Source organism: Psittacula echo, assembly GCF_963264785.1.
Source record: "Psittacula echo genome assembly, chromosome: 2".
Classification (NCBI taxonomy): domain Eukaryota; kingdom Metazoa; phylum Chordata; class Aves; order Psittaciformes; family Psittacidae; genus Psittacula; species Psittacula echo.
The window spans coordinates 70,580,972-70,683,667 of record NC_137737.1 but is presented as its reverse complement, the minus strand read 5'-3'; the positions used below and the strand labels follow the sequence as shown (position 1 = coordinate 70,683,667).

The 102,696-nt window shown below is 44.4% G+C and overlaps 1 protein-coding gene and 1 long non-coding RNA gene across 2 annotated transcripts; one reads left to right on the top strand and one right to left on the bottom strand.

Annotated features, from left to right (window-relative positions):
- Positions 1-3,625: 3,625 nt before the first annotated feature.
- On the bottom strand, positions 3,626-6,329 carry LOC308217565. The gene is made up of 3 exons (XR_013956265.1): positions 6,195-6,329; positions 4,751-4,897; positions 3,626-3,741 (listed from the first exon to the last, which is right to left on the bottom strand). It is a non-coding gene; the product is annotated as an uncharacterized lncRNA (long non-coding RNA).
- A 30,339-nt stretch (positions 6,330-36,668) lies between these two features.
- Positions 36,669-62,823, top strand: LY86 (lymphocyte antigen 86). The gene is made up of 5 exons (XM_080609585.1): positions 36,669-36,888; positions 50,744-50,830; positions 52,280-52,408; positions 59,125-59,177; positions 62,100-62,823. Exons 1-5 carry the CDS (start codon positions 36,768-36,770, stop codon positions 62,193-62,195), a joined length of 486 nt encoding a protein of 161 aa, XP_080465711.1. The 5' UTR covers positions 36,669-36,767; the 3' UTR covers positions 62,196-62,823.
- The last annotated feature ends 39,873 nt before the right edge of the window (positions 62,824-102,696 follow it).

Below are 102,696 nucleotides of genomic sequence, written 5' to 3'. Positions count from 1 at the left end.
AAAAATAGCAAGCACTGATAATGAAAATGGTGGTTTGTGCAGAGTGTTAGTTTGACCAGTGGGGTAAAATTGCAAACTGTGGATGATGGAGTTTTCTGCTTCATGATCTATTTTTTCTGAAGATGGCAAACAGCTAGCAAAGTGCTCATTAATGGATAGTGACAAGTAGTTTCCTGTGGTCTTAAAACAAACCATCAATTACATAGAGTGTTTTCAGTTCTAGAGGCTAAAAAGCATTCAATACTGTTCAGCTGGTTGCATGTTTTTCATGCAATCAGGTGATGAGAAAACCAAGAAGTGAAAAAAAACCCCACTAAAGAAAAAAAGAAAAAAAAAAAAAAAAAAAGAAGATATTGTGCTTTCCCCAGGCCATCATGCTTCAAAATAGCCTTCAGCTGAGGCCTAGGTACTCAAGGTGCCTGTGAAACAAATGGCTTTTTGCAGAGATATAAGCCAGATCTTCATTTGACCTGATCATCTTTGTTCAGCAGGTCAGTAAAGGGCTGGGTCCCATAAAGCAAAGCACAGAGTTGCAAGAAGGCCTTGTAGCTTTACTGGGTACTGCCAAGAAAGTTCATTCCCCTTTTTTTTAAATTTTAATCCTTATGTACTGACATAGAATCATAGAATCACAGAATAGTTAGGGTTGGAAAGGACATTAAGATCATCTAGTTCCAGCCCCCCTGCCACGGGCAGGGACACCCCACACTAAACTATGTCACCCAAGGCCTCATCCAACCTGGCCTTGAACACCACCAAGGATGGAGCATTCACAACCTCCCTGGGCAACCCATTCCAGTGCCTCACCACCCTCTCAGTAAAGAATTTCTTCCTTAGATCCAATCTAAACTTCCCCTGTTTAAGTTTTAACCCGTTACCCCTTGTCCTGTCACTACAGTCCCTAATGAATAGTCCATCCCCAGCATCCTTGTAGGCCCCTTTCAGATACTGGAAGGCTGCTATGAGGTCCCCATGCAGCCTTCTCTTCTCCAGGCTGAACAGCCCCAACTTTCCCAGCCTATCTTCATACGGGAGGTGCTCCAGTCCCCTGATCATCCTCGTGGCCCTCCTCTGGACTTGTTCCAACAGTTCCATGTCCTTTTTATGTTGAGGACACCAGAACTGCACACAATACTGCAAGTGAGGTCTCACGAGAGCAGAGTAGAGGGGCAGGATCACCTCCTTTGACCTGATGGTCACACTCCTCTTGATGCAGCTCAGGATACATGTCAAGAGAAGACTTCAAACTGGTTACAAAAAAACCCTGCACTTATGAAAGGTAGGAACTTTTCTGCCTCAAGAGTGGCAGAGAACACCCCATCCTCCTAAACCAGCCCATTTTTCCTTCACTTGAAATGGTCTTAGTGAGAAAACAAAAACTGTGTTGGCAAACATTACAAGACCTGTTCTTCACTGTAATGCTCAGAAAGGGGAACCAGTTGCATCATTGGAAATATATGAAATAACAGCACCCTAAAGCTATATCACAAAACAGAGTATTGTACATTATGGTGCTTTTTATACCATCTAATGTAAACCAAGAAATCTCCCTACATGTCTTTGAAGGAAATTTACCGGATCTCAGGAAAATCACAGCTACTGTGTTTAAGGTGGTGACAGAAATGTGCTTCTGAGCTGTAGGCACAGAGTAAACTATCTGAGTGTTCAAGTACACCTTTTACGCAACAGATGGGAGATTTGGAAAATATGGCTCTAAAAAGCACAAGGTCATACCCAAGCAAGGTCTGGTACTACAAGCTCTAGAGAATCTTTCTAATACAAGAACTAGTTCTGAGTTCCCTTTCATAAGCAGATTGCAGCACACTATAGAGATGGTCTGAGAGGCCTCTCCGTTAGGCATTAGCTAGCACTGTACATTTAGAAACAAACTTCGACAGCACAACTAGTTTTGTGTATTTATTCTGTAGCCCAGGAAACTTACAGAAAACATGGAAACTTATGAAACACAGCAAAAGGTGGCTTTCTGCAAGGGGAGCTCTCTCTCCAGAAACCTGTCTTCTTTTGACAGAGGTGCTTGTTTGCTTGCACTGTTGTGCTCCCATTGCATGCTCAGATGAATCCTCCATCCCAGCTGTGTGTTCATGCCATGACCAATAAAAGTAGGCTCGTCAAGCCATTTCAGATTCAGACCAACCTTATTATTCACCGCAGTGGATATTGTGTCAGTAAGATAGTGGCTTCACAGTAACTGTATGGGTTATCTTGCTAAAGTATAACCATAGTACCAACCACAAAGAAAATATTTCTGCCCATAGAAATGTTTAATATAAGCATTGTCTTCACGTAGAAGAAAGGATAGTGAGATTATCCTGAAACACTCTGACTACAACACTATCAACTCACTTCAGTAGAGATTGTCCATACCTGCTGTCTTTCAGAGCCAAGACTATAAGTTTTATGACCTTATTCAGGGTGAGTTTACTGAAGTCAAGAAAGAGATGTAAGGACTCCTATTAGCATGACCTATCTACATTTTGGGTCAGATCCCAGGAAAAAAATAAAACAAACCAAAACCGCACTCCCTTTTCAGCCATAAGTTATGTGTGTAATTATCCAGATGTCAAAATGTGCTTGCAAATAACTAGGAAGGTCAGATCAGAGTGACTTAGACCTTTAAAAGCCAGTTTCAGGAGGCAGTCCTTTCTATGGCAGACATGTAAGAACATTATACTTAGAACTCACTGTCACTTTTTGCAAGTTGCTTCACAAGGGCCATGAACAAGGAGTGAACCCTTCTTCACACTTAGAGCAGTTAAGGAGCCTGTGATGCCAGGGTCTGTGCTATGTGCTTGCAAGATGACAGAATTTCAGTTTCAGGGCTTCACCACATAAACATCTAACCATATGAAGTAGGAGGTAACCAACTCTCTCTCATATTGTTCAGACTCCTCATGACTAACTACCATTTCCACTCAGGATAATCTCAACCTGGAATAAACCCAACAGAGAATGGATTAAGGCTTAGGGTGTTTTCTTTGAACTAGTAGCCACAGGAAGAAATTACTAAGTCAGTATTATATTGCAAAGGGCTTCAGGCAGGGACCATAGGCCATATTATCGTGGCTGTGAACAGAGACACACTGAATTTAACTCATAATGGGAATAAGCATTAAAGTGCAAGGGAGATGCACCCTGAATTTGTCTCTTTGGTTTTTCATAGCATGTGGCTACAAACCGACTTAGTCCAGCTCCCGAGATGCAAAAGAGTCCTGTTGACAGCACCATCTATCCTCCCCATGCACCCAGAAAAATTAAACCAGGTCTCAGTGAACCCAAATCAAACATCCCATTTCCCAGGTGTTTTAAGGGGCCATACGACTGACTGAAAAGATTTCATTTTGACTCAAAGTGAGAATAACATGCCTTCACCAAGGAAAAGGCACTGTCTTCTGCCATTTCATGTGTAAATAGTTGCTGCCTCTGCTTCCACCAAACCTCAAAGCTCATTATAGCTGAAGTGCTAACCCATGAGAAAAGCCCAGAACACAGAAGCATGGCATGGAGACATTACAGCTTTTATCCTTCATAGAATTAGTTTGTTTAATTTTGATGAGATAGAAGGGAAAATAAAGGATACACATGAAAAGACACCTTGTTACATCACCTCAGCAGTTCCATGAGTGTCTTTTCTTGTACTTTTTCCTTCCCTTTCTTTTTTTAGCATTTCGAGGGATCTCAAGTGAGTCAAAGTGTCCTTTACTCTCTCACGCACAAGAGGAGCTGCAAAACATGTCACAGAAGTTACATCTTTGAAGAGCCAGATACAAAAAACAGATTCTGCAGCAGCATTAAACATAAATTACACAGCACAAACCCTGAGCTTTCTCTTAGAGCTGGCATCTTGCTTTTGTTGTCTCCAAACATGCAAGCAACACTTGGATGTGCTTTGTGCACTCCTGTTATCCTTTCTTCTGGGGTGGGGGGAAGACAAAAAAATAACTTGGCAGAGAAACCGTTAATTTAACAAATGAAGAACAGAGAAGGAACCTGTGAGAAATGCCAGCATCAGATACAGGAAAATGAGAAACCAAAAGGGAAATGTTGTGCAAAGTGCTTAAAGTGTCCAGGAGCAGTGCAGAAAAGCTGTGCAAAACCAAAAAGCAGGAAGAAACATGTAGTCTCTATGCATGCATGCATCGGGAGAGGAAACAGATGATCGCAAGGCACACATGCAAACTTTTGTTAAGAACAAAGAGACCTGAACTCCTCTTTTTTGCTTTTGTAATTTTCCGTTCCCCCTCCCCACCATGAATTTCTGCATGTGTTTGACTGGATCACTGAATACAAAACCACAAAACCTGAGTGCTTACTCACAAATACATAGGCATATGTGACCCTTCTCATAGATGCAGGACATACAACTTTCTGTAATAATAGGCAGAGGATGCAGATGTTCACTATTTGTAAAACCATTGCTTTTCCAATTAAATTGAATGTAGGTGCTCCTCTCTGAAAATTTAACCTAGGGACTTTCATTCCACTACACCAGTAAAATGTACACAGTGAAGAGGTTCTTCAAGGAAGAGTGAGGGAAAAAAACAGCGGAATTTATCACATCCTTCTTCAATTTTAATGAGGGAAAAAATGGAGGAAAGACACTGGAAGCAAAATCAATCTGCTGCTCTTGATTTAGTTCTTTGTTTAGTGACAATTTGACTCATAAGACCAAATTATCTGTGGGGAAATAATTTCAGTTCAAGGCAATTTCGCCGGTAGACAAGTTGCTTACCTTTCTTTCTCAGGTCTGTGTGCTTCCCCCCTTTGTTCTCTGAACCTGAGAATATCTTTAATTTCAGGGCATTTCTTTATCAGCCTTTCAAATGAGATCTTCAAAGTGAGAAGCATTTTCTCCATACAACTAAACTTCTTTTCATACCTATAACAAGTTTTAAAGCAAATTAGAAATTCCTTTAGCTGCAAAACACCAGGGAAAAGAGATTTTGGAATACACAGCATTTTCATTACAAGAAAGAGTAAGTGAGACACACTGACTGATTTGAAGTCTATGTGATAGGGAAAAAAAATAACCTTTCATCAGACCCATAATTCATTAATACTGTTCCCCACCTCCCATCTGGAAGCCAGTCATATCGCTGGATATATTGTGCATCAGCACAACAATTTCAGCCCTATTAACCCAAATCACGATAGAAAAATTGACATTTATTTCTGCTATTTTTTTACTTTCCCAGGGATTTAACTTTATTTGCGACTTAGGTAAAAATAAATTTTGAGGATCCTAACTGTGGGTTTGAATCTAGCTGTTTGGAATTTATGTTCTACTTCTCATTTTCAGCCCTGGTATTTCTTTGCAAGATATCTCACTGGGAAGCAACCAGAAAAACATTTCCTTATTTCCTTTTTTTTTTCTTTTTTTTTTTTTTTTTTAGGATTTTAAATGTCATGTAAGAAAGATAAAATGACCATCAATAGCTCCCAGGGGGAAGACTGGAAATATAGGAGATTCATGAGCAGTTCTAATGCATTAGCTTCTCCCACACATTCAAAACCCACATGAAAATTGGAACCCACACAGTAAAAGCCCTCATGAATATGTGCACCACTTAGAAATTTAAACAGTCTTCTAATAGAAGAAGATAACCTATTAAAGGCAAGAGTGCCCATCTACCAACATAACGTTCATGCTCCTCAGACTGCTGGGGCTCTCTATTTTGCTATTAAAGCCCTTCCTGCTTTTTTCTTTTGTGTGTCACTGAGATGGAAGCCTAAAAAAGGTGTTGTTTCCCAGGAGGAATCTCTGCTTCCTTGCTTGCCTGTATTGAGGGAACAGGGATGTAACGGCTAAGCAATGGGGATGAAAGGCTGACAGCATGGCAAGATTATTGGGAGCTGACCCACTGGCATTGTCTTTCATATCTCCACAGTCCTTTCCAATTTGTATTTGCTAATCCAATTTCCACTGCCAATGTCGGTAGGCCCTCTTCTTCATTTTTTCCTCTGACTAGCATCACCTCAAGGCTAACCATGACCAATTGCTATCTAAAACCTCTGCAAGGACCAAATCCACATCTCTCTATACCCTGACAAATCCCCTAAAGAAATACTCCCATCCATACCAAGGAGATACACTGCTACTAGAGAGCAGCTGCTGTAAGAGCAGTCCTCATCCTGGTGAAATGTGTCTTGAGAGACAGCAGAAACACTCATCTCACCTGAACGTTCAGGACAGTATTTCTATGTCCATCCACTTTTCAGTCCTGAGACAGGCTGAGAGTTCACATATCGTGAGTTACGATGGCTTAAGTGATGAGTGACTGTCTCAGTGGAGAAGCAGCACAGGACACCTGAACCCACCCAACATTTTGCTGCCACGGTTGAAAAGGGGAAGTCCTACACTCCCCATATCGCTCTTAGACATGCTGTCTTGCTTATCTTCCACCAGCTCTGGTGCTTGCTGGGAGCAGCTGAGAATTGATACAACCCAGTAATCCAGCGGCAAATTATCTCAGAAAAAGCAATTTATTTTCTGCCAGTATAGGAGTGACATCGGTTCAGTAAAAAGTTTTACGAGCTGCAAAGTCAGCACAAGACTGAGAGCAAGAGCAGGGGTAGAGAGGACAAGGAGGAAGAGGATCTTTTCCCCTCAGCAGATGTAAGTTGTTTGTAAGACTCAGCCATAACTTGCAACTTCACCTTTGGGATCACACAGATGTTGCCTCCCATCACTATGAAGGCATCCAAGCAGAGTGGTGAGAAAGGAAGGGTAAAAATTCTTTGGAGTGCACTTTGACAGAAAAAAGAAAAACATGTGAATAGAGTTGTCCAAACATATATTTTTTTGTGGGAGAAAATTGCAGGATGTGTATTTTAGGAGAGGTGATATTTTTAATCCTTTTTTATTTTTTATTTTTATTCATTAAGTCTACTTAACATTAATCACAAACAAACATTTGGCACAAAGGATAGCCTTATTAATGATTCAGTGCCTTGGTTCTTCCAGTGAGGGGAAGCACTGAAATCCAGCATTTTACAGGCTGGATAACAAGCTGTTAAAAAATAACTGAGAAAACTCCTAACCTTTTCAGGGAGGCGTAGAAAAGGGAAAGGGAAAGGGAAAGGGAAGAGAAAGGAATAGGTCATTATACATCACAAAACCAGATCACAAATTTCTTTTTTTGTTTTAGTTCTTTGCAGGTTTCTTTTCAAGTAAAGGACACGACTTTTAAAAAGCCTTTAACAGCACTACTTTGCACTTTTAATAAAGACTTCCTAAAGACATTAACTTCCACATGGCCCATAGCCTTTTCCTCTGGGGCAGACATGAAATGGCTGTTCTGGCAGCAACTAATGCTCTCACAGCCAAACATCTACATCCCTGTAATCAAGCATAGCTGGGTTCTTACCCAAGAGTAGTGCCCTCAGGGCTCCTCTTCTCAGTGCAACTACTGAAGCATTGGCTATTACCACCATACCAATGAAGTCCTCAAAAGTCATCCCCAACCTGGGAATCAGGCCTGTGTGGGTAGAAACTGCATCATCCAACAGTATGAACTTATCCATACTTAGGGAAAATATCATCACAGTAACAGCTCAGAGAGACAGGCAGCCAAAATTTTCTCCCTGCATACCTGTTTCATGGGTTTATATCATTAATGATCTCTTCCTCTTATGGACCAAACACTGCACAAAGAGCCCACAGTGGCCTTCAGGTATATATTATTTACTGTGATCTCAGGAGGTCCATGCTAAAAGCAGCCTGGGAAAGCAGGCTATATTTTATCCACCACATGACCTAGTTTCAGCAGCTCTATGGAGCACTTCTGTCACCAGCAACAGGGCTGAATAATGTTCAGTGAAGTAGGTGATGAGTTACGTGAAACTAGCTTCCAGAGGAAATTAATTTCCACAGAGAGGCTCTGGCTACTTGAACTTTGTTTTAAAAAGCTGTGTTTTTTTGCTGTCAAAGTTAATGAAGAAAGGTAGCTGACAGACTGCTGCATAGTCTGTGTTATCTCACAGCCACCTTCATTCCAGCAGCAGAAGCAGCAGCGGAATAGGAACATCCACTGAAAAGAGCTTCCATGCGCACCGATTTTACTGTTTTTCTTGCAACTGCCACATCTACTGCCCTAATATTGCCATAAGAGATAATCAAACCGACTTTTAATACAATGCTGCGCATATGACATCTCTGCCAAGACCATTCTCAAGCAGAAGAACAGATTGCAATAAAGTACTGCATGCTCAGCCTTCTGCCTGGGAATGTAGGTAGGAGATAACATCTATAAAACTCCCACCACTCCTTACAAGCACACGATCTCCAAAAGAAGTTATTTTTCTGCTTTTATTTTGCCAGACTTACCACAGTGGATCTCCCTTCAGGGTTTCCAACTCTCTGCCCTGCGCTTGACCTAGGCTTTGCATGCTGCAAGATTCTGGAGGCCCTTGACTGAGATTTTAGTCCATACATTAGTATAAAGGTAGTATTAAGCCCATCAGTCTGAAGAAAGCATCCTCCATATTACATCCAAACTGCAAGATTTATCCTAAAATTTAGGACAAACTACTTTGTGGAACCTGAGTACAGTTCATTCACACCCAGGTAAGTTGCTGCTTCTAATAGTGCTTACCTCAAACATCTCACAACATCTGTTGTCTCTCATCATGTTCAAAAGTATGACTGTCTACATTTCAAAGATACATGGGAATATGTGGGAAAAATGCAAAAGAATCTTCTACTGTGGAGCGGCTGCTTTTCCACACTGTTAATCTTAGCACAGAAAATCAGGCAACTCAGGATCCTTTGCATGAATATTGCTGGAAAACACACTTTGATGTGATCAGATGCTTCATAGTAGTTCCTCACTGAGTATATCAGGAAACAGCAAATGGGCTGAAGCAAAGATTTCACAAGATGGTATTTCCTTGTGGTGCTCTCTATCGAGATTTAGAAGAAAAATGATTAAAAACTTGAAGGGTTTTTACTTCACTGTCTTTGAGGCCCCATGTGCTTGCCAAGAATCAGGTAAAAGCATGTGCAAACTGAAAAAAAAATTTTAGAAAGCAATGCTCAAAAATATCAGGAACAGCTGTTTAGGCATATATCTTACCTGAGACACAGCCACAGGCAAGAACAAAAGGGATCTCCCACCTACCTTTCAGCTGCCCAGGGAATGTAGATACAAGACTAACAACTTCTTGGTCTTTACCTATCTTTACCTTACTCTTTCATACAGTATTTTATATGTTTGGCTAGACGCCATGGAAATGTCCCACACACTTCGTTAGCTGAAAAGCTTCTCAATAGCATAGTCGTGGGGTTTCCTACAATGAAACTCAAATGTGCATCTGCTTTTCTTAACATTTCTAGATCTTCTGATCAGTATTAAATTCAGCCACATCTGATTCATAGGAGTATATACCCAGCCTTCTCACCAGTACTCACCAGCCATTAGCATACAAAATTAATGACTCAGTTCCTCATCAGACTGCTTTAGAAATAGAACAGTTTTTTAAACAATTATGACTTCGGAGGAGATTTGTCTTCAGATTTTTTATGTTGATCAAACTCTTCTTTGTAGCCACCAACATCAGAATCTTTTTAAAAATAGAAACATGAAAGTCATAAGAAATAGCATGGCTCTAGAAGTCCATGCTACACAGTCAAAATAAATGCATGAAGCTTGATAGCTTTTTTCCACTTGTTAACTTCACAAGCTTTGTAGACAATCTAGAACAACCTGTCAGCACCAGGTATATAGGCAGCCCTTGGATTTTTGGAGGGAAAGGAGGCAGCAGGAAGGTCAGAGATCCCTGCCCTTGAGGGTAGGGAAAGCAGCAGGTAAGAGTGGAAATGCAGCTCTTCACATGAGCACCCTGTGGAGGTGTACCTCCTCTTCTCTGTAGAGAAGGAGCTGTACTATTTGCAGCTATAGCATGAGGTCAGTAAGCAATGCCCTTGGTCCCTAAGCTTCAACTGCAATGAAATCAGAAGCAATAGCTGGAAGTCTCTAAGTTAAAGACAAATTTTTGATTGTTGTCTTTGAGTCTAGGAAGTGGAAATATGCACGCAGACCTAAGTCTTGATGTCCCACAAAACACACCAGATGCACAGGTAGTAAAACGCTACCACATGAAAACTAACTTCAGATCTTGGAAGACCTCTTGTACTATTCTTCCAAGAATATATTCACGCCAATTAATTTATTCCTGCTCTAAGCCATATTAGCTGCTAAAAAAGCCAGAGGGTGGGGGATACCAAAGCTTGTTTTATATAAGAAAAAAGAATTCTTCTTTTCCATTCCCCTTCTAACTAGAAACATCTGACCAGTGTTGTCAAACTAGACTATATTTACTTCCAAGAAAAAGATCAAGTTGGATCTTCACTGGCAGCATAAATGGTCTCAGAAAAATGTGTGAGTGACAAAATCAAAGTAAAACCTGAAAAGACACAGAGGGCTAAAATCAAAATGTTTGTCACTTCAGCCTTCAAAGTTTTTCCTTTCTTTCTTCAGGTGCCTCTCCATTCTCTCAGCATTTCACTACAATTGCTATTAAATGGGGATCTGTCCTATTTCATCTGATGTGAGAAGAGGTGATATTCTCCAGGTCTAAGGAGGACCACGCTGTAGTCCTGCTGCCTGCCTTTTTCACTACAGAACTGTGGTAGCAAAACAGCTCACAAGAGACAACGCAGTTCCAGCTGGGCACTGTAATTGGGTGGGGTGCTAAGATAAAAATGCTAAAATAGCAGCCCAAAGTGGAGGAGTGAATGAAAACCCTGCTGCTATGCCAGATACATCAGGGGGTCAGGAAGTGAAAGCCCTGTGCATGCAGGCATGTGCATAGGCACCAGAAATGAACATATGTCCTAAAAATAAATCACCTTTCATCATTAAACTCATCAAAAGTGCTCGTGTGTGTTGAATGATTATTTGCATAATCTTACCTGCATTTCTGTGCTATGCATCAACTCTGGTCTGCACAGCAGGGGCAGGTCACTCGGATAAAAACCCTGATATTTTCCAACTCCTTTTAAGAGTCTGCATCCACATAGGGACCGTGACAGCTGCTGGACTGACAACCCCGAAGCAGCATGTTACTGCAGCATGTTACTGCAGCTTGGAGCAGCTGCGGCACAGTGGTCAGTGCTGTGTGTCCCCCTCAGCATCAGCCTGATGCAAAGGGACCACAGCAGGGGGGAGCTGGACTTAGAGCTGATGCCTTTTTAGCTTCTCTGCTGAAAGGTGCCAAGTTTTCAGTGTTGATTAATTGTATGCAGGGTCTTTCCCCAGGGCAGGGGCAGGAGCCACCACCTCATGTCACCAGCTGGTGAGCAGGCACCACAGATTTGTACCAGCAGTCAAGAAGTGCAAAGGCAGATCCTGCTGTTTGCTGCATGGATAGAGAAGAGATCTGATCCGGAGAGCAGCCTCAGCCTGTCCCTTCGATCCAGGCAGTTCAGAGCCTCTTCTGACAAGACAAATGTTGCATTTGCATTTCCCTTTCCCACGTCGGGTACTGGGAACATATCGCTGACAGCAATCATACAGGCTGTACATCACGCAGCGCTTCTGAGGTCTCCTTTTGTGTGTTCACAATAAAAATACCATGAAAATCCATTGGCACAGGTCATCTTTCAAGTCACAGTGTTTGCTAAGTGAAGAGAAACATATGCAAGGCCTAATGTTGTCTCATTCAGGGCAGCTCTGACTGCATGCTGGAAGCTTCCTCAGCACAGTAATTGCTAACACCCCAGGTTTTTTTACAAAGTGTTGAAACTGCAGTTTAAGTGAAACACATCTGCTAGTCAAGATATAAGCCATTTTTGAAAACACAGTATATGTTACAGAGCCAGAATATACTGCCATTGTACCACTGCCCTTCTTTGAAAGGTGAGGAAAGGAAAGGGTCAGCCTCCTTGATCTAGCAAGCCAGACATACAGCAAAATCTCCATGTACCATGTACCAGCCTCCTACTGCTCACTCAGCCTCCCCCAGCCAGGACCTCATCCTCAAACACCTCCACGTCTGAGAGTCTGCATCCATCCCCAAACCTCTCTGCATCTGAGGGCCTGGAGGATGGCAGCCCTGCCACAGCTCCTGCCAGAGATGCTGCCTGTCCCCCTAAAAGCAGGCAGAGGAGCCACACTTTGCTCCCTCACACAGAAGAAAGCTCCTGTGCTGTGCAGAAGAGCCGCCCTTCAATAATTTGCAATCCCCAGGAAGCCCAGAAGCAGCTTTCTGCTCACCTTTGCATTGGATGCTATTAAAAATAGGCATGGACCATAATTTCTTTACAAATGCAAAGTCTTGATTCTCCCTATCTTTTAATTTGCCTGCAACTCAGAAACCATCCCATCACCTTGAAAGCTAAGAGAGAAACTGTGAAACAGTACAAATATCATACATCTCCAAATACACCTGTGAGCAGGTAGTTGGAAAGGAATAGAGCAAATGAGATCTTCTGGGCCTGGGAACTTGTATCTGGAGAGCAAACCAAACAAGCTGCTTCCCAAAGGGCCCTTTGCATGCAAGTTTGAAAGGAAGAGGCTGAAAATCAGCATAGGCAAAGGAATCTTCTTTTTTCAGATTAGTCCTTCAATAGTGGAAGAGTAAAGATACATTTTCGGAAGTACTGTTGTGGCTTAATCTTCCTAAATACCATTTCACAGGAGGCCAAGCACCCTGCATTTTTAAGAAGACTTCATAGACTGTTTATCTAAATATAATCTCCCACAAACATTTATAGGGAGAGTTTTATTTAATTCAGCCTCTGATCTATATACACATCATTGGTATTAGGATAACCAGGCCCTGAACCAGATTGGAAGCCGTGTGGGAGCTTTATTTGGGATATTAAAGTAGCACAGTTCAGTATATTATTTCATTTGTAGTAGACTGCTGGGAATTAGAGGTTAGTCATATGGGGATTTTAACTGTTGTGTAGTTACGAGAGGCTGACTCAATGGCTTTCCTGTTGTAAAATGTCATCCAACTGTCTTGTTACTTCTAATTACAAGATTAAGAAGTTAAAATACTTAAATCCCCAAAGAAAGGCTTGAAGTTTTGTGGGACGGCAAGAGAAAAGCACAGAAGGAGAGTAGAAAGGTATCTGCAATCACAGTTCAACACTTTTCTCACAAGTAACTAGAAAAATGGCATTAATGCTTCCAAATTTAATTTTCTCTCCATGACCCTCTGTCAGATTCAGTTTACAAGTCGATTTCCTATTATTAATTGTCAACCTTGAAAATTCCACCTGGGATCCACAAATCAAGTTGTGTCTCTTTATGTCCCCTAAATCACCATAATGAAGATTCTGCCCTTAGTAATTTACCTATTGGTGCTTTGGAGATGCAGACCAGCATCCATCTTACTCACCCCTGCAATGCCTGTGCATGCTGGATCTTTTCTGAAGAAGCGCTGTATTTTCCATGTTGAAGAGACTAAGACAGACATTTCCCAAGCAGCCTCACTTTTCTTCTCCACTCTCTGCAAACAGCCTCTATATGTTGCATGCATATTGCTGGGATGCTCAGAGAATCATGAAAGATAGGTCTTAAAATATTGGAAAAGATACACACAGTGAAGGATCAGATGTGATTACCTACTGCTTTGCCCTGATCTAAATGTTGACTGTCATAGTAAGTGGAACAGGCAGAGGATGGAAACAAAAGAATGGGGAAAACTTCACCACCACAGAAACGTTTCAGTATACCCTGCATTCACTAGGTTTTATTTCCTGTGCACACAGGAATCCAGGTTTCTGTGACATCCAAATTCTTTTTCCACCAGTATGAGTAACTACTATTTGTTATTAGCAGACAGCACTTGTCATATTAGAAGTCCATCTTTCTTAATATTCTAGACTTCGTATTGATTTCATTTACACAAACATACTGCCTATTTAAGCTTGTACTTTTAGGAAAGTGATAGTGCTTTACTTTAGGAAGTGTCACTTGCTAGATTCACATATGGCAATTGCATGGTGAGTTGAAAAAGAAGCAATCAAGGGCTGTGTGTAGGAGTTCCTGATTTGTGCCTCAGAGTTACTGCTTCTCTGCCAGGTATAAAGGCAGAGACAGAACAAACTCTTCCAGCAAAAATAACACTATTTTTGACTGCTCGCACATAACCAAGATCATGGATCAGATTTCTCATGTCAGTCATGCTATTCTATTAGCCAGCTCTAGAGTCTGTATTGAAAATCTGTGTTTTACTGCCTGTGGTCCAGTTTCCGCTAATCATTTAGGTAGGCCAAAATTATCTGACTCCAGAACCTTTGTTATTTACTGCCCCAAACACGAAATCAAGTCAAAAATCCATATATCAATCATAAACCTAAAATTTTCTCATATCAATTCACAGGATGGAAAATTGCCAAGAAGTTTGTGATTTTCATTCCATTTGTTCATGAAATTCTTGGGATGGTGAAGCCAGGAAGAAGATCACTATGTAGCCATTAAACAAATGCCAAGGAAAACTACAACCTGTTAAGAAAAATTAGCTATATAACACTTCAACAAATACTGAATGTGGTCCATTCTCTATGAAACCAAGACTCTCCTTGCAAAATCACATTTTTCCTCAGCAGTTGCTTGAAAGACAGCCTTTTACAGGTTGTTTAAACAGTTGCAGAACTGAAGCCTCATATATGTAATGATCTTGGCCGTATCTCATTTTTCCCTTGCCTTTGTTTACAGGGGTCCAAAATAGCCACTGTTAATTGAATAAGCAGAGCAATCCTGATGTAACTTTAATCTCAGGAATTCCCTAAGCACCTGAATGTGGGATGCAGGGGAGGTATGTCAAGATAGGCATCTGTCTCTGACACACCACAGCATTTTCTTACAGTCTTTTCAAACAAGTACGGTTGTGATGCTATTCTCCCTCTGGGAGACTGAGTGAGCAAATACACCTCACAGCCAGTAGCATTTTGTGTATTTCTCCCTTGCTCTTCAAAGCTTTAGCTTAAGAACATACACTGTGTAAAATGGTAGTTTTACTGTCACAGGTAGAGACAGCTTAGTACCTTGAATAATCTAGTGGGTTACCCAGTGATGCCAGTGACTACTCCTAGAAGGACAAAGGATAATAATCTCTTATTTTCCTTTTGAGAGGAATAACCCATCCTTACTTTCTTGATTTCCAAATGCTAAAACCCTAAATCATTGCTGAACTACTGTCAAGGTGATTACCTTCATCCATGTCATCATTTTAACTCCTTTTAAACATTCAGTCTTCCTCACACTTTGTGGCAATGAGTTCCACTGCTTATCAAGCAGTGTGGGGAGAGTTCTTCCTCGAAGATCTTTAAACCTGTTTCCTCAGTGAATTTCACCAGGTTTTATTGCATTATGGCAGCCCAGAGCAGTTCATTACCCACTTTCTCCATGCTGTTCACAACTGACCTCTATGGCACCCCCCAACTGCCTCCCCACAGTCACGTTTTTTTTTCCTTGACTGAAGAATGTGACTTAGTCTCATGACATATAAGCTACAGCATCTATCCTCCTCCTTGCCCTTTTCTGAACATTTTCAAGTCCTACTGAATCCTATTTGAGATGATCAGAACTGCATAGATTTATACAGGGACATAATGATATTAGATCACCATTCCCTTTCTGATCATGTCTAGCCTTCCATCATGAGGTCACGAGAGAACTGAAATAGCTGTCATAATGCAGAAGTAGTATCTTCAGTGCCCCAGCTGAAACAGCTTTGGTTACAGTGGATCCAGGCTCAGATGAATGAGAGGATGTCACCAATAAAAGCGAAAAAATAAAATGAAATAAAATGAGGCAGTCAGGTTAGAATTTATTTGAAAAGAGGAGATAGTGAGATAATGAAAAATGTACGCAGGCTTTCCCAGCACAGTGTTTTGGAGGGGTGGAAAAAAAATCAGATTTTATTTTCAAGCTGTGATTTGAAAAAGTGTCACTGAGGAAACCATACCAGAAATTTAGGATATGTCTATGCTGCACAATGCTAATTTGCCCAGCTGAGTTCTGTGCTAATGCAGCTATATTGCTTACAGTACTTACTGCTAACTAGTTTAGAGCTGTCTCTGAAATCTCTTCACCAAATTGCACTGTGCAATGGAGAGATACTTTTTTCAGTCTTCAACACTGCAGGACACCTTGAAAAGGCAGGTATCACACTATCTCCTCTATATGAGCAGAACAGTGGCTATGGTACCCTTGCAGACATGGAACGTTAAATATACCTCGCAAAAAGACCCTAGCCAGGACAACCTTATGCAGCTTAAGTGAGCATAGATGAATATGCCTAGAGATTTCAACAGAAGTGCTCTCAGGCACAAAATCATATCCAGGCATATGGGTGTTCTGAAGCAGTAGGGTCTAGAATCTGTAAACCCCTCATGCTAGAGAACTACCTCTTCAGACCCTGTGTGTGATATTATGCTATTGGGTGACAATGCCAAACAAATGGGTGTTGTACCTTGAGCACAGCACTTAAAACACACTTGAATGCATCTTACTGTACACAGGCTCAAAACATAAAAGCTGGACTGTGTCTTGCTAACTGTGTTAGCTCTGCTCCGAAGAGAAAAGTTATTTCTGGCCATAACAACAGGGCAACATCAGCCTGTGGACAGAGGGTTGGTGCTCATTGAGGGCCAAGGTCTTCCTCTGGAGAAGGGTCACACATTGTTACAGCCTTGTTCCTGCGTTTACCTAAACCCTTTCACCACAAGAAAGCCTGTGGGACATCTCCATCTGCCTTGTGCTGTCTGGTATGACCCCAAATCCACAAGGAATGGAAAACCTCAGGCTGCTGAGCCCCATCCGAGAGCATGCAATGACACAGCACTGAGCAGTGCCTGGAGGGGACGTACTCAAACATTTCTGAGTAGCTCTTCACTGAAACAGGCGCAAAATAATCACACTTCCTGGACATGGGGGTAGCTATCTTCACAAGCTGGTCTGGGAGAAACGAGTATTAAATTAACAGCTACCCATGACACACAAAACTGACATGATGGCTGGTCTATTTTTGGCCTGATTCCTGTCTGTCAACTCCCTTTAGTGAATTTTCTCCTTAGCTAATTTTAACCAAATTTGAAAGAAGGGCTGGAGTCTCACAGATAATTATGTTTTTATAAGTTTCACGGATCTGGCAGCTGGAGAGGGAAGAAAGACCAAAATTAGTGCTTTCCATTAAGGGAAAGTAGGCAAAACTCAGCCACTATATATTTCAGCCAGCCTGAGACAGCCAAACCCATATGTATTCAGTAGCAGACTAGAATCACTAGTGTTTGCTCTTGCCAGAGCTGGTAGTTTTGCACTGGTGTACAGTTTAGGACACAAACTCACAGACATCCAGTTTCATTAGTTCTGCTATTGTCATAACAGTTTCTATTATTTTGTTAAGTTATTGGTAATAGCAGAGCATCCACTGAAATAAGGATGATCTGTGAAAGAGCGGTCAAAAATATCTATTTTATTGTAGAAAAAAAAGAGTAATGACAACATCTCAGCTGTGACTTTTACTCTCCTTGAGCAGTGTGGTTTTCAACTTTTAATCCTAATGTTATTAGAAAGTAAGATTGGGCAGTGAATTTTGTCATTATTAGAAACAGAATTCAAAGCATCTCAAGCCAATCTTCAGTTATGCATCAAATTAAGGAAAATTGTGTTTTGCCTTGAAATTAAAAAGAAAAACAATTCTTAAGAAATAAAAATGTCACTGTTCAAGGAAGAGTAATAAAGTATGAATGCTTCTCCTTCAGCTGACTGTCTTTGTAAATGAGCAAAAACACTGAAGTCAATAAATTGCCATTACCCAAGCTTCATAAATCCTCAGTGGCTGGATCTTACCACATAGTTTAAGTTACAAGAGCTGAGGAGAGGCTAAGAAAGATTCATTTAGTGTATTTATAGGCAGAGGCCTAGTCCAAACTTTATCAATTGTTACTTGCAGTGTCAACATGGAAAAACTTACTTATTGTAGAAATTGCTGCTTCTAAAACACAGCTCTCCGCATGTGAAACCATAAATAAAGGCCTGTCACTGCTCAGTAGAATGAAGGTTTTACATGGTCATTATCAAGTGCAACTTTGCTAGCAGATTATCCGCAAAAGGTAATAAAAAAGGCAATACAAAACTGAGTTAAAAGTCGGGCCAGCATGGATACAAATAGCAAATATCCCTGAAACTTGGAGCTCAGGGTAAAAAGTGGGAATGTTGTCAGAACAGGAGGAAAATATGACCATGTATGTACTAAGTTGCATGAATCTTACAGGCAGCTATCTAGGGATCAGTGACCGCAGATTGATCTCTCTCATAAGGATTTGGCCCCTACGTGGAACAACGTGCAGAACTGCGAAGGATATGTAACAACACAGTTTGAAATGGAAAGATCAGAAAATCAGAAAAAATAGTCTACATTACAAAATTAAAAGAATGCTGAAAAGTACTTTGTGCCTTGTGGAAAACAAGTCTAAGCTTGTCTGCAGTGTCCTGTGACTAGAGTGTGGGGGGAACATCTACATTTGAGTACAGCATCCTGGAAAAAATCTGGTAGTCTAGATCTTGTTAACTATCAATGGAATTTGGTACCTAAATTTGGATCTTGTGTCATTTACACACTTCTGATAATTTTTACTCCCGCTGAGTGAAGTAAACTCAGCAGGCTAGGGACTGTATTACATATTTATCTCATTAGCTGATTCCAAAACACAAACAATAACTCTCCATCCATTTCTAGAACACAAAGAGACCTCTATGGCAAGGGACAGATGAAAGAGAGCCACCATGCCTGAGCTCAGATACAGACCAGAAAGGGACAAGGGCTGTAGGAAAGCTGTTAATTAAACTTTGCTTCTACTATTAATAGGCTGGTGGAGGGCATCATTATCAAAAGGAAACGTGCATCAGTTCCAACAAGCTGTTTCTTGTACTTGCCCAGTTAACAAGGAAGCTATTTGAGTATGTCAGATTAAGATTACTATTATTTGCTGTCACGGGGAGTCCTTGAAAGCAACCTATGAGCTTAACAAAACATGCTATATGAAAGCATTCATAGCACAGCTTTTACTGTTCCCATGCCTTTGAACAGCACTTGGTGACCTTGACTATTCTGAGCAGGGACACAGGAGGGCTGTATTAAGAAGGAATTATTAAATTCTTTCTTTTTTTTTTTTTTTTTTTTGGTGGCATTGGGTATCAAGATAGACACCAGAAATCCATCTGTCGAGCAGAAGCTGACCCAGAAAGGGTGCTTCATCAAGTTCAGGTCCATAGAAAAGGACACAGGAAAAAGTTTCTCGCTTCTTTGTCCATCATATAAAAAAAACCTAGGTGGTCTTTATCAGTGTTTGGAGCAGATGCCTCAAAAAACCTTCAGTAACTGCTGTTAGCTCAGACAGAGCTGGACACACTGTTCTTCTACACTCCAGTCACACATCCATTCACTCATGAAAACTCATGAAAACAGCCCTAACACTGAGACCACAAAAAGTTTGCCAAGGAGAACTTTGAAAGTGCTTACACAGTGCTCAGGAGCTTTGCTGATGCGAAACCTGGTAGTTGTGTGGCTTCCTACAGAGCACAGGCCATAATCTTTCAACCAGAAACTCCTGGGTCAAACTCAGTAACTTGTGGTGGCTTTCTGCTAAACTGGCATATGCTGCCATGTTCCAGCTCACAGCAGCTTCTGAAAGAAGGTGCAAAATTAACACTATCACTGGATGAGATCTCAAACAGAAATCTTGCAGTTTGGTACTTTACTGACTGCTAACAAAAGAGTGCCCTTCAGCAACTGCTTCTCTCATTCACACCAAATTAACAAAACCCCCTCCATGTTCAGCTTTGGATTTTAAGGCCAGCGTGACTTTGCCCAGAACTGTATGATTCCCAGCGCTGAAGGCAAGGAGAGTGCCAGCAGTTGGGATTGCATTGAAGCTCAGCTGTAACTAGGGTACAGTCTTTCTGGCACCTCCAGTGCTACCGGATCCACTTTACAAAGAGAAAGCTGAAGGACATTTTAATGACTTCCTCAAGCTGTAGTCAGGTTGCTCACAGTTCTCTGCTGACAAGGCAACATACTCCTTGGAACTAGGGCTTCAGCTTACCAATGGCTTTTTCCAGGAAATTTGCAAGAACTGACCTCTTTGAAAAAGTCTTAGCCCAAAGAGGTTGTGCAGTTTTTGCCCTTGGAGGTTTAAGGATCTAAGTAAGTAATCATGAGTAACCTGGTCTAACCTCATTGCCTATCCTACTTTGAACAAGAGATGGGACTACAGATTTCACAAGATTAATTCCAACCTGAATTATCCTATGATCCTGTGAAAATGTGGAAGACTTGCGGATAAACAGTCTTCTATTTTTTTTTCTCCTATGGAATAAGAGATGAGACTTTTTCCAAAACTTAAAGAAAAATTTCTATTTCCCCTGTGTCCTGTTCAGATGCATTGGTACAGACTAAACAGTATTTAGCCGACCCAAAGCATGGATCTGCATTTCAACCTTGAGACTGCAGCCAAGTTCTCTATTTCATTTTAAATGTTGACATAGTGGTTTTGCACAGTCTGTTAAAGCCTGGTGGCCTGAAGCTTTGTGGGGGAGGGGGAAGAAGGGGAGAAAGAGGAGAGAGTTCAATGACATCTGTTGGTGAAAAGAGAGAAGAACCTTCACCTCACAGGTCCCTGAGTAAGACTTGCCAGAGGAAACAGCTTTCCATGAGAATCTGTTAAGGAGCAGAGGAAATACCTGGAAAGCACTGGGCTGAAGTAGGCTTAATTCTCATGTGTATTTTCTACCATTTCAGGCTCTTTATTAAAGCAGATATTTTCAGCTGGAGATGAGTCTAATAGCCATTTTCACATACAGGAGAATGCAAATTTCAGTGTAGAGTGGCAGCCTACAAAGTTGTGGCAAAGCTGCACATGGAGCACAGAGATGCATACTTGGAAGCCTTTCTAGTGCATTGCAAAGGCAGCACAGATTGTGTAAGACACTTGCTCAAATTCTTGCACAAAATCATGGAACCACAGAATAATTTAGGTACAAAAGGGCCTCTAGAGGCCATCTAGTTCTATTTGCAAAGTTGAATACCTCCAAAGATGAGATCTCACAGTGTTTCTGGACAGCTTCCTCCAATGTTTGACTACCTTGTTTATAAAGATTTTCTTCCTTATATCTAGCTGAAATTTCTCATGCTGTGACTTGTATTTGTTGGCTTTTGTCCTTCCTCTGCTTCTCCTTGTATGTCATATGATCCACCCCCCTAATATGTCTTAGTAGACTCACTCCAACTTGCCAATATCCTTCCCATGCTAGGGACTCAGAACTAGGCAAGAACACCATGCATGGCCACACAAAAAGTGCCACAAAAAGGAAGATAGCCACCTCTCTTGACCTGATGGACAAGATCCTGCTAACACAGCTCAGTTTGCAGTTGGTCTTCAGTACCACCAAATGCAGGGCTGCCAGAGATGAAAGTAGCCAAGCAGTCTATATGAGTTAGTAACAGGAAGAGAATCAGAGGGACTCCCCCCACCATGTTACTTTGGAATTCTTACTGGCACTCCTGCCTGCCCAACCACTGCCCTGGAAACAGCCAAGAACAGTGGAAGGACTCAAGGCAGTTTACAGTAAGGTTCGAAACATGTTTTATAGCACTGGCTATTTTATTCTCTCCAGGCTTTCTTAAAAGATGGACAAGCAAAGACATTAGGTGGCAGATGGACTGACAGAGCACACAGCATCCACGTCTGGTGAGAAAACTGAATAATGGAGGACACGAACAGATGCAGCATCTACTTTTTAAGTAAAAAAGTAAAATCTACTATATTTACTTTTTTGTGCAATATCTGGACTGACTTAGCTCATGGCTGAAGTACTGTAAAATCATAGTGTGAAAACTGGGAAATGTCAGCTGTGTTGCTGAGAAAACCTACCCTGAATCAAAATTTAGACACTCTGCCTCAAATAGCAATTCCTATTGTAATTGCCCTCCCTACACCAAGTTTCTCTAGCGTGATATTACTTCTTTCTTCTCCTAGAGCATAATACAAGTTCATTCCCTCGCTTTCCACTTTGGAAACCAGTGAAGTGCTATTAAAAATGACCATATTTGTTCCTTCTTCAGGTAGAGTTTCTGTCACTTGTATTTGTAGTAAGTCATGTTTTGCCCTATGACTAGTCCTGTTTATTTCTGGGATGAGAGAAGTGGCAAATTTTGGCCCATAATATCTGTGTGTATCAGAAAGAGAGAGTAGAAGAGAGACAGCGAGAAGACATTAGAGTACCATGTATTCTCAGTAACCACCCACATACGCCTGCACCCCCACAGAAAAGAAGTATCACTCTACAAAAAGTTATTAATTATATTTTAAAGATCTACAGGTTTTGGAAGATCTGGCTACAGAATCGGCCTCATTATAAGCAGTCAAATCCAGTTATATTTTTTAAAAAATCTACTAAAAAGCCCAATAAAGGCTATGATGGAGTCTAGGATGCCCTCACATTTTTTTCCATACTGCCTGCTTTCATTGCATTTCATGAATATTGGCATCAAGTTCCCATACACTAACTTCCAAACTGTATCCTCCTTTTACAAGCTGGCCAGCCCTTCAGCAGTTTACAGTGAGCACTCTGTATTACAGAGTACCAGCCCAAAAAAACCATGATGACCTGAGTAAGGTTTAAAGAAGAAAAAAACAAAGGACAAACAAAAAACCTTCAAAACCTACTCAGAAGTAGAGATGAAGCACAGAGGAGTTTAAAGCAGTTGGATATTAGTGAAGCAGACATATTAGTGGAGATTCTGACAGACAAAGATTTTTCCAGTCACAAAAAGTCCATGCCAGCCTAACCCTCCTTCTACAGCAATGTTCACTGTCCTCACTGAGTTTGACCCTTTCTGGGGGGAGTCAACCCCAGACACCAAAGGACAGCTATGACATTGCACTTAGGATAACCAGACCTCTAACAGTTGCTTTCCAAAACTACATCAAAACAAGCAATAAGAGAAAACATAACATATACATATACATACACACACACACACACACACCCCCCAAGGCACAGACAGGCTTGAATATCACAGTGGTGGACTGTCCATACTATAGAGACTCAGCAGAAACTTACAAACAAAACAAAAAATACTCCAGAGTAAAAACTCTATGGATCATTAAGATTAAAACTCATTCCAGGTAGTTTGGTGCTGAGGGCCAGCTCAGGTACCATGAGTTCACATCAGACTCCCTTGAATAGCATGAGTAGATTGTCATCAGCACAAAACTCCTGCTTGGTCCTCAAAATCCTGCAGACTCGGAATCACTATGCAGAGTCCACATCTGCCCAGTTTCCAGATCCTGTCTCTGTTCTGCATGGTGTATGGCAAGAGTTTCACTCAAAGCAGGGCACCCAACCAAGTTTGCAGGACCTTACCTACAGCACAGCATGGGATGGCCTGTTGCATGAGCACATGCTGTGCCAGACAAACTGCAGTATCAAGAGCCGTGTGAACCATGAAATACAGACCAAGCTGAGATGGAAAAGTGAAAAGAAGAGGAGCCTATCTCATCTTCTCCTTCAGAAGAGTTGTGGAGCCTACTTCCAAACTGCCAACTTTTCTCCTCTGCATATCAAGATGACCCTCTACTTCCTACACAGCTACACAACTTGATACATTCACAGCTTCTCCCCTTTGCTCTTGTTCTGAAGCACCAGATTACCTGCCAGCAGTGAATGAAGAACAGTCACATTTTGCAGCCCATCACTCTGGTCCGGGCAGCAGACAGAAGCTTCTGAGTATGCAAGGAAACAGATAACTTCCAGGTATGTGACTTTCCTTCCCTTTTCTCTGTCTGACACAGTTACAATAACATTTGCTACTGGCAAACCCCTAGAGCTTGACTCCAGCACTACCAAGGGAGAAGGCTGAAGAAGCTTGGATGATTACAGGACCTCTTCGATTGGGTATTTTCTCACTAGTGAAACGCAGTGTGCCCTAACGCTCTCAATAGCACTAGTTATCAGAGTGAGATGACATTCACCATGAAAGCTGCGCAGCCCAGAAAATCCAATGCAAACTGGTTTACAGGGACACAAGCAACACCCTAACAGAAGAACACTTTCCCACTGGCTTTTCCCCTCTCAGCAGGTGAAGTAGGAGCCACTGCCACAAACACATCTGTGCCATCCAGCTGGAACTTTCTGCTGCCACACCATTGCCATTGTACAGCAACATCCTCCCTTTCAGCTGGTGGCTGCTGGTTAAACTTCCTTTATAGATCCAGGCTGCCCACCGTGGTACTCTATCCCAGCCTCTGTCTCGAATAATAAAATACCTAATGATGCTGATGCCTGAAATATCATAGGAATACAAGACAAATGGCTTGGGTCTCCCTCTTGCAGAACTATTGCTCCAGGCCCTTTGGAGTCTCAAGGAGGCATTAACACCAGCACACATCCCCTGCACACTGTGCCCTGCTTACACCAGGATGTTCTGCATCAAGATAAATCGGTCTCACCACCTACTCCGTTGCAAGTACTCACTCTCCCTGGCACTTAAGAGGGAGTCGCTGAGTCCAGCAGAGCCTCCCTCCAGGAGGTGTGGCACTGCAGGAAGGAAAGCCAGCCTGGTTATTGCTGTTAGGATGAATGAGGAAAGATGGCTGCCCTTGCTATTTATTTCATCGAAAGAGCCTCTCCCCCAAGCAGCACTCATTCCAGGGATATCTAAGTGGAATCAAGATGAGTTATATAGTATTACTGAATCAACACATATATGCATTCCTCTTCCTTTCACCAACTTAACCTCCTCAATATCAGCAATTAGCACGTCTAATGAGAGATACAGCACGGAAACAATTTCAAGTTGAGTGCATCCATGTACTGACTCACTGCCATGAAGCTCTACACTTGAACAGAATTCCTGGTGAACGATGATGAAATATTCATCAGCTCATATTTGTAAATGGCCCAGCAACATACTGAGTAAATGACCTCTGACGAAGTGCCTTGCATTAAAATGGAACAGCAGCCAGCAGAAGTGAGGGAGCTAGAAACTGCACATGTTTTGTCAGCACAGACAAGCAGCAAACATAAACAGAAAGAAATCTAGCTGGACTCATTGTCCTGACAGTGAGAAGCAAATGAGGAGCCAGCCTGTTCACTTCAGAGGTACCCACTGGCTGTGCTGCCTGTGGTGGGAGCGAGTGGGGCAACCTGGGCTGTTTTACTCACTGCCTTCTGTCACAATCAGAAAATGACCCAGGTAAGGCAGGAGGGTGAGCTGTTTTGTTCTCCCCACATGTTGGCTCTGGTTGTTCTCACTAGTAACCCCCATCCCCTGCACCTATGCTGCAAAGCACCACACCACTTGCCCTTAACTGAGGGGCTTGGTCCCTGAGGTGGCAAACACAAGTCTGTGCCTTCCAGAGCAAATGGGGAGCCCTGCCCTCCCAGCAGGCATCTGATGCTGGGTGGGAGCATCCCCACAGTGTGCATCTCTTGCCTTGCCTGCATGTTCTGATGTGAGCCCCTGCAGAGAGGGAGCCAGGTTTGCAAGGGGGACAGGCTGTGGGGATGGATATAACCAAGCGCTGCTCTATTTGGGGTGGTGTTACCCAGTGCTGCTGGAGGGAGCAGAAGGGTGGATTTTCTGTCCTGCTTTCAGCTCTCATCATTATTCAGGATGCGTGATTTCCAGGGAGGTTGCCAGCGCTGCACTGCACCGCTTGTGATGGTTAATCCTCGTACGGGAAAGCTCCACAATGGAAATTGTGAGGAGAATACAAAATAAATGAGGAAAACCTAGCAAGCTGTCGTCAGCCTCCAAAAGCGCAGAGGAACCCAGGCCTGGCCTCCCCCAGACCCTTTCCAAGGCGCTTCCTTGAAATCGAACTTAACACACCCATCTCTTGCTGCTCCGGGGCCTCACAGAGAGGTGAGCTCCCACCGCCAGCGCCAGGTGGGCGATGCAGACCTTCTTTTATCGTTTATTTATTAATAAAACGCCCTGCGATAAGGCAGATCTACGTGCAGGTCCACAGCTCTGCAGGCTAGGAGGGCCCATCGCGGCCGGGAACTTGAACAAACAGCACCATCAGGTGGCTCGCCTGGAAATGAATGTGCGGAGCTATCCAGGACACCTCCAGCCGGACCCGGCCATCCCTCTGCTCTCGTCTTCCAACCTTACAAGCAGGGTGGGCCCACAGCCCCTCCTGGGAAAGTCCGAGTCCAAAACTGTAAAAGAAATCTTCAGTGGCAGCGAGGCATATCCAGGAAAAGCCTAAAGGGAAGACTTCCAATGCGCTTCTCCCCCGCCCCCCCCCCCCCCCCCCCATGCAAGTCTTCAATGTCTTGTCCATGTATATATCAGCTTTAAGCAGGTAGTTTAACTGACTTATTAACAGGCTACCTGCTCTGGCATCCAGAGAGCCTGTCTAAGCAGAGTACAAGTCTTCATTCCCTCCCTCAGCACCTTCAAATTTCGGGGGCACTGCCAAATTGATATTTTCACCTTGAAAGCTATTCCCCGTGTACAAACCCCCTTTCAGCCATTGCTGGCATCCATCTCTTCCTGCCTGTATAGGGAAGAGGAGGGTACCTTGTTCAGCCTCAAGCAGGTGATATTTCACCAATGACTGCCTTTGAAATGACTAGGCTCCTTCAGCTTCTTTGCTGCCTTCTTTTGCTGCTCGCATATTTGGTTAGTGCAAACTAGGAGCAGAAGTATTTCCATTAATGAGCCAGAGCCCCTTCCATCCCCTGAGAGTCACATAGCAGATACAGTCCCAACACACAAAGATAACAGATGAGAACTCAGCTCCCAGACTCCAGACCTCAGGCATGTCACAACCTCTACACTCAGACTCCTGCCTGTCACCCTTACCTATCCTCCTAAAGACAGGAAAGCACTGGATGAGACAATCAGAAGGAAAATAAAATACGGTTTCACCCACAGTGCTGCAGTGCCTACTATACCCATACTATTGGCATGACTGCCAAGGGAGGGACCCATGGCAGTAGTCTCAGTTGCTTTTCTCTCATTATAAAATCCTCATACCTGGATTTTAGAAAATTTCCCTTTAGGGTGTTCTCCACTCCAGTGAATAATTAGATATGTCTAACAGTCTCCTAGCAGACCATTTAAATAGAAATGCATACAAATAATTATGTTTAGCTGTGTGTTTATGTATATTTATTTGTTTATACATATATTTTTACTTCTGGAAGTTGAATATTTATCTGTCTTGCATTTATGTAAGATACAGGAACAAATATGCAAATAAACACATATACAGTCATGTTCACAAATTTAAAGGAAAACTATTCAAATGTGTGTTTACTCAGTTCCTTTAGGAAACACCACAGCTCAGAGTTTCAGACTTAAGTGCCCACAGCTAGATCTGAGAGCAGCAACTCCAAAAATCAGGACCTTCCACAGTTATGTCTCTGCTTCTGCATATAGAAGGGTTGATTTACACATCTGATTTCAGGCCTCTCGTTTTCATACTTTGTGGCCCAAACAAAGTCCCGTGTTTCTAGTTATACCGCCCCAAGGGGCACTTCTGTACAAGGGGCATCATCCAGTCACCTTGAAGGGATGTTATAGCATTGCTAGCTGTTGACAGCCCATCTCAAAAATATCTGCCTTCTGTAATAAAGAGACCTCCCAATTCCCAGATATGCTCAATGCAATAACATTTCTGAATATCCCGCATAAAGATGATAACAGAGCACCTAACACAAAACTAAAAAAGAAGAGGAAATGAGGTCATATTTCCCATCATGGCATCTGCATTAAGCTCAATAGCTGCTTGTTTCTACTATAATTGTGCCAAAGTCATTTTGAATTTCTTTCTTTTTTTTTTTATGCACCTTTCTCTGAAGCAGAGATATTTGGGGAAAAACAATGCACAAAACGGCACTTAAATGCACACAGCAACATCTCACCAGCTGGTACTAATGATGTCAGAGGAGGTCAGCTGGGCACAGAAGTATGAATTGTCACTACATTTGTACATTTCTGGGGCAAATAAACAGCACCCAGGAGAACCGAAGTCTTCCTAGGACAATAGGAATACAGAAAACTAAGAAGAAGGAATGTCTTTTTTACTGCCACCTTCATTCTCCTTGCTTTCAAGCCCTTCCTCAGCCCTTGCCTTTATTCTTCTGTAAAAGAAGAATGCAGTGCTAAGGAAAGTCAGCTTGCAGCAGCATCGGTTCATGAGAAAGCCTGCAGAAGACACCTCCAGGCACTTCTGTAAGTACATTTTTTCTACCCTGGGCTGTCAGTTGTGCTGCTCTATTCTAAGTGTAGAGCCATGGAGCAAGATGCTTGGGGTGGATTTGCTGGCAGATCAGTAGGGACTCATAATATTCCTGCCAAATTCATTTTCGCATGTGACCTGAGCTTGACTTGGAACATGGATTTCCTACAGAGACAAGTTTGAGCAGTGCCAGGAATTTGAAGACCAGGTGGTCTGCAAAGCTTCTCCCCAGGCTCTGGGATCCTATTTCCTCACGTCATTCTTTCCAGCCAGCACAGAGCTCAGGCTGGGGTGCTCACAGCAAACTGAGTCCTCAAAACCAATGCAATTGCTCCTTCCCACCACCACCATTCCTCTGGAAGAAACTGCAGCAGAACTGGGAGGAAACATGAGCACGTTTCTGCTAGGAAGCAGATTCAGACAGGCTTTTACCAAGACTGCAAGTGAAACTTTTCTCTGCCAGAGGAAACTCAAAAAAAAAAAAAAAAATCCCATTTTTTCATCTCAGCAACATCCAAATTGGGCTTAGCTAGTCCAAACTGTCACATCCTTGCTAACTCAGCCTGTATTTGCCTACCTGGAAGGGAAAGCTATCATGCAAAACCAGATATATCTATCTGGCTTTTCTGAAGAGAGCTATTGATAGCCACATTGGTCTCTGGGGACAAGAAGGGCCATACCTTAATTTTAGATCTCTGGCAATCTGCATACTAGAAGTACCTTGTGGCTCTGATCCATACTGACTTCTATTAAGGAAACAGAAGCTAGAATGAGCTGGAAGCTCTCCCAGATGATGCTCTCTGAATATCCATTGAGAAAAAGCAGGCTACCCTAGTATATCACTTGCCCGATCCCTAGAAATATGAACCATTACAGAAAGCAAGTTTGGCTTCCTGAAGAGGCACAATAGCATTGCTACCATTGTAATGTGATATCAGGCCAGGACCTGGACCAGAGATGCTGCTTTTTCTCTCTGTTTTGTCTCAGCAGCAACCAGGGGTATTGCACACATTCCATTTGTTTGCTTCTGGACATCTTCATTTCTCGTGCCACTAAGGAAGGATCCCTGCTCTCCCACCCTGGACACAGAGCAGGAAGTAGCAGTCTCATCCTAAAATGGCTCCTGTCGTTCTCCCTAGAAATGTTAGAGAAGCGGAAACGGCCCTCCACACATATAATCCCGTATCTATAATTGCTGCCTTGTTGGCAAATTCCCATCACAGATTGCACTCAGCTCTATCCCACCCTCACATCAGATGCAATCCACACCAACCTGTGCCTGCTGGAGCGCCTGGCTGATGCAGCAGGATGGAGAACAGCTCACTGCACTGGCTACCCTCAGGAGACTGAGCAGAGAACTCTGATTTCAGCAAGTCTGAGCCCCACACACCTCGACTGAAGCCATCCCTCTAGCAGCTCTGTCCCCTGAGGAAAGCATGGATGTAGCAGGTCCTTTCCCCCACCTAGGAAGGAGAAGCCTGTACCACGCTCTACTCCCTCCTGTCAGGTTTGGATTCAGTTGTAGCAGCCAAGCTCTTCCCTGCGCAATCACAAGAACACTCAACACGGAGGAAGCAATACCTTCCATCAAAGCAGCATTTCAAACAGCAGCACAAGCCACCAAGACACTGACCCCTCCGTGTTCTCATTGCTGGCATTGTGCTGATGACAAGGGGACACACAGAAACCCTGTGTTTCTGAAGTCTAAGAGCAGAGGGATAAACTCAGGAATAGCTTCACTAGGAGCAACTGCAAACTCCTTTAGCAGATATGCTTCTGCTGGAAGAATGTAGCTGAGAGAACGTCAGCAGGAGTTATGAAATTCATTTGCATCAGACAACTTTCTAGCAGTAGGCTGACCAGTCTGAAATTCACTCCTAAAATCTATCAGAAACCAATTTAGCCCTCTTTCAGCTGTAGCTCCTTCACCTCCTTTTTCCCTTGCATCCAAACAAATCCAACCTCACCACTCAGTAGTCAGAAAGAAGCGGGCAAATGCAGGTTAGGGAATGTTCAGGTACCAAAACGGAGCAAATAGCAAAGAAGGTTGATTAAATCCAAAATTCTTGTCTAATTTAAGCCCCACTTTCCTGCATGGAACAGCCGAGCTGCTTGTTCACAATGTCTGTTGCTGGTAAGAGGCCTCTACTTGGAGCTGCTCTCCCTTCTACAGTGTTCTCAGTGAACAGACACTTCTTTACATACCTGCCAGCGCATGATTGTTAAAACATTTTTAAAGATTTCATGTGTGGAAGTCAACTGGATCATTTCAGGATAGAAAGACTATCAGTGCTAGGTGATCCAATAAAACAAGGGCAGCTATTTTTTATGTTTATCCCTGCTTGTGGATTATTATTCAATACAAAACCCTGCTAAGTTGCCAAGTTTCATAAAACAATACTTACACAACTATGAAATTTCACGTCATTACACTGTGTACATTTGGCTATAGATACTCAATATCAGTTCCTGCCCTGTTGAGTCACCTGTAAATAGAATTTGTCTGTAGAGCCAGAAACTCTGTTCCTTATATCAAACACTAACTTCTTATTAAAGTCCTTTGCCGTGTCTGCTCCATGACAAGGTCCCAGGGGGTATTATGAAAACAGAGCCAACACACCACTGAGCATTTCCCAGGCAGCAAACTGAGTTTATTCTACAGAGTCACTTCCTCATGAACAGAGAGGAAACTTCGTTAGCTAGGACGGAGAAACACCCATTTTCACCAGTTACAAAAGCCAACACCATGCCTCAGTTTAACTGTCCTGGTGTGCTGTTACTTACTGCCTACCCAACACCAATCTGAATCGATCCAAAGTTGCACACCCGCACTGCAATGTTGGCAAACAAATTCAGTCCATCCAGTAGGGCGACAGGGTTTTAATAGAGGCCATTGATCCACTGTGATCCTGATTTAAGACCAATTTAAACATATTGCCTGGTCAAAGAGCTGCTCACAAGCGCAGCCATGAAGTAACCCAGAAGAAATTGATTCCTGATATAATGAGACCTGCCAAGTTCATGCTAAGCCAGAGGCTGTATCCTTAGCCAATTAAAGGTTGCTTATCAAAGCAGTTCCTCACTGTATTGCTGCTGCTGCCATGCACTGAGAGGCTGTCCACTGAAGGGACAGCACAGCAGCATGAAACACCCTTTCTCACCCCTTTGAAGCTTGAGGTTTCAAAGCTTCTCCCAGTCTGATCTTCATCTAACATAAAGAGGAAACCTCCATGGCACCTCAGTGGCTGTTAGCCCAGAAGTCAAGCCCCTGGTTTGAATTCCAGCCTCCCAAGAAGTAAAAAAGTCCCTCAACCTATCCAGGCTACTCTGGAAAGGGAGCTTTCTGCTAACTGCAGACCTTGCTCCTGGAGCTGAGAAAACTCCCCTGCTAGCATGCACATTCCCACCATGTTGTACCAGCACTTCCAAAGAAGCTTTGGACTCTGTGAAGTGGTATTTTCTGAGAAGAACAGTGTTCACTAGAAAATTCCCACCCACCTCAAAACCTGTCTGCCACAGTAATAGCTCTGCACAGATACTGAGATCAGTTGGTGAAACAGAGGAGGGAAAACGCAGGAGATGAATGCTTTTCTCTTTGAACCAAAGCTCATTTTGTCACTTCCATCCCTACTATGATTTGAGAGACCACATGATTCCAAGGCCAGAAATTCTTTTCAGCCTTAGGCTCACATACATTTGCATCATAAACATGCAATGCAAACCACAAATAAATGTGCACATGTATCATTTCCTCTGCTCTAAGTGGTGCTAAGTCTGCTTTCCTCCTTCCCATTCCCTTATTCAAAGGTGCACACTGTGGATGAGTCAACAAACACAGCAACGCTTGTCCAAGAATAACATTCCAAACTCTCAGGCACTCACCCTGTACATGGACATATGTCACCTTAGCCACATCACAAGAATGGCTATCCTCTTTAGAGAGCATCAGAACAAACTTGTCCCACATTTTCTTCTTTCCACTCACTACTCGCTTTTCCTGAAAGCTTTAATTTTAAAAAGAGCTATTAAAATTAGCAAGGTATCTAACATAGTAGTCTGCTACTATTTAAGGTGTCAAATTAAAACCTGACCTGTATAAGACCACGTAGGCTCATGCTACATACAAACAGCACCAACGTTTCACAAGGAGCAGATTCTCCTGAGCAACAGTTCAACTCGACAGCCGCAAAGGGCTTGTGCTGAGACCATGCCTGCGCTCAGCAAAGCTCAGCTTTACAGGACTCAGAGAAAGCATGAAGTAGCAAGTCCTGTTTGCACTAAATTTTGTCACTGTGCAGCAGTCTCAGCCCCAGCTCTTGGTTTGGTCCTGGAGTATTTGCAGGAACCAAGGTGACTGCAGGAACTGGGTGCACTGGCAGCCAACAGGGCTGGTGGGTCCCTTCCACCCCATGGAAGAGAGAAGCCTCAGGGGCTCATAGCCCCCTGGTCTCTGCTCCTGCTTACGCAGTGCATGAGCCCCATCAAGCATGCTGCTGACAGCACAGCACTCCAAAAACCCCAACACTATGGAAATCTCATAAAACAAACCTCATCTTCTCTCAGGTGCACTGGAAAGGGGTGGTGACAACACATAAGCTTGCATTGCATTTCTAGGCCTTGTTGTTTTTAACTGAAATATTAAAAGTACAGTAGGAAAAGCTGACTTTTCTGGAGAGTGAAGGTATCTCCTTTGAAAAGTCTCATCTGTCTGCTGGGAAATTTCAGCTTACTGTCTTTCACTAGCAGGAGACCCTGTTGAGAAATATGAAGCAGAAAGCTTTTGTTCAGAGAGAATTGCAAGAAAAAGGAAGAGAAATCAGTGAAGCTTTTACTGTGAAGCTTTCCCTGTGGAAACATGTCATTGTACGATACAGGTGTACACAAAGACACCAAAGGCAAGAAAAAAAAGGCTGTGGCTTGAAAAAAGGAACCTGAACTTTGATTAGGACTCACCTTAAAATGAACTTGTGCAAAAGAGGAAAAAAAACCCCAAACCTTTAAATAAAAGAAACTCTTAAGAGGAAACCCCACTGCTGAGATGAGGTAAAGCACTATCCAGGCTATGTTTGAAAAAGTTTTGCAAGGCACAATTACTTGGCTAGGAGCATTGGAAAAAATAACATACCCTTAACTATTTTGGCAAAAATCATAGTGTAGGTGCAGTTGTATGAATTCAGGCGAGAGGCCCTGCTGGAACACTGAGCCTCGTGACTAGCTAAACCTCTGCAGGGAACCCAGGGAGCAATTAAAACAGTTCAAGAGCAAGGATGCTGTGAGCACAAAACATCTACTTGGGGATGGGGTGGTGGGAGTGTGTTATTTGCTGATACAGTTATTTCAGCAATCTTGTATCAGCCAGCAAAGACGTTACAGATATTGATGTACGATTTATCTCCTTACTAGCTTGCTATCTTTGTATCTTTTGCTCTTTCCAATTATATTACAGATATAATAATCTTCTTGATAAGAAACAAGAGGCTTTTCATTCTAATACTGCAGAAGCATCCAAATAAGGGTAAGAATGCTCTAGATATACAAAGCCACTGCCCTTCCTTAAGTAAATGACTTTTCTAATAGGCATTTTTTCAGCTGCTTATCTCCATGGTCAAAGCCTTCAATAAGACAGATAAAGAAACACTCTTGTTGGCCAGCTAAGCAACCTGCCAAAACAGAATTCCCGCTGCCAGCACTGATACCACTTCGTTTAGATGTGGTTTCTCAGCCCACAAGCTTCGGCTGTTTGAAGGGAAAGCAGTTCTCAGAACAGATGGAGTTGGTAATAAAGCTCTTTCTAGGAGATACAAGGATTACACAGGGAACAAAATGGTGAAACAGTGTCTGGAGTACATGTTGTAAACTTGAACCACTCAAAGTAAAATTCCCTTCCCACTGAGAACAACATGGTGGGACAAAGCGGAAGAGACAGCATGGCTTTCCAAAACATTAGCTGTCATGGCTGTTTCACCTCAGAACACTGTCTACCTAAAAACTACTTGAGACACACGTTCCAGCCTCGCACTCAAAAAAATCTTATGACTTGTCATTTTGAATCAGTATCAGGAGGACTGCCAAAAAAACGGATAAAGTAGCTGTCTCAAAAGAGCAAGAGAGTCTATGCAGCAGACGGGGAAACAGTGCAGGCACTTGCCTGTGTATAGCAGAGCTCCTGAGATTGTCATCTACAAAGTCATATTTGGTTTCCACTAGGTCTACCCCAGCCATCCTGCTTGCAGTGAAGCAGGAGGACTTGTATTCCAAAAATCCAGAGCTGCTCCACTTTCCCAGGCTACTTGTGCTTAGACTGAAATCTCTGCAAGGCAAGGCCCAGAGTACTGGATATCTGCAGAGCAGCTACCACAGAGCTGCTGCAAAGACGAAAACCAGCTTTGAGTCAGCACTTTGAAATCCATGAGCATCAGCAACACTGTTCCAACAGGATTGGTAGGCAAATGGAAGGGGAAGTAAAGAACAAGCCCAGGTAAACCTGGGTTTACCAGGTGTCCAGGTAAACCATTCCAGTCCAGGCTAAGGCCTCATTTAACCCAGTAACCTGTTCCCAGCAGTGTGGACAAGCAGGCATACAGAGAAAAGAAAGAGCAGGGAAAGTATGTATGGTATTTCTCCCACTTATTTTCCCAGCTTCCAATGATCTTCATCTCAGGAGAAGTCCTGAGTCTGATTTGATTTGTTTATCTAGTGATCCCCAGTGGGTTTCTCTTTGAAGCATTTGCCCTATCATTTGATTTGCTTTGTTCATTGCTATTGAGCATTAAGCTAACATTTTAAATGAAAGACCATGGTGATGTCATTCCTAAAAAAAATCTGGAGGTTCTCACAGTCCTGATCTGAAGTACTTTGCATTTTGTTATAAATTGCTTCATCAAATTTTCACTGTCTTTGTAGATCTTAGGAGGAAGGGACTTTCACTTTACGCGATTATAGTTTAAATGTATTAAAGTAAAACTAGACTTGTCTCTCCTTATAATTCCCTTTGCAGTTGTGTTTGTTTCCATCAACTATCATAGAATCATGGGTACAACCAAAATCCAGTCAAATCAGACAGATCTGTAACCCAGATCTCTTTACCTGACTTGTATGTGTTCCATGTCGAAGGACAGTTGCCTGCATTCTCACCCAGGCTCTGGACATATAGTTTACTATTACGATAGCATCCAAACCACAAAGCAGGCCTGACGCTCATTATTCTAAGCAAGGCCTCCTGAACTGCGTTGAATTGGCTTTTAAATTCAATAAATCATGGCTGAAACCTTGGCCCCTTCTTCACTCTATGGGATTACCTTTGTTCAGGCCAGGTTTTTGCCTGAGGAACACCTCTACTGTTTAGCATTATTTTGCAACCGTCTTGTTGGGTGCTTTCCTGCTTGCTAAAGTATTTAAAGGCTTTCCCCTCTTCAGCTTTACTCAGTGGCAGAGGAAGTGATACTCACACCCTTCAGGTCAAGAAAGGCTGAGATGGCCAAAATGATCTTTTATCCAAATCTGTCATTGGCTCTGTTGGAGCCAATTTCTCCTTGCCTCCAACTCAGAGAAAACTATTGCAGATATTTGCTTTACAGTTGAATTTAGCTTATAGCTTTTTTCCAGTTGGTGCTATGTCCAGAAAAGACCTTTTAAGCAACTACAACTTGAAATTCTGTTGCAACCCTGGGTCTTAAACTGAATTGGAGATGGAGGTGAAGCAATCTTTCGTCCTTTCTTTATTGATCATCCCCTGCTATCTGCAATAGCCACTCACTGCTGCATAAAGCATAGCTTTGAAAAAGATAGTGCAAATAAACACACAGTGTCAATAGTGGGCAGTTAAATAACCAGGAAGACCAAAGGGAAAAAATTAAGTCCAGGTTTACCTGATTGTACTGTTAAACAGAAATAATTGAACAAGATGAAAGTAAATGCGTTATTTAGCATAGTCAAACAGAAAGGATTCATTCCTGAAAGTTTCAAGACTTGCTTCTTTTGGTGTCAGCTTTATCAGACACACCTCCATTCCCTTCAGCAGACACATTTGTTACTGAGAAGAACATAGAAACCAAACTGTCCATCTTGCAAAATTTGGTCTGACTTTGTGTGATTAAGATGGGGTGATTTGGATCACAGTGTTTTGCAGCCAGAAGGGCAAATTAAGCCTGTCTGAAGCTTTGACCCAGATGCTTTGACTTCAAGAGAAGAAACTGGCAGCAAGAGAAAAACTAAACAGTTTGCTGCATTGCTCCAGCAGGCACAGAGGAACAGCTATGCTGTGCAGTAAGTAGGTATGATTAGCTCATTTGTCATTAGTTTAAAATAACATGAAGCAGAAAGCGGAAGTCTAAGCACATGGAAATAGCACCTCCCAATTCTGATTATCCTCTTGTTTATATCATGCTGTAGTACGGCTGCATTGGCTCACTTAACCCTTCTGCAGGCACGAATGTTGTAACTCCTGTCTCTCTTGGAGAAAGGAAGGAACACCTCCCTCCACAGAGGGTTAACAAGAGACAGGCAAGTAATCCTGCAAACTACCACCACCACCATGAAGATATCAAACGTTCTTGTTCTCATCTTAGTCCTGCTTTACATCAGTGCCAGCACAGAATGGCCTACGCACACAGTCTGCAAAGAGGACAACTTGGAAATATATTACAAAAGCTGTGGTGAGATTTTTAAAATTTCCATTTTCCTTTTAGCTGGGCAACAAAGTTGTTCTTATGCAGTGAGAGGTGCTTGTAATCCAGGCAGTGAATGGAAGGGTTATGCTCCCAAATGAGCACGGGGTTTCGCAGCTAGAATATTTTAAATCTTTCAAATACAGCTGGTTTGGTTGACACACACACAAATCTAACTGCATTTATATAGGAGATAATAAAGAGAAAATAATGTAACCTAATTCAGAATAATAAACAGCTGTCAAAAATCCAGTTTGTGTGAAAGAGATAACTAGGATTTTGATCTCAAAGTTAGGTTAAATAAAAAGAGGAAGACCCTGGATCTTTATCTTTCTTTTTGCCCTGGGATGAAACAGATTCTTCAATGCACTGATCTACTGATTTCCTGATGTGCAGCAAGGCTGTGGTGATATGCTTTCTGTCCTCCTACTTGGAGTGACAAGGGACCCAGCGTGACAGTGGGAGAGATTCATGTTCTCCACCATTGCCACCGTGCTTAGTGAGACTTCAGCAGCAGCACTTAACAGAGGCATTTCCCAGGGACCATAGGGTTTTGTTTGTTCTTTGAATCTGTAGAGAAAAAAAGGAGCAAGCAGCACTGGAATGACTGAAAATAAATTCACTGAATGGTGCTTGCTTTCCACCTCTTGCTTTGCTGGCCTTGTGCCTTTCCTATTGTGCTGATCTGCTTTACAACTGGGACAAAGGGAATTAGATTCACAGACGACTCATTCATTTTCTGCACGTGACGTGAAAAGCGATTCATAGCAATTAAGCACCCTAGAGTTTGTTTTCCCAATTCATCCTGATACAAAGGATTTCCCAGGGGGCTTTTTCTCACTGGTAGATTTCATGCGGTTTTGCACACCCATTAAAATAAAGCCAGTGAGGGACAAGAGAAGCAAATAAATATTTGTAATGCTTTTCTTTACTGGCCTGCTCCCATGAGACTGAAGTCAGGCTTCACATATTATAAATGGGTATATTGCATTAAGAAAATATTTAATTAGATATTGAATACAAGCTTCATTATTACCTTTATTTTAGTAAGAACTCATTGTATAAGTTAATTCTGTTCCCTCAACAGAAGGTCTCAGTTAACATGAGATACCTTGACACAGAGGCACAAGCTACAGCTCGAGTCAATTCAAATGATGATGAAATTTATCTGCTGGGCATGTGTCAGTCAGGCATTGCTTCTTACCATGCACACCAGCGACCTAGCTAACAAAATGCATTTGTTTAGAGCTTGTGTGTCACTTGCATGTGCCACATGCAGGAAGGTAAGAGGTATGTTCATTCAGGAGGAATTCACAGCTTGAGAAGCACATGCCAGAGATCGTGCAGGTCAGGGCTCAACAATTAAAGAAGATTTCTGTTCTCCCAGGCAGTTACGGGAGGTAAGATTACACAGACATGGAAATAATGCAAAAATTAAATCAGATTCCTCACTCCCTTACAGCTCTGGCAGATTCAGTTGTGTCGACACTCCCAGCTGCTGTTAGTGTTCTGCCCTGCCTTTTTCTAGAGGCTACCACACCTGTAGCATCAGACCAAGATGCACCATCAGCATCTCTGCTGATGCAGCTCATAGTCTGGTAGCTTCCAGAAAGCAGAAAAATACAAGGTGTTTTGGGCTGAGCCCAAAAACTCTACAGATTGGGAGGATAAAGCTGCATACACTCCTCTCATTCCCTTCAGAGAAGGCATTGCTCTTACTGAGCGTCCTGGCAAGCTCACAAGAGTGCCAAAGGTGCAGATCACCTTTTCAGGAGTGGGGAAGCTTTGTCCCCACTTCATTTCACTGTAAGCCACAAGTAGATGAGTAGAACATAGCTTCATTCTTCAGCTATGGGTAGGCAGTGTCCCACCTATTGTTCTTAACCCAGGAGGGGACAGACAGGCTAATGCCTAGGTTTAACAAGACCCTTTGCCAACAAACCTTCTCATGACAACTTTGCAATGTCAGCAAGAACAGAGTCAATGCTAGGCAACTGCCCATACTCTCTAGCTATTTTGGGGAAGACTGCTCCTCATTTGCCTCCAGGCTCAGAAATCCCCATGGTATTTCCTACTCACTGAAGATGCCAGAGGATGACATATTTTTTGGAATACAAGTGGCCAAAGTGTATCTAGGTATCTAGGATGAAATCTTGGGTAAAGGATTTCCTGTTGGATCCAAGAGGGTCACGATTTCACCTTTGATAGCCTCTATAGTAACTCTATAGAGAGTTACTATAAACTGGTATCAGTGAATCAGGATTGAATCAAGTAAAATTTAAGGATGTTGAGAGAATTTTTGCCAAGTACTTTACAACTTTATTTCTGGAGCTGAATGCCCTCTATCAACAGATTAATAGATCAGTCTGAGCACTTAAAAAGGAGCTAAGCGTTCATTTTTACTTTGGAGTTTATCAGATCCTCTCCTATAATGCAGTAAAAAACTGACTAAAGCCAAAAATATGAGCTAATATAACTGTGATAAATGTAACAGAGAAGCTTAGGTGGATAACTGAAGCATATCCTGTACCTACCCAGGAGCGAGTTCCAGTTCCCTGTCACAAGCACTTGCTCTAGCTGTATCCTGCCCCTATAGTGCGTAAGATACAGGCATGCATCAAGCTCCCAGCCTCAGTCCATATTCTGGATCCTATAGATCCGTCCCACCCAGACATGTCAGACTAAGCATTCAGTAACCAGGACCCCAAAGTATGCATCAAAAGAAAGGGCTAAACAAGATGCTAGTAATCAATATAATGCACTTGTAAAAAACCCAAAGTAATCTGAAAGAAATCAGACAAAAATTCTCAGCAGCAAATCCATGGGGAGAAACTCAGGCTGAGAGAAGTTTGGTCTACAAGTAAAGTAAATAGACACTATGCTGCCTCCTTTATACAACCACAGGAGACAAAACACCGAGACAGTCCATAAATAGCAAGACATTTCCCATCAGCGCCACTCTTCCTCCAAGGAAGAAGTGACAAAAATGAAGGAAGATCTCAAATGACCATAAATCACTTTAGAAAGCTGGGCAGGGATCCCAAGATAAAAGCAACACAGGTTAACATCTTTGACTGAGAAGAGAGAACCATAATTGGCAAGCCTATGCAGAGACATGAAAAGAACCTGCTACACAAATGGCTGATTCCTATCCCTTTTAATTTCACAGTGATTTTTTACAGTAATAACACTTTTGATCTTTCCAGCTACATTTTAAAAGGCAATTGTCTGAGAAGGGAAAGGCGGAAAGGCAGAGGCAGCAAAATGCCCCGAGCAGATTCCACTGTTATTTGAGTGTCAGGCATTCACCTCAAAGTGCAAAGTGCAATGCAGTCAGAGACTACAAATTGTAACTCCTCTACGTGTCTACCAGCACCTGCTTCTATTATTCTATCTGCTATTTATGTAAGCCTAATTGTCTTAATTAGCCGCAAAAACAGTCTTCCAATATAGTGTTCAAATGGGGCCCTCTTCATAGGCTAAAGCAGGTGATTGCTGCTGCAGACACATGGAAACTGTTTTCCAACTATTTTTACAGCTCTTTCTTGAGATGTTAGTTGGGCTTACACAAAATCAGCATTTCAGAACGTCTGTTTTTGTTTTGACCAGCAACCCAAACCAGTATGTTTGGTGATTAATAAAGCTCTACTTTTAGATTAGGACCTCAGATTTCAGAGCTACCTGATGCCTGAAACTGTAGGTTTCTTGACAGTACAGAAAAGGTTACAGATACAGCAGAAGGTTCTTAGAAGGGGTCTGGAGAGCATCGACCATTAGGGACTTTGTTTTCTGTGTATGAGAGTAAATAACAAGGAATTTTGGGGAGATCTTCAGGAGAATCAAAGTAGTAGTACTTGAAGATGATATCTTGAGAAATACTCTTTGGGCTTTATAAAACACTGCTCAGACATGGGATTTCTTACTACCAGACAAACATTTCCCAATTCGTATCTGACTTTGATTGTTTTTTCTTCTTTTTTCATCTGAAGCAAGGTTAGCAGCCATCAGTTGAACTTTCAGAAGGAGCAATCGATCTGTATTAATTTTAAACTCCAGAACCTAAATATGTAAACAGTGCAACCAGTTTCAAGTTTTACATCTGCATATCCACAGATTAAAAAATATAATAAAACACATTTAGGGATATGGGTAGCTTTTTGCTTTATTTAACATCTTCTGCTAGACAAAGAAGTAGGGCCCTCTGGTCATCTAGAGAATTATTTTTACTTGCCAATGTCTCCTCCTAAGCAGAGCAAAGAAAGACTGAACTTACATCCACTCAGCTCCATGACTGCTTGCATAGCATTATGTCACACTTCCAGCAGGGTAATTTCTCTAAGGCTTTTTTCTGCCCTACATTGGTACAGTAGGAGAGCAGCACTGCCCACTTCAGTATGAGCTTGCACTGGATTGCCTTTACAGATAGAGAAACTCTCATTTGTATGGCTTTTCTTTAAATTTGTGAGCACAGGTTTGGTTCTCCATTAAAATGGCACCTTAAAGTCAACAGGGTTATTGTGGTACGGAACTTGCTCTGGTCAGATACCACAGTATAGACACCTTCCTTTTAAACATTGCTTTGAGGGAACTGTTTGTGCTTGAAAAATGAAAGAAGAAAAAGTAGAAACTGGTTAGATTACAATTTTCTGATGATCTGTCTGTCCATGCTGAAAAGCTGCAGTCTTACTGGCCCCGCACACACACACTCAGCCCATCATATCCTTCTTCCTACATACTGAAAGATCAAATATTCTATTTATCTTAAAATCCTCTTGTTCCTTTTTTAAAAAATAGACCTGTAACACCCATCCCTGCTCAATCAGCAATACCAACTTGTAAACAGTCTCACTAAATTGTTATCATTGCAACACTAATTTTACAACACATCACTTTGTTTTCTATGTCAGCCAATATTATTAGGCCTTTTCCTCCCCGGTCACACACTTATATCCTTTATTTAAAGGTTACAAGTAATCCAATAGCTCCAGCTGGCAAAGAAAAGTCTGCAAAGAAAATCTCACCTCGTGCTTCTTCAAGGCAAATGTTCTTTAGACACTTGATAAAAGAAGGTTCTTTTTCCATTATTCTTTGGGTTTTTGGCAGAAAGATTGAGCCAGATGCTTCTCTTGAACTTATTTATTTCCCTCAAGCAGTCTCCAGCAATTGCTTCTGCTTCTAAATTATTTAAAGCCACACGACATCAACTGCCATCTGATCTTTTGTTGCATAGATCACTAATGGGCAAACAATCAAAGAGCTTAAGAATTCCACTTGAAAACATTTTTTATTTTGTTTGCTTGCTCTGTCCAAGCCATCTTAGTGCCATAGCCTTGATGCAGTATTCATCTGCTATATTTCACTTACTCCAGGGGGAAGGCCAGATGTTGACATGCATATTTCTAGCACCAGATCCTAACAAACAGCAGCTATCATCAGAATGAAGGTAGCATAGATCCGAATGCACATGTAAATCTTCTCTTAAAATTTTGGTCCCTCCATGAATTACAACTACCTTGTCTATTTCATTCTCTGATTCACTAGAGAGGATTAAAACCTTCTTTTCCTATGTGACCTCTTATTGATGGCTCTGATTTCATTTTACCTCTTCTTTTAGAGAGGGGAGAGTATTTATTAAGCTTTAAAATGTAAATGGTAAGGAGGAGAAGGAGACAATTTCATACCTACAAGGTAATCTGGCAAAAAACATTAGGTTCAGCATCTAGACTTTGAACCATTTAGCAAAATCAATATTAATGCTTTCACTGAGACTAGTAGTGGAGAGAATTAACCTCGGCTGAACTTTTCCCACCGCGTTTTAAATTTTCCCATATAATTTACTTTTCAGAGGTTTTCTCATAGTGCCAATTTCCTCACCAAATCAATGAAGGTCCTGCATTGTGGACTGCTAAACAGAGTTGTTTATGTGTGGCAGCCCCTCCTGCTTATCTCCAGATGCTAAATCTAAACTAGTAGACACATTTTCCACCTATGACTTCTGCCACATCTTCAGTTGTTGTGGCCACTAAGTCACCAAGGTATTACAAGCAGGAGGAGTAATGGCCCCCACTTCTTCCCTTTACAAACAAGTAGGAGAGGCACACCTAGAAAACTGTGTATTGCATTACAGTCCAGAAGTACTGTGGGCAAGGCAGAACTGTCATTTGCTGCTGCATGCTGAATTTGAGTCTTTATGGAGGGAGCAGTCTCATATATATGAAACCGGTGAGTCACAGCTGTATTAACAGTTTGATTAAAACTTGAGATTAGCTCCTGTATCTCATAAAGTAGAAATTATCAAAAGGCACATTCATTGCATAAAGTCAGGAGCAAGAACAAACCACAACTGCTTGTAAGTGTTCCAATGTAAAGCTTTCTGAGTAATTATAGGAAACATTCCTTGACAATGCCACATCATCTCATCTAGAGCTGTCATCAAGGCCTCAAAAATGGAATCTACAATGCTTAGAGTTTACCAAAGAGAAGAGGCCTGTGTCAGGTTTTCGCAGCAATTTAACATCCATCAGCGAAAATATCCAGAATAATTTAAGAATAATTAACACACCTCAGAAAAATGCAAAAACTACTTTAACATTACTGTGTGTTGGTGTCACTGCACTGACTTCAAGGAGGCTTAGGCAGCCTAAAACTAGGGGGGAACAATGACCATCAGGGACAAGACATTCAAATGCGTGGCACAGAACCACCACATACCAAGTCCAAAGCCTTTGATCTGTCCCAGATGCTACTTTAAAACTCAGGAGAACTTCGAGCTGTGAAAAAGCCAGGACCTTGAAAGCTACCACAAATTAATCCAATGCACCAGGTTCCTCTTCAGCTGAAGATGGATGGCTCCTGTCAGATAATCCAGCTGTGATCGGGCAGACAGGAACCCAGCTAGTTTCCTCTGCAGAGCAAGCATGCCATTCCAACGACAGTGCACTGCCATGCTCCTGCGGTGGATTTCAACCCATCCTGGGAAAATGGGAACATTTAGCCCATTTATATGCTGCTGTTACTGTTCTGTATAATCAGTGGTAAAGTCTGCTATCCCAGAGCATGGCATGTGTCTAACAGCAGGGCAGTTTCTAGTAATGTTTGGTTCTATTTCTGACACAAGTCTACAAGTCTGTTATGCATCTCCAGTCATACTGGCAAGCACTGATATCCAAAATATCTATCTCAAGTAGAGCACTATAAAGAATGATTTTTATTTTTTTTTTATACAAAAAGCGACAAAATCCCCACAACACATGGAGAGAAGAGACAGATCTGATTAAGAATACAGGCAGTTACTGTATGCATCTTACTCATGTAGGGCATGGTGTTTACTTACCCACAGAACAGAAGAACAAAGACTTTCTCTCTCTAATACGTTCCCTGCTGGGCCCAAATTAATGCAGGATTTTCTTGTTACACTGCTGTAGCTGAAGCCTGCCCTGCCTGCCTTTCTCTCCCAGGCTAACTAGGACAAATCAGGATTATCAAATACAAATAAAGATCTGTATGTGCTCTCTCTCAAAGCTGGCATCTTTCAGTTTTGTCTTCTCAAACAGGCTCAGACAAAGATTTGTCATACCACACAAAGCACAGGAACCCCCATTTCCAAATACCACCACTGGCAAAAGCAATGAACCTTCAGACACTGGGCCTCCCCTTGAGCCCTGGCAAACAGCTCTAACAAGCTTGCTGCCAAGAAAGGTGGTTCATGCACGAAAAGGGGAACTGAGGTCAAGCCTTCTGCAAGGCTGCGTTGTGCATGCTGGTGGCACCCTCATCCCCAAACACAGCCCTCCACCTGCAGAGAGCCCCTCAGACCTGCTGTCTTTACAGGGGCTTCCTCCAGCTCATCACACTGCACAGCTCCTCGTCCAGGCCACCAGCAGCTCCAGGAAAATCTCTTCGCCTCTTCTCCATCTGCCACACCTCATGCCCTTTGCTCACAGGCTGAGCCCTCCATCACACATCTGCTACTCACACGCCTCACACGCTGTACCTACTGCTGCAGTTAGTGCCCCAGCAACATGTTTGGAGAAGCTATCGGCCTTCTGAGTTAGTGAATATTTGCAAATTTGGACACTGGCTATACTCAGCAATGACTTTTATTTGAAATAGCAAGAGGCAAAGTCTTCATCCTTTCTTCAAACTAATTCTGTAAGATGTTGGAATCTCCTTGCTCCAAAACTAGGGCCTTATGACACCAGCCAGCAATGCCCATGCCCTAGTCTGACCAAGCAGCATATAATTGCCCTTTGCATTACCAGTGCTCAATATTCTTGAGAGCAGAGTGGAAATCATTTAAATATTGCACAAATACTTTTTTAAACCATATTTTAAGTTTATTCTGCTAGTGTTCTGGGGTTTTTTTACCTTATAGATGGTACCAAAACCAAATCTTCAGGCTTCGCTCTACAGCCATGTAAGTTTTATCAGAAATGAAGCAGAGTTATTCACTCAACTGGACATCTCCAAAAGCTTCAGGTTTAAGCAGACCTTAGAGACCATAAGTTGATAGTGCTGTTTTCGAAGGGGAATTCTCACAGTCTGTACCCCCAGGACATTAAGGATATGTGAACTCTAATATTCCTATTCATCCACCTCCACACGGCCTAATCAAGCCAGAAAGGTACAGGAGATTAAAGATATCATGACCGCTGAAAGGGAGGTCAGAGTGTCTGTCTAAACTAGGCAAAAGCCTGGAGCTGATCATATCCGAGGTGAGCATACTGAGATAAAGCATCCTCATGATAAGCTAGAAACAGCCAACACGAGTCTTAAAATTTATTCTGCTCCCCTCTGAACAGAGGGTCACTCTGCTTTTCCCAGAATGGCACATAGTGAATGCAGGCCCAAAGGGAAGTTCATTAAACTGAAGGTGCTCAGTGAAATTCAGATGCACAACTGAAAACTGCTAATTCACCTGATGCTTCTTCCTCAGTGTCTTATAAGTAGATTCCAGTGTCAAATATAACCTTGAGCATTCAGGTTAATTTATTTAAACAGACATTAAAGGAAATTGTTAAGTGAATGCATAAAGTCTGAGATACCAAACAGTTCCTCATTCTTTCCCTCTCCTTTCATCACCTTGAATGTTATAAGGACTAACGATTTAATTTTATTAAGAGCTTTGAAGGTGAGAAGTGTTGGGTAATTACTAAATATGTTTCTTCCTTGTTCTAATTTCCAGCTCCTCTAGCACCAGTCTGTCCTTGTTTGACCCTAGCCAAGTGCAGCTATGTCATTACCTTCAATTCTATGGCTTATTTGCTCCCAAAAGTGCTATTTTGAAACACCCAAAGCTTACCAGTTTGGAGAGTCTTCTCACACTGCAGGACTAACAGATAAGGACTCTTACAGGCAAAGCTTCCCTGCTTATTGCTCCTTTCACTCATACCACTGATTTTCACGCTCATATGGAAACAATGTGATTTTCAAGCAGATTCAGATGAGAGTAAAGCCAGTAGAGGATAGTTAACAAGATGTGGGGAGGGAGAGAGAAGAATAAGAGACAGAGGCTGTTGTACACCAGGCCAGCAAAATTCCTATAACAGATGCTTCCCATCTGGCCATGTAATGCCATTTCTGTAATGCCCAGTTAGTCATGTAGCAGCTCAGGCTCTGAGGGACATATTCCCTGTGGGTTAGCATGCTATCATTTCCAGCTACCTGCTTCATCTTCCTGCTGGACATCTTCCTGTTCCCAGAGCAAAGAAGGCTGTGGGGTGTGAAGGCAGCCCCAGCTCACAGTCTTGTGGCTTGGTGCACATCCATGTTCAGCAGGAGCATGAGCTGGTGCACCCAGAACTGCAGTAACTGAGGCATCAGTGTGTGTTCCCATCTGCTGTTCCTGTTACTAGGGTAATAATCTCCATCAAAGGTACAAGGCTTGAAGCCAGGAGGGTCACTTAGATACACCACTGTAAATGTGTTTGAGCTAAGTTACCTCTGAACCTTCTGCCAAGAGCAGGAAAAGAAACTCTAGGAAGAAATGTTCAGGAACTCATTGGAGCTTTCAGGATGTACTACACACATCTGCTCAGTCTTCTAGAAAAGCCCAGCCAAATTCATTGCTGTGAGCACTCCGCAATAGTAAGCCAGGCTGAAGCCTTGCGCTATGGTGCCGCAACAGGTCATGTGCAAGGAAAACCACATACCAAGCCAACATAGCCATAAATCTTCATTAGGGTATTTAGGTAAGGGTGAAATGGGAGGTGGGATGCACGGGGTCAGCTGGCACTATGCCATATAGGAGGTGATTAGTAGCAAGATACCAGGTATTGTCTCAGACTTCTATCTCACAAAGCAGGTCTCTACTACAGAAGCCAGTCTTCAGTGGGAGCTGTACATTCAGTGTTCAATACAGTTGAAAGCTCAGCATCAGCCACAGCATCAAGTTCAAATAACGGGTCTAAGAGATCTGAAAGTTAACCGATGATTTACAAAAGTCTCTTTCTCAGAGCAGTTACCTGAAAGATTTAGACCTGGCTAGAGAGAAACTTCAGACAAAATGCTGCTCCCAGGCACCTTCATGCTAGCTCTAATGCATGTTGCAGCCCCAGCCCTTCTCACCAGAAACACAAGGACAAAAAAATGCCCTTTCTCTTTCCCCCACCCCCCGGCCACAAGCAGATTTTTCACTGATAAACCTCAGCGTGTTTGCAAAGTTTCCAGCAACATTGTGAGTGTTGGTAATATATCAAAGCTGAACTGGAAAAGCAGAACTCTGCAACCAGTTGAAGAGTTTCTAGCTTTAATTATGGAAGACGGAGCAGATTGAAGGGAGTGGGTGGAGGGAAGTCTGGGAACATACAGTACTGTGCACTATGAAACGTTGCAGGGAAGTGGAAGGCTGAAGGGCAGCCCCACGTATTTTAGAGATTTAACAGTAAATGTTATTGCTTTGCACATGTGAAAGACATAACATGTATTTTTTTTCCAGTCTAACCAGCTCAATTCAGATTGAGGCAAACAAGGAAGAATAAGTATTAAACCTCCATAAGAGACACACAATGACTCACAGTTGTGTATCTGAGATGAAACAAAAATGGCAGTTGCCTAGAGTTGCCTTTGCCACACGAGGGACTCCTCAACCTTTAAAGCAAAAGATGGGTATGGCACACTACCTTAGTCCATAGTGCACAGCTGAATATACAGACACTTTCATTTATCAAATGGTTAAAAAAAAATAAATCACTATTTTATTTAATTTCCTTTTAGCAGGAACCTTTCTGCCTACATTGTTTAGAATCCAGACCCCCTGGCACCATTGCTTTAGCAACACTGCCATCCTTTCAATTGATTTCAGAAGGAGGCCCCCACACACATCACAATATCCAAGGTGTTGGATTGCAAAGTCATAGCCTGAATTTCTACAGGGGGATGGTCAGAAAATTAATTGGTGTTTCTTTTGCCAGTGGAAAAATTTACATTTCTCAACAACAGAGTTACAACACAAAATCCAAGTGCTCTAATTCACAAATTCTGCTGTAATTTCTCATGTGAGTGCTTCCTCGCTCTCTTCCTCTCTGGGGAGCAGACAACACTTCTCTGGACACACCAAAGTCTTATGCTGCATCACTAGCAGTAGAAAACACCCATGGCTACAATGCACCACGAATTATGCCATCTGACAAAAGAGCTCAATCCATAGAAAGAAACCCAAAACATACCACATACAAAACCCCAAAGGCAACAGGCATGAGACATCCAAACTAAAACAACTCAGAGGTCAGGTTCATTGTAAGAAGCCCATGCTTTCCAGAGAAGCTTGGTTTCATGAGCATCCCCTTTCTATCCAAACAGATATTGATGAGAATGAACTAAAAATTGAACTTCTAGCCCTAATACCATGATTTAATTTGTTGAATAAGCACAACCTAATCTCTTTGAAAAGAGAAAAGCATTGTATATGATGCAGTGCCATTTGTGACCATAGCTCTCTTTGGAAATCAGACCAGACCAGTTATCGACAACCAGTGCTGTTTGTAGGCATCAATGCCCAAATTGCTCAGAATCTGAGCAACTGCTTCTTGAACCTTACCATCATACCACACACAAAACAGAAACAAGAGGGGCTCTTGCAGAAGTCCACAGGAAAGCAGAAACCAAGCCCTGTGAGGTGACAGACACCAGAGGGGAAGCAGGCGTAACGGTCCAGGAGAAAAGAGAAGTTTGACATGCTTTCCATCTGGAGCAGGAAACTGCTCTCCTACCCGATTGCAACAGCTTCTGAAGCTGCAATAACAAAACGAGAAGTGACAAGAATATGGAAATGGAGGAAAGACAACCCTCTGACTCTTGTCATACTTGAGCAGATAAACAACTGCAGGCACTAACTTTTTGTCCCGAACAGATCATGCAGATGCAGAGACTGCTTTAGTGGTGTGAAGGCCAAAATCCTTCAAGGGACACAGCTGTGGAAAATACCAGTGCTTTTTATCTCCCTCCTTTAAACAGTTATTTTAATTTGACAGACCTGAAGACTCAGGAGCTCCTTTTGGACCACACTGATAATCCATGTGCTTGAAGAGCCTTGCTTAAAGCCCCAGCTTCTCCCAGCGCTTCCATTCATTTCATGCTCCCCTCTCAGTCACCCAGGATTGCTCCCTGCTAGCTGCTACAGCTGTGGGGCACTGCTGCAAAAATAGGATCAGACTACAGAGATGCCAGCTCAGCCCCAGTGTCACAGAGACACTCGTGAAAAGTTTCACCACAGCAAAGGAAAATTCTCCCAACCTATTATTTTCTATTCAGTGAGAAGATTACCTCAAGCAACAATAACTTAAAACCAGAATTCTATTCCCAAGTCTGTGCGAATGGGGGAGACTACAGCTATTTCTGCACATGCCACAGTCTCTTCTCTGGTTTCCACAGAGGAGAAAGTTGGATGCAAAGGCTGGCTGGAAAGCTATCATGAGGGACAAACCTATGCCTAAACCAAGCCGTAAGGCTCAGGATGATATGTTTCCAAACTGGCAAAATCTTTCTCCTCCAACCATGGTTCTGGAACACTTTCACATGCCTTTGGTTGTGGGAGCAGAACTGTCAGTTGTCACTGCTGCCTGTCACCAGACAGTGACACCTTAGCAAGCCTCCAGGCATAGCATAGAGTCTCATGAAGGCTAGCAAGGAAAAAGGTGGAAGTGAGGGGAAAGCAATTTTTTGTTTGTACGAGAGTTTTGGAGTTTGATGTGGATAAATGGATAGTGTAGGAATTAGTAAGAGCCACATTCATACCAGTCATGGGCTGTAGGGCTTCCCTTTGACTACAGTCTCTCAGAAAGGGAGAAGAAATGTAGAATATTTCCTGGGTTATAAATATCACATGATGGTGGACCCGGCACGAAATACTGCAGGATCTCAGTTACACATTTTATTTTAATCTTTGGACTTCTCATCCCACTTCAGGATTCGATTTTGCAATCAGCCTCACCAAGCCATCTTGCAATACTAATGAATTAAAAAACATCATCATAACCAATTGCTCATCAGTGCTGTGGAAGGAAGAGTGATCCACAGATCCCGGGAAGAGCAACTGTGCTAAGACTTCACTGCTGAATGAGTACTAACTATCCACCACTGCGAAGAACTTGCTTTCCCTGAACTTGGCTCTTTTTCACCACACAGTAGGTTTTAGCCATATATAGGCTATCATCTGAACATGCTTCAGACTGAAGTGGCAGGAAGGACAGAAGTAGTTATTAAGCACAGGGTATGGGAGTTTTGAGCACATTTTGGAGATCTTTAAGGAATATGTAATCTGGTATTTACAACACTTCCATATTTTATTGCTGTCTTCTATACAGCCAACATCTCATTAAAAATGCAACTTTCTGTCTCCAAACAGATCCCCACCAAGATTTTGCTTTCAGCATTGACCGTTGTTCTGATGTCTCAACCCACACCTTTAACATCAGAGCTGCAATCTTGCTAAGTAAGTAAACTGGTATTTTCTCACACCATAAACATGTAGTTCATGTATGAGTGCTGGTATTAAGCAAGCAAGGGTGACAACCTCCTATGAAATAGGAAAGGGCTTCATGTCTGAGAAACTTCAAAACCTGTAAAGGGCTACAGAAATGTCAGTTCTGATATCAGCTTGGCCTCAGACTATGTATGTCACTTTAAGCAAGTCATATCAGCCTTCAGCCTCTATTCCTCTCCTACCCCTCATTAGTACATATGAATACCCAAGGTGGGGGGTACCCCAAAGCTTGTCTTCACAGCTAAATCTTCTGGGGAGAATCTTGCTGAATGTGACAGCTACAGCAGCCACAGCCTCATGTTGGCACCAGCATTGTCAGGGCTGACCCTTGCAGGTAGGAGACTGAAGGGACTTCCACAGAGCAAGGTGGAGACATCTCCCTGTCCCTCCTGGGCATGCAGAGAAGCATGCTAGGAGAGTGCAGGGGAAGCATTAGCCTGAGGCAACACAGTCGTGCCATCAGCTCGGCACCTGTGCTAGCTGAAATTATACCCTTCAGCACTTGACTGATCAGCAGTAAAAGGTCAAAAGCAGAACTGCATTTGAGCTAATGGGCTGGGTGTGCAAGTTAATATTAGCCATAGCTTGCTTTGTAACCCTTGCACAGGAAAGCCACCTTTTTGCAACCCTGTTGGCCCCACGAAGAACCTTTACTACCAGAGCATAAATATGAGAGCACTGCTGTATGCTCCTAGGCTGAAAGCAAGTTTACATGGCAAGCGTCTTTTAGGACTTGGGAATGCTTCCTTGCATACAAAAGGTCTCTCTCCTGTGAGACATGCTGCCCTTTTGCCTAGCAGCATCAGTTTTCAGGTGGCTGCAAAGTTAAGCAAGCCTGCAAAATCACATTACAGGCATTTGCAAATACTTTACCAACTCAGAGTACAGAATCTCCCTCTAAATCCAGTACCCTCACTGGCTCTATCTATGTTAGGAAGCCAGGCACAAGCAGGAAACCTCCCATCACTGCCAGGCTGCTATGCTGGTCCCTGTCACAGGTTTGGCTCAAACACAGGTTTGAACTACTGTTTTCCCAGGCAGCAGGTACAGACCAGAGGCTGCTCCCAGGGGCCCATTGAACACGATCCCTCTGCTAATTAGAGTAAGAAGTTTAGATGTGAAGACACTAGATATATGATGCAAATTGGCCTCAAAGTCAGAGAAAGGTCATGGGTGTATTTATTTAACAATAAAGATATATGCTATTATGTCCCTTCATATACCTGAAGGGACTTAGGGAGCTGTTCCTGAAGCATGGATTTCTATGTATTAGGAGTTCTTAGTGAAGACATTCAATGGCTTAAACAGCAGGGGAAAAGAATAGAATCTTTAAAAATAAAGTAATAAACCTGTTTACCCTTGCACTTTCTCCAAGCTCTCCTTCTGCTTTGTGTGTAGGACACAGCATCAAGGAACTATACGCCAAGCTTAACCTCATCATAAATGGGAAGACCGTCTTAACCTACTCCGAGACGCTTTGTGAGCCGGGTCTTTCTAAGCTTATTTTCTGTGGAAAGAAGAAAGGAGGTAATTTAGGTAGCACTAAGTGTTTGATGGCTACTGAATACTCCAAGCAGGATGCACCCGCTGTGCTGTTGAACTCACCAATACATCGTAATGTTCTGTTTACTTCAACAGCATGTTAATGGATGACAGAAACACAGTAGGACAGAGACATTTTAATTTCAGAGCCTGTTTTTCCCCCTAACCTGCGTGCTTTTCTTTTAATCACAGAATATTGCATGCACATGGGATTTCAAGTCCATAAAAAGTAACTGTGGTAATGTGGCCGCATCCAACAGCACAGAGGTTCATAAGCCCTATTTATAGCCACATGGTTGTCATGTGAGCAAGAAGTATGACAAAAATAAAAGCCAGTTCTAGAAAATAAATGGCTGAGCAAACAAACAAGCCATTCTGAACATGTTTTGTAACACTTCTGGTCCTTAAAGGCAGTTCTTAACTCACTTTAGGAGAAATTATGCTTGAATAAGGGTATTGGGATCAAAATACTGTTTGATACCATCTATAGTTTGCATCTCGTTTCTGCTCAACACATGCCTATGCAGCAGTCAGATGATTTCAGTTCATGCCAGTAAAACTGCCAATTGATACAGACTTGCACTAGTTGGTTTACAGTGGCATTAGCTGCCCCCAAAAAGCAGGCATCTTTGGTCCCATGTGAGCCTGGGCACCTCAAGATCCTGTCTGCCATGACACAGGTAGAGAAAAGGTAGTTATGGTATGTCTGGAAAAGCTATAGTCATCCCTCTGGACTGTAATATCCACAAATCTTAAACGGTTATTTTGAATTCCCTCTTACATCATGATCATTTCTTTAGGCTGATTTTAAAATAAAGAGGTAGAGCTTCAGGTAAGTTTCAGAGTTGTTAGAGCATCAGCTAGTTTCAGAAGCTCTGCTTTCCTTTCACTGACTTGCATCTCCATCCTGATAACGCTGCAATAATTCATGTGCAAGGGCTACGAGTTTAAAGACCATGCACAGAACTGCTGCTAAGACAGCCCCTGAAAAATTACTACGAAATTTCACAGAGCACAGAAATATCACAGAGAATAATAGAGAAATGCTGCATGAGCAACCAATTATGTAAATCCTGTAAGCCAGATAGACAAAAAATTAAATTCAGAGATTTCTTCAATTGTGTATTGAGTTACAAGAGGGAAAAAACCACCCACAGGCCTACTGAAAAACTGTCTTATTCTGGTGAAGTACTAAATAACATCCTTTAGAGAATACATTAAGGAGAAGTAGAGTCAGTCCTGAGCTGAGCACAAACTGGTATTCACACATTAAGCCACAAAGCCAGAGCCTCCTGGGGTTTCCAGGTCCCTTAATCTTAAACTGACAGGTGATTGTTTCTACTAATTGAAGTACATTATGATATAAAGCCATAGTTGGTGGTTTAAATAATACTATATATCTTCATTTAGAAGCATGCCTCAGTTAGTGCAAGGACCTCTGCCACACACTTTAATACATGACCTTTTGTTCAGTAGCTCTTTTATTTAGCAATTAAGCCACAGCAGGAAAGAGCTAAACTTTCTCAGACTAAGGTTCAAACTCAAAATGTGGTATTTTTTAATTACATGACATTTGATTCTAACCCATGTTTTAGGACACAGAAATCAGCTGAAGGCCAATATGAGGCCATTCAGCACAGCCATACTTGATCATATTGGCACAGCTCTAAATCTGACCTAATAGCTATGCAGAAAGGACAATATTGTGAATGGCCAAGTATGCAGCCGAGCAAAGGTACAGAGGAGAAGATAGCCTTTTCAACTGAAGCTTTTCATGCCGAGCCCCTTTTTCCCTGTTATACGGGCAACATTTCCAACATCTGGTCAGACCTAACCCAAGTTTAAATATAGTTCCACACAGAATTTCCTTGCCTTCCACAAGGAGGCCAAGTATTTCCTGTTCCTCCCCTTCCCAAAGTGAGACAGAACATAGCTCTGCTACAGGCTTTATTGGTCCACTCAGTCATGTGGACAAGCAGAGCAGAAGTTGCAAGGAAAAGAGACTTCTAAGAGCCGGATGTAAGAGTCTTTGGTGTTTGGGGTTGTTTTATTTTTCTTTGCTCTGCTATAATCCTATGCTTTTGCCATGACTGGAAATACTTTAAGAGCCTTGATATAGCTGGAAGTTTAACGTTCATCATAACCATGTAGTATTTACTATTTATGTTACACAAAATTCACATCTGGCACTCCTAAATAGGATTCCAAGATCTTTTTCTTTGAGGTATATGCCTGTTGTAAAGTTGTTAGCTCAAAGGTTGCAAGGAAATGTGCTGCTGCCCATTTTAGAGCAACAACAACAAAACTGCTAAGTTCTGAGGCATAACATGAACTCAGGTCTTTCTCTTTTTTAGTAGAAAGTTCTGGTTATTCCCCATTTCCTCCGAAGAAAAAGGTTACATAAGATTTAACAGATTTCCCAACACAATCACCGAAATTGGAGAGAAAGACCTGGCAGGGTAATATTTAGTAATGTGCCAACCACAACTTGCAGGCTTATACAAAGCTTCCTGAAAAAAAGATAGCTGCATCCTCTGCAAGTCCACGAGTTTTCTTTCAGGCTGCACTGATAAAGGCACCATCAGAGCACTTGCACAATTCCTTCTGCACACTCCCAAACCATAGAGAACCACCCCCTGTGCTTGCCAGCTCCATTATTTGCATTATTGCCTCTTTTGGCAAGTGTTACAGTGAGCAAGTTTCTAAACTAGCATTTGTGAATAAAAGTAAAGAACATAACATGAATTACAGAACTGGATATCACATTGAGAGTTCAGGTACGTGTTTCTGAGAAAGCCGCTACACCACAAAGCTAGGTCTTTGGGCTGACATGCAATCCCTTTCATCTCATTTTTTCCTCCTCGGTAAAAAGAGAGAGGATGTTTCTCACCTGGCTATGTATTTATGTACATTTTTCTCACCCATCTATACAGATATAGCTGGCAGTTACTCGGATCATTCCTACATCCCTAAAACTCAGAGAAGTTGTGTCAGTTGCATGGGTGCAAGATCGTGTCCTAGAACAACTCCAACATGGAGCATTTAAGTTCTAAAAAGATTTAAAACAGAAAAAGGAAGAGGTGGGTGCAGATGTACAGGGCCTTTATATAGTACAAGAGTGTGAGAACGTATAAAAATTTTCAGTGCAGGGAAGATTTGAGAAAGAGCAGTGAGAATTTCATTATAGGTGTTTTGTCAGGAATGAGAGGCATCTTCACGATAAATGATAACTAGTAACTTGAAGTAATCCTCAGGAAGTTTTTTTACACATTTGAAAGCTCTGCTTCAGACTGGAAACTACTAGAGGCCTGCTCACTGGCAGGGAAAGGGACTAAAGTTATTTTCAGTAGAAACAACAGTGAAAAGCTGTTACAATAAATACAACATCATCACCTTGAAACAGTGGTACACTAGAAATATTTTCCAGCATGCTCTACAGAAATCAGCTTCAGTTAAGTCTTTAACAAAAAGGTCTGAAAATAGAAGGTGGATTGAAAGCCTATCATTGCTGACAGCATGCTTGACAGATATCATAACTTACCAACAGACTAATAAAGACATATGAGAATTTTTAATTGGAAAAATGCACTCATGTTTTATGCTGTTCCCAATGTCTGTACATTTTTTTGCAGCTACATCTGGGTTTGCTCTAAAAAGAAACCACAAAATTCTTTCAATGAGCTTGGCTCAGTGTTTGTGACAGTTACACTTACTGCAGCAGATGTGTTCATCCTCTTTCAATGGAGGATTATAAAAATGTATGAATATATGGAGAAAAATGTATATGAAAGATGCTGTGATAAATTACAGTCTTTAAAGCCTTGGAGGATGTTTACACTTCTGGAATTATAGCAGAAATCCTCATGTGAGAGGAACATTGAACAGGCTTTGAAAACCCTGATGCAGCCAGCATAGGTACTGAGGAGGTTGCCATGGTCTGAAGTGAACATGAATCAGATTCAGCAGATCTATGCACCCATACTGTTTCCTGGCAAGTCTCAAGCAGCTGAAAACGAAAACTGCCCTTGGTTTCCTCTCAGGACATACTTTCAAAAGAGCATAGTCTTTCCCCTGACCCTCTCATTGTTGAGCCAAGGTTGGAAAGTCTCTCTGAAGGTCATTTTATCCAGCTCCCACCTACGTCACCCAGGACCATCTACAGCTGGTTGCCCAGGACCAGGTCCAGGTGGGGTTTTTGAATACATCCAAGGACGGACACTCCACATCACCTCTAGGCAACCTGTGCCAGAGCTCAGTTACTCTTACAGTAGGGTGAAACCTACTGAGCTTCAATTTATGCCTACTCCTTCTTGTCCTGTCACTAGGCACCACTGGGAAGAGCCTGGCTCTGTCCTCTTTACATCCTCTCTTCAGGTGTTTGTGCATATCGAGGGTCTTTCCCCTAATCCTTCTGTTCTTTAGGCTAAACAGGCCCAGCTCCCCCAGATTTTTCTCCTTGAAGAGATGTTGCAGTCACTAAAAGATAGTACAGCCCATGAGAGCAATTCCATTGATTAGTGAGCAAAGGCATAGCTACCACACATCAGGGAAATCACGGAAGACTTCTCAGAGAGGGCTGAAGCAGAGCCCCAAGACTGCATCTATCTAGCTCTGATGTAATTGTTACTTGGTCACAGCAAAGTAGGGGGGAAAAATAGCTTCTACCTACACTCAAGGAGACAGATTAGCATTGCCATCATTTCAGAAGCAAATTTATGGCCTGACGACTCCTACTTCATATTAAAATATAGGCTTTGCAGAGCTTGAATGCTGCATCTGTATGTTTAGATTCTGGATGGCTTTCTGACAGTGTAGGTGAGTCTAATGAGCCGCATGATCCAAGAGGAGTTTTGCCCCACATCCCTGTGGAGAAGGACTTTGGGGAAGGGTGAATGTTCACAGCCCATGCTCCTCTCCACCCTCCTCTGCTGCCATGCAGGATTTGCTAGGCTTAGAGTTGATTGAAGGAGAAATAGTCAAAGAAGACTGAAAGACAGGACACGTTGCATGGTCCACACCACCCTGAGGAGGCAGCTAACAGTATGGCTCAGCACACATCAACACATACAGCTCAAGTCCCACGGAGGACACTCATCACCCAAATCATGCAGTTTGCAATGCCTTTAACTCCCATTTAGACTCTATTAAAGCTGTGAGCTGAGAAGTGGGCTGCTCTGTATTTTTGAAATTCTTGAGTCACTGCTCTCTGCAGTGAAGATGTGTCAGACTCCAGGGCTCTGCTTCGTGCACAGCAATGGTGACTGCTCTTTGAAGAGACTTCTTGGTGGACAGGTGAAATAGCTAGGGGCGCAGAGAGGAATGAGTACTGCAGCAGAGCTGATCAGTTTGAGAGTTACAAACCAAAACATTCTATTCTCCATTTTGGCATTAGGTTTTTCAGGGCAACACTGAGAGAAATTCTGCATCTTTTCCACCTCCCAGAATCATCAGAGCATTAAGTTTAATAAACTCATCATTAATGCAAAGGTGTAGAACATTGGTGATGTCTCAGGTTTCTGCTATTCTTTTCCTGCTTCTTTCTTACAGTTATGACTCTTTCATATAAGTTTGCTACAAGGCACTAACATTTCATAGCATGTGTAAGGAAGACTTTCTGTGGACTCTGTTCCAAGTCAAATACCAACTGCATGGTGGGATGGACCACATGACACAAAAATGTTGTTACAAACCTTTTATCCAATCTTTCACATGAAACAATTTAAACCAGCACAGCGAGACTGGACTAAAACAACTCTCTAGAAGCGACAAGCATCAGTATGCCAGCACATAGTCATATAAACATGAAACACTCCGTCACTGTCAAAGTAAAGACTGTTCCACGACACCTACAAGAGAGAATCCTTAAACAGTTCTTAGACTTTTCCACAACTTGTGGAGGGCAAGTTGTGCAAGAAATTCTGAAATCCTGTAACATCTACCAATTTTATTTTCAGTCAAGTCTGCACAGTTTAGCCCAGTAAGCTATGAAAAAAGTAGGAGGAACTGCAGAACAGCTTTCTAATTCTGTCCATTAATGCCAGTTGCCCTTTCTTCCACAGCAAAGAGCAAGCATGCCTTGCTGTTAGGGAGATGAGGATTGGAAGCTGGAGCTCCTGGGCTCTATTCCAGTCACCAACACAACTTGTGATGGCTTTAGCACATCATGTAACTTATCGGTGAAAGCTCCCTCAGCAGCGAGACAGACATGTTTTTATTACTTCATGGTCACGTTCAGCAAGCAGTCAGAAGTCCACGCCTACAGAAACACTCAGCTCAAATTGTTTTCAATTAAAGTTACCAAAACAGTACCGTTCAATTATTGCAGATGCAGGCAGTTAATAGATCATGCTAAAGGACTTATTTCTGGCAATTCCCCCTCCCCTTTCATTTCCTCATTTGCAGGATTCATGCTGACATAGGAACACCCACCTGGTTGTGCAAGGCTATGCCCCCTGCTCCACTCAGACAGGGGCTGCAGGTTCTCCTTGAGCCCAGACTCTGCCCTGCTTTCCCCATAAGGCAGCACACATCCTGATGTTTCCTCAGGAGGGCTGTTATAAGACCCTACAGAGCACTTTGCAGTTCCATAACACTTGTCACTGGAGCACTCTGAAGCACTATTACAGAAAAGCATCTACGATCAGCTGCTTGTTTCCTTCACGTGCTGCATGTCTAACCATCTACCACCATCTGCTTTTCAGAGCACCTCTACTATGAGGGACCAGTCACACTGGGCATCAAAGAAATCCCACAGGTAAGTTCTCCCAAGCAGTAGGGCTTTCTCGATGAGGTATAATCGGAGGACTACCAGCAATCACATCAGCATATTCCAGGCTCCCCCAGATTGCACACTGGATCTGATAGTGTTTACATGACTAATCCTTTTTAATATGAAATTAAGTTGGCTTTGCTTAAAGCATTATGGAGAGATAGACAGGTTTTCTTAGGATAGCAAGTCCCCTCTGCCAGCATTAAGTCATGCAGCCATACTGTTCTTTAGTAGGCTCCCCCTCTATTTCTCTTAAAATAGCAAGAAAAGCAGCAGCTCCAGGTCCTGAGAGACCAAGGCTGCAATTTGGCTCACTCCTTAGTGGGCTGAACAATTTGGAGAAGCTCATTCATCCTCACTAGCTATGAAGGTAATTTATTCAACTGTTGTAATTGTATGAGTTCCACTGAGCATATATGGTGTTAGATACAGGGACAGAGGTCTTCTAGGTTGCAATTGGAAGTACAAGTTAATTAGGCCAAGAACGCTTTCTTTAGACTTACAGAGTCTTAAAACAATAAGATAATTTCTTTGAAAGGTAAGAAAACGGGCAGTACTCTAGGCACTGCTCTGAATTTCCTGGGCATCCGTTACAGAAGGTCTTTACAACCAGCCTTCTCTATGCTGAATTAAGTCTCCTTCTAGAAGGTCAACTAAACCACATCGCAAAGCAAGATAAGTCTCAAACATTTCATGCATCAGAATCTCTTAACTGGGCACAACATGAAGCCATATTTGACCAGTAAATAACAAAGAATTTTTAGCCACATGCCTGAAGAGACTAGACTGAAGGGGAAAAGGCAAGATTTGGATCATCAAGGTATCTGTTTGAGAACATAGTGAAGAAAAGTATCACAGTCACTACTGCAAATGCACACAGTTCAGGTGGTCAGTCACACACTCCTTAGATTTACTCCCACAAGAAAAGCACAGCTTGAGCTCTCAGTTCAGCAGCAGACATAAAACCTATGTCAGAGCCTCAGACATGACGTCTGGGGCCTGCTCTGCACTGGATTGGTTCAGGTGAAGGAAAAGACAACAGGATCAGAACAGGGATATAGAACAAGGACATGAGTCCCAGAGAGCCTGGTTTGCCAAGGCTGGCAGAGGTGATAACAAGGGTATCTGACTTCTGGGTAGATTGAGCCTTCCATAATAGCTACTTTCTCAAATGTCTCAGTCTTACCTTGGGGATAATAGCAACCACAACCCTCACTTTCCAAGGCTTTCACCCAGGGAGCTGGGCCCCCTCATGCAGGCTATTATCCTACCCTTACCAGCCTGCTTCCCTAAAGGCTATGCCTAAAGATGCTGTGTTGAGCAACACCTTTTGATCTCTCACACCAGAGTGCCCAAGCTCATATCAGTCAGCATCATGGTCCAGGAGCATCTTTACTAACATTCCAAGGCTCTAGACAAAAAAAGGCATAGGTCTTTAGACCAAGAGAAATCCCTCGAAACATCCACAGAGACCAATAAAACTCCAGTTCCGGGTAAATTAGCTGAACCTGGAGCCAGGAATTCTAAGACTGTTCACAATCCTCTTTTAATAACAATTTTTACCCATGAGCAAAAAATTATTCTGGAGGAGAAAAAAAAAAATAAATCAAAATCACTAATGAGCAATGGAAATGAGTTTATAATAAACTCCCTTCCATGAACAAAACTAGAAGCTTTTGGGAATTAACATATTTGTGAGAAAGGGAATAGGAAACCTTTTCTGTTAATTAATCAATCAGGCAAATAACACCATCCTTCCATGCCAGCAATAAGGAGTTATCCCAAGCATTAATCGTCTTCTGCTCATTGTAAAAAGCAGCCTCATTTGAGCAGCCTGATGGGCATTTGCACAGTTTGTACAGCAACTACAACAAGGCTGTATTCTCATGAGCATGTTGCTATTGGGCCTCTCTTTAAATTTGGATGTTACACTTAACTTGAGCCTCTCTGTGAGGACACAGGCCATTTATTGCTTTGGAAATCCCATGGTAAAAGGCAAATGCCAAAAAACCTGACTCATTCTAACTGTGTCTCTTTCCACTTCACAACCAGAAGAGTTCTGAGCAGGGCAAGAGCTTTCTGTGGTTCAAAGCCAGAAGGCCACTGCTGCCAAGCTCTTCTCCCCCAGGTTTTGCTCCCCTCCACACTCCAGAAAAAACAGAAAGAAATGCTGCAGTACCAGTAATCTAGAGGGAACGAAATCTAGTTCACCTCTTCTTCAGAAGTTAAATAAGCCTTGTTACCTTCTCTGCCTAGTGCTGCTACTTCTCCAAGTGTCTGGAAAGAGCAGTTTTGACCAATACAGAAAAGCCATAGTTTCAAGTTGAGATTTTTTTGCACTGCAACAATAAAAAGTTCTCCCCAAAGCCAGAATTATTAGTAATTTTAACTACACAATTTGAAATTAAACTACCTCTTGTTTTATTATATAGCAATTCATTACAGATTGAGTCATCTATACACACATATCCCCCAACCTCATAAATGTTATATTGATAACAGTGTACACACTGAACAATAAGATCCAAGGAAGAGAAGTGCCACACAGAGCACTTCTTCCCCTTCCAGTTACTAAACAGCACACGCCATATTGTACTTGATCATAAGAAACATGAAAAGTTACACAGATCTGAAATGAATTTTTATGCATCAAAACATTTTGTTCCCCTTGCACTGTTTTAATTTTGAACTTGTGCTGTCAGCACTGACATCCCTGATGAGATTATTTTGGCAGAAAATATGGGCAAGTCCTTTACCAGTTCTGAAACATTTGGACAGGAAATGTTTTGGGGAAACTGGATAGGGAAAGCGTTATTCTGTTTCTAGGAAGAGGGCTCCCTCACAGAAACAGAAGCAGTCATAAACTATTGATGGGCTAATCTCTTGCTTTGTGTCTGTCTCATACAGGGAGATTACGCTGTTTCAGCAGAGCTGACTAATGAAGACCAAGTCACTGTCGCTTGTGCCTATGTTACCGTGAAAAATTATTTAGATTATTATTAGCAACAAGCCAATTTCATGAGAGCTACCAAAGCTATTCGGGCCAAGTGAGCTGCTTGCATGCCACAATGATTCTGAAGGAAATAATCCCCACATGGTGGTTCTGATGCTATTCCTCTTCATAATTCACTATTTTCAAGATGTGACTAGACCCCCTAGTGGTAATTTTCTCTCTAAATGCACACTGTAGCCTACTTTTTCCTTCCAACATATAGAGCTGCAAGTAGAAAGTTTCTGATATCAACATTCTCATCTTGGGATGAAAATAGCATGAGGCAGAACAGGCAAAAGCCTAAACTTCTCTTTTTTTCCCCAGTAAATTATGGAGGTACCATTTCTAACAGGCTGAAGATGACTTTCATATATATCACTTATCATGCAGTTACAGCACTCAACATTTCCAATCTTCTCCGGAGCCTGTCTGGAGCTTCCATTAGTATAGATTTTGTTATACCACAGAACAAAGACCACATAGTATGAACATGGATTTTCCCCAGTGGTCCATGCCCTGTTACCAGATTCACATCACACAAGTCTTCTGGGGTCTACCCAGAATTTCACTCTTTAATGTCTTTTAAGTGATATGTGAATCATTCTGCTATGTGTTATGTACTCTTCTTGCTTCTCAATAAATTCATACTGAAAAGAAATTTTCTTATTTTTCCTCATGGTTCTAGATCTATCCAAAGCTTAGAGTAGCGAAAAAAGGGAGGGGAGAAAAGACTGAGGGAAACAAGTTATATGAGCAGTTCAATATGAAATATCAGACATGTTGACAAACATTTCATGCTAGCAGAGGACAAAATGTTCCTTGCTTTGAGCATGAAGCCCCAGGAGAAGTAAACACTAATTACACTCCCAGGTGCAGCACATACCCAAACCCTCTCATTCCAGCAGGCTTTGCAGCTGGCATAACTGATGGGTAGGTGGATAACCAAGCACATGGCAGGACATAGGAATAGGATTTTGGCCTGGAGAGTATGGACACCTGTTTGGGAGACTTGTAGTGCAGGGGAAGGATCAGGAGTAGGGTTGAGTTCTAATTTGGAAAGGTATGGGCAGGAATCAGAGCCACAGGAGCATTCTGTAGCTGAGCACAGGCTTGTGAAGGATGGTAATGAGCATTGGGCTGCATGCCTCATCTGGGAGAGGTTCAACATGTGCAGCTAGGGCAGCTGTGGCTCACAGCTGGCCACACAGGAGCTCTGACACGTGGCCTCCATCCTACACACCCACATGCTGCAGTTCAAACAAATTCCTGAGCAGCAAGAGCATCTCTGCCGCACAGATGACCAAACCGCAGAGCAGCCAACAGCTAGCGGCAAGGCACTGGCCCTCGTTTCCCTCCCATGCAGCAAAATTCTCACCTGCCATCCCAGCAAAGGCAAACAAGTCTTTGAGGCCCTGACTCACATGAGGAAGGCTTAATACTGTTGAACATGGACCAACAAGTGCCACAAAATGGGATAAAGCACGTTTAACATACTGCTGTTTCAGCCCATTTCCATTACACCCTGTTTTGGAAGCAGTCCATCCAAGTCACCACCGTTGCCGTGTTTTAGGTCTTCATAACTCATAAGAGTATCACAAAACATACGCAAGCTCAATTTTTCTCCTTAGGTCAGTAGCTCTTCAGATTCACCTCTCCCCATGATATATCAGAAAAGCCATACCTTGAGAAGAAGCTAACAAAACTGCATTCAACAGCAGCACATGCACAAGTGTCCACTTGCTCAGCTTTGCTCCACCGCAACCACACAACAAAAGCATGACTAAAATGCAAATTCCTGCCACCAAGCTTCTTGGTCTGTTATCTGATGAAACACTCGCCAGATGAAAAACAAACCCATGCTAGTTTAAGCACTTCTACTTGAAATCAATCCCATAATAGCCAAGACCCACTTAGCCAGATTTTCCAGGCTCCTTATACCCTGGAGAACAGCTCAATGAGCCCCTAGGCCCACCACAGCAAATAAGCCAGCCTTTTCCTCCACATGGTGCAAGGGCTCCCCTCGAGCATCTGTAGCAGAAACTGCTCCAGGAGATCTCAGCTGCCCAGAAAATGTGAATTTAATCTCTAAAGCACCAGACTTCTGGCCCTCAAGATCTTCCATCATTGACTCTTCACTGCCCAGCTCACACATCGATATTGCAGAGCTTCACCCAGCACCAGCTGAACATTTGGCTTCCTATCACAAAAATTACTTGCCTTTTTGTCTTGGAATGAAGCTAAAGAACCAAGGCTAAATCTTAAACCCATCTTAATCCAAGTCTTAAACTGGAGATAGCAGGAGAAAAAGTATGTTTGCCATACTACAGAGCCATGGAGCTTCATTGTCCAAAAATCACTCACGTCTTAGTTGCTGTCTAAATTATAAAGGGCTCTGCCCCTTCAGCCTAAGAAATGTCTCAGTTTCTTCCTTGAATTCCTGTTTCTAATCAGACACCTTTGTGCCTGGTCAAACAGTAAAACCAGGGCTCATCTTCATTGATCTCAGCACAACTAATGAATCCCTTGCTGTCCCAGAAGGTCTGTGGTGTATTCACACTATTACACCAGAATTCAAATCTATTTTGCAGATGTCCTTCTGAAGTAGCCTAGAAATGCTTATTATTTCAAATCTATTTTGCAGATGTCCTTCTGAAGTAGCCTAGAAATGCTTAGTAAAGGCACTGTAGCAACATCCAGGCTCTGAACATAGCTCAAGAGCGCAAGGGCAAGAGCAACATCCTCCAGGGATTAGCAGCCTGAGCAAGGAGACAGTTGTGTTTTGCCGAAACAAGGAACCACACATTTCCAGCCAGCCCTGCTTCAAGTCAGGGGGATGAGGCATAAGTGAACCCCATGGCCAGATTTTGGGCTTTCAGCCCGTATTGGCAAGATCACCTGAACTGGGAGTGTCTTTGTGCTGTTACTTCTGTTATGTTGAAAGATGCTACTTTTTCCCATACAGATTCATCAGTCATATTTCTCATACACCATCCCCTGCACTCTCCAGTGTAGCCCTAAAATAACCACAGAGTGGCTCCATTTTATCCTTTTAATGGTGCTCTACAGCATGAGAAAGGGGAGCAAGGGGAACATCTAAAGGGTGTTATTCCAACAAAAAACAAGTTTTTGACCCAGGGGACACTGGGAAGGCAAAGACTGAAGCTATTTCTATCCTCAGCCCTCATGCAATGGTCTATGATGAAGAATCTGCCTAGAATATAGACCCCAGTCTTTTCAGTGGATTATTCTGAACTAACCTTCCCAGGACTAACAAATGCTGGAGCGAGACAGATGGGATTGGGAGTCTGCTCCCCAGGAGCTCTCATAGAGCTCAAGCAAACACAATGATCAGCATGCTACAAATACACTCACTAATCAGTTAAAGCTGAGATAAAACAGCTACTACAATGTTTCTACCAAGTCACGCACAACCTAGTCAGAGACTTCCGTATCTCAGCAAAGTCCAAGACCGCCAGACACTAACAGATCTCCCACCACTTTGTTACACCAGCACACCCCTAGATCAGCATGAAGGTCCACCCACAAACCTAGCTCTCACACACCCTGCTTCATTATGTGGCTGTACACTGCTGAGATCCTTATTTCTGTGCAGCAGTAGAAACGGGCTCCTCCAGAGGGCAGCTTTCAGACTAATGTGGCCTCTGCCATGGCCTCCAACCAGCCTTGAATAGGAAAGCCTTCCTGGACCTCATGTGATGGATGCAGTACTTTCCTCACACAGCACAGAGGAGCTGGCTGTGGCAAATATGAGGACAGAAAAGTCGCACATGGACCTCTGAGATAGCAAGGGGAAAATTTGGATTGGATTGCTCTGCCAGCCTTCCAGCTTCCTTTCAATGCCCACACCTGCAGGGAGGCCCCCATAAACAAGTAGTCTAGCCTAGCTCTGGCTGTGTAATGCAGACCCATTTAAAAGTAAGTATTGTAAAAAGGTATTATGAAGCAATACTCTGCAGACCAGCACCCAGAGGATTAACTTCCTACTGTCTGATCTCTTCTCTTGCTGCCCAGCCTGGCCTCTCCTTCAAGGCAAGGACATTTCGTGGTTCTTCAGCACTGCCGTGACCCAGCAAGGGGAGCCACAGTATAACAGGTACATTTAAGCCCAGCTCCCCACTTGCCTCTCTAATATAAACACATTAGGAGCTAGCCTTGAACTGAATATCAACTCAAGCACAGCAGCATCTACAGCAATCACCCCACAGAGTACGAAAAAGAACAATACAGAAGGGACAAAAATGCCGAGAAAAAAAAACATGAAAAGTCAAAAGTAAACCTGCCTTTCTTCTGTTCTTAATATATAAGGTAAGACACAAGATGTTTGCACAGAACATCCCATTCCTGAGGACTTAAAGCCTTCTCCTCTCTCTGCCTCTTTCCATGACGCTCATGTGTTCCTTGCCCACGTAACCTCCTCCCAGAAGCTCTTTAAGTATTTTCCCAGTGAGACTGAGCAAGAACACCACATTCACCAAGTGAGCCCACCCCACCATACACCAACCATGGAGCCCGCAAGGATCAAAGAGGAGCAATTCATTTCAGCTGGGAGACTAATTGGCAAGAAGGATTCAAGCATCTCTAGCTGGGGGAGAAGGGCAACCCTGAACAAAGGGATTAGATGGAGAAGAGGCTCCTAAAGGGTCAAGCCTGAGGCTCAAGATGATTTCTGCCAGTGGGGTATTTTGTTGATAAGGGCTGCAGAGCTACTCAGCCTGCTAGACGTGAGCCTGCAAGGCGGTAAAGCATTCCCTGTTGGCCCTGGGATAATGCCTGTACTATCTAGTTATACAATAAGCCTTAGGTTGTTTTCCTAAACCAGGCAGCAGCTGGCAAAGCTAAAATAAGCTACTGTTGTCTCACACTGCAGTAAAGCAGCCTCGCACATACTTTCCTTCTCCCCACTGATAACTTTTCTTCTTCCACTCAGCTGCACAGAGGATACTGATGCCATCAGTGCAAGGGCAGGGCACTCCCAGACTGAGCAAGGAGCAACTTAAAAGAGGCTCAAACTCCAACCACTTTGATCAGGAGAGTGGCTCTGCCAGAGCCAAAATAAATGTTTGCCGATAATCTCGTGCCCTCTGTTTGCTTGTGTGGCTCCCATTTTATTAGCTTTCCTATGGTAAATTTTACAGCTGGGGTTAGCAGTGTGATAAAATGCACAGATTATCCCTCACTGTTGCCGATTTGCTTCTCCCCAGTTTAATGCAGCTTTACCTTGAAAAACCAAATACTTTGATCCAGGATGCTCTCTTGCCCCTTGCAAAACTTCACCTCCTTCAACTACCTGACAAACATCAGCTTGGAAAACAACTGGCTGTTCCAGGAGCAAGTCATAATCAAGTTTCCCCACTGAATGCTTGAGATGCTCTTTACAAGAGCACCCAAATCAGAGATCCTCCTCAACCTTTGCACCGCTGTGCTGACAGTGGTTAACACCCTCTCCCTCCCAGCAGTGCTCTGCCTGGCCTCCCAGAGGGCCCCTCAGATGCTGAAACACAAACAGCTACAGGACTGGGACCACAGAAAGCTACTGGCATCCTATGATTTGATTTCTCAGCCCATCATCACCAAAGCAGAAACTTCAGTGACTGCACAATAGCTTTTAATTCAGCCCAAAACACAATGCCATAATTTTCATCTGTTGTTTCTCCTTGATTTATTCAAGTTATGCACCAGCTATTTCCCATTCTGAAAGCCAAGAGAGAAGCCAACAGAAGGAGGGGAAACTTTGTTTTGCCTTTATTTTTTCAAGTTCAAACTGCTCACATTGGAAACTACACAAATCTGCATCACTTAGCTGGAGACACCTTTGTTATACCTAGATTAAAAAAAAAATCAAAGCTGAACCAATGTATTAACCGTGTCACAGCAAAAGCTGAGGAAGCTGTCAGCAGCTTTCTAGTCCCAACATGGAGTTCCTATTGCTTTGCACAGGCTAAGAAATTACTACTCAGTCTTCACTGTTGAATTTTATGAATGGAAAGCAGTTTTGCCCCAGAGCTTGTATTTATTATTCATAGCTTGGTTTATTCCCTAAGAAACAAGAAAGTAACATCAAATTCAAGGTCTCCCTGGATGTTAGGGAACTGCAGATCCAGATCAGGAATACACAATGCTTTTCCATTCCTAATTCTTTCATCAACATCTCCAAGGGTAAACACAGAACAAGAGATATGAGAGTTCAAAAATACATCAGTACCTTGTGGATGATGAGTACAAGTAAACAAACAGGCCTAGAGCCAATACTACAATGAACTGTGGTACTGCAATTGCAGAAGGTGGCAAGCAAACAACACTGCAGGATTTTTGCACCTCTAAATCCCTGCTGCTTGCTCATACAGTTCTCCCTTACTGTAGTGTCTACAGTAACAAACTACTCCTACTGGCCAGCAGAAGAGGTGTGTGGACACAACCCCCAAGTACAGCCAGTGTAAGAAACTTGGATTCAAGTAAACTCTTGGCTATCTCTGGCTTACCCACACCAGAGTACTCTGTGGCGAAAACCAGTCTAGTGCACCTGTGACAATGATTCATGGAATTTTTCTGTGTTGGCTTGACTGAAATAATCCCTGTGCAGACCTTCGCAGAACTGATATCCCCACCAGGACTGAGAGGTGTTTTCTCTGCAAATTTTCTCTGTATTTTTCCTTCCACTCAGGATGAAGCCCCAAACACACGTGAGACGGAGCTAACAGACAAATGTTGAAGTTTGAAGACTGCTCGATGGCAGGGTATGCAGGCAGACAAAGCAAAGCACTTTATCTGTAGAGGGTGGTGTCTATAGGATGGATTAAACGGAGGAGCCTTCCAGACATAGGCTGGGGTCACACAGCAGAAAGGCCTGGTAGCAAGAATACTCATCATGAGCTATTTGGAAGAATGTCCAAAACTAGTAAGTTGTACCTTGATGATATGTGGGTTTCAGTAGCAAAATTGGCTGAATTTATTCCTGGTTGTTTCACAACACTGGACTTGCAATGTAGCTTTATTCACTTATTTTAGGCTCAGACAGTTCTCTGGTCTGGTTCATACCAGAAATCCTTCTGCCCAGCTGAAGTGTTGATGTCCCAGAACACAGCATTCCTCACATCAAAAGCATTGCTGAGGTTTCTGCATTGCCCCACCACAGGCTGGAGTGCTGCACAGGAGGTACTACCACACTACCAGGTTTTTCCATCACAACCATTTCGAGATGTTCCTGCCACTCCCTGCTTCCTCAGTAGTAACTACACCCACAGGGAACACCGTAGGATGAGATGAAAGTGAGGAGAATGGGGAACACCATGAAATACATATATAAATCCCCAGAGGTACAACAGAGGGAAGATTATACAGCTGGTTGCATAAGTGACTATATTTTTACCATCTAGAGCTGGAAAAAAAAAAAAATAAAACACTCCGTGCTGTTACTGGAACATCTACAAAGACAAATTGTTCCCTTAGAGAGGGTAAATGCTGCCTGTAATGTCCTGAGCATCTGCAAGTGCTCTTGAGAGTACACTGAAGCAGCTGATGTGCCTTAAGAAGTGCACCCTGCGACTGAAGGCCTGCCACAGCTGCAGGGCAAAGCAAAGCACTGAGGCCACTAGAGCTGTTGTCTGTGCTCATGCCACCTCAGCTGTGCATCCCCATTCCCTCCCTTGCACCCACACTAGGCTCACCCTGCTCTGCAGCACGCCTGCTCACTGAACCACACCAGCTGAAAGCTGCTCACCTCTGCCTTGTGCTTTCTGCAGGTTCAGCTTCTCGACCTGGCTGTGCTGGGGTCACAGGAGTGCCATAGCCCAGAGTGGGGTAAACAAGGTAGGAGGTTAAGAGCTGCCTGAACTGCTGTGGGGCTGATACCTACGTGCAAGGCAGTCCTGGATCCTGCTCAGCTTCATGGAAACTCAAGTGCAGCAGCGTAGATAAGGCTGCAAACCCAACCCTTTGGGGAAATCCTTTCCTCCAAAGCTGACACCCTATTCTGCTGTCCTCCCTAGGGGCAGCCTTCTCCATAGTACCCTAAGGTCCAGCTCCTCGATCGCAGGCAAGTCCTGCTCTCTAGCTCGAGGAGGAACACAGCTACCCTGCCATCACACCATGCTGGCTCAGGAGGCATTTGCACCAGCAGCCAGTGCTGCCTGGCTATACCCATGCTGCCCTGTGCAGTGACCCATGTCCTGCTCTACTTAGTGTTCATAGATCAGGGGCAATGGATACCCATTCACACCAGGAAATCCCATCCGGTTCCTAAGGAGAGACCTTTAAACCAGTGCTATAAAAAGAGACTTTTCATTTCAAAGTACCTTTTTAACTGTTGCCTTTAATTAACGTATTACGAAATTTAAATATCAGCATTTGGACAATTGATCTGCCCTTCTGTAAATCAAAAGAGCTTCACGTTCTGAGCCAGGACTTGCTTTCTTCCCGTGCAGATGAAAAATACTGAAGACTTGTGGTGTGTGGATGAAGTGGAAAAATGCTGCCTGGGCCAGCCTTTGCACACCACAGACTGCTCCTGGCTGCTGCACTAAACAGCTATAAGCTGCAGCTGATTTTCCCTTTTGCAGCCCCGCACCGTCCAGGGCCCGGCGAGAAGTTCACGTGTGGGACTCCGCGGCGGCTGCTGCTGGTAACTAGTGAAGTGTTGGACACGTCAGTGCGAGCTGGGACATCCCTGCCGCTCGCGGCCATCCAGGAGGTGGCACTGTTAAACTACTGAGCCTTGCCACCAGCCTCCTTTTTCCCCTCCTACCTGCCCTCAGTAAGCCTTTTTTCCCCTGCCTTGAGGATGGTGAGACCCCATTGCAAAAACTAGGCTGGAAATAAATAAAAGCTCCTTAAATAGATGGTGTTCCGATTGCATGAGTGTTTCTCTCTCGCATCGATTTTAAAAGGCTGGCTAGATAAGATGGAGATGTTTACTTGCTGTAAGGTGATGTTATACAACTTTTTCCCTTCAGCGACTGCCAGAACTGCTCTGATTTAACCCTCTGGCACCTGGACCCAGCCCATTCAAAGTCCCTTATTTAATTTCTTTGACAGCCTACACCCTGAACGCACGACGCCAATGCAAAACACCTACCTAGCTCTGACCCAGCAGGCAAACAGAAGCTCTTTATCACGAGGGACACGTTACTGGCCCGACTCCCGCTCCCTGAGCAAACAGCAGCAGTGGCCAGGGACAGCAGCACCCCAGTACCTGGGCTGCCGGACAGTGCAACAGCACAGCCCTCCCCTCCTCAGCAGTTTGCACCAAGATTTGCTGAACCGAGGGGACATAACGCTTTCCTGCAGGGACCCAGTGTATCCCTAATCCCCAGGGAGGAGGCAGCAATGCTGTGGGGTTTCCCAGAACTCATCTGTCGGCACTTTCATGTCCCAGCAAGGCCCCACAGCAGCATGGCTTGCTCACTGAAGGGAGGTGACCAAACAAGCTGCTGCAGTTCACAGCAGTGCTTTGACTGAGTGTGAATTTGGAATAAAATTCAAAGTAGGAAAAACATTGCCAAAACATCCTGAAATTACCTCCACTCACACTATTACAAATGCAGACACCAGCTTTCTTCACAAACACTCCCCACTTGCAACATGTGAGTTGCAGTGCAAAGCCCCATCACCCGGGGACTGCTGATATTCCTGCAACCGTGTCACTGTTTTTTTTTGCAGGAGAAAGATGACAATGAGAACTTATTTTCTGGATTTTTACTTCTCAAACTTGTTTAGCAGTGCTGGAAGCTGCAGGTGGGAAGAAACTAGCCAGCCATGACCTGCTAGCTCTCCCTAAGGCACATCTGTCCATGGCTGGAAGGAAATCAGTGGTCAGAGGCTCAGCATGGGAGCTGCTCACCTACACCAATTCTGCTTTCTGGGCTTCAGCAAGTTCACAAATGAATGCTGCTCCCTTGAGCAAGGAGGTCCTCAACTGCTCAGCCTGCCTTTTTCAAGTAACAGCCCAGTTGAGTCATCACAAAGATTGCACTGTCCGTGTCTTTTTTAGTGATTTAGAAGTTCTCATAACCACTTTTTCCTCCTTGAAACTTGGCCCTTCTCTGCCACAATTGCAGAAACTACCAGCAAATGAGGCGTTGCAAGCTACATGCTCTGGGACACTGGTACCCAAGTTTCCAGCTAGAGACAGGCCACAAGTTCCTCTCACCACGACTACCACACACCTAATCATTTCTGAACATCACATCACACAGGTGGCAGAGCTGACTTGTGCACATGCGCTCAGCAAAACACCTCTCAGAAGCATTGCCTTTGCTGCAGGCATTCACTCAAACCTGTACCACCCTGCTTCCCACCAACACCATCAGGAGGATGGTCTTGTGCTGGTGATAACAGTGCATGTCATTTTCCAAAAGCTCCTGGGATTCAGTAGAGGAGCTACTTATAAGCACCACTTTTTCTGGAAACTAACCCAATTACCAGCTTTCCTGAGGACCTGGTGGCCCCTTCTCTCCCACAGAGAGCTCACACCTGGCTTCCTGATACAGGAAAGACTATCATGAAACACAGATGGGGCTGCAGTGCTCAGCTGCTTACCTCTGCCATCACCTGCAGTGCAAGAGTGGCCTGCTGCCTGCTTTGAAGGACCCTCCAGACAGGCAACAAGGACCAAGCTGCAAGCCTTACGATTGCCCCACTGGGCCCTTTGTTGGGGAAGTCTAGTGTTGCACACCAACACAGTGCAAGTGCTTTGAAAACAGAAAGTTTCCAATCAAGCAATCATCTTGATTTTTATCAAAGCCATTTTCTTAGGACTTTACTATGAGAGATACTTATCACTGAAGTGTTAATGGCTTAAATATCATCCGAGTCCATAGTAAGATATTATTTTAGATTATGTTGACTAGGCAGAGCTTCCTCCTCATTAACCAGAGCAACACTAACCCCAGCACAGTGCTACTGTTATCCCTTCTGACCCCAGCAGCCAGCCAAAAATGTAGGGAGTGGTATATTTCCATTACAAGTGGATTTGGTCACTGAATGAATTGTTCCCTCCATCCCTTGCAAAGAATGCACGAATTCCTTTTTTTTTTCCCCTCCCCACCCCATGAACACAGCAGAGATCAAACAACATGAAGCAATGTATTTGCTCGCATTCTCATGTCACCTACTGAAATCCATACTCTGTTTGAAAAAGCCTCTTCAAACCTCAACAGCAGCAAGGCTATTCTTGCTACAGGACTTAGGGCCACTGCCAGCTGTTGCCACCAACCCCTTCGCTGCCAGAGATGACTCCAGAGGGGACAGCCAAGCATGTGTACCTGCTCCCAAGCCACCTCCAGTAAGAGGCTGGTGCACTAGCAGACCTGTCAACACCAGGCATTAATATAGCTGCCCCATCCCCTGCTGCAGATCCACAGCTAGGTCGTTAACAGCTTCAGCTGCCAACACAAGACTCAGCAGGTTTTTATTCCTTTTCTCCGGAGAATTGCCCTCAGATCACTGCCTCTTCCCTCCTCACAACACCTATCTGCAGCTGTGCTTCTGTCTCAGGCCAGCACATCCATCCCTGCCATCCCACAGCAAGCTGGTCCTACTGAGAAAATAAATGAACAAAAATCACTGCAGGGAAGGTGCTGGGCCTGTTTGTGTCTGCCCAAGTATCTCACTTGGGAGTCAGAAAGGAGGAACAGAGGAAAGGGGAGAGATAGATAGTGTGTTCAGCAGGTGGTAGGCATTAGGACAGCCTTACTCTATCATTAAAAGGACACCATCACTTTTTCCTGCTCTTCTCAATCCTTTTGTATTCAGCTAGCTGAAGCCTCTGCTGCTGTTGCGAGTGTGTTTGAGGCACGGGCTGCAGTATTTCCACCTTTCAAATACCCTTGGGGACCTTACCTGTTTCCTACTCCTGCCATAAACAGGGGGGAAGGCCACAGATTCTCCCTCCACCACCAGTTTCAGCAAGGTTTAGTCTATCTGTGATTTCAGTCTATTAGTGTCTACAGCAGCCCTCACTGAAATCAATAGGAAAGAGCCCATTTTACTCATTAAGATGGGAATTAAATTCCTTCTCTTCCCAAGCAGCCTTGAAGTATTGCTTTCTGCTCTTCAACACTGCTGCATCCTGCCAGGAGAGGCTGAAACAGCCCTTTCTACTTCTGCTCAGTTTCACAGAAGTGAAACTGGGGGACAATGAGTGTAATTTGAAAACTGTACTTTAACCTGTGTTGCCCTATGTAAGGGCAAAGTAATGTTTTCAAGAGGTTTAATTCTGTCTTCTCTTGCTGAGATTTCAAGGCTGCCTGCAAAAACATCATTATTAAATTGAGTTTCTGGTCTTTTTCAGGGAGTTTCTTGTGGCTTGAGAAATACTCCACCTTCTCCCATTGGGGAAGGTGGCAGGGATTAAGCATGCTTCCTTTCAGGTCTGGGGGGAGGGATTTTCCCCTCCTTCCGCCAGCGTTAGGAATACGAAGGAAACTAAACATGGCCTTCCCTGGTTTTGCAGACATAGGATGCTTTTACAGCTGAGTACCAACCATTCTCAGGACTTTTGTGAAAGAGTACTGAATGCTTAGGAAAGCATCCCTCCTAAATACTTGGGCACTAGAAGCACTTACTGCGTTAGTTTCCTCATTGCCAGGATGCCTTCTGGGCTGGTCAAAACCTCTGTGTTAAGATTTAATAGCAATAAGGACCCATTTAGCACATCCTAACACAAAAGGGAATACCCTCTTTTTTCCCCATGACTGTGATACAAAAGCTTTAAAAAAACACCAAACCTTAATCATGCTTATTCTTACATTGCGCTAACAGCTGACCCAGAAGACTCTCAACTATTTTGTCAATTGATTGTGCTCAGTAAAATAAGTAAGCAAACTATACAACAAAGAGCCTACATGTGGGATCCCTAGATCCCAGGTTATTTGTATTCTAGTAAGTGCCAGTGTGGCTAATAGAAACACAAAACAAGTGATAGTCCATGAATGCTCCCTTAAGTAATGTTCAATATTCCAGACCTTGAATAATAATACGGTAGTTATTAGCCCCATCTTGCTTCCAGGGGAAGCTGAGGCCGGTAGCACAGCTGGGAGTCTCCTACACTTCCAGGTTGCCAGACCAGCATCCCCACTGGGAGCTCGCTGTCCCTTTCCTGTTTCTAACATACCCCTGGATCATCAAGCAAGATGCTGCCCCCTTCAAGAGCAAGCAAGGAGCCAGCCTGTGACTCAGCTGCCCCCAGCCTAGTTTCACCCATCTCCCTCCTCCAGCGGGGAAGGAGAGGGGCTGTACCAGCTCCCCACCCACACAGGCTGGGGCAACACAAGATGTCAAAGCTGTGCGAGCTCGCAGGCCTGCTTGCAGCTGGAGCCCCAGTGAGCCGCAGGCACTGTCACAGGGGTACTCCAGCAAACACCAATGTCTTTCCCAATCGTTGCCAGAGCAGACAGCACCAGGTGTGCTGCTCAACCAGCCCGGGTGCAGCCATCACCCCCATTACAGCTAGCCCCAAGATACTTCACCTTGAGTCAGCCACTGGCAGGGCTTCCAGGGAGGCAGTCTGCTTTACATCATCCATCACAGGCAGCCCTGGCAGCAGGGAGAGGATGGGCACGCAGTGGTACACCTCTGTTCTGGGTCAGCATTACACCTCCTTTGTGCTTTTATAGGAGGAAATAAACAGTGTCTAGAAGCAGTTGAATCAAAATAGGGTTTGAACCGTTTGGCTAAACATGCACAAACCCATATGAATGCACTTAAGCGAGCTGACAACCGGTTTTTATCTGGTTAGCGCTCATCGATTAATTACAGACCAGCATGTCCACACCATGGTTTCTCTGTGATTTAGCCAAGTCAATTTTCCAAAGTATTTTAACTAGCCAGTCACAACTGACTATGCAGAAACACTTTTTGTGATCTGGGACAGCAGAGTACAGTCAGGACTCTCAGGCAGCCCCAGCAAGCTTCTGCAGTGGGTTTGAAAGTGCTGCATTTACAGTATCCAGGTCCAACTCGTCCCTCTTGCTGTGCTTCCCAGTACATGCCTGGGTTTCATTCTTCTGACTGCTTCAGGTTAGAAGCCAGTATCTTAAGCCTAAGCTGCCAAGGGAGAGGGCTCGTGCTCAGACCACAGCCTGCAACGAGAAGGTAACAAACAGCTGAAGAGCAGTAGCATCTTAAGCAGCTGCAGCTGTTTCCCCAGTGAATGTGATTCAGAGCCCAGTGTCCAAGAGCTGAAGCTCAGAACATAGCAACAATTCTTGCAAAATATTTTGCTTCTTGTCTTTTTCCCCCCCCCCTCCTCCTTCTCCCCCACACAGCTTTTTAACCTCTTGGTGCCTATGCAGAGTTCCTCCCTAAAATAGGTTTCAGGGTGGAACATACTTGCCACTTGATCTGCAACTTGCTAAATTTAGCCAAACACAGGCTGCCTGTATAAGATGGTTCTCTTGAAATGTCAGTAGCCACACATAAAGTTGCCAATGTCATCCAGGAAGTGGGACACCACGGCAGTTGTATTTTTTTACTTAAAATAATAATAAAAAGAAACTTTCATACTCTGTGGAGAGGCAACCACAAATTTGATTCCAAAAAATAGAGAAGAGACAGGCTTCAGCAAAGCAGCACTTGAGCCAGAAGAGAACCTTTGTATTTAACATATGTAGAAGATTTAACTCTTCGAGCTGGACCAGTCACTGAAAGCTGAAAAAAAGGAGAACAAGTTTCAAACCGAGTTAAAATACAAAACATACTGGTAGTCTAGAGGGAGAGAAGACAGAGGAAAAAGTAGAATACACCAACATAAGCCACAATTCTGTCTTCTGAAGTTACCAAATACTTGGTGTCAGCATCTGACTTCGTAAGTACATGACTTCTGAAGAAGTATCAAATACCCAACTGCTCCTCCATCCAACAAGGCACTGCGATCCGCGGAAACAGTTTTCCCAGTATCTTCGCAGGAGTGACACCACTGGCTGATAAAGAGCCTTTCTTTCATAGTTCATAAGCAGCTGTTTCTCCCTGTGCTCCTTGCAGCAGCATCACTGAGAGCCAGATTCTGATAGTCAGCATCTGTCTAGGTCTAAGTAGTCCCAAAGTAGCTTTTTCTTTTTTAAGTAAAGGCAATAAAAAGGACAACTATCTATGATCTTAAGCCCATATTTAGAGAATTCAAAGTAAACAATACACTTCTTTAAAAACTGCCTCATAACAGTACCTTCAGAATCAGAGAAGCTCCTGCAGATGGAGGGGATATCAGGTCAGCCTGTCTCTCCATGAAGGAGAAGACAGAACCTGCACTAGAAGCAATGTTTACAGACACCTCAACTTCCACCTCCATCTTTCCTAAACTAAAAATTAAAGCTGACTGTAAAACAAAGTCCAAATTCTCATGATTTCTGGAGGGCCACATATAAAGGTGATTGTAATAGTGGGTTGCACCAGCAACTGCTTCATTGCTTGAGTAAAAGCAGGCAAGCATCTTAGAGGCAAGGGAATGCTGAATTAACTCTATTAGCCCCATTTTGTAAGTCCCCACACCTCCCACCTCAGACAAACCTGTCCAGGCTCTGTTGGGCCTTATAGCTTAGAAATGGTCCCAGCTGTAAATAAGCTCCTCTCTGTCAGCATGTGAGACTAGTCACCTGCTATACATTCAGGCAGGTGATGAAACTTATGCTGTGAGCTCAGCTAAACTAACCACAGGAGGCATCTAAATGCAAGTGCAGTTAAGGGCTTGTTAGTATGCGAAATCATCCTGGTTCTCACCCAAAGCCTACAGCAAAGCTGAGCAGAAGCAGAGCTAGGCTGGCTCAGGGCTGCTGAGGTTCTTACCCCATTATGTACAAAACAATGAGTTTTCTACAAATCACGGGGGGGTGGGAGGTGTTAAAGAAACTTCTCTGGTTGTGAGGTTCTGAGATGAAGCTGGGCTATAGATACCCCTGAGCTGGAGAACTGGCTCACTGTGTTGCGTCAGCAGAGGCAGTGTCTTGTGTCTGACCGATACTTCGGTCAGTAAAATGTGGTATTGTGCCCTCCTGGTAAACACAGTCCCTGGCCTTAATGATGCTTCTGTGGAATAACTTGTTGCATCTCAAATTTAGCTAACTGTCTGGCAACACAGAGCTATTTTCAAGGCTAAGATGCCTGAACATTTCCTCCCAGAGACTCAGGCAAAGGAATGAGAGATTAACTGTGAAAAATGTATGCATATGGAGAAACAGAGCTGTTATTCTAGATCATGCAACGTCTTCCCATTTGAAGAGCTGCCTGACTCTTCAGATAGATAAGCTTTTGGCTGTGATGGGATGGCTGTGGAAAGGGATAATGCAGAGCTTTGGACAGCAGTGGGACAAGAAAGCGTTTGCTCTGTAACCAGTGGTACAAGATGCTGCAGTGTTTTCTCATCAGTATTTTGCAGAACTCCCCATAAACTAAACTGTTGACCGCCTTTCCCAAAGTCATGGGTAATTATCTTCATATCCAATATAAATTAGCAAGATGTGGGTGTCACTGATACTGGGACAGCATAACTTGCATAATTTCTGGCATTCAGTGATCTGTAAAAGAATTCTTACCATGTGCAGAGAATGACTATAGCAGCAAAAAGGAGAAGATTCATCATTAAAACAGGGAGGTGGAGCCACCAGCATCAAAATTGTGCTGATTCCTCTTCCCCATATTTTGCATTTTAAACTTAAGCTCTTTTCCTTCCCCCGCTAGATATTGCTAGGGTCAGCCGAAGATCCAGCAGGTGTATATGGTTTCATAGTCCCCAAGGCAGCAACATAAAAACATTCACCTTTGTTTTTTTAGCTTACTTAAAACTTCTGGTGTCCTGATGACGGTGGCACAAATCAGAAAACTCAACTGAGCCCCTTGGAGATGTTCGCCAGAGTTAAAGTTGCAAGCTTAAAGGAAAGCAGGGCCTTTATTCTTAATTAATTCTTATTTAACTTAAATATCTAGCAATCAGTTGGATGAAAATCTCTTTTTGTTTAACATTAAACAGCTGCTGTTCCAGTAATGCTTGCATAAGCTACAAATCTGGGTTCCCCAAGGAAGACCTCCAGCAAGAAAAATCCGAAAGAAATATCAGATCTCAAAAACTGTGCTTCCTTTTTCCTTATGAAGTGGGAGGGAGGGAGTAGGGGATTCAGAAACACTTTCCAAAGCTTTCAGAAACTCTCCACAGTTTCACACTCTCTTTTCAAGTTCGTAGCAGGTGGTTTCCACTTTTCGTAGCCAACTGCAATAGCAAGCTGCATGGATGCATGAACCCCACAACCAGTGTGAAGAGGGTAAGCCCAGCACAGAGACACAGGACACAGTCTGACCAGATAGTGTCAGATCTAGACCTGCAAACTTCCAATCCTAAGAAGCAGACCTGAAGCATCACCCTGGACCCAGAGCTTCCCCAGATGCTAATGGTTTGAGAACCTGAGGCAGGTTATGTGCGGGGCTCCTCCTGTTCCTGGTGTAAATCTCACTGTCTGTTAAGGACAGAACTGCCCAAGCCATGGCAGCACCAGTCAGGTTACACTAGTGTCTTGGCCAACAGTGGGGTAAAACAGCCATCATGTAGTCCAGTGCAAATGTTATCCTCATTAAGCCTGTGCCAGGCGATTTGCTAGTTCAGCTAATCTGAATTGGCTGTGGGTATCTGAATGCAAAATAAGCACTTTCCCCTCTTTAATTATAGTCTTTATGTTTCATGATTTAGGTTGCTCCTGTCATTGTTTGCAAGAGAGGATGGGATTGCATAACAGTGTGTAACACGATACAGCTGCAGATGGGACTGCTCAACCAGCACAAAACCAAATGGAAAACAGCTTCTTCTGTTAACCAACAGCTGAACAACAGCAGGGACATCTCAAGCATCCCTTTTCCACCGGTAGGGGCAAAGGAAGGCCCGTGGGCTGTCCCTTTGCCCAGTTTATATCCAGCTTATTACAGCCAGCAGCATCTTGGCAAGATTTGACCGATTTCTTTCTGGTGGGTCCTGTCTAGAAGAGGAAGCCAAACTGGTTCTGCACAGAGCATTGCTTTTGATAGGAGTGTTGTTGTGTTTATTTGAAGAAAACGTGAAAGTCACCCCAACAATTTCACTTTTCATTCACCAAGTGTCAAACCTGGTAGGCAAAAATCCACCTTGTGTCAGCAGGACTGTTGGGTTTGTCTGTTTTGGTTTGTTTTAAACAAGGCCTGTAGGATCCCATCTAGCAACTCCTCAGCCATCACGTTTGGGTCCAGGATTAGTCTGTACTTGACCGGATCCTCATTCTTCTGAGACAAATTCTGCGGAAAGAAGGGACAGTGTTGCACCAAACGAGCATCAGTGTTTGCTTTATGCACTTCTGCAGCCTACAGGACGTCGTGAGATCAGAGCCTGGGACCAAACTTTCTTCTTGCGTTCTTCAGTGTAGTTCCTCTGAAGTCACTGCTACCAGATAAGCTACAGAGCATAGCACAGCCTTATGTGGACACTTGGACTGAGTGACTTATTTTTAGCTCAAAGCTCTACCTAAAGGCTTGCCTGTTTTAACAGCACAGCTCAGCCCTTGGTGGTACCTGTGAAATTTTCCCTCCACACTTGGGTGGTACAATATTAAACTAAATTAGTTTAAAATCACACAACCACTTTAATGTGTTGCAGATGTGTGTGGATGTTCAGGTTACTTTGTACGGCACTTTGCATCCCAGTGTTTTAGCGGAAGGAGCTGTGCAGATGTAACCATTTTTAAAGCGCAGCTTCTGGGGGGAAAACTACACTGCAATTTATTGGTTTCACTGTTCTATCCAAAATAGAAATTTTAAGTGTGTTGACTGTTATTCTGGAATATGAGGTGTAGGATTTGTCTAATGAAATGAACAGCTGCACATGCTCTTTGCTGCGCAGACACAGACTGGGGAATTTAGAAGCTGATGAGTGCTACTAGATATAGGAAGACCACCTGAAAACCCCAAGGGTGCAAATTCATAGCCACGGAGATGTGACCTAGAAATCCTCTTCACACGTGGTTCCTAGTTCAGCATGTTGCACTGACCTATAATGGCAGCTTAGAAAAAGCAACCCATCTAACAGAGCAGTTTTTTAACCTGATGCATGCCCAAACCTGAACCAAGCACATCCCGTAGCGCTTTGGCTACCAAGTGTGGATTGCTATTAAACCGACTGCTGCCTACATTAGTCAGGAACATTGCTTACTAAGTGTGTTCAGACTTCTGGTTGTCTTGCACCCGCCTATTATCTGATCTTGAAAAGCTACCCGTCACTCCCCTGTCGGTGAAGGCATCGCAGATGGCTACGTGTCAGAATTGCAGCTCTCTGCAGATCAGGTTGCTCTGTAGCACATCATTCACAGTTCAGGCAGCGAGAGAGGAGATGGAGAGCACAAAAAAACCATCTAAAACATGGCCAGCTAAACACATGACTTTTATGCCAGCTCAATTTCCTTGGGACTTTCCCAGCAGTTTTACCCCAACTGTTTGCAAGCAGTATTGCGATTCAAGGTTTCTTTTTCTGGCCCAGGCATCCTCATAGCTCTTCAGCCTGGCTGCAAAACTACACAAACAAGGATGAAATTCTGGCCCATGCAAATCACAGCAAAACTCCCACTGATTTGAATGAAGTCAGGCTTCCACCCCCCACCTTCCAGAATGTACAAACCCAGATTTAAAATACATTTCATAAATAGAGCACAAAAACTGTTCTGTCCAGGCTGGATAGAAGAAGGAACATCAAAGATTGCAGCCTTGCTGTTTTCATTAAAGTTTCACTGAGGCTGGCTAACTGTGATGAAACAGCAGTTGTGATCCTGTGTGCTCATTGAGATTGTTAGCAAAATTATCAAAAGTATTTAAAAGAGGGAGAAAGCTGTGAATGAAGTTAGGCTTTAGCCCTGGAACTTTCCTGCAAGATGGCTCAGAGTGCTTGTTTTTCTGCTTAACTGCAATTCATCTTTCATTTTCCCCTGTCGCTTACAGCCTCCAGTCCTCAGTAGGATGCTGGATTCCTTGGCAAAGAGATGCAGGCTGTGTCGGTACCATTCTTCATACTCATTATTAGCTCATCTGCAAAATTCCTTCCAGATATCTTACTGCTTCCCTTGTGCTGCTCCAATACAGCCATGTACCTCCGTACAGTCTTAAAGATTTTGGGTTTGGGGAGAAAATTCCACAACACTCAATGCGCACCAGGCTTTCCAAGGAGCCCGTACTGGTTCAGGAAATGCTCCCAAGGGAACAACATGCTGTACCTTGCCTGCAGATAAGCAGCCGCAAGCCATTCAGCAGGAACTTCATGGTCCCCACTTGGTAAGAAATGCAATCCCTCTAAGTCAACAAGGCAGGCAGGGCACCGATAGCTTTCTCAGAACAGAGCAGACATTATCACGTCTGGTAGTGAACTAGCAGAAGCTGACACTATTTGTCTTTGTTACCCCAGTAAAGCATTTCACAAATGGTGCTGTCTGAACCGTCTCCAAGTGTATGAGAAGTCCAGAACACTATCTCTTCGCCTAATGTTCTGCAGGTCTCCTATGGTCTGCAGAAAGCTCATGGAGTTCAAGGGCTGTGCTGTTGTTACTCTTTGTCCACCCTCTAAACTGCATCTAAAGCTGTTAGGAAAGGCAAGTACTTCACCAACAGGAATCATAGCAGGATGGGATGTGGCAGAGGCAAGGAGCAAAAGATGGGATTCTCACTGAGTGCAGGGAAGAAGAAGAGGCACGTTACGCAGTGAAAAGTAACAAAGAGATCTTTCCACACTCTGCCTCCAGAGATTGGTCTCATCCTATGAAATCGCTGGAAAAACCTCTGAGCTAAGCAGATTTCTTTCGCTGCATGCACAAAACCTGTGTTGTCCCGAGCAAGGCTCGCGGGGACAGGCAGCCATTAGAGGGCAGCAGGTATCTAACACACGCATGGACGGGTCCCTTTTCTGATACAGGATGTTCCAACCAGCACAACTCCCTGGGAAAAGCAAGAGAAGTTATTCAATAGGGAAAAAAAAGAAAGGAAAAGAAACCTCTCCGTAAAGAAGCCCTGTTAGCCAAGCACCTACGCACGGGCAGTACAGCCACATACCATCCTATGCCAGGAATAAAAGTGTTGTAATGTCTCGCCCTGAATGAGCCATCCGCCATCCTGCCCAGCTATTATCCTGGAGATATAAGAAAGAATTACATTTCTGGCAAGCATCCTGACTTAACAGCTGAATGGAAGTCTGGAGTGAAATATTCATCCCATGGGCTGCCCTCAAGCAATGAAAGCAATGAAAATACAAAAGGTGCGGAAGTCCAAAAACACGAGCTGGGATACTTGCGACCATGACGTTATTTGCTTTGCAAGGAGCAACAAAGGCTAACCCTACTGGCTAGGTATGGCCTCCATTGCTTTTTATGTCACCTGGTCCTCAGGTGGGTGGCCTGGCCACTGAAGGTGGGGTGTGCTCAGAGCACTGGATCAGCAGAGCATCCCCAGAACCAGCAGCAGCACCTTTCCAGGAAGGAAAGGCAGGACTCCTGCCCTGGCCGAGCGTGTTTCAGCAAGAGGCACAGTTTCACTGGCAGCTCCTCTCCATCCCACTGATGGGAAGGTGAAGTCTCTCAGAGAGCATATGGTATGGGGTGGAAATAAAACTGGGCTGTCACGCCAGCAGCCACTCGGCTCACATCACCGAGAGCAGCTCACTCCTGCATGCTCATTGCCAACATTTTTAGGCAGCGAGATCTTAAGCCCAAGTCAGAGGTTTAAAGCACAACATGATACGAGTGATTTCAAGTGACAGAGCATCCAGAGAGAGCTTCTCAGCCATGGGCTAACTCCAGCAGCCGACCACGCTCTGTGCCAGGAACAAAATGTCCATGGCCTCATGGAGATGCCCCGCGCTGCTGCAGCACCAGCCCTGGGGAGCTGGCTGTGCTCCCAGGCCCAGGCCCTACAGACAACAGCAGGCTGGGCCAGCCACCTCCTTCCATACCCCAAAATACCCCTTGGAAGCCATTACAAGGAAACCTCTCCTCTCCCAACAACAAAATAAAGCGGGTGCCAGTGCGCCCTGTCTCAATGGAACCTCTTCCCTCTCCAGGCAGGCAAACTGAGACTATTATGGCCACTGTAACTGATGGGCTGGTGAAACCTCTGTGTGGAGATCAGCACTGCTCACCCCCAGCAGTGGCGCAGCCATGGGTGGCAGTGGCCTGTCCCACAGCCCCACAAGCCCAGGGAAAGCAGTGCCAGCCCCAGGCATCATACAGCTCTCTGCATGCCCAGCCTGCATGCACAGGTAGCCACACCAATGTATCCTGAGATCCTTGCCGTCACCCTGTCCTGACATCTTAACTTCCCACCTCGGTTTCTGCATGCCAGGTTTATGATGCCCATTTGCTTTTGTGTCAGCATTGTCCTTTAACTGAAATAGCTCCTCTTCCTTCTTAGCATTAACCTCCAGAATGTATTTATAGAGAGCGATCATATCCCTCTCTCAGCCTTCGTGGTGCTGGACTAAATAAGCCAAGGTCTTTTAGTCTACTTTTATAACCTCAGCTCTTCGATGCCCTAATCCTGCCGCTGCCTTTCTTTGCACCTGTTCCAGCGTGAATCAATCTTTTTTGAACGTGAATGACCATAACTGCCCTGCATTGTGCAGATGGCATGTCACATCGCTTTCTACAACAGAATTACTATTTCCCCCTCTCAAGCACAGGCGCTTTGCACCAGGCAGCCAGCGACCTCACCTGCCTCTTTCCTCACAGACACAGAGTCATCTTAAATAACAGAGTAGGTCCTGAGAGGACCACGATGTTCTGGGACAAAATAGCACTGGGTAACACTGATATGAAGAAGTGCATTATGTAAACAGAGGAGCATCATATTTTAGCAACCAGGAAAAGTTATTTGGGAGCAATGCTGTGGACAAGATTTTTTAAATGTTTGAGAGCTAGAAAAGATAAAATTCTTTTTTCTGTGGCAATCTTACACTTAAAAACCTATCAAGTTTAATATGGAAAAATCATTGTGAAAGGGCTGTGTGGAAAAGGAGTGTCATGAAAACCATTCACAGGCAGTAAAATTATTCTTACAACAGAAGAGCTAACCAAGTAAGATGTGTGCTATAAAGAGCAAATGATGGCCACTGTCCCACATGCCATTTGCAGTGTCTCTGAGTGACTGCATTACTGTTTCTGTGCGGCTGTGCTTCTTCATCTTCCAGCATCCCTTTTGACACTCACTGTGTTCAATCCCAGTATTTCCATCTTTGATCCTTCCACACTCTAACTGGTGAAGGGAGCCAGTTTTCTCTCTGTACGGGTAGGAACCTGAACATTCATTATTTAGAGCAATTCCAGGGCTTCTCTGCACTCCATTTTTCTGTGGTGACCTGCTAGGGATCCTAGGCACAGCCCAGATATACTGCACTGGAGCTCATATCACATCTGACCAGGCAGCTCTGTTCCTTTCTGAGCCCCCCCAAACACCAGATGCCTGCATCGATAAAGGAGGATGACCGTTCCAAGTGCTTTCAGCTACTGTCTTAATACTATCCATTAGGATGTTTTGAAGGGCTGGAAAAGTCATGTAACACCTGGACTCTGTTTTACAGCAAAGCTGGGGAGAGAGAGGATGGGGCAAGGGAACTTCTGCCCAGCTTCCTTGTGACACCTCTCTGCACTAGGGAATAGTCCTAGTGCCACCGAAAAAAGTTTAAGGGTAACAGTGCAAAGCCACAAATCTTCAGGCCCTTCAATTGCATCATCAACCCAAGTGTTTTTCTTCTCCCATTTGTTTTCCATACTAGATGGCTCTCGGTTGTTTACAAAGAGTGACCCCGGGGAAGTGCGCACTGACCTCCCGAGGGGATATCAGTGCCCTCCGTCCTGCCATGCAGCAGCCCTTGCCCAGCCCGCTCTGCTTCTGGTCACTAGGGGCCACTCTCAGAGCTGCTAAGAGCAGCCAGCAGCTGTGCCTTGTCACTGTCCTCCCCTCCGGCCCCTGCCTGCTGCCCTGCTCGCTGGAGCTTAGCTGGGAACCGGAGGGGAGCGCTGGGAGGGAGGCAGAGACAACTGGCAAGGGTGAGGAGCAGGGCTGGTACTGGCTGGGAGTGGTGGGAGCGGGGAAAGGAGAGGAGATGAGGCTGGGAGAGGAAGATGAAAAACATGCTGCTGCAAGTCCTTCCCCCATGGAGTCTGAAGAGAAGAAAGCTGATTGCTGACAAGGAAGATTAGGGGGCACTCCCTCACCCGTGCCAGCCCATCCCTACAGAAAACTGCCCCTTTGGTCCTGCCCTGGGTCCTGTGGCAGAGCAGGGAGCTGGACTGGGGTGTGGGAATGAGGGGCCTCCGGCTTGCTTGAGCACACATGGGGCACAGACTTTGTATAACCAGGTTTCATCTTCCCCCAAATTCCAGCTGGAGGTAACACCCCTTGGGCCATGCATCACCCCACAGCATCCTCAGCAAGGGAGGGTCTATGAGGGAGAAAAGGGGTAGAAAAGGAGGAGGCACTGGGAAGGTAGAGAGCAAGTGAGGCCAAGACGGTCCCTTGCCCCTGGAGAATCCCAGCAGACAATTCTGAGATGCTCTCCTTAATATAGCACCATCTGCCCAGCTATTTTCTCCTCTGGCTCGCACACAGTGATCTCCACAATCAGCATGGCTGGCATACTTGAGCTAGCTGCAGTCGAGCGGGGTCAGGCAGGGAGCAAGCACGGCAGAGGCATAGCAGCGAGGACTTCAGCCCCAGCTCACAAAGGCAGCCAGTTCTCTAGGTCCCTGAACTGATTTTTGCTGAAGGCCATGCTGCTCTTCCCTGCTTTGACCTGTACTGACTACATCAGCCAGCGCGTGCTGCCTTGCACCCATTTCAGAGCAGCCTGGTCCCTGGGAGCATGGCAACGTGGCTTCATGCAACAGGGGCTGATATGCTGGGTAGAGAAGGAGAACAGGTACACTTGAGCACTGGACTGACAAACAGTTTGGCAGGTCTCATGGTTTTGTCACAAGCCACGTTGTCCCATATTTTTTCATCACACCTCAGAGACAAGAGCTTCATTCTTCTGCACAAACATCACCTTGCAAAAGAAGCCAGGAAGAAGAATACCACATTTGTGGTTTGCTCTGTATTTATTACTCTGAGCCTTGCAGTTTTGGAGGTAAATTCATTTTTCTCTGCTTCAGGATGGTGGCAGAAGGAATATTAAGAGACAAGAAATGTCTGGTTTTGGACAGTGTGCTTGCCTATATCTTCTGGAGGTTTTAGCTACTCAGGCTTTGTGCTGCGTGATGCAGAACCAGGGCTTCACTTGTTTCAGTGTTTACCATGCATCTCACAGTTTGAGCTTCCGTGCAGATAATCATTCCGACTGTTTATGTGTCTGAGCAAAAGCCTTAATATTCTTTTCCCTAAAATGGGTGTGACACAGGGACAGACTGGGCAAAGTCTGCGAAACGTTTTGTACTGTGTGCTGATTGCTCCATCTTTTAGGCTGAATTTGGGATCCCGAGAAGTGGGGGAATTTGCCAAGGAGCTCCAGCAAGGACCAGTGACTTTCCTGGCACTGCAGAGGCCCATGATTTCCCTGCAAAGGTAGAGTGATGTCCGTGTACATATACTGAAACCAAAGCTGATGATAAATTTCCTCTCATATGAAGTAATCCTAGAGCACAAATCAAGATTAACTGACATCCTTGTGCCCTACCACAGCTGCACAAATGGTCAGTGCAGCACAAGTGGGGCCTGTTCGCTGACTGCGAAGTAGCTGAGAGCAGACCCTGGATTACTGTGGTCTACGGTCATATATCACTTTCCATAAAAGCAAAAGAACATTGTGCCCTCTTTCCCAACACCGTTTCACCCCAACTCATCGGTTGCCCAGCAGTCACTCTCCTCTCCCAACACTTGCACGGCAGAAGGAGCGGTTTTTAATGCTGGAGAAGTTCTGCTGTGCTGAACTAAAGCAAAAGGAGCAGGGAGAAGCAGCTGGGTGCAAGGCGAAAAGTTCTTTGACAACAGCAAAAATAATGCATTACTAGGGGAGTTTCCAGGTTAACAGAAGTCTAAAAGCCATTCTGTCCTTTCTAATGCCTTCAAAGTGCTCAGCTGCAAGTGGGGCATCTGACAGAGGGAGCAGACTCCTCTCTCTTCAGACAAGTTTCATCTCTCAGTGAATAAAGGTGCTACTGCTCTGCTTCAGACACAGTAGCCATACGTTATGTATTGTGAAACCAGTCATTTCGCAAACTGGCTGAAGTTTTCAGTCATTTTGCAAAATGCCAGGAGATAATAGGTATGCAGATGAAATCCTCACCCACTGGCTATTACTAACTTGCTAACTCAAAGAGAGATGCAAAACCATTCTTATGTTCATTCTACAGCCAGGCAATCTTTTGTAATTTCTTCTAAAGCTGGTCAGCAACACCCATTTTTTGACAGAGCTAACTAGTATTCTCACCACTGAGCACTGTAACATCAGCCACTACATTTCAATCTTGCCCGTAACTCCTGCCTCTGTCTCCCGGTGCTCTGGCCTTCCACTGCTCCATTACCCAAGCCAGCCTCCCCCAAATGAACATTAATCAACTGTCTGAACCAATCATTAAAGTTCTTTTCCATTAGCCACAGGAAAATTGAAGAAGTGGTCACAGAGTGCATTTCTAGTAGGCCAAGCATTAGGAACTATACAGTGGGAGAAATAGATCAGTTCCCAGATCCAGGATGGAGACGCCACCGTCTCAGTACACATTCTGCTGGGAAGGATCAGGGTCATGTGCTGAATGTCAGTCAACAGTGCAACACCGTTGGGAAAAAGGCAAACAACATGCTGGATGTATAAACAGGAGAAAAGCCCTCGGGACAAGTGAAGTAATCCTTCCACCCAGGGCTATCCAGGCTAGAGCTGAACTGCTCTCTGGTTTTTGACACAACACATCAACACCAACCAACTGGAAAGAGTCCAGAAGAGAGGCATGAGATAGACCAGAGGTCTAGAAAAACGGGGCAGTGATGAAGGACCAGAAGAACTGCATCTGTCTGAGAACATCCCGGTCAATACCAAGTTGGTGTAAGCACAGTTGCGTACAGAAGCAGCACACTAGGATGCCCAGGGTGCCAGTGTTCACAAAAGTAGTACGATGACAATGCCAGACAGCTTGCAAGCGTCTCCAACTTTCCATCGCTTGGTGTGGCGATGGAGAAATCAAGCAGTGAGTTAAAATGTCTGCAATTCCTGTTGCAAGGAGAACAAACTCTTAGTCACTTTGTGAGTAAAACATGTTGCAGTCATTCCATTAAATTATTTTACAGGAATACTTTTTAAAATTACTCCAACCTATTGGGCTATGCTGTCACAATACCTGAGCAGTGTGCAATCTCAGGTAGTCTCAGCAGAGACTACCAAGCGCAGATGGCTCCAAAAGCTGGTTTACACGATTTAACTACAGAAACCACAGGGGTCTTTGGCTGAATTGAGATACGAAATGAAATCTTCAGAGGTCATGCCCACTGCTCTCTTCATACACTCTCCACCTTCCATACTGTTCTTGTTCCTGTTCACCCATTAGTGCAAATAGCTCTGTAACTATACATTGCCAAGCCCAGCAAACTACCTGAATCCTATGGGAGGTAACACAGCTTACTCCCCAGCAATTGGGCTAAACCTAGTCACTTTTGACCTTGCAGGGAAATTCAGATACAGAATCTGGGCTGGCAGCTGAAGCCACCTCCCACCCCAACCCCTACGAGGCACATGCATGCCCATATAGTCTGCATCAGATTAGGGAAAGCCTTTCTTCGCTGCTGATGTGTATGCAGAAACTGAGCATGGAAATATCATAAAATATCAAGAAAACATATCTGGTAGTCACACTCCTTGTTGCACAGGGCAGAAAAGGCCTAGCTGCTTTCTGTTTAAATCCTTGTTTGGCTCCAGGCATGTGTATACACAACTTTCATTTCCTCTTCTCCATCTCTGTGTTCACCCAAGTGCACATTTTTCTGGAAGGGGGCTGCTGGGCACTCCTCAAGGTTGCTTTCTGACTACAACAAGTAGCCTCACTGATGTGTAAAAAAAGACGACAGGAGTCATCTAGCAGCTCTCCTACGGTGCCGGCCAGACCCTCCGACCAGAAATGCTTCTACACCGCTGCTGGCAGTGCACTGCACTGCAGTGGTACCCAGGCTGGGTTCTGAGGTGACAGGGACCTGTGCAGCTGCAGCAGCTCAGAGTAGCAAGGGCTGCAAAACCCCACCAGGAAAGTTAGGTGAATTCTTCATTGATGAATCCTCACCCCAGCACTGTGCTGCACTGGCTGTGCTGACAGGCGAGCCTGGGCTGGGGAGGATAAAGTTAACTCCACTCCATCGGCACAGCCTGCAGGATAGATTGATTGTGGTGCAGACACATCCCAAATTTCTAAGCCTGTCGGTCAGCCTCAGGACTCAGCACTGATGCATCCCCAGAGAAATCTGAAAAAATAACTGATTCCGTAAAAGTAGCCTATCGGTGCTGACTTCCAAAGGCTTTTTCCTCCAGTCTGTGCTGAAAAAATGCGAAGGCTCTGCCCCCCCAGCTATCACAAGGGTATCTCCCCATCAGGACCCGCAGCTGCCAAGGCAGAGGTGCGGATTTGCGGCACTGGCTTTTGCAGAGTGTAATGCTGAGCCTCGGGGATCAAGGGTTGTGACATTTTTATGGCCTCTCTTCTCCCCCCCCCCACATATGAATATGAAGCAACTGTAAGGAAAAACATCTGGTTTCACTTTTCTTTTCTCCACCACTGTTCCCATCTGACAAATCCTTAAAAACTTGCCAGTGCTCTAGCGAGCCATGTGTGCCAGCTCCCTGCAAGGAGCCAAGGCTTTTTTGGTGTCATCGCAAGCAAGAGTACAGTGCCCTGGAAGGACCAGCTCCATCGCTGCTCTAAGGCAAGACTACCCCAACCTCGTCCCACTGACGGGTGCACTGACAGCCCTCCTCCATTGCTACAGCAGGCTGCAGGGTTGCTAAAAGGCTGTCCCACCATCTTGATCTCATTACAGGCTGCATCTCCAGAGAGAAACACATGCCACTGCAGGGAATGCTGTGAGAGGAGGCAACCCCTGCTGCAGGCAGGGAAAACAAGCTGCGAGGAGGATAATTCCTGCCTCACCTCAGAGCTCTCAGAGGTCTTCTTGCAGGGCAGCAAAACAGGCTCACTTTATTTCTGAGCAGCGGTGTGCTGAGGAAGGCTTGTGCCCACCTCCGTGCTCAGGGCTAGACTGCACCAGAAAAGAGGGATGGGCTCCAAACTCCAGACGGAGGCCCCTGACTCACAAGAACTACCGGCACAGCTTCTTGATCCAGGCAGGACTCACACTGCCAGTCAGAAGTATAAAAGACTACAGACTCCGAGATCAGTCTGGCAAAGGTGGTTGAGTGCCTGTTTGCACTCTGTAGGCACTGAGAAACAGGGCATGATTGTTTCCCTCAGGTTATCTTATTTATCCAAGGAAAGATAAAATATTGCCAGGAATCTGAAGGCATTCCTCCATTATCTATAGGAGTGGAAGATATCTATGCAACAGGCAGTGTCGCAGATCCATAAAACCTCCAGAAACAATCTCCCTTCTCAGTTTCCATCTCAGGATCTCCCATCTTCAATCTCCCAGAGGAAGCCAAGTGGACTATTCAGACACACCTCACAAAAGAGGGACAACTGCTGAGTGCTGACCCCAGGGACATGCTTTTGAGTACTGTCAGCTGCCATGGAGGCTATGAGATGTGGAGGTGCTTCGCAGGGATAAGGTCCCAGGACAGCATGGTGATGGAGATAGTATGTTAGGAATTAGAAACAAATCTTAACAGTGAAGCACCCAAATAATAAAAGTGGCCTCCAAGGACACTCTGAGGGACAGGAACCAAAAGTGCCCATGAACAAGGATACATCAAGACACGCACAGAAAATGTCTGTTCTGTGCTGTGGGCTGCAAGAGAAGACCCAGGATATTGTTTTCCAGTTTCTTTCTCTCTTTTTGACTGCCCTTCTTGACTATGCCAATAAAAAACCACCACTCCCTCCTCTTATTCTTTTTCTTTGTTTACCTAACTTTTTTTCCTCATAGCAACTGCATAAAGCTGAAGCCATCTGATATTTCCAAGTAACCAAGACTATTATTCACTGAAGGCACTGGCCTGGATCCTAATTGCTTCTGGTCTCATACTCAACACAAGCATTGCAAGCAGCTGTAAATATCTCTGTACAGTACACCACTCATGTCAAGCTGACCCTAACTCTTATAAGCCCCCTGGGATACAAATAGAAGTTCATCAACACACTGCCAGAGAAAATAGGTGTGCTCAGTACATTTTGGAAAGACCAACAGTAGCAAGAGGGGAAACAGGGTAGAAATACAGTTTGACAGCCTTTTCTGAAGCATGCCGAGGCAAAGAAGGTGAGAAGAGTTGATGGTCACCAGTATCTGCAGGCCACACAATGGGATGAGGAGACTTTACAGCTGAGTGACACTAGGACAATGAGGACTTTCCGGATCACGTCCCAGTGCCCAGAGAATGTTTGAGGAGGAGGCTGTAGCATCGCCCTTCCCACATCAGCCTTCCGAGCCTTTGTTCCAGGCATGCTGCTATTCTGGCATTACTCAGTTTCTTCATCCTGTTTCCCTCTATTCACACAAAGGACCTGTGTCTCTCATAAACCCTTGTTTAAGAGCATCATAACTGCCAGGTAACAACGCTGCCTTATGCTGGTGATGAGGTCAGTGTAAAACTGCTGCTAAGGAGGAGAAGTCCGCACTTTGAGTCCCTCCATGCCGGAGTAGAAGAAAGGAGAAAAGGACAGGGCAGCAAGGCATGTGGCAAAGTGCAAAATATGGTGCTTTTGGTTTTAATCTACTTCACTACTATAACCAGAGGAATGCAAAGAAAAAAAACCTCATAGTGCAAGAACCTGATTCCACAACAGAAAAAGATAGTCACTAAAATATCTTTTGAGGTTTTTTCTTCTCATATTACAGTCTAACTCAGTGAGGGAGGGGATATACGTAATTTCTTACTAGCTCCCGGGAGAGTTAGACACTTATAAAACTCCCTCATCTTTTATTGCCTTATTCTTCAGATCCTGCCCATCCCCTGTGTGATTTCACGCTGCCCTTTTGCTCCCCGGCCCATCTATCACAAGGTGTCTCCCTTTTCCGCTCGCTTCCTCTTCTTCCCTGACCCCCTTGTGCATTCCAGCTTTCCTTGCTCATCCCAAAGTTTGTTGGAACATCAACATTCCTCTGATGTCTTCAGCCCCTCATCCCACATGGCTGCATGCACCCTAACAAGGGGCTGCCATCCTGACAGTGGGGCTGCAGGAGCCTAAACCTGATGCTTCTTGTGGCTGAGTGGATTCAGGCATGCAGAAGAGCAGAAGCTTTGGTGCGAGATTTCGGCCTGGGGGAGGCAAAGAAGGCACAGTGTGAAAGTCCACTGCTATATACCAGGAGGTGGAAATCAGTACAGCTGGTACTGTGTGTTCAGCTCTCAGCCAAAGTCCTTTTTCTCAAGGTTGTGCTGACAGACTACAAAAACAACGGCTGAAGGCACAGCATGAAAGAGAGCGATGGGGAACTTGCCCCAGAAGAAATAATCTACCAAGACAAAGATTTAACATGTTTTGTTTAGATGTCAAGCCCTTGGCAGGGACTTGTTGGGAAAGTGGGGGGAGAACGAAAGGTGTTAATCCAATGCACACCTAAAGCTTCTTGGTGCACATGTGTATTTCTCCCAGCCGTTCCACATAAGTGCTGTCTTTGAGTCTCAGTCATTAACAAGTGACGTTTCAGAAGAACACCCCAGACCCCCCAGTCTGCTCTAAGACAGGAGATCTACTGCAAATGAAGACATGTGGCAAGCAAATTTTTGCCAGGAACAAATATTTGCCATCATTGTGCATGGCTGCTATGCCACACTACATTCTTCCTGGCACACTGGAGTAGATAAATATGCTCAGAAAAGTAAGTAGATTTCTGCCATCACAGATGGCTGACAAACACTTCAGGCCACTGAACCGTGGGTCTTCATTTCTTCTTGTCAAGTTGGAGGCCCTGTCCTGGGTAGGACTGTGCACACAGTTGGCTTCTCATGCGTGCTGGCAGGAAAAAAAAGGTGAGAGAGTCAGATAAGTAATAGTTGTTAGAAAGCTACGGACACCCAGAATGATGAAACCTGTGTTAAGGGCTGCAGACACATGCCTCATGGTAACTTTCCGCCTCTTACGATCTTTCAAGATTTCCACTGCCATTTCATTTAATCTCTTGCTCAAGTGCCACGTCAACTGGGCGAATGAATTCCCTCTGTTCCCCTATGCCAAGTTTCACTCCAGCATGTCAAAACCACTGCCCTACACTGCAGCATTCCTTTCCAAGTGAACTATTCCCCCCCTCCCTCCTGTGGGTCCCACTGATGGCAGCTCAAAGTTGTATAACTGCACGCTCCCTCCTTGATAACAGCGAGAACCAGGATTTCCTGGTATGCCAGAAATGGGCTTGCCACTGCTGCCTGTGTGAAAAGGGTGGGAACGGAGGCAAAGCAGCCATGGGGTGTTACAGCTCTGGGTCGTGTCTGTGCACCCTGACATCCCACCAGGCTACAATAAGAGACCTGCAGGGAGCTACATATGTCGAAGTTGGTAATTTTCCTCCCTGCCTTCGCTCCTTGAAACCGCCTCAACTGGATCAATGCCCGCCCCGTTCCTTCTTTGGATAGCCAACGAAGCATGCACACCGCAGGAGCTGCTGCCAGCTCCACTGGAAAATGTACAGACCGAGAGATCACCTGTGAGTGCGCAGCCTTGGCGTGAGCTGTTCTGCACGTCTGCAGCCTCACAATGCTGCTGCGGCTTTGGGAGGCAGCAGCAGCTCACCGCAGCGCCGACCAGCCACTCTCAATCCACAGCCAGAGGCACCACTGAAAACACGCTCCCTGCAGCAGGGAGACCTTGCAGAACCCTCACAAACCTCCCCTCATTTTTAAACTGAATAATCACTCCCCCTCCTCCCTTCCCTTCCCCAGCAATTTCCAGCTTCCCCGGACAGCCATGGTGTCATTCCACATCTGGAAAGGGCATCCCTGGACCATTTGCAGCTGGACCAGAGCCAGAGTCAGAAAAGGCTTGAAAGCTCCCTTGCACTGTCTTCCTTTAGGCTTCCTTAGCACACACCATGCTTACACCAAGACCACAGGTAAAATCAGGCAGTGCCTACTTGTGCCTCCATGCCCCATCAGGTGTGCCACCGAGATGCAGCCCTGATGCTGGGGAGCTGGGCTTGGAGACCTAACTGGTGCTGTTTTCTGTAGGGCCCCCAGATTTGGCCTCACAGGCGGAATTATCAAAAAGAGCACTAAAGACCCCCAGACTCTTGAGGTTTGCAGGCATTTCAGTAACTTGTAAAGCATTCAGGTTGTTAACTACTTCTATGGACATTATTCAGATGCCTCATCATTTGAGGCTGTCCCATTCGCCATCAGGGATTAAGATTTCTTGTGAGGAAAACCAAAATCTCATCTGACTGGCAATCTTTGAGTGCCCAGAGTTGCCAAAGCAGATCTGCTTTGCCTGTCCTCATTCCCCCTTCCTCCCTTCCTCCCAGCTACTCAGAGACGCGTGTGACCCACTTCAACTTTCTAAGCCCCTACATGAATAGGAGATTTGCAAGCTGTTTATTTCTGTGACAGGAATTCCAGGGAAAAAGGGAGCATCAATGTCTTCACTGCCTTACTGGTTTCACCAGGTTTTCTGCATCGAGCGCAGGCAGGCTTGCAGCACTGCTTGATGCTGAGTCAGTCTCAGAGCTGGCAGTGGAGAGTCCAGCACCATCTTTGACAGGCACAGGAAAGACCATGTACTCACTCCAACTAATTCAGCTGATCTGTTTGAATGCCGTATCAAGGAAAGCTCATTGAATTGAGAAGGACAAACCCACAAAGACCCAGAAGGCACTCCGGGCTATGTGTCACTTTATGCTTCTGCCTGCCTCTCACTTATCTCTGCGAGTGACTGGAAAAACCCTGTTTAATCAGACTCAGATCCTGCCATCTGTTAAGTGAGACACTATAGGGACCAGGTATTGTAATGTATTGCATAACAGAATCGCCTTTGATTTAATACACTTTGTGCAACATGTCCTGTTGTCATCATTCACAGCGGTCAAAGTGAGGCTTTAAGGCTCCTTTTCTCTTTGGGGTGTAATGACTCACTGTGGTGGATGAGCGGGTGACGCTGACCCTCTGCATCCCCCCAGCTCTGAGTCACAGGCTGGGATTATCAGGACATGTTTAGGATTACAAACAAGCACAACCTTCACTCCCACCTCTGCCAGTGTCCTTGCCTACAGAGGTTGTGCATGCTCTGAGGTGCACCGGAAAGGATGGAAATTCAGGGAACACCCAGCCAGCCCTATGCAGACAACATGTATAGCCAGCTGCGTGATCAAAGGTACCTATGAATCAGCCTGGTCAGCGGTACCCAGGTGTATAAAGACAGGACGACACAGGTCCTCCAACCTCATGCCAGGAAGTCTCTTAACAGTAAAACAAAAGCGTGTATTGGCAGTTGCCGTCAGTGGGTGTTTTGCAGGATGTCTAGCACTTCTAAATGGGCCCTCCTGACAGCACGGAGCAGGGGCATCATTTTACAGACATTGGAGACAATGTGCTTTACGCTTTTAAAGGCAGGCACATGTCTGTTGTGGTGGGATGGCAGCCTTAGCTCTTGAAGATGTGACTCATACCATGTCAAGGTGCATCTCAGTGCAGCAGCTTGGAGCCTAGGCCCTTCTGCTTGCCTGTGCCAGACCTGGCTGCAAGCATGGGGAGAGGGAAGGAGAGGTCTCATTAATGAGACAGGGCTGATGACTGCATTAGTTTGAAGGTCTGCTGGTGCTGGAAATCAGAGGTGGTGGCAGCAGAGCTGATTGCCTCCTCCTGGCAGGGTGGTTTCCCTCACCTCTCACAAAATCCCTGGCTAAGTAGTATCTGCTGTTTTAGAAGAACATCTGCAGTAGCCCTAGGGGATGCATACCCCACTTTACTTGGGAAACACCTCCCTGGGTGCTCCAGTGTGTCACCCAGGCTACTGCTGCTGAAACACCTGACATGGTTTTATGGGGACGGATACAGTCATACACAAGCATCAGCACTTGGGAAGTGACTCAGAGAGTCAGCTATAGACTTTAAAGACATGCATTAAAAAAAGAACTAAAAAGAAAATGCAAGAGGAAGAGCTGACATCAAAGTGAGCATCAGAGAACCCAGAAACCAACGAATTTCACACTTGTTTGATTGTTCCAATTAATTACATCGGAGGAGCTGTGTGTGTGTACCAAACTGCTTGTCCCACACAACTGGAAGCTCAACAGTTAGCGAGGTGAGGGGAATTGAATGTTGCAGAGGATCCAGTTGCACCATGCATTTCCACATCTTGCTCAAGCCCCCCAGGTGAATGTCTGGGTTTGGTTTCTGCAGTACCGTGCCGTGTGCCCGAATTCGTCAGGGACAGGCATGTCGGTGCCTGCTACCAGCCTGCTGTGTTTGCCTTCCCGCAGGGGAAGCGGGAGGAAGCACAGAAATTGTTGGGTTTGCATTTCACAACTGCCTGCATAATCCAGGTTGCTGCACACATCCCGCGGCTGGGACTCAGGCACAGTGTGATGGGAAGCGGGAGGGAGTGTTTACACAGCTCGCTGGCTGCTCTGCAGTCACTATAGCAACCCCCAAGGGTCAGTTTATAGTAGGAGAGGAAGTTCATTTTTGGGGAGTTCAGCTTTCCAACGGCAGCATCAAGTATGGCTGAAAAACAAAAGGCCAGGCGGTGGGAGGAAACACATTTAAAGCAGCTTCCTATGTGCAAAACCACCCAAGCCTCCCCAGTCACCAGGAGATGCTGCATTCCTTTCCTCTCGGTCAAAGGCATGCTGCCATCTGGCTGATGCCTGTGCCAGAGGGGCATATCCCCTCTGCCACAGATGCCTGTGTGTTTGAGAGCAGGGCATCTGTAGATCAGTGCAACGTGGAGCCATGCTTTCAGGAACACCACCATGCTGACACCCCCAAGCTGAGGACCACAGAACTGATGTCCAGAGCATACTCACTGCACGCTCTATGCAAAGGCTATTTGCAGACTTCATAATGTCTCCTGTGGCAGGAAGGAATAATAGGCACCATTCTCTCTGGTCTGGAGGTAAATCAGCAGATGCCCATCCATTCAAACGTGGGCGCCCTATGTAGAGACACAGTTTTTGAACTTGACATGCTGAGACTTGGTCTGCATCAGTGCTGCCAGTGGTACCTTGATTCAATCCAAAATACGTGACAGACATTTCTGAGGTGGTGCCCAGGGAAACACCCTCTTTCCAAACACTGATGTCTTCCCCAGACAGCTCTCCTTGACTGGCATGTCTCCTTGTTCTGATGCATCTCACTACCAAAATGGCCTGGATACTGCCCAAGAGCTGAAAGAGCATCTGTCAGCCATCGTTGTAACAGTGGAACAGTGTCAGAGCGTGGTCACCCTGGGGAATTGTGTTTTCTCAGGGAAAGAGGTAATAAACTCCGCATCTCTTCAGTCACAAGGGAAAACAGCCTGCGGCCTGAAGTTCTTTTCTCCCCAGCAGTTCCCACCGCTATATCTGAAACAGCAGAAGAGAAAGGGCTCAATGGGGCGCTGGAAGCCAGGGGCTGAATTAAAAGAAGGTCCACCCCCAGCTGAACAAGTCCAGCCCTAGATGGGAGAACAGGACCCAAATGTGCTGAGCTTCCCAGCTGAGCTCACCGCTGTGCATCACGCTTCAGGGTTTCAGAGCAGGGTTTCAGTTTACCTACCCTGCATGCCACCCCTGTGTGAGAGATATAGGGTTATAAAGGGATTCCTGCACTCAGCAGCTGCTGGAGAAAGAGCTCTGAAGCCTCTTGTGCTTGATTGAGGACACAGGGGATGTGCAATGAGTACTCCTGTGCCTGGCCTTGGCTGCAGTGGGGAACATAAAGAGAAGGAAGTTCAGTGAATCCTAGGGAGGTGTACTGACTGCAGAGTGTCAGGACTGCTTGTTTTGCCCTCTAAAATGACAGGTTACATCAGCTAAGGATCTTCCCAATAAAGCTGCTGCTTCTGCTCATGAAGGTCTGTTCGTCAGCACTTGACCGCTGGCTGGCTGGGAGCTAAGCTGGGTAATGGCATGCTGGGCAGGAGCCTGCTGTGCAGGCAGAGCTTGGGGGAACTGGCACCTTTGGGTGTTTCCCAAAGGACCAGGTTCAGCAAAGAGGAAGCAAGCCATTGCCTAGGGGAAGAGAGAGGGCACAGGGAGGAGAGACTGTGAGGATCTGTGCGTAGGAAGATCGGGAATTACAATACATTGTGCCAGAGAAAAAGAGGCAGAAACACACAGCATCATGGAGAAGCAGAGGCTCCAGGGAGGGGAGAGGGGAGAGTGACACCGTGAGATGCTGTGCTGGAGAAAGAAGAACCACATGGAAGGGAAGAAGTAAGCCATATCAGGCCTCCAAAACCAAAGTGATAAAAAGAGGAAAGATGATGAAAATGAGTGTGGGGGCTGCAGGGGAGGAATGCCAATGAAGGCTACAGAGATGAGAAAAGCGTCCTTGTGAGGTGAAGGAGGAATTAATCTGGGCATACAGAGATGTCAGATCCACTCGAGAAACAGATGTATTGAAGGTGCAATCCATCCCCTCCCTGAGCAGAAGTCAGGTACATCATACATCTGCTTCTCTCTGTAAACGGGACCTATGGTAACGTTGCCAGAAGACATTCACATCATGCAGGCCGAATTTCAGTAAATTAATCCTTTCTGCCTAACAACCCTCTGCTCTTGGGTGGCAAGCGGAAGGGCAGAGCTCTGGGATGAGGGCTCTGTGTGTGTGTTTGAGGGCGATCTCCTGGGAGATTTTCCCCAGGCCTGGGTGTTGCCCAAGGAAACATGAGTCGGTTTCAGTGCTGCTTCACTCCTGAACTCATCAGCAGGGAGGACTCTCCCAAGGAAACTCCACAGGTGGGTTTCACTTCTGCTGGCAACACACATCCTGCACATTTAACCCCACAGGCTTTGAGCAGGATATGCATGTAGGGCCAGCAAACACTGTGACCCCAAGGAATGAGCAAGCCTGTGGGACAAACCACAAGGGCTGGAGGCACAGCCTGTGGGCTGGCACGGACTTTTGCCCTGACAGTGGCTATGGTATAGCAAAGATGCCCACAGGATTAGGCACTGCACTGCATTGCCATGGCAAGAGGACTTCAGCATCTCTCAAACAGGCTGTGGTTCAGGCCCTGGCTGGGGAAGCCCTTCTGCCGTTGCCCTCTCCATCCTGCTCTGTGTGTGCATGAGTCAGAGCAGCTCCTGGTGTCCCCAGTCTCACCCAAGTCCCACATAGCCTGCTGCTAGCCCTGGCTACCGGACAGACCTGCCTGATCTCCCTACAGTGATTAGAAATGGCCCTTCAGATGGTTTAATGTCATGAGGAGTCTTTCTAGAAGCTCGGCTCACATCTTGGAGCAGTGAGATGTGCTTCCCACTCCTTTTCCCATGCCAGTGAGCAAATAGAGCGGAGCCCTCTGCTCTGGACTCCATCCTGCAGTAGCCCCAGGTCCCCACATCTGCCTCACTGTACAGCCCACACACAGCACGTAGGGATGCTGCCATATCAGCTGAACCAGGTCATCTAGTATGGAAAATGCAGGAGGATACCCAGGTGACAGAGACACCATCAATGCACACAGCGATGGCTCAAAACCTTGGCATGGCTTTTTGGAGATACTACTTGGGGGTGAGTGGGGCAGGGAGGTGGAGGAAATGTTGTCAACATTCCTTTATTGATAGTCTATGAAGAAAAACACCCCTGAATAATGCAGTCGGAGTTGGCAGCAGTTGTGAAGTGCTTGCCACAAAGGCAGAGGTCTGTGTGAAGCCCCAAGCCAGGCAGAAATTTAATCCAGCTCCCCAGATGTTGCATAAAGGTGTGAAAATGTGAGCTGTGGTACTGGCTCACCATCTGCTTCGAGGTACATGTAACAACACAGTAAATACCGTTTGCATGTATTTGCAGATTTAATGGTCAGGTAAGTGGTAAGGATGGTATGAAAAAGGCCTGCTTAGAAACAAGTAACGTAAAAAACGGGTATCTTCGTCTTTGTTGCCACTACTTTGTGTGGAAATAAAGCTTACATTAGTTAGACCATAAGTGGTCATCACAGAGGGTAAGAATAATTACGGAGGAAACAATAGAAAGGCTGTTATTTAACATTATAAATGTTTCTATATCCTCACCTGTGCTGAGGTGTTGCCACTGCACCCACCTCAGAGAATGTTTATTGAAAAAGAAAGAATACAGAGAGAGATGACAAAAATTGTATTGAAACAGATAGAAAAGATGGGTGAAAAACTTCTACTCCATAGGCTCCTCTGGCTTGTTAGAAAAGTTTTGTCCCCCTCAAGCCTACAGGAAGCCAAACCAGCCAGTTGCACAGAAAAGGATAGAGAAATACTTCTGTTTGCCCACTCCCATCTCTTCTGCCTCAGAGACAACCTCACCGCATAAACTGATTTTCTCACCCTGCAGGGTTAACCTGCCCCAAGGCACACCTCAAGCCACTGGCTTCAGGCTCAGCAGACAGCCTGGCATGCAGGTGGACCTGGCCAGCGATAGCACTGCCAGTTAGGTTTGAGAAGAATATGAGCCTTCAGGTTTCATAATAGGATACAAGTCACTGAGTGGTGGTCGGGAAAATGGTCCCTCTCCAGGCAGCTTAACCCCTAAATGTCTCCTGTGTAGTGCTTTCCTTGGCCTGGAAGCCCTGGGTACTCAGCACTGCTGCACTGATCCAGCACAGCATTCCTGCGGTCCAAAAGCATGATGTGGGCACAAAAAAGCCACTTTGCTTTGCTCACTCCACTGTGGGGCTGTGCCCCTTCAGTCTCCGATAAAGATGAAAGCCTGGGGGCTTTATTTCTGTTTTGTGTGAGATGCTGCTGTTTGTGGGGATCCACAAACATCTCAGGGCACCCAGTCTGAGCCAGCTTTCAGAAAGGGAGTCAGCCATCAGCAACACACCTGAATGAGCTGCCAGACCTTCTGAAGGCTGGTAGGCCTACCACCAGCACCCCAGTGGGAGCTGGCGTAGGATGAATCCTTGGGAAAGTGGAGCAACCTCAGTTTGTTCAGCTTAGTGTAAAAGGCAAAGCCTCAAAATGAGTCATGTTTAAGACTCATGTGGGAGACAAGGAGAGTTATGTTTTAACATCTTTGATGCTGGAGTCCAGACAACGCTTCCTTGTGATGATGAGGACCAGTATTTTGTCTTCTGCTTAACATGCTGTCAAGAGAAATGGTGTTATGGACCTTGACAGAGATTTATCTCTATTGCAGCATCACCTACAGTAATAACTGTAATAATTCCCGCTCACTTAAGTCTTCTTTTGAAAAAAATGCCCTGCATACAGGAAGGTTTTCTTTTGTGATACATACGATGGATTCTACACTTTCAAAACACACGTCTCTGC

What these genes read in the sequence shown, in the direction of transcription:
- LY86 (XM_080609585.1), top strand. Translation starts at nt 36,768, where the DNA reads ATGAAGATATCAAACGTTCTTGTTCTCATCTTAGTCCTGCTTTACATC. An exon ending in CTGTGGAAAGAAGAAAGGAG is followed by an intron (nt 52,409 to 59,124) that starts GTAATTTAGGTA and finishes TCTGCTTTTCAG; the next exon opens with AGCACCTCTACTATGAGGGA. An exon ending in GCATCAAAGAAATCCCACAG is followed by an intron (nt 59,178 to 62,099) that starts GTAAGTTCTCCC and finishes TGTCTCATACAG; the next exon opens with GGAGATTACGCTGTTTCAGC.